The sequence below is a fragment of the Sebastes umbrosus genome, chromosome 1, assembly GCF_015220745.1.
Source record: "Sebastes umbrosus isolate fSebUmb1 chromosome 1, fSebUmb1.pri, whole genome shotgun sequence".
Taxonomy (NCBI): Eukaryota; Metazoa; Chordata; class Actinopteri; order Perciformes; family Sebastidae; genus Sebastes; species Sebastes umbrosus.
In genome coordinates, this window is record NC_051269.1 from 17,221,778 (window position 1) to 17,365,956 (window position 144,179).

Genomic DNA, 144,179 nt, shown 5'->3' on the forward strand with positions numbered 1-144,179 from the left:
TCACAATCTTAGTTTAGGGTTAGCATGCTACTACTTTCTAATTAGTATTAAACACAAAGTACAGCTGAGGCTGATGGGAAGTTTTGCAGATATTTGGTCATAAACCAAAATATTGGACAATTTGAAATTTTACCTGATGATGGCGCTACATGCAAAGTTGTTAGATCAAAGTTTCAAACATTCATGGTGCCTTAACCATTTCATCCTTAAGGGACCATGAATGTTTGTACCAAATTCCATAGCAATCTATCCAATAGTTGTTGAGATATTGCAATAACAAACAAAAAAATGTCAACCTTATGGTGGCGCTAGAGGAAAAGTCAGGGGATCACCGAGGTCTTCATCCTCTGGGGACCATGCATGTCTGTACAAAGCAGACGGCGGGTCTGAAAAGTGAAGCCAATGCGGAAGTGCCTTAAACTTGCATTCTCTCTAATAGCCAGCAGGGGGCGACTCCTCTGGTTGCAAAAAAGAAGTCTGTTTGTATTGAAGTCTATGAGAAAATGAGCCTACTTCTCACTTGATTTATTACCTCGGTAAACATTGTAAACATGAGTGTATGGTCTCAATCACTAGTTTCAAGTCTTCTTCAATACAGCATGATGTTCATTTAGTAACTTATGATCCCATTTAGAGTCAAATAGAACATAAAGCCAAGTATGCTTTTGGGCGTGGCTACCTTGTGATTGACAGGTCGCTACCACGCCGTTGTCCGGTCTGGGAGTTGCCCGTGCTTTCGTCTTACAACTTTAACTCTTTCACAGTATATTTTCAGTTCATGAAAGTTAATTGTAACACAGTGTTCGGTTGTACTTAGCTCCACCCTCTCGTGTCACTTCTGGTTCCAAAAAAACAAGATGGCGACGGCCAGAATGCCAAATTGAGGCTTCAAAACCACAGTCCACAAACCAATGGGTGACGTCACGGTGACGACGTCCACTTCTTATATACAGTCTATGGTACAAAGTTTCAGGACAATCTACCTAATAGTTGTTGAAATATTTCACTTTGGACCAACTGACCAGCCAACCAACAGAGCAACATTGGCATCTGTAGAGCATTGTCGCTAGCATGGCTTAAAAATTAGAAGTTAGAGATTTAAGAAAAGGTGCCTGCATTTTTAAGCATGTAATAAAAGTTTCTTGGAAATTGCAGATAGCATGAATACATGCCTGTGTGTAAGTGTGTGTGTGTGTGTGTGTGTGTGTGTTTTTGAGTGAGTGTGTCCCAAATGCCTTTCCATTCTTCACACTCTTGCACTTGTGAATAAATGCTGGCCCAGGAGAAAACACTGAATTGTAGGTGGTGCTCGACTGCATCCTCTGTTTGAAAAGCAATAAAAGTCCTTATTGGAGTGGGAAAAAAAATGAGGGGAACAACGTAGAACAACGCAACAAAGAGAAATAATGTTTCAAGGGTGTCAAGAATTTGACGTCACTTTGCAAGTACACGCTGTACTCCTTTCCTTTCCCAAGCCCTGATACAGACGCATTGATGGCACCTCGGGGAGTTTTAGGAGAAAGGCTCAACCAGACCTGACCCCTGAAGTGTTCAGAAATCTTTCTTTCAGGTGGATGAGGTTAACAATGTCCGGATTTCTTATAGGCGCAATATTCAATTGAATAGCACTGATAAATCAGCCAATGCAGGAAATCCGCGTCTCAGAAAGCATCTTATCTCTTAGAGTGCAGACATTATTCGATATCCTCTCGGCTCACACATATTATAGGGGCCGTGCAGTGAATTACTCTAACCTTTTTGAGTGTGAGCTCAGCACATGACAGAGGGGTGGAGAAAGTATTGTAGGGGCATGTCACTAAGCCTCCCACAGCCAATAAGAGCTTGACTGACCTCAGCGTTTAGCACCATAGTGTCCAGATCGTCCAGCTGTTTGATGTGGGCACAGAATGAACTCAACTTTTCACTGAAGTCACTTTAGATTAAGTCAGAGGCCGAGGTGCCACTGGCAACTTTTGGACTGTCACAGCGGATATAGACCAACAGATAACACCTGGAGTATCTGTGGAACATATGCAGCGATTTTTTTTAAATATTTCATACATATTCAGAGACGCTCAGTCCCCTTCAATGATGTCTGCAGCAACTTAACGTGCCTCCGAGACTGCTGTTTATCTGCAGAGCTCATCTGGCCCTGTTCAAGAGCTCCTGTCAAGGTAAGACATTTGACACTGTGCACATTTAACATTTATCACCCTATAAGTAATTACTCACATTAGTAGGCTATTTTCAGTTGGATACTCATGAAAGATGCATTGCTTTGTCAGTTGTTCTAACAATACTTATTATGTGAGAGTGTGATTTCCCTGAGCAAATATTTAACAAGCTACTCGCATCTATAATTAATCTGACAAATTTACCAGATCTAATAAGTGGTATAAGAAAAACCTGGGGTCGTAAAAGGCCCACAGCGTGGCTGCAGGGAGAATGAATGAAAACTCTTTTGCTAGAAGCACAAAGACGTACATTTTCATGTTCATTCAACAGCTACTTTTGTTGTGATTCTTTCCAACACAATTTTATTTGACTATCCAATTCAGTGTAGTTCATGATTAAAGCTGCAGTGGGTAGAAATGGAGCAAATATGATTTAAAAAAAAGTTGTTTTTATAAAATGGTCACTATATCCTGACAGCAGTGCATGAGACAGGTAATCTGGAAAAAAAAAAACATGTTCTCTGGTGTCCTCTGTTGCTCCTAATGGCATCTCAAGATTTCATTGATACCCAGCATACCCGTCCACCATGTTGAGATAAGTTGAGGAAATACCAAGCACTGCCCACCAGCCGGAGCAAACTTTCTCATTTACATCTAAACAGTACACTACAAGATGTTTCTGAAAACATTTGAGGTGATAAATAAACATTACAGTAACAGAATATTGCTAAATATTTGATCAGTGCTGCCTAGTTTGACCGTTTGATCGGAGTTTGTGAGTGATTGACAGCTGCCTCCGTTGAATGAACAGCCAATAGGAACGCTCTCATTCTCTGAAATGACCTGTGATTGGCCAAAGTCTCCCATCACGGGCTAGATTTAGTAAAGCCTGAAAACAGAGCCATGATGCCAAGAACATTCTACTTACTGCCACTTTAATTCAAACAAAATTGAATTCAACATACTAAGGAGAAGAAATGTTTAAGACTTCTTAGAGATGATCTGTAGAAGTGGGGCTCTTGAATGCACATGGATGATCTTTCTATATGGAGGGTCCAACAACAGGGTTTCATCGCTTCACATACAAAGCTCAGGGTCTCGACAGTGCTGTGACTAAGTGACCCATGTTAGTCAAATCTATCCCAAAGAAGATGTTTCTTTAATGCAGGTGATACACAAAATCTTCTTGTATGTAATCTCCTCTGCTGAGCCCACAATACTTTGTGCTGGTATGTCTGTGTCGTGAAGTGGCACTTGAATGCTTTATTTAGACCTTTACAATGTGACGGGGGGTTAGCATTGGTGCCTCTGCCCATTTCGTCTACTTATTTCCTTCTCCAATACCTGGCTTAATTCAATCGACTCTGCAGTTTTCACACAGTTGGTTTGATGCTTTTCTCTCCATTTCAGAGCCAAGCGATCAATCCTTAGTATGAAATTATCCGGTTTATTCATTATTTCTGAGGTTTTGCCGTGTTATCTGGAGTCCTGTCTGTCTTAACTCATTCCTCCATTCATCATCTAAAGTCAACCCCCTGAATTTTTCATTCTTTTAAAAACACAGCGCTGTCTCTGCTGCCAGTTAAGAACATTTCCCCAGCATATTGTCCTGTTTGAGAGGCCACCTGCTGGATGTGTGGTCACTATATTCTTAGACAGTGAAAATCTTTAAACTGACCTTTCTTGTGATTGTGCAGAACCTCCATTTCCAGAGTGGGAAACGTGTCAGGTGTGAAGGAACATCCTGCTCTTCTATTTATCAAAGGTGATAACAATTTCATAACTGTTACAATAAACCACCACAAGACAAAAATCACGGTCATACATTAATGCAGCCTATGTTAACCAACAAAGATACAAAGTTCCACTGATATTCAAGAAGTATAAACAGTGACAGAGGAATATTTTGGCTTAACTTTAAAACTATGAATGTATTAAGAGAACTAGATACAGCATCGGCGGCGAGGCCCCGTTCATTTAAATTGCTCAGTGGTGCATGAAGCAAAAAACGTTTGACTACCAAGTATAAAACTACCCAGATCTTCATCCATTGGGCCCATAGAGCTGGTCTCGGTCTGGGTCTCATTCACATGAACAGAGGAAGGGAAATAACTCTGGATTTGGCTATTAGTGCATTTAACAACTTTTAGGACTTAATGATTTAAATAAGGGCTATTTAAGTGTTCGTACTGGAAAGTTGATTTACCGCAACAAAAAAAAATTACCCGCTGTTTTACAGACGTCTCTTTCCCAATGTAAGTCTATGTGAAAAAGTCTTTTTGGGCCCAATGGCATCACGTGATGGACACGGAAGTTGTAGTACCGCAGTTTGGCCACTACAAAAATGTACTTCAAAGTCTGGAGCTCTTCCTGGGGGCTTGGTTAAAACCAGGAAGGAGGTACAGGAACGGCAGCTCCAAGGTGTATCAGCTGATTGCTAAATAACATCAGTTAATAGACTGATAGAGAGTGGTAATTTCTAAATAATCTAATCATTTGAAATGAAACCATTTAACACCATGGAAGTTGGATGTTACAGATTTGTACAGATTAAACAAATAAAATACATGTAGATTACATATTGTTGTATTTCCTACTGTTATCTTAGGACGGAGACATGCTAGTTGTTTTCCCCCAGCTTAAGTCTTTATGCTAAGCTAAATTAGCTACACCAGGTCAGAACTCAACACACAGATTGATGTCAACCATAGAAATGGAAAAGGAGTAGAACGGACATTGAACTGTTTGCTGTGGTAATTTGACTAGTACAAAAGACATTTTTGAAACAATTTTTGTTATGGTAAAAGTGTGTTGCTTCGCCGCTAAGTGGGCAGCAGACGCTGTTGTTTTAAACGTCACGCCGGCATGAGTGAGTCCGTGACTTGCCTAAAGTCGGTTTATACGGAAGTTAGGTTAGCCCGCTGCAACGGTTGCGATGATGGCAACGGTACGCATAAAAATGGCCGCCACTTTGACCATCCTGCTACATTGATTTGAAGGGTAATTGACTATTTCTTAGTAGTCTTTGTCATTGGTAGGTACAAACCTTTCCTGAACACTGGTCTGAAAGCGTCTACAGTTGTTAATTGTTTATGTTGCTCTATCTTACAAATCACCAGGCTGTGACACTATTACGTTATTGAACAAAGAGCATGTGTCAGCTGTTGTTCCTAACAACCACCTCGTATTGATGATGGTGTAAAAGTAAAAGCCTGAAACAGCAAATATGCCTCCGTTACGTAATCTTGTATAAACACACAGTACTTTGTATTCAAATATTCTTTATATGTTATCTATATGCAAATGTAATTTGTTACATCCCAGTGGTTACTATCTAATTACTGTGAGTGACCCTTATTGTCTGTATGAATAAATAAAAGACATACGTTCTTATTTCACCTCCATTACCTATTGCATCTGTAGAATAATGCAGGAGGCACATTTACAGCTGCATAGCAGCAGCTAAAATCCCAGCTCAATAAAAAAAGTTCTTTAGCACATTAAATATTCACTACTCACTGCACACAACTGGCTTAGCCAATAAGTTTTCAGAGCACTAAACCAATTCATCAACCAAATCAAGTCCTCCTCGGCTGAAAAACACTATATCATCCCCCACTACTGAACATAGCCCTGAGCTATTCAACCAGTGTTCGTGCTGTGATCGATGCTTTCTCTGGATAGTCTCCCCTGTGCAAACAATACAGTAAGTTGTTTGACTCTGCAGATGGACTCTTATTCATCACCTCTAAAGTGAGACTGTGGGAGCTCAGCGAGTGGGAGCTCAGTGGATACACGCAGAGAACAAGGCCAAAAACGGCATTCCTTAATCTTAAACTCTTTTATCGAGTTGGGGAAATATTTTTAGACAAATCTGATCTCTTTCCAAATGCAGTATCTGCAAAGCAGAAGTACTCAGAGGTACTTATAGGTCAGTATACAGAGCATGTACTGCAGTTTGCACATGTTGAGAGTGAATTTATATAGCAAAAGTTTGGTCAGTTAGTACTGAAGATGAGACACACAGGTCAGACGGCATGAGACAGATGGAAAAAGACAAAGATTAATACTGACAACAATCAGCATAGATATCTTCAACATAGTAGGTAAAACATTTTTGAAAGAGTTTAAACGATGTGACAAGCACTCACCGGGGGTTAAAAAGATAATAAATGGTGAACATAGTTACTTATACGGAAGCAATTTTGTTATTCTTTGTACTGCTTCTCTTTCATTGTCTGTTTGACAGTCTTTTCTCCTCGGCTTTGAAACATTCAGCAGCTCTGAACAGCTTTGTATCAAATTTGCAAATGAAAACCTTCAGCCACAGTTTAACTGGTGTGCGTCATCTGCCCATATTCATGCTCATTGAAACACGACATGTATACCCTTTTAGGAGGAACCTAGGAGCTGTAAGGCAACTCACTGGAAAAAGGTTCCACAATTTGTAGAAAATTATCTAGAACCTAAATAAATACATTGAGTCATTCACCTTGAGGTTTCAAATGGGAAGCTAAAGTTAGGATTCAATGAACCTTGAAAATAGAAAAAATTAAAAACATCTGAGCCACAGATCACAGCTGTGATACATTTTCTACCATCATGGAAAGTTCAAGGTTGAGTCTGTAGGCATTTAGGTGATAGCCAATAAGAGCTCCTGTTTGTATACCACCAATCAGACTGTAGCATCAATATTAACACACCTTTGCTAGAAAACACCCAAAGTGCACTGTTAATGAGACAAGATAAATGGAAAACCCACTGGTTAAAATAAATCTTTTTTTTTTTTTTTAAACCTGTATAAATTGTCTTGAATTCAGCTATAACATTCATTGCATGTTAAAATTGTCATAAAATTGATTTATTATGTATTTAGTTTCTTTAATTCCTCTTTTTATTGTCCAATTAGATATCAGTTGATGAAAGGCTATATAACCATTTGCAAGGCTCGTTTTGTGTGACAAGATCATCTTAACTACCAGGTTAAAGGTGCTCAATACAGAATTTAGAGCATTTCTATTGCCTCCACACGGCTCTCAACATGGAGACAGCTGAACCGGCAGCTAGCAGCTAACGGTGCTAACAGCACGAACAGTGCAAACAATGGCAACAGTGCTGGTAATCAAAACTGTTAGCTCGCCAGTGGGGCAAAACAGAGAGACTCAGATGCACTAAAATGCACGCACGGCCCTCTATATTTTTACTTATTATACGGCTTTGTTGAATACTTGATTCTGATTGGTCAATCACAGCGTTCTACGGTCTGTTATTTCTTTATAGCAGAGCGCTGCTATGTATAACAGATCGTTGCTATGGATGCAATTCTGATCTCGGACTCTGGGAGATCATTTTTGTGTCAAATTATAATTTTTTTAAGTAAAGAGCCGTGTAATAAATGCAGTTAATGGGTCATTGTTGTGAAATAAAGCCTCACAGGGCGATGCAAGACCCCTCCGCTTCATGTGGAGGTCCGACGCATCGCTCTGTCGGGGTTTATTTCACAACAATGACCGGCTTGCTGCACATTATCCCTTACATAGCAAATAGTTGTTCGCAGCTATATTAATGCTCTGAATATCGTATAGAGCCCCTTTAATTTGTTGCTGATGTTTTCAATTCACAGAGTTGATACAAAAATGTTCAGAACTGTTGATGTCAAATGTTTCAAAGCTGAGGACAAAACACCAAGTCTAAGTAACTAAAGTTATGTTCTTTACTGTTTTGTTCTCTCCTGAACAGGTCCTCGTATCTGTATTACGTGTTGAAACTGAAGAGGAGTTTTGTGAGTGAAAATGGCGCCCGCCGTCGGTGGTCCTGTAGGCTACACACCTCCCGAGGGTGGTTGGGGATGGATGGTGGTAGCCGGAGCCTTCATCTCTATCGGCTTCTCCTATGCATTCCCCAAGTCCATCACTGTCTTCTTCAAAGAGATTGAGGCGATCTTCGATGTGACCAGCAGCCAGGTGTCCTGGATCTCTTCCATCATGTTAGCGGTGATGTACGGCGGAGGTGAGCTACGACCCAAAATTCAACCTGCCAAACACGGGTTTGTTAACACTTGACATTTAGGACATCAAGACGATTTATAGATGTTATCCATTTCTGGCTCTTAGCACAACTGTAAAAGATTTATTCCCGGAGTGTTAAAAGTCAATCTATTGCTCAAGTACAGAGTTGTATTGTAGCCTTTCAGCCTCAGTCTGTCCACAAAGACTGAGGCCACACATTCTCTGAATTATAGCGCGGTTTCAATCAAACATTTGAGATAAATCAATACTCTAACTCCTCTATTGAAGTGTTGTTTATGAAAGTGCAGCATTATCTGTCTCTGGAACACATGAATACCCGCTTATTGTTTTCTCATTGTGCTTGGAGAGAATGGGAGACCACCAGGGGTTTGGTTGTGTCCCAGCACTGATGAGATGGCGCTGTGTGATGTCACACAGGTCTGGCCGGTCAGGTGATGATAAGGCGCTATTCATGTACGTGATATTCAACACGATGAGAACAGAGTTCAAAGGAGCTGTCCTCGTCCCTCCAGACCGTCTGCTCTGAAATCAAAACGCTGCAGTTCTCTTTACTCTAACGTGTGATAAACTGGAAAAATGATGACTTAGGCATCTTTGTCTAATCTCAGGGAAGTTTTAGGAAAGTTGCTTCAGTGTGCCAAACTAAACTATTACACAATATAAAACTACTTTATATCAAATGTTCTACTCTGGCCTGAGCGTGAAATATATTTACAAGATCTGCAAGCAATAAAATACAAGTGGATATGGTATTTTATTGCTAGTGTTGCAACTGTGCATAATGTTGAACATATTACATCTAAACTATCTTTTTTTGCTACATGACCTCTATAAAAGTAATTTGCCAAATGTCTGCTATTAAAGAGGACCTATCATGCTCATTTTCAGGTGCATACTTGTATTTTGGGTTTCTACTAGAACATGTTTACATGCTTTATTGTTCAAAAGACACTTTACTTTTCTGCAGCTCTCTGAAATGCTTGTTTGAGGGCGTGCCAAACTAGCCATAAGACAGCTACTATAGAAATGTGTTACTTGGTGACATCACCACGTTACGGAAAAAAAGGCGCGACACCGCGGAGCAGGCCTCCGTAGCTGCCGCACGCGCGCTCTACAAGCATGCACAGAGGCGTTTATGCTCAACGCATTGTTCGTTGCAATATGCTCCAAAATGCCAGGGGGCGTACAAGCAAAATATTCGGTGGATAACGTGGACGTACATGAACATGAACATGAACATTGCATTTGTGTACTCTAATTATTACTGTCGCTTATCTCCAAGTCAAAATTACTTTCCTTGTCTCGGTGCTTCCCCTCGGGTCACCACTCTTTCCATTTGACCTTTTTTTTTAGCTTTTACAAAACAATCTCATATTCTTTCACAGCCCGCGGCAAAAAAAAAACTTCTTTCCCCAGTGTGTTGCCTATTTCTTTCCAAGAATTTAATGTCATGTGACTGTCCCTGTGGTCTCTCAATGAACAGCTGTCTGTACAGGCAAACCTCGAAGGAATCCATGTTGGGGCAGTGGGCGCGTAGTTACAGAAATTCAGAGGTGCACGACCAAGTGCTGTGACAACTTGCGGAGCCTTCGCCCACTACGCGAAAGCCGTGATGACGTAATTTTCTGGCGCACGCACCTCGCGCCGGCTTCACTACGGCGACCATAAACCAAGCTTCACTCCCTTTGGCGTGGACTTTGGGGTTTGTAACTTTGCAGACCATTTAAATGCACAAAAAACTATAATACACTAAAGGAAAGAGCACAGAAGCATAATAGGTCCTCTTTAACATTAACAGTATTACATGTCAAAGGCGAGCAAAACTAAGCCGTCCTTACTGTACAAGAAGTATGCTAAAGGAATCAATGCTGCTTATTGTTCAGCAACACATTCCCTGCAGTGGTTAAAGGTCACCGAGTTGCACTGAGGGAACATCTGATTATTATTCATTTGTCTTTATTTAATAGCAGTATTTATCAGCTTGTGTGGGTTTTTCATGGCTGTAGAAAATGAGATACGCACCTGTCCTAACAAGTTATGAGTCACAGTGTACTCAACATGCATATTCAGGTGTAACACTGTTAATTAATGCTAATGTTTAGATGTAAATATACACAATTGAAAGCAAGCTACGCATGGTAATTGAAAGTTAAAGCGTGGAAATGTTTGTCAGCGCTGTGAGTAGATGACAGCCGAGTCTGCGTTAAACATTCTGAGCACATCGGCAGGAGAAGTTCATTAACAAGCTACTGTTGCGTACCTCTGTACTCCTTCAATTTTTGATTCATTACATTCATAATATTCTACATTGGTTTGTCTCAAACCTTTTTCATCCCGAGCAACTCTCCCTGCGAGGTGGAAGGAAAGAACTCATTGTTGGTGCGGAGACTGCCTGCATTACAATTTAAAAAACCCTTTGTCTTGCACCGTGCTGGCAAATGAGTCTGGACAACCTCTAAACAAAAACTGTCAGTTTCTATTTGGGTTCATCGGGCGGTGCCGGGATTTGGCAGGAAGGCAGAAGTGTCTTCCATGTGGGTCCTCATACTCATTTAGGCCGGTTGTTATAAGCCGTAGATGGAGATGGTGTTTCGGGGACCTGAACATTTTTAGTCATTTATTTACAAGTCATACCGATTTTCATGAATTGATGTTGAATCCAAGCCGCATGCATATTAATAAGTTGATTTACTGTTACCTCATTCTGTCACTCTGTCTGTGAAAGTAATGCACCAGGTGCCAAAAACTGCACTTAAGAAGATACCAGTTGTTATTTTAACCCCATACACACACCAGTCCCTTCGAAACACACACTTATACACCCACCCACTTATCTGAACTGACCAATAATGATTTCAAATGCATTTAAAGCCCATTTAAGAAGAATCCACCAACAAATTATTCCTCTGTCAATTTTTATGAATCTCTGAACCAAATAAATGCTCATTTCATTCCAGCTTTGGTGGTTTTTCCTGACACATCGCATTATTAATGGCATGAGAACACATCTACTGCAGTGCAGCACTGACAAAAATGATTGCAGAAGTTGTTTGAATTTGTCGAGCCACAGCTGTGGCACTAGAGCCCTCTGGTGGTTAAATATAGTGACCTGTGCATTGATGATTGGATAGAAATCACCATTGTCTAATATCTGTGTTTGTGCATTGTTTTTTCTTGCTCTTCAGGTCCCATCAGTAGCATCCTGGTTAATAAATATGGGAGTCGTCCTGTCATGATGGCGGGAGGGTGCCTGTCTGGATTGGGCCTCATTGCTGCCTCTTTCTGCAATACTGTCCAACAACTGTATTTTTGTATTGGTGTGGTGGGAGGTACCTAAATTTAACTTTCTATATTTTTGAGTCTGGTCATGAGTCACCTATTTCTTTTTTTACTGCGCACTGTTGCCATCTAGTGTTCTTCAAAAATAAAAACACCAAGAAATGCTTTGAATCTCCAATTTAATCTTCCCTTTTTACTAATTATAGATGTCAAGTACACTCACACATTTTTTTTTATTTATTCTTTTAGGTTTGGGATTGGCTTTCAACCTCAACCCTGCCCTCACTATGATTGGAAAGTACTTCTTCCATAAGCGGCCCATTGCTAATGGGATCGCCATGGCCGGCAGCCCCGTCGTTCTCTCCACCATGGCTCCTATCAACACCTGGCTTTTTGACAAGTTTGGCTGGAGAGGAAGTTTCTTGATCTTGGGCGGCCTGCTCTTCAATTGCTGTGTTGCCGGCTCCCTCATGCGGCCCATAGGACCAAAACCCAAACCTGCAGAGAAGAGCACGGAGAGGAGGACTGTATCGTCTACCATCAACAGCTTCATCGACCTCTCTTTGTTCAAGCACCGAGGCTTTTTGCTTTACATCATTGGCAACATTATTATGTTTTTCGGCCTCTTTGCGCCGCTGGTGTTCCTCAGTAATTATGCGAAGAGTAAAGACATCCCCAAAGACAAGGCTGCTTTCTTACTGTCTGTGCTGGCTATTGTGGACATGATCGCCCGCCCCTCAATGGGCATTGTGGCAAACACCAAGTGGGTCCGGCCCAGAATACAGTACTTCTTCGCTGCCTCCGTGCTGTACAACGGCGTTTGCCACGTTCTAGCACCGATATCCACAGACTACAAGGGCTTTGTGATTTATGCCATCTTCTTTGGGTTCGCCTTTGGCTGGCTGAGCTCGGTGCTGTTTGAGACCTTGATGGACCTGGTGGGAGCCCAGCGCTTCTCCAGTGCTGTCGGGCTGGTCACTATTGTGGAGTGTGGTCCTGTCTTGTTAGGACCCCCTTTGCTTGGTGAGTACATCACCTTCTATATGAAGTTCACGGTCACCCATTTAAATTTATTTCCGTGTCGTGTCTAAAAATGATGCAACTCTCTTTCTCTTCACAGGGAAGTTCAAAGACGTCTATCATGATTACAAATACACGTACCAGGGCTGCGGGATCCTCCTCATCGTTTCCAGTTTCATCTTGTTTGCAGGGATGGGACTCAACTATCACCTGTTGGCCAAAGAGAAGAAAGAGGAGGAGAGGAAGGCAAGGGTGGGAGGTAGAGAACAAAAGTCCAACAGGGACATTGCTTCCAAGGAGATGGCAGAAGCTAGGAACACAGAAGACACTGTCTAATATTCTGTACTAGGTTAGGTTACATGTTTGTTCAATTTAATCTTGTCTGTGAGGCATATATACACAAGTGTGTGTGTGTGTGTGTGCGTGTGTGTGTGTGTGTGTGTGTGGGTGTGAAGAACCGATGGTTGAGTGAAACAGGACATCGTTCTTCTTCTGTTTCATGATTAGTTGTTTTTGAAGACCACCACAGAAAAGCCTCATCTGGAATTTAATGTTATCAGTATAACCTTTCTGAAGTACACAATTTCTGGTATTTTAACCTTCTAAAATGTGCCGTCAAATAGTTACTTTTCAATAGGGAACATGCAAAGTGCAGAGCTAAAAAAAAATTAAATACGATTGCGAACGTTCTCTGTGAAAGTGCATAATTATAGTATTCACCTCACTATACTTGCAAAACACATTTATAAAGAAGTTTTCCTGTTTACAAGGACCTGCTGACTCAGTGCCGTTTTGGAAGGTTTAAAAACATCCTTGGTGCCACTATCACTTTATATATTCCACAAATATATTCATACTAATTCTCTATTTCTCTTTTAAACGTGTTTTGCTTATTGGTCCATTTTGGATGATGGATGACGGGAATTATCTATAATTCTGAGGGCATTATACCTTGTCGCATAGCTTTGTGTATTCACACGATATGAAAATGTGCCACTGACTGCAAGTTACTGTATATTGAACACGTGTCAGAAAATGGAATAAACTGTCATTTGACAAGAACACAAAAGTTGTCTGTATTCTGTGTTTCTCATAAATCTGAGATCCGAAAAATGTTTGTTCTTTAGAGATGCACTGACTAAACTATACCAGTATCATGTCATTAACCTTTATTAAACAGACTGGATGGAGGAAGTGCATTATTAGATTTACTGCATAGTCATTTGTGTTGTCTTATAAGACAAATGCCTCCACAGCATTAAGTTATTTTATCAAATTATGCTCTTGCCGTTTTATAACAGCCACAGTAAAAAAAAAAAAAAAATCTCTATATATAAAGTAGGCTTAATATAACATTTGCTAGACAATAATAACCTCTGACATAATTTTTCGCTGGTTGAACATTGTAATCTTAACGTTCAAAGCTAATTATGTATTGTTGATCATTTCAAAGATACAAATCAGTACAATACTGCACCTCTCATTAAACAGAATGACATTCAACCAGCAGAACTAAGACGTCACTTGGTGCCAAAGGTCTACTTATGAATAAGGAATCAACTTTTCAGCAGTAATCAAGTCTTTCTCTTGCAGCATAACTTAATTTAAGAAAATGTAGGATATGACAGAATAGTCCTATGAGTGTCTAATAAGAACTAACTTCTAGTAATTATATAACAAAGACAGAAAGGAAAACACACCTTCCTATAGTTACTATAATGAGTAATGTTTTTAGAGAAGGGCAGTAGTTGTATCTTGCTTTCGATGAGACTGAAGTGCTGTGAAGGACCTCATTATTGTTCCTCTGCATACAAATATTACACCTGCATACCATCATACATTCAGAAAGGATTAGAGTCAGGCCATGCTACCAGATCTGATGCATTGTTCTGTGCTAAGCAGTTCAGTCACGCTTTTTCCATCTGAGAAATATATATATATATAAAAAAAAAAAAAAAAAAGATCTGTACCATGCTTGAAATGGAAAGTACCAGTAATAAGTGCCAGTAGGCCTACTCCCCTTATTCACATGTTGGCGTGTGTATCGGCCACTATCTGCAATCTTTTGCGACTTTTTCCTATTTATTCATCACTTCTTCAAGCATGTTATAATGTGTCAATCATAATCAGTTGTGCTTTTATTGCTATATTGTTATACTATGCATAGTAGGTCTGTAATAATATTACAGGGTTAAGGTGGTGTGTTTAGTGTTAATAGTTAAAGTGCTTTCCTGTGTTGTTTGTGGCCTATAGCAGGGTATCATTCAGGTTTTAGGAGCAGTGTCCCAGTCAGGATGCTCCTACATATTATGCAGCAGGATAAAGAGATATTATTCTGAGTTTCTACAGTGAATAAAAGATACTAGGAGATATTGGGGTTGGGGGTCCTCCCCCAAGGAAATGTGAAGGTTTTTGACTTAAAACTATGCAATTTTACATAATTTTTAACCATTATTATAACTAGTTAAATTATTGTTTTATTATTAACACATATCACAGCCTTCGTCTGAACATTTAATTCTTCTGGAAATGTTTGCCCTGAAAGAGCAGATTCAGAAAACCTTTAAATAATGATTCAGTCATTATATTTGTTGACAAATAAAAAACGTACTTACTAAACTAACTTATTACAGCAAACTTGTTTTCACCCTCCCCTTACCAGTTCCATGCGTCGGCTCGTGCAGATGCTCCCCATTCTGTGCTGAATTTGCATAATGTCCTGCTCATATGCCCTAACCCAAGGGTCTGCAACCTGCAGCTCCGGAGCCTCATGCGGCTCTTTAGCTCCTCTCCAGTGGCTCCCTGTGGATTTATAAAAATGGAAATGTATAACTGTTCTTTGTTTATATTTTCATTTTTATTTATCATTGTTGTAGGTCTATGGGTCTATGGTACGACGGTACCATACGTCGGTAGGAGTATTTGGGCCACATTGAGGGAAAAAAAATAATCTTGAGATTTCAGGAATAAAGTCATAATATTATAAAATAATAATTTTACATGTTATTTTCTTTTTTTCTTGTAAAGTTATGACTTTATTCTCGTAATATTACGACTTTATTATATAAATCTCAGATTTTTTCCCCTCAATGTGGCCCTAATACTCCGTTGTACATTTTTCACTTTGGCTCACTTTGGCACTGCATTAGACTTATACTGATATGACACTTCTTTTTAATAACATGACACTTACTGTATGTAATCTTCCCGGTAGTTGGCCGTTAATGTCACACTGAATTTGAAATAAATCGTTAACGTCACACTGAATTTGAAATAAACCGTTAACGTCTCACTACATTTGAAATAAACCGTTAACGTCTCACTACATTTGAAATAAACCGTTAACGTCTCACTACATTTGAAATAAATCGTTAACGTCACACTGAATTTGAAATAAACCGTTAACGTCACACTGAATTTGAAATAAACCGTTAACGTCTCACTACATTTGAAATAAACCGTTAACGTCTCACTACATTTGAAATAAACCGTTAACGTCTCACTACATTTGAAATAAATCGTTAACGTCACACTGAATTTGAAATAAACCGTTAACGTCTCACTACATTTGAAATAAATCGTTAACGTCTCACTACATTTGAAATAAACCGTTAACGTCTCACTACATTTGAAATAAACCGTTAACGTCACACTACATTTGAAATAAACCGTTAACGTCACACTACATTTGAAATAAACCGTTAACGTCACACTGAATTTGAAATAAACCGTTAACGTCACACTAAATTTGAAATAAACCGTTAACGTCACACTACATTTGAAATAAACCGTTAACGTCACACTACATTTGAAATAAACCGTTAACGTCACACTACATTTGAAATAAACCGTTAACGTCACACTGAATTTGAAATAAACCGTTAACGTCACACTAAATTTGAAATAAACCGTTAACGTCACACTGAATTTGAAATAAACCGTTAACGTCACACTAAATTTGAAATAAACCGTTAACGTCTCACTACATTTGAAATAAACCGTTAACGTCACACTACATTTGAAATAAACCGTTAACGTCACACTACATTTGAAATAAACCGTTAACGTCACACTGAATTTAAAATAAACCGTTAACGTCACACTGAATTTGAAATAAACCGTTAACGTCACACTACATTTGAAATAAACCGTTAACGTCTCACTACATTTGAAATAAACCGTTAACGTCACATAAACCGTTAACGTCACACTACATTTGAAATAAACCGTTAACGTCACACTGAATTTGAAATAAACCGTTAACGTCACACTAAATTTGAAATAAACCGTTAACGTCTCACTACATTTGAAATAAACCGTTAACGTCTCACTACATTTGAAATAAACCGTTAACGTCACACTAAATTTGAAATAAACCGTTAACGTCACACTGAATTTGAAATAAACCGTTAACGTCTCACTACATTTGAAATAAACCGTTAAGGTCTCACTACATTTGAAATAAACCGTTAACGTCTCACTACATTTGAAATAAACCGTTAACGTCACACTACATTTGAAATAAATCGTTAACATCACACTACATTTGAAATAAACCGTTAACGTCACACTGAATTTGAAATAAACCGTTAACGTCTCACTACATTTGAAATAAATCGTTAACGTCACACTGAATTTGAAATAAACCGTTAACGTCTCACTCCTTGAACTCAACAGTAAAGTCCCTGCACGCGCCCGCATACAGTGGTCAGTTTATAACCGTTAACTAACCGTTAACTAACGGCTCAGGTCGTAGTAACGTTAAATGCGTTAAGCTCTGAACATGTCCGTCGATAGGTAGGTGACTAGTGACTAGCCGGCCGCTGTTTGCCTAAATAACGTTACATGTTTTGCCTGGCAGCTGTTTTGTGATAGTAGTAGAGGGAATTAACGTTAACTGAATGTAAATTAGCGGTTATATGTTAACGTTAAATAAGCTATCGTCGAGTGACGCAGGTTAACTTGACAGCTAACTGGATATTATATCTCATACTTGATAACGTCTTAACCTGTTGAGGTAAAGCTCAGTGATGTTACTGTACGTTGTTAGCTAGCTAGATAAGGCTGACATAACAGTGTAAACATTGTCTGTGTGGTTTCAGGATGGAGAGAGACAGAGGGTTTAACTTCAAGCTGCTGGTTCCTCCCAGAGTGAGTAACGGACAGGTGTCTGCTGTCCGACCTCAGGAGATCTGTGAGGAGAGCTGTGGTGACTTCATGAGTACAGTACAGCAGGTAACAGGTTCATTTACCAATAACCTCCAGTACATATTAATGAATACAATCAAGACAAAACGCTGATGCTAGCTCAGTTTCTAACAGAGTACAATAATAAGACAACTTTTCTTTTTCTTTTTCTTACCAGCAATGAGAGTCTTAAACATACAGTATAAGATAAGAGATCAGATATTCCTTTATTAGTCCTGCAGTGGGGAAATCTGCAGTGTACAGCAGCAAAGGGGATGGTGCAAAAAACAAGATGCATCAGCTAACACAGTAAAAAAAGAGATAAACAAAGTGTAACAAAATATGAACCATTTAAATAAAAGGAAGTATAAAAATAGGAGCAGTATATACAGTATTGACAATAAACAGACTATTAACAAAATTGCACAAGTGGAAAATGATATTGCACAGTGAGAATGAATGAATGAAACTCCACCTGAAAATATCAGGTTATTGTCAGTTTTTTGGTATGTAAGTGGTCTACTGGGAGCAGTGCTGGTTGTGGTCTACTGGGAGCAGTGCTGATTGTACAGTCTGACAGCTGCAGAAAGGAAGGATCTGCGATAGCGCTCCTTCACACACTTTGGGTGGAGCAGCCTGTACATGTACACTTGTATCCATTGTTTTCCTTGTTGTAGGCTGTCTAAGAGGTAGTAGTCATTAATACATATGATGACTAAGCATTATTGCTGTTTTCCCCTAGGGTTACAGTAAAGGTTTTGAAAAGGAGCAGAGCATGCCTTTCCCCAATACAAGCGTGGTTGCACCAACTAAACCAACCAGACCAGGTATTTTCTGGCTATATCATTTCAGCACAAAAAGTTGGCAAGAATCTTAAACGTTGTAATAAACTGATTATTGTCCCTCCTTTAAAGACTTCCCCAAGATGAAAGTTGTGCCACTAATGGAAAAAGGCGAGGTAATATTTTCATTGTACAAAAATGTGAAGCATGAATATAGGATTGATTTGGTGATTAGGTGTTTATTCAATGGTATGTCAATTTATTTCCCATCATTGTGAATATTCCCTCAGTATAATTGCAGTCCTGGAGAGCTTTATTCCAAGCTGTTTGATGAAGTTGAGAAAGTCAAGTGTTGGAAGGTCAAAGTTGACTCTGACACTGTGCAAAAGGAAAGGACACTCCAAGAAAACAAAAGAACAATTGAAACTCAGCGCAAAGCCATTCAAGAATTGCAGGTTTGTACCTCAGTGACAAATTTTCTTTATCTGTCTTTCTCTCTCTCTGTCTCTCTAACCACATATTCTTTTTTTTTATCAAAAGATTATTGATAATAGAGGAGCAGCATACTCTAAAACCCTTTGATATCTAGTATATTGGTATCTATTGTGTGTGTTCTGTTTTTACAGTTTGGAAATGAAAGTCTCAGCGTAAAGCTGGTGGAACAGATCAGTGAAAATGAGGATTTGAGGAACAAGTATGGGTTTTGTTTGAAAAATGCTCTGAGACACACTAGACATACTCTGTAGAAGCCAGACAAACATGACGATCTAATTTTTAAATATACATGTTTTGTCTGTACATAATGTCTTGTTAATATCCAATTTTAAATACAGAAACAACGCCACAAGGAACCTGTGTAATATACTCAAGGATACTTTTGAGCGGTCAGCTGATAAAATGCATTTATGTAAGTAAAACATGCTTCACATTTTTCTGCCCCAATATGTGTCTTATCCAGCCATATTATTAAAGTGCTGAAAATAAGGACACATTGCTGCATATTTTATAACAAATCTTTATATTTTCTTCTAGTTGAAATCGAAAGAGAAGAAACACATCACCTCTTTATGGAAAATTCTGGAAGTGTTCAGGTAAAACACCTCTAAATCTACATCATTATGAAGTATTTTCTATTAATAATAATTTGTTGGACAGGAGTCCGAAAGCAGTACTACAAAAGATTTGATAGTCAGTTTACATGTAACTTTTTTTGTAGAAACTGATTGCAGCATTCGAAAGCCTTCGTATTCGAGCAGAAGCTGATCAACAAGAGATGCAGAGAGGTTTTTTTATTTTTTTATTTTTTTACTATTACTGTAGCCTTTTCACTACAATAACTCCAATTCTTAAGATATTTTAATCAGACAGAAATAACAATTAAATGGCATAGGATAAATTACAATTAAGAGAACATGTAAGCAAGAAAAAATGAATCATTTTATCTTTTTTACAGTCAAAGAGGCCTTGCTGCAATTTGAAGATCTAAAAGTGAAATACCATCAGGAATATAACATGAAAGAGGAAGAGGTTCGTAAAATAAAACTCTCTTCAGATCTGTTTATTTGGGAACTTTTGAAACAAACAGCTCAAGTATTGACACTCACATTCACAGGTTGCAGTGCTCCAAACAAAGATTAAAGATAAGGAAAATGAACTCCAAAAACTGCTGCTTGACCTTCATGAAACCCAGAACCACTGCAAACAACTTCAGGAGGCAACAAGTAAGATCATGATTAGATTTCAAGATTAGCTGCTCATAGCTGTATATTTTTAGATTCAGAATTTTGCAAAAAATAAGTTTTGATGAACTTTGTTTTGTAAACATTATTTTGTTTACCAAAACAGTGTTTCCTCTTAAACAACATTCAGTGTTTTGTCAACAATGTTTTTTGTCAACCATGTTTTGAATAACCTTCCCAGCAGTTGTAAGAAAGAGAATGCAAATGTTCAAGGATCAATTAGGTTTAGTTGAAAAATAATAATAGTTATAGTGATAACTGAATTCTCATCTGGTAAACAATGATTGAATGAAGGTCACAGTGTGAACCCATGACTAGGTTCTCTAGGTTTTGTCTTATATGTTACAGCAGCTTTGACTGCGACATCAATAAACAATAAAATATTATTACTAGTGCTGTCCCGAATACCATTTTTGGGACTTCGAAGCTTCTATAAGAAATATTTGAAGGTATTTGAAGCTTTGCAGAGCAGCGCGGCGTGGCAGGCTGACATGGTCTTCTGTAGGCTATGTCTGCCGCACTACTGTACACACGTGCATCTCTAAACACAACAAACAGTGATAGCCTTCTGAGAATAACTAATAATTATTAATGTTGAATAATGAATAATGTTGTGGGATTATTCCTTATTTCATGGGTTATTTGGGGATTTTTTCATTATTATATATATATATATATTTAAAACAAAGCATTCGAATAGTGATTTGTAGGTTGACTACCATGGCAATTGTCAAAGCTTCGAAGCATTTGGGTCAGCCCTAATTATTACTAATGTTATAATGGTTCTTATTTCTTGAGTGTGAAATGTATCAGTATTTTGGGATAACTACTTATGAAAATGACACTAAAAGTGGAAAAAGTAGGCCTTACTATAAAATTCTAACACATTTTTTCATGTATTAGTACACGTTATTTGAAGGAACACTAGAGAAGGATACCAAAGATGATATCATTAAATATTTACTAACTTTACAGATGAGCAATATGAACTTCTTAAAAGCTCAAAAACCGAACAAGAATCCCTTCTTCAAAAGCTGCACACTGCAGAGCAGCGTTGTAAAGAGACTGAGGTGAGTGTGTTGAGATTCTAGTCATTTTAAGTGAAGCTGGGCTCTGTCGTGCATCGACTGCTTTGATTAAAAATGTGTTCTATCCCTCAGAAAAATCGTGAAGCTATTGCGGGAGTGCTGGAACAAAGCAAAAGGGAACACGCAGAGATGATTCAAAACAGAGACTTGAGCTTGCAGCAGCTCAGCAGAGTTAAAAATCAACAAGCGGAGAAGCTGGAGCAGATTCAGACAACCATTCAGGAGCTACAGAATTCACTCGCCTTAGAGATACAGAGGTATAATTAGCTCCTGAAAATTCAGAGCATTTTTCTAACAAAATACAAATGTCCTCATTACGTTATGTTCCTGTTATGAATGATTTTCAAGGGCCAAGGAACTGGAGGATAAACTCATGGCGAACAACAAGGAACTTGAAAGAAGAAACACACTTTTAGGTAAGCCTCACTGAGGAAGTATGTAGATATTTTTATTTGATGCTCTTTTAAGCTGAAAGAAAATGTTTTACTTAACAGGAGAGAGCATGGAGCAGAGTGCAAAGAAAGATGGGCAGATCAAAATCCTTGAAGATGAACTGGTAGGGTGTATTATAATTTTATAGAAGAGTGTATTCTTTGCTTCTCAACCATTCATCGCAGTCCGAACACTACAGAATAGAACTGGAAGACACTCACTGTATGCTATCGTTGTTCTTAGGACAAAACATCTAAATCCGTTCAGTCCATGAAGGGTAGGAATGATGTCACTGAAGTTAGAGTGGAGGATCTCACAGCTGAGCTTTCGAGGAAAAGTGAAGAAGCCCAGGTGTTTAAGGTGATACAAGTAGATGCTTCATCTCAGAAGGAAAAGGGATATTTATTCCATTATTACAGATACTTAGATAACATTGTTTGTTGATACAGAATGAAGCAGAGGTTGAGAAAGCAGAAAAAGATCTACTGAAGAAGGCTTGTGAAGCTGCTGAAAATGCACTAGACAATTTAAAGGAGAAGTCCACAGAGACCGAGGTTTTTACATGATTTTCTTACTGCACTCATCATCTCTTACCCACTGTGGAGATCTTTTTAGGGAAACTTTTTATATTCAATAATATGGTGTATTATACATAGTACATAGCTTCACTGTGTTGTGTTTTTTATATACCGTCAGATCAAAGTGCAGGTGCTGGAGGGACAGTTGTTTACTGAAACAAAGAAGAACAAAGAACTGACCTTTCAGATGGAGCAACTGACGAAAGACTTCATGCAGCACAAGTGAGTTCTTAATAGCCAGCCATTCCATAATATTAGCATATCAAATGTTATATTAAACTATTGTAATCTAAATGTTTTATTTATGTTATTCTTAAGAGTAAAGTACAAAGAGCTATTATCCAACTTTAATGAGCTGCAGTCTGAGAAGACGGCCATTCAACAGCAGTTTGAGAGTGGATCTTCTAATGTGAAAGCTACTGAGGCAAACATAAAGGTTTGAATTATCCAATCAAATGTGATATACAATATTCATTGTGTACATTAGCTGTTTGCATTAGGTGTCAGTTTTTTTTATTTTTTATTACTGACTATCATATGAATGACACATTCTGAAAGCTGTTTTGACTGATTAGGTAAGTGAGAAGAAGGCGGTGAAGCTCACAAGAGAAATTCAAAGACTGGAAGAAGAAAATCAGTGTTTACGGTGAGTGTGGACTTTAGAGACCTAAAGAGGTTTGACATTGTGTCATTTTCGAGATTAAGATTTTTATATTTTTATTAAATAGAGAGGAAGTAAACTCCATTAAAACCAAAAGCCAAGGGACGGAGACTCTGCAGAAGAAAATTGAAGAAAATGTAAGTATGCCAACTAAACCAATTATCAATAGTAACACAAGACTTCATAATGATGCATGTTCTGAAATGATGATTTCTTTGTGATTTTTTTGTGTATAGTGTGAACATCTGCAGGAGGAAATTACAGAAAAAGAGAAACAGATCAAATCTGTGGAAACAAAGGTGATTAAAATGCTGAAAATGTGAAATGCTATTATTATTGATTGAATTGAAATAACAAGAAATTGTTTTTTGTTTTTTAGCTGTGCAATCTCAGGAAGAAATTTGAAATTAAACTTAGAGCCCAGGAGGAATACCAGAAAGAGGTTAGCGATGACTATGAAACTGGAATGGTATTGTTATGTATTCAGCTAACAGTTGAATTGTATATTTTCAGAATAAAATGCTTAAGAAACAAATAACAAAGGAGAATGCAAAATCCAGTCAACTTGAAATTGGGGTATAGTGATGTTTTTTTTTTTATCTTCCAGTTCTTAATATTTATATAAAACATTTAAACTACCAAATATAACCCTGTATGATGTAGATGGTTGTTTTTGTCTTTAGATCAACGATCTTCACGAGGAGTCCCAGAACCTTAAAAGACTGAACGAAGAAGACCAGCAGAAGTTGCTTAAGGATCTTGAGTCCAAATCAACCTTTGCAGCAGAGCTTGAGAATGAGGTTACTTATATATTATGTTATTTACCATATTTTTAGCTCTTCATAATCAAAAAGTAAGGATAAAAACACCTTGTCTTACAGGTACAAAAGCTCAGATTAACAGCAGCAGAGGCCATCAAGTACAAGGAAGACACAGAACTCAAGTGTCAATACAAGATAGCAGATATGGTCACACTGATGGAAAAACACAAGGTAAGGTCATCATAAAGTATATGTTTTACAGTCTGAAAATGGTCTTTTCCAGCATGACTGTCTTTCCAAACACATGTTGCATTGGAAGGAACTTTACTTTTTATTAATAGAGCCAGTATGACCGGATGGTTGAAGAAAAGGATGCAGAGCTTGAGGAGAACAAGAAGAAAGAGGCAGAGGCTGTTGCCCATAGGAAATCTATGGTATGATGCTTTAAAATCCTAAATTACCAATTAGTAACATATGAAACAAGATTATATATTATTAGATAATAAATAATTATATCCAAATATAAATTCTTTAAATCAGGAGTTGGATCTCGCGAAGCACAAGACAGATGATGATCAGCTGAAGCAACAGCTGAAGACAGAAATAACAGAGAAGGTATGTTCTAGGTTTGCTTTTTACTGAAACAGCTTGTACTTAACCTGTTGAGAGACAGTCCATTCTTTGAGAAACACTTTTCATTGCTATTAGAAAAATGTACAGAAGGAGCTGACTGACTTGAAGAAAGAAATGTCATCAATGAAAACCGCTCAGCTGTCAGAAGCAAAGAACAAGCCGGTACAAAATCTGTACATAAGTAAATAGGTTGCCACTGATGACATCACATGTACTTAACCAAGAATTAATCTTTAAAATTCCAGTCTCCCGTCTCAAACTATAAACAAGGGAGATGCTCCGAGACTCCAAAAGAGAGCTCTATAAAGAGACACGTGTTTGACTTCTCCAAGGCCAGGAAAACTCCCTCCTACAGCAAGGATGATGGAAGGACTGCAGTTATGAGGAAAGCTGTGAGTTTAATCTACCAAATGTTTTTAGATTTATGCAGAAAATTATCTTATTTCAGGCACATTCATAATTGTTGAGGCGAGTTGGAAATCAAATAAAGTTGTCTTAACTCGTTTCTGGATTTTTGATGAATTTTGATGTTCAGGTTGAGTAAAAATACTGTAGACATTGTGTATTAACTCACCTGTTAGTCTCATTCAGACCATCTTCCCATCAGGGATGTCGACTTATAACCATTCAGCAGTATTTGCCCTTTTCATACAGACACACTGCCATTATTCACCTAAATTGTGTGTGAAGAAAAATAATGGAAGATGTTTTGGTGTGTGCATGTGCACATAAAGGCCGTATACTTGCAGTGGTGGAAGGAGTACTCTGATCTTTTACTTAAGTAAAAGTACTAATACCACAGTGTAGAAATACTCTCTAACAAGTAAAAGTCCTGCATTGAAAATATTACTTGAGTAAAAGTACAAAGGTATTAGCATCAAAATATACATAAAGTAAAGGTACCTGCTGAGCAGAATTGTCCCTTTCAGAGAGTTTATATTATTACATATCATATTATTGGAATATTATGACTGATGCTTTAACACATAAGCAGCATTTTAATGTGACAGCTGGTGGAGGGGGAGCACATTTTAACAACTTAGATAGTTGGATAGTTTAATCTGCAGAACAGTATCATATTTCATAAATAAACTGATCACATGTTTTGTTTGTAAAATCTTCATCTGTAAAGCAACTAAAGTTGTCAGATGGATGTAGTGGAGTAAAAAGTACAATATTTCCCTCTGAAATGTAGTGAAGAAGTATAGAGTATAGAGTAGAATAAAATTGAAATACTCAAAAGTAAAAGTACCTCAAAAGTGTACTTAAGTACAGTACTTGAATACATGTACTTAGTTGCTTTCTACCACTGTGTATTCTCATGTGCATCCATGTGTAGGAAAAGTGTCATTCTCACTATGCACTGTATGTCAAAGCGCTGTGAATGAGTCACTATACATTATTACTGAATGATATTGGGTTGCCAAGAGATAAATTAAACTATGATAACATTTTATGTCTTCTGTGGTGAAGGAATCTGACACTGAATCCATCAGAACATCACGTGGAACAACACCAAAGACCAAGGTAGATGACAGTTTAATCTATTTACACAGTAAATGTTGATTGGATATGATGATAGAGACCAGTATAACATCAGAGTTTAGTCTACGTGATTCTGTCTACTACTATAGCATTCATAATCATAAAACTCAGACTGGCATTGACTTTGCATCATAGGAAATTCACAATGAAGACCTGAAAACCCCAAGAAGTATTACAAACAGGATTGGCGGAACATCAAAAATCAAAGTAATATACAGTATTATTCTGACATTTTCCAAAATGAATGAAAACATGAATGACTTTTGCTGACATTTACTCTTTGAATTCCTTTACAGTCCTACAGAATAAGGACACCTCCTGCTGCTGAAAAGGCAGCACGCTGGGGGAAGGGCATCATAGAGTTTGACCCCAAGTCCGACAGCTCTGATCAACATGATCTCTTGGTGAGTTGTATTTTTATAGGTTGATGTTTTTTTTGTCAAAAGAATGCAATATCCTCGGTTGTGTGGGTTGTTTTTTTATCATTTGTGCAAGATTGCCAGCAGAGCTGAATTGGCCTTCTCTTTCTCTTCTTGGCAGACCTTTGTAAGTGCACCCGCACCCAATTACTCTCCTCCACACTGCAAACTCAACATCTTCAAAAAGGTAACATGCTATTCGAGAAATGAGATTCATTGCATTGTATTCATGGACAAAAAAAATAATAATGGTGACTGGTAATTTTTATTTAAAAAAATTGAATCAACATTTTGTTCAGATCCAGAGCCCTGTCACTCAGAAATCACCAGGGAACTCCTTGAAATTAGCTGCAATGAAAAGGATGAGAGATGCTGGTTGGACCGCTGTTACTGGCTGTGACAAAAAAAAGAAGACGACCAATGAGAAGATCTTTGCATAAATAGTGCTGTTACAGGTCAGATAAACTGTAATCACAATACTATTAGAAAGGTTCAGATGTTCATATTCCAAATTTGTTGACATGCATATAAGGCACTGTTAGGGATCAAATAGGCAGTAGTAATAATAATAAGAGGCCAATTTATTTCTTAACATGCATTGAACGTATTGTTATGGATCAGTTAAACAGTAGTGTTAACAACAGAATGATATAGGTGTCAGTTTGTTTGGGGTTTGGAGGTAGATTTGAAGTGACTGCAGAGTCACCCTCTACGCTTTTAAGTATTTTGAACAAAAATCTGTTTGTTGTTGCGATGTTGTATTGAATAATTTATCTTTACTGGTGTTCACAAGAAATCTCATTTGTTCTGAACAAATTTATATTGTTGGTTTGGAAAACGGTGTAGTTATTTATTACTATCTTAAGAGATTTAATATATTAATGTATCCTAGTATAGACAGTGATATAAGTAAATGTAAAGTTCAAATCAATCAGCATTGTCCTTGTTTGAATGTTCTGCCCATCGTAATGTTCCCTTCCTCTCTGCCGTCAGCCTCTCATGAAGAATTTAAATCTCACAGTCTTGAAATTGTACTAATTAGTGGATGAGGAAAATTGGGTTCTGTCCATCCTGTCAGACGCCAAAGGTCACACCTCAAACTGTAGGAACTCTCTCCTTAATGAAGGAACTGGAGACGGAATTGAGATTGGTCTGCTGGGGCTGTTGGCACGTTGTCGTATATTGGATGGCCGTCATAAAGTCCTCCAGAAATTACGAGTGTGTCATCGTCTGCCACAAATTCATCTGATGAAAATGAAATAGGTATTTTGAACTGCTAATAGACAGACGAAATAGAAGGTATTGATTGTGTGATGAAGGGGAGGTCCTTACCCGTGTCACCAGTGTTGTTTAGAGGTTGATGCAAGTATTGGATTTTATGTTTACATCTGTGAAACACGAACACAACCAATACCAGAGCAAACACTCCAAGAGCAACGCTGAAGACAACAGTCATATTCATTTCTGAAGCGTTTAGTCCCAAACCTAATAACACAGGTCAAAGGGAACAAATTAAAGTCATTCACAAGTTAAATATTAACTTACATTGAGCAATTAGATAATTAATAAAACCGAAGCTTGATGCTTACCATGTGTGGTTCTGTCCGTTGAATCGGTGGTTGTGTTGACAGTGTGAGATGTATTTGCAGTTGTGACTACTGTAGTATCAGTTGTACTTATGTTACCTGCTGTGGTCTGTGTTGTTGGTGTCGTCAGTGCAGTAAATGTTGGAGTGCCAGGTGTTGTGGTCGTCAGTGATGTACTGTTTGTTAAAGGAGTCGTGATGGTTGTTGACTGAGACGTCTGGAGGTGACTTGTGCTCTCATTTGTAGCTGCTGTAGTTTCGGTGGATGTTTCATTGTCCCCGGTCATGCTGGTAAATGGAGTCGTGTTCTCAGTCATGTTTGAGGTAACAGTTACATGTACAGTAGAGTTGGATGAAGATATCGTTGTCTGAGTCATGTTTAAGCCAGGGGTTGTTATTGTAGGTGCGACGGTCGAATTTCCAATTTGTGTTTGTGCCACAGCAAAAGAAAGGGCCAGAAGGTAACAAGCAAGGGTAGCGAAGGTGGAATCCATGGCCATTTAGTTCTGTACATGGAAACAAGACATGGGCTGAAAAACACTTAAATGCACTGTTCCCTTATCTTAGTAATATTCAGTTTGAACCTAAACACTGTGCAGTGAAAACAATACCTTAAATATGGTGTATGACCTTTTAAAAGTAGGTCATATGTATTACATAACAGCTCTGTTGCAGGAAACAACTTCAGACATGCTAAACATGACTGTGTACGCACTAAGAAAACACATAACTCTTTTCTAGTCTTTTGTAGTTACGTCGATGGAAACATTCCTAATCTTCCTCTCATGCGAAATATGTAGCGAGTCCAAACCTCGATTAAGAAGTAAACGACAGATCAGACTCACCTTGTTTTGTTAGAATCAGTGAAAACAGTAACTCAGTTCACTTCCCTGTCAGCGAGTCTGCCTCCATGTCACGGACGACTCTCCACTTCCTATAAACCTGGAACAGCTCGTGTTGATTTGCTGGCAAAGTGGCAGGTGAAAGTGGGCAGGTCAGGTCTTTGTAAACTTCCTTTATTGTATGTTGCCAAGGAGACAAGGGACACGGTTATTACCTCGACCAAAGCTCAATCTCTCTCTCCCTCTGTCGGCCTCTCCCTTGTTGCTCAGTTCAAATACATTTTACAGCCCTGAGTAGAAGAGTAAGTGCGTTGCCAAAGCATTAACTGCACTGTAAAAATATTTTTCTTGGCTTCACTCTCCTGTATTCTATCTCACAAACATACAAAGGTCATACTACACTCACTGGAGTTCTCTGTGCTGAATTTGTATGCTTGTGTATGTGTTTTCAGTCAACACGGTTGAACTTTGTACAAAATGTTTATTAACAAGTAGAATTTGTGACTAATTCATACAGGTAGTTCATAAATTTGTGTGCAATTTCCATATACAAATAACAAATAAACACACAACTCAAACAGTTACCCAATGTTTGCTTCAATACAGTAATGCCTTCGCACATATTGTAAAATATCAAACAGTGTGCTTGTCTGTGTCAGCGTGACATGAAGGAGGACACGTTTCACATAGACAACATAGCAGCTGCTATGAGGGAGAACAATTGAACAAAGGGGCAATAAAAGTAAAGTTGCCACATGGCTGCTTAACAGGAAATGGGAGCAGCTCAGTCATAGTGGGGCAAATGATGTGGTGACCTTGTGTTATTTTAAAAGCTTTTTTCCCCCCGTTGTTCTAATGAATATTAGGCTATGATAGCTGAAATGCTGTAGTTTAATTAATGGGTTATGTTATCCCACCATATGTTGCAGAAGATTTTCCTGCTGTACATTTCTTGTATTTTTCTGTTGTTTAAGCACCTCAGTAGAGTAGCAACATAAATAGGCAAGCTCTGTAATTTCAATTATATCCTTTTAAATTTCCGTTTTAGTTATGCCGACCTTTATCAGTAGTTGTCAAGCTCTTAATGTGAAATTTTAATTATTTAGTATTTTAATTCAAGCAACATGTTTCAAACATCATAATTCATATCAACATAAATAGGCACATGCTGCTAATGGAGCTACAATTATTTGTTTTTGCAAATCAAATGCACCACAGGGATTTAGCAGCAAAATAATTGTGACTTGTCATTTATATGTTTATAAAAACAATTGCATTAAATTGTATCCACGAAGGAAAAATGTATCGATAATAGCAGCGTTACAGTCTGGAGGCTTTTTCAACATGTTTACTCTTCACGTCAGAGTCTGTGAATGTTGGGTTGTCAGCTTCCATATGAAAATCTGTTGCAGCCTTTTCTGTGACATCTGATGCCTGTAGTGGATTGAGAACAAACTATTAATAACATATGACAAAATCTATATATCTGTATATATGTAATATATCCTTACTTTGTTACCAATTATCCACAAGAGTGTCAGTCTCCTACCTCTGATTTACTACATCTGCTGAAGCAGATCAGGTCACTCGTCTTCACAAACAGATCAGGGTTCATTTTATCTTGCTTGCATCCTCCTAAAAAGAAAGACATATTCCCATAACTGTTTTATGGTAGATTTAGATTATGATATTCCATATTATATATGTCTGCAGTGGAGGTAGATGTTAGGAAATGTCTCACCTGTGATCATGCTCACCAGCAGTCCAGACACGATTGTGGTCAGTGTACCCAAGGCAGAGAAGTAGAGGTAGGACAGAGAGTACCAGGTCTCTGCCAGAGGAGGCCTTACACTGACACACACAGGAAATCATTGTTGTAACACCAACATGATTGCCACTTCTTTCTGATGATATACTGTATGAAGCATGGCTGCAACTAACAATTATCTTTTTAATCAGTTAATCTGCAGATTAAGATCTTGATTAATCGTTTGTTTTGTCCAACTAACAGTCCAAAACCCAAAGATAGTTAGTTAACAATGATATAAAACAGAGAAAAGCAGAAGACTTTGCTATTTAAAGTTATAGAGGAGCAATGTCTACCTGAGCAGAGAACGAAGTCGCTCTCCATCTGTGTGTGTTGTAATCAGAGCTTCTCCTTGCTTTGTTGACATAGCCGGGCTGGCCGCACATGCCCTTTAGTGCATGTTCGTGCATGTGAACTTGCCCCACTTGCTAGCTCACGGCCGCTGCTCTGCACTGCTCTTATACAGCGGTTATAGCTGATAACGCCGTGTAGCACCCACCCTCAGTTTCCCCCTCGCTGTTATCTCTGTCAGCACTTTTGCTGTTTTTTGCACTGTTGGCACCGTTAGCTACAAGCCGCTGGCTCGCCGTCACCATGTTGAAAGCCGTTGAGAGGCAATAGAAAATGCTCCCAATTCCGTATTTAGCACCTTTTAAAAAAATTATCTGAGGAATCGATCGCTTGTTAAATGAGGTGCGGATTACTTTTCTGTTGATCGACTAATCGATTAATCAACCAGTTGTTGCAGCTCAGGTATACATATACTTCTAGATTGAATGTCTTTGGATTTGGATTTTCACTCGATCACTGTGCACATCAATTGTGTTTCAGAATTTATTTTGAAATGCATTTAAAGCCTATACAAAAATACATTTCTGAAATGTAGTCCAGAAAAGCAGTGGGTGCTGCATATTTGATCAAGTTTAATTAAGTTTTTGGATATAGTGATATAGCATTGTAGCATTCCAATGGGAGTATTCCCTGTGTAAGCGGGTTTTACCTTGATGACAGCAAAATCTATTCATTTTTACTTATATGTTTATTAAGTTTTTCTTTTCGTGATGAATTGACAAATGTAAGTCTTTTTAGGCCATTTTTTAAAGCATTAAATAATTTTGTATTCATTTGCTACATTAAATTGCTAACATACTGTGACCATATCATGTGCTTTAGTGACAGCAGATGGACGTATGTTTCATGTGATATGACTCACTCAGGCACTGCACTTGTCCACGGAGCTGTCGTTGTGTAGTTTTGGCCCATTGTGTTGTTGCAGCCGGCCGTGCTGACATGGAGAGGATTTGTCTTTCCAACTGTTGGTGGGTAAATCTGGCCTCCGATCCCCACCCACAGAGTCAACACTAGACCAATGATCATTCCCACAAGCCCTCCCTGCAAAGTCAATACAACTGCAGTCAAATACTTCCTGGATGTGTCACAGTTGTTTTATTAGCTATACTTCTTTGTGCCGTCAGAGGGTGCAGTTGTGCAAGCAGATGTTCCAGTAAAAGAAAATACTCACTATTGAATTCGATGTGCGGAACAGCATGCCTAAAAGGTAAAGACCAAGAAGAGGCCCGCTGATCATGCCAAATATGGACAGAGCTGCCTGGAAACAGAAAACTTTCAGGCTTGTAGTTCTTAGTGTTCAGCTCTAGGTGGTGCTGTAGAGCAATAACAGTACTTACCTGCAAAACGCTTCCCATCACTGAAGCAACTCCAGCCATCCCAATACAGAGGGCACCAAATAATACACCTGGGAGATGATAAATTCAACAATATTGAAATAAAAGAAAGTGCAGCTTTCAAAGTGTAGATCCAAACATTCTTTGGTGCAAATTATATGGCAGGTTAGCTAAACATTTTCTTAAGTTTTCTAGACATTTAAATGTTCTCATGAAAATGTAGTGATGGCTATAACTGAGGTTGATAGTAAATAGTGCTTTTTGGGCTCAGTGCATTTTAAAAAAGACATTTTTTCTTGCTTTTCCAGGCTATCGGCAGGTCTTGAAAAGTCTTAAAATACATTGAATTCAGTTTTTAAAAAGGCCTTACAAAGGTCTCTTACCAGTCATAGACAGTCATGTTAGTTATTAGGGCTGACCCGAATGCTTCAAAGCTTTGAAGCTTTGACCGTTGCCATGGTAATCAACATCCAAATCAGTATTCAAATGCTTTGCTTTTGTTTTTTTTATAAGTATGTAATAATAATGTATAAATCCCAAAATAGCCCATAAAATATGGAATAATCCTACAACATTATTCATTATTCACATTCAGAATGAATTATTATTAGTAATTTTCAGACGGATATCACTGTTTGTTGTGTGTAGAGGTGTGTGTGTGTACAGTAGTGTGGCAGCGGCACTGTCCCGGGCACTGAAACGGGGGAGATGGAGACAGACAGACAGAAGAACATGTCAGCCTGCCACACCTCGAAGCTTTGAATACCTTCGATATTTCTCCTCAAAGCTTCGAAGCCCAAAAAATGGTATTCGGGACAGCCCTATTAGTTATAAAGTATTTCTGTATCCGATTACGGGCTGCCGGGACACATACATAAACTGAAAGTAGGATTGTTGCGACAGTGGTCTGTGTGCGCAGGAGACAGATCTTTTTTGTGACGTTTCAATCAGCACTATCAGACATATAGCAAGTGCTGTTACTACTGTTTGCTGCAGTTGCTAGGATGCTCATCTTCCAATACAGGCAAGTGTCACTTTTAGCAAAAACTTAAATGAAATTATTACAGTTTAAGTGTTTAATCCCTCCATCTGTTTTTTGTCCCTTTCCTAGGCCCAATCGTCCTCACTGTTTTGTTCCATCAAACTTTCACTCTTAGGTGTGATACAGGTATTAAATAGTGTTATGTAATAACACTCTAATCAACAAATGAAGAAGAACATTATGATCTTGTTTAAATACACCATGGAGCCACACCCTCGATCTTACATTCCCAAAAGACATATGGTAGATGTGCCTGCCTGTTCATGTTTCTCTCAGTAAATCTACCTGTTGAAACACTACAGATTAACTACTGCTTTTACATTGAGCCCTGTGAAGTCTGCTTTTAGAAACTCTTCACAAATAATGATTTAATTTTGTCGTTAAAGTAACAAGTTTTTCTTTTTTCACAGCTATCAGGCCGTCTATTGTTTACACGCTTCTAATCATGTCGTAACTCGTACAGTGCAACTGGAAACACTTTAAATAACAAGATAAGATACTGGTTATCTTATTATGTACTGGTATCTTGTGAGCTTCCAGTAGTCGTACTGTACGATATTGTGATATTTATGATCAGAATGTACCGTAACAGTTTTTCCTTAGCATTAGTCACTCATTGCTTTACGCTTTGCTGATGCCTGCTCATTCTTGGGCTACTGTGAGAGCATTTTTTTAAACTTACTCAGACCCATGTTCAGCCAAGACACCTGTTTCTCTGTCAGGTTTTTGCACAGTGGAAGAATAAAGTCTTCCATGGTGACGGCAACAAGGGCGTTAATGCTGGAGGACACCGTGCTGAAAAACATGCAAAAGTAAGCTTTTAGTCACTGGACAGAACAGGAAGACTGATGCATTTGAATGAATAGATTACAGATAAGATAAGTCTCAGGTAGCAGCATGCAGATGGTAGTTTTGTGCATCATGCATGGATAAAATGACTACAACAACAATGACGTGGACTTTTCTCAGGAAACAATATAAGCCAGGTATTGTCAGCTTATTCTTTCCTTACCATAACACCTTATCTACAAGATCATTTCCTTACCACACAGCATTTCTAACTCTGAAGTAAAATGATAGATTTTTCCTTGTTTGCTTGTCTCAGGTCTCACCTAAGAGTCCCACTGTATGCAGCAGCCACAAACAAGCCAGGGATTCCTGGGTAGTCTGCCAGAATATCCATCACAAGGTAGGGCAGCAGCTGGTTTGCAAATATAAGCCATTTTTACTGTTAACACAACGAACAGAATGACGCCCATGTGTTAATGAGTAAAAAGACAATTCCAGCTGCAGTTACCTGGTCTTGGGTGGTTATATCGCCGTTTGTAAATGGGTCACAGTTCTTGTAAATGGAGAACATGGTGAGGCCAGAAAACATAGCCAGACTCACAGTCACCCACAGGCCAACCATGTTCACATACAGAGACCTGAGGGACAAAAGAGGACATGTCGGTGCACGAACCTTTGCTCACAGCTTATAAAATACCAATTGCATAGCATAATGGGAGCGCTCACATCTTGGCATGTCCCAAGGTTTTGCAGGAGATGTAGCGTTGCACCTGGGACTGGTTGATTGAGTAGATGGACACCCACATGATGCTCCCACCGACTACGATAGTCCAGAAAGTGTGCCGCTTCAGAGGATCCGGGTCAAAACTGTGATAAAACGTGTAAAAGTTTGAGATGACACTTTTTGGGCAATAAGCAGAATTGATAGTCAATGTTATTGATGATTGTGTGCAGAACAGTTTACAGTGAACCTCGCTTCTACAGAGCAATTACTGTGGCTGCAATCTCATTGTTCTGATTCAGGAAGCCCCACCCAATGCGGTATCATAATTAATGGTTTGAAACAAACTAACAACAAATGCTATCTTGCACAACTCTGCTTGTGCACTTACTCAAACGCCTCTAGTCGGCCTCCTTGGCCGGCGTCTTCCCAGATCTTCGTCAGGCCTCCCTGCAGTACAGCTCCTCTAGCTATAACAGCCACAAAACCTGCCAGCATGATCACCATCTGCAGCACGTCTGTCCAGATTACTGCTTTCAGACCGCCCTGAAACAAAACCCATGTCGGAGTCAGCTTATCATTTCCATTTGTGAAGTCTTTCCAATTTAGTGCTAGTTGAGGCTTGCTGTGATGTTAAATTGTGTACGATTGCACATTATCATGCAGAGAACAACTTGCTTTAGTTTCACAAGCAAATCAGACAGTAAAATAGGTAGATGTACCAAAGTGGTACCAAAAATTGGTCCTAAAAGCCAATTTCCAGACTGCTTTTAGTGTACTATTTTTCAAATACAAGCACACTTGAACTCGAGGATTTCAGTCAATGTTTGTATACAGGTAGACATACTTTTATACTAGTGCTGCACAATTAATCCAAATGTTATCGAAATTGCAAGATTGCCTACTGCAGTTGTCAAATCTCAGGATAAAATCGCAAAATTTGTTAAAGGTGAAATGTGTGTCAAAATAGCGTTTTTAAATTAAATATTGTGGTGCTGCAGAGATGTCCTGGCCTACGCATCATATTCTACAGACTTTGTTTGCAGATCCCCCCCAAAAATCACACCATAATCATTTTAATATGTTTTTCAATGAAAATAAGAATAATGATGTAAAAATGATCATTCCTTCTAAAATCGCAAATCATATCGCAGTTGCAATATCAGTCAAAATAATCGCAATTAGATATTTTTTCTTATTAAATCGTGCAGCCCTATTGTATACTCCTCGGCATGCAGATTATTAATTCTTCTTAACTTTTTGAAATGCACAATACCAACCACAGTGCAGTAGAGGATGCACACCGCTCCTGTAGCCACCAGCACTCCCCATAGATCAAGTCCTGTGACTGAGAAATCACAAAAAACAAGCTCCATTATGATTTCAAAATAAACCTATTGAGGCATAACATGTGACAGTTTTAGTAAATTCAAGCCAAAGTATCCACATAACCTCTCTGAAATTATGTATTTATCCATATTTTTTTACTTGACAATAGCGATACATTTTCCCTTTATTTAAAACAGAAGCACGCGTGACATGGTCACCGTGACATGGTCACCGTGACATGAACCACCTAGGTTCAATCTGTGTTTAACGAGAAAGAAGCACAGCTATAACAACTTGGTATTATATAAACTTTGTTATCAGGACAAATCAAATTACCACTAACACAGGAACCTCTGGAAGAACAAAGCGTCATATAAAGTACTTTTTATTCATAAGTGTTGCGGGAACAGCCCATGTATAAACTTACTTTGATTTAGCGCAAGAGCTGGAGCATAGATGACCAGACCGGTGTACAGGGCCTGACGAAGGAAGCCACCATTAGTTTAATTGGATGGAAACACAACAAGCTTGTGATTCATATTAATCTTGGAATTGGTATCAATTTTACATAAAGTCACAAAGAAAAAGAACAGGTGCTTTTTACCATGTTACATGTTAATTACGAATGCTTGTTCCATTCTTCATGAACTTTTATTTTTAATTATCTAAACACGAAAGGTCATTGAATATTAGAAAAATGTTTTAGTTACCGTCTGTACGATGTACATTGATGTCCCAATTATCCGAATGGGCCGGCTAAAGCGCAACTCCAGGTACTAGAAATGAAAGAAAACACATTGATTTGGTTCACACACAATAGTTTAATTTAAACATCCTTATTTACAATTTGTTTTTGTTTCTCCATTTTGGAGGAAAGACTTTTGTAGCAGTTGGACTCTGTACAGCCTTTGATAGCCATTAACCCCAGATCACTTTAAATCAACTGTAGTGGATGGATCATTAGCCACATTAACTTGTAAAACTCTGGCCTGCTTTATTGGACTATCATTAAAGCATGCTTGCTTTATTGATCCTTACATTTTAGCCAGCCTTTGTACCATTATAATCATTTACAGTCTGTGACATTTCCTCACCTCATAGGCGCTGGTGATCTGCAGTCTGTAGAAGAGCGGGACAAAGATCTCAGCAGTGACGGCAGACATGATGGCATAGGAGAAGCCGAAGAGCCAGAAGGCAGTTCCGTACCGGTAGGCCTCAGTAGGTGTGCCAATGACAGTGATGCCAGACATGAAGCTGGCAGTGAGCGACATGGCAACTGGCACAGCTGTCATTTGCCGTCCTCCCAGCAGGAATTCGGCGCTGCTGATGTCCTTGCGGCTTCGTATGGCTTGGAAAAGGCCGATGCCAGCTGTCCCGACAATTGTGCCAGCGAACACCACATAGTCCCACACAGAGAACGTGGCCACTTGACCACCTGTACCAACCATGGTTAGTTCAGCAGAAGGAGCTTCTCTCTGAACTGTCGTTAAGAATACTTCTGTATTATGCAAGCTTGCTAACGTTTAATGTTCTTCCCTCTAACTTATCCTGAAATTGTCCTCAACTCCAGTTGTATACCAATACCAACAGCAGAAATACACACTAAAGACAAACAGAAAAATTCTTATCAGTGCATTTCAGACGCTGTCAACTGCGAGATGTTTTTAAATCAGCTGCTCTCATGTTAAAAGTTTCCCTTCAAACCTTCAAACAAAGAATAGATAAATTCAAAGATTTCAGGGTTTTAGTCCTTCCTCTGTTGTTTTCGGCTTTTTCCAATCCAACCATCAACTATCAGAGTCGCTCCGACTGATAGTAGAAGAATGAGACACTTCAACCACCGTACAAGTCCTGTAATTCGCAGGAATCTGGTCCACTCTGATGCTTTCGGCAGACTATAAAGATTAGTTCGCTTTAGTTAATAATCCACCAAGGACACACGGTACTGAAGTCAGCCATAATTCCAGTGATCGTAAAAGGTGATAATCTAGTGGTTTGTTCTGACATTTTCTGCTGTCAAGGGGTCTCCATTCACACCCAGGATGGGTCTTTATACAACTCCAGGTTACTCAGTAGTCATTCATTATGTGAGGAATTTCAGGAGGCAGGACCGGTTAAACCTTTATGGTTGGGTAACTCGGGGTAATGTGATTACATTGCTTTACTAAATATGTGACAACTACGGTAATAAATAGTGGAAAAGTAGGTGCAAGCTGTTGGCTGGTGCCTTTATGTCAGTACAACAGATATTAAGTGTAATTACTTGTAATATTAGAAATCTATTGAATAGAGATTTTATGGTTGATTTCATTTAAGTCACTCTTGATGAGAACATCAGTTCCAGTCAAATCTTAAAACAAGTTAATGTAAAATGGCACATACTGTTAATGTTTGTAAAGATGAGTAAGAGCTGGGCGAAGGAATGAGCTGCTAAACTGGACAATGACTGACTCACTGTATTGTAATATTCTTTGCGAGCATTTACACACGTGACTACACATGTCAGCCTGTAATTGAAATGAAAAAGAAGAAAATCAGTCTGTCCATTGTATTTATAACAGACCCCATGAATGCCAACAAAAATGTGTTTGTAGGATTTCTATTAAATTATAGATAAAGAGATAAAAACAAACACAACAATGGCATTAAAAACAACTGCTTCACAATTATGATTACTGTACTTTGACTACCCTCGACAATCATTAAACAAAAATATAGATAAGGAAATCCCTACGCAGTTGGCTAGAAAATTGTACTCCTCACTTTTTAAGTCCAGGTACTGACTTGTCAGTAGTTTGACGCGTGTATCTGAAGAATGTGGTGTTCAGAGATGAATGCTACTGCAACAGTTTTTAATTCACTCACTATGAGAGCAGATTAGATAAGCCTGCTCTGGATGTTTTCTACCCGTGTTCATTACAAATTTGGACTGGAACAGTTTGTGATCATTTATTGTGCACATTGCTGACTGGTGTAGAATCTACAATGCACCGAAGCATCATTTCAACATGCACCTTCAGGAAGTGCTCTGATGTGTTTTGTTGTAAAATAAGTGCTTCTTCAGTTAATTTTTATCCAAATGAGAGACAGATTAGGTTTGTTTCGGAAAATGAAGTAAAACTCAAGTTAAAATTTGAGAGGCTCTATGTAAAATATGCATTCTTTCAAGCAAGAAATTAAGCTTTTGGGCAGTTTGAGACATCTAGTGGACACTGTTTCAGACCACTTTGGACCGAATCAGATACACGAGTTGCAAAGAGGCTTTCAGCTGGTGCAGAATCCATTGCGTCAATTTCTTTTGGTTATTGCATGGACTTTGTTCTTGAAGGAAATCATTAATTCATGTCATCCACATAATGGACTAAGAGTTCAGTTTTTCCTGTTCGTCACAGATCGAAGATAACTGCTACCTTGGATGCAGGTGAATTATAAAATGTTTGCATAAATACCGTTCAGCAGGGATGTTCAGACTCACAGCATCATCAGGCCTGCAGGTGCCCGCATCTCTCAAGCAGGTGACACACACACATGCAGAGGGGAGCACATATGATATTTAAAACTTGTCATCCTCTCTGTTAACTGGTTGTCAATTTGTCTCTTTATCTTTCCTCCCCATACAGGTCCCAAATTGATTTGGAAAAATTAACATTGCTTAACATGGAGACGGCAGTGTTCACCTGCTGGCTCCTCTTTCTGCTGTTCAGCCCAGCTGTTCCCATGTGTTTACCCACCGACTTCACCCTGTACGTGGAGAGGCCAGAGTGCGACTACTGTGTGGCGATCAACACGACCATCTGCATGGGATTTTGCTACTCAAGGGTACGTATAAGTCCTAGATTGTCACTCATTCCTTCAGGTGGAAAAAAAGAAGACAGAAAAACCATCATACAGAAAAATAAACATTGAAAGTATTTTCAAAAAATGTAGTTATAACTTATAAAAGCATATGTACTATTTTATTACATTTTAGAATATATTAAATATGGAAAATGAAAGAGTGAAACATAGGTATGTGGTTTAGATAAACTGCATTAATGAATACAAAAATGTTCCCATTAAAATCATAACATTTGCAACAAAATTAATAATGGGTCTTTATGTTTAAAATATATTACGACATCTTCTTAACAGAAGGTTTAAAATGTGGTTATAATGTTGAAAATGACTCAAATCTGACCAAGATTTTGCAGTAAGGTTAGAATTGTAAAGAAGTGATTCATTTTATTTTTTATCAAAAATACAGCAAACCTTTTCAAACAGACAACTTTTCAGGTATTATTCCTGACATAAGTACAACATGAAAAGTTCACAGTTGTGTTTTACATAAGGTCAAGTGACATAAAAATTTAAATATTTTGGGCCCATTTCTTTCCGTCTTCAGTTGAAAACAAGCCCATAAATAAAGTTTTGTTATCTCACGGAATTTAAATATATTATAAGAGACAGAATCGAGTAAGTCTTGCTAGATAACTCGTCCTCGAGTGATGCAGACAACCATGGAAAACATACTAAGGCGCTCCATCTTCAGGTGAAAAAATATACAGTATAGTGATTATTATTTTATTTTATTTTCTGAGCATAGGCAATAAAATGGAGACATTTTCCCAAACAGGACAAAACACAATAACTAATAATTAATACAGATAATCAAACCAGATTATGCTATATTGTAAATACAAAATTGGCATAAATAAGAAATAAATCGGCATATCGCAATTTGTCAGGTCAAGGAGTATTGCATAATGCTCAAATAAGTAGTAGTAAGAATGTTGATATGTAAAAACATTGTAAACAATGTTTAAAAGATAGTCACTGGACTTTAAATGTACATGATGTTTAGAAAGTCAGAGGATATTACCGGAATGGCAAAAAGTCTACTTCATCATTCAGTCCTGGAGGCTTAGTAGCCTTTAAATTGACAATCCAAAATGTTTCTCATTGGAAGTGTTTTCTTAGTTTATCGCCACCTTTTATATGGTTAGGTATGATTTTGAGGGCAACAGTTTTCAGTGAAGATTGACTCCCATGTCTTGCTTGATTGTAATAAACAGCCATAGGATAGTTTAGATTTTTTGTACGAATAGCAGTTTTATGCCCAAGTAAAGTAAAGTTAAAATCGTAAACAAAAAGATTATTGATTCATTTTAGTTTTTACCAAAAATACAGCAAACCTTTTCGAAGTCCCCGTGTCAACATACAACTTTTTGGGTATTATCCCTGACATAAGGGCGGCTGTGGCTCAGAGGGTAGAGCAGGGCGTCCACAAATCGGTAGGTCGGTGGTTTGATCCCCGGCTGCTCTGGGTCACATGACGATATGTCCTTGAGCAAGACACTTTACCCCAAATTGCTCCCGAAGGCATAGCCATCGGTGTGTGAATAGTATTTAGATTAGATCCTGATGGGCAAAATTGGCACCTTAGCAGCCTCTGCCATCAGTGTGTGAATGGGTGAATGCTGACATGTAGTGTAAAGTAGACTAGAAAAGCGCTGTATAAAAGCAAGTCCATTTACCATAAGTACAACATGAAAAGTTCACAGTTGTGTTTAACATTAGGTACAAGTCACATAAAAATATAACTATGTTGAGCCCATTTAGTTCCCTTTTTAGTTGAAAACAAGCACCTTAAATACATGTTTGTGTTCTCAAGGAATTGAAATGTATTATAAGTTCACTCTTGTTTGTGTATGTGGTGAGCAGGACAGCAACATGAGGGATATAATCGGCCCACGCTTCCTCATCCAGAGAGGCTGCACCTATGACAAGGTGGAATACCACACAGCCATACTGCCCGGCTGTCCCATTGACACCAACGCCGTCTTCACCTACCCCGTGGCTCTCAGCTGCCACTGCGGTGCCTGCAGGACTGACAGCGACGAGTGCGCCCACCGGGCCAGCGTGGACGGAGCGAGGTGTACCAAACCAGTAAGACGCATCTACCCATACCCTGGCCAGAGCAACTACGTGATCCCTTTCTGATTCTTCTGTTGTTATCATCTTGTTAAAAAGCTGAAACTGCATGATCCGTGAATGTTTTTAGAAGAGACAGACGTCATCCTTTATCTGTGATAGATACAGTGAAATCTACACTGTCTGTACTGGTACCTATTGTACCAGCCTGTTTTATTGTGTCTTTGTTGCCCAACGCGTGTGTGCTGCAGCTCTGCTTCTCAATTTACAATGGGGGGGTTGATGCTGGTGCGTATTTTTGTCGGCGTCATTATTTATCCACCTGTACACTCGTGTGCGTGTGTGTGACTCCCAGACATATTATGTTTACTGTGAAAGGGATACTCTGAATGCAACTCAATTAAAGCTGAAGTCTCTAAATAGCTCTCTGACTAAGCCGTGCTTGACTTAATCGCATAAACCATACTGTAGCTTTCTGTTTACTACATAAACACACGAGGCCGTGACGCTCCTCAATGTCACCCAGGGATACTTGGCTATATTTGCCTCAGCAGTCATTCTGGAAGGCACATGATTGTTGACACTCCTCCTCTTATTAAATGGATTACCAGCGAGCGTGTTGAGCCCCAAAGAGCAGGCACAAAGCTCACAGAAGAGTCACCAAACACCATCATTTCAGTGTGACTTTGTATGTTGAGTCATTTTGTCTCATCCCAAGTAGAGCTTATATGTGTAGTTCCCCATTCACAAGGGGAATTTGGGAAGACAGCTGGAGCTTATTAATAGTGCAGCAGTTCAGAGTGGGAGAATGTATGAGAAGTCCATCATGTGGTGACACTGCTCTGTCATCACCTAATTTTATATTCTGTCTCTTCTGTATATACAGCATTCTTCTGCCAGTGACAGTTTATATATTAAAGTGTCTCTGTGTTGATGAAAAAACTATTTTCTAATGGTTACTATATGTAACTCAGCCTTCTGCAGCTCTGACAGCTTCTCACATTTAGTAAAATATAAAACAGAATAGAAAGCTGGTGAACTAAAGGCCAGAAAACATCAACTTTGAAGGGACAGCACAAAGGGCGAGGATTATTTTCTGTCTCGCTTTCATCAGTCAACAGGAGTGATCACCATCTGCATTACTCCTCACATCAAGTTATGCATTTGAGTCACCGATGCCTGACAGGATTCATAATATTACGAGCCTTGATGCAACTTTGAGGGGGAGGTGTGTTTTGGGGGCAGAAGTGAAACAAACTAGATGTGGTCCAGCTGACTGTATGGGGGGAAAGTGTGGATGGAAAACCAGTTTATAAAATGCTGAGTCACTCTAACCTTGAGAGGAAGCTTGTACAACTTCTGACAACCCGACACTCTGTTTAACCTTGCAAACTGCTGACAAAATGGTCATTCTGGGATTTGAAGTTCATCGTTTATGTCTTTGTCTATCAATTTTAATACTGCTTCTTTTCCTTTGACCCCTATGCGTTAAAATGTGGTTAATTTTATTAGAATTTTTTTTAGTGCTTGTTCATACCTTAATTTTAGTCAATATATAATTCAGTAGTATATAAGTATGCAAAGGAGTCCTATGAGTACAATGAGTCTATATGATCGAGCATGGCTTTACTCATAAACCCACATAACTGGAGGGTTAATTGGGGTGTATACTTTATAACTTTATACGAACGGTTGACCTTATATAACTCTAAAATCATCAGACTGGTATGGCACAATGGTTTGAATTGCCCAGCTGAAATTCCCCGTGTAGTGGTGTTTTGAAAACCCTAATACCCAAATGGAAAAAGCAGTGGATGAAATGGAATTTGCTTCCATCAGCAGTCCAAGAGAACCAGCCATGTGACGCACATACCGATCACTCTTTCATTCAGACAAACCGTACAGTTTTGTTTGTGTTGTGTTTATTCAACTAGAAAAAATGGGCCATTTTTTTTTCCAGCCATGCACTAGGGTTGTCGATCTGTCTGTCTGTCTGTCGGTTGGTTGGTTGGTTGGTCTGTCCACCACTTCAGTCTAGACTGAAATATCTCAACAAGTAATGGATGGATTAAGATTGAATTTAGTATATACATTCATGAACATGATCCTCCGACTTTGCCTTTAGTGTCTTTGGTTTTTAGTGACTTGTCTGGAAACTATTGGATGGATAGTCATGATGTTTGTTACAGATATTCACGGTGCCCCGGCGATTTGTCCTAATGACTGCTCAAAGTTTTCATTTACCCTGTGAAATATCTCGACATTGACACCTACCCGATGGATTCGCACAAAATTTTGTGTAAACATTCATAACTCCCAGACGATGAATCCTAATGACTTTATGATCCACTCACCTTTCCTCTAGCGTCATGAGATTCACATTTATGGTTTGGAGTGAAATGTTTCCACAACTAATTTCATCGATTGCCATAAAATTTGGTACACACATTCATGGTCCCTTCAGGATGGATTGTAATAACTTTGGTGATACCTTAAAAGGCGCTAAATATGGGATTGGGAGCATTTCCATTTCCTCTCAATGACTCTCAACATGGCGATGGTGAGCCAGTGGCTCGCAGCCAACGGTGCTAACAGTGCAAACAATGGTGAAAGTGTTGACAGAGGTAGCAGTGTTTACCAGAGCGGGAACTGGAGGGTAGTCACCGTCTACCGCCGCCGTCTCTCAATTATTAGCTTCTAAGGGCATAACTCAGGGTGAAGGAATGAAGGACTTGGGGCTGTTCAGTTGTTGTTGCACTGTTTTGTTCCTTGAGGAGGTGATTCGGTGACTGTAGATTTCTATATAGTCACATTGTAATAATCTCCGGCATCATTTGGAGAGGCTTTGAACTACTCAAGGGCGAGGACAGTGGGGAGGCACACGGGACTGCATGTTCTGTTCTTTTCACAAAGTCACGGGAGGATGGAGTCAGAAGAAGAAACAAAAAAGAAGATATGCAGCAAAAACATCACGTGCCATAAGCTCATGACTATTGATATTGTGTAAACCATAAAAAAGTTGGATCAGGGATAGCTCGGGGTTCAGACTTCGCGAACTGACACATGCATTGTATGTTGTCAGGGACACGTTGATTGGATCCAGAATTCTGTAAACTCTGTTATCTTACTTATGCAACATTAATTGTTCGGAATAAATTGTATTATTATGCTTTAACCCGTCTGTTTGGAAAATCTCTTTGTCACACAAGATTAACCAGCACGTAACTGGGCCTTGACCTCTCGGAGGTAGAAGGCCAGTTCCTTCTAGAGCTACTAGCATGAGTGAGCGGAGGGGTACTCAGTTGGTTGCAGTCTGCAACCACACCACTAGATGCCACCAAATCTTACACACTGCACCTTTAAATGCTAGATTTCACATTCACAAGAGCAGATAGAGAGATATTGTTGAAGACAAAAGTATAATGTTTGCAACATTCATTGTAACATACACAGTAGTTCCAGCATTGTTTGAATAATAAAAAAAGACCAAACAAACTGGTACAAGCGCATACACAACTGTACTGTAAATGTTCTTCAGTATCAGCATTGTAAGTTTTTCTAGTGAACTGAATAGTTTTATATTATGCAGCTTATAATAAGATCCTGAACACAGACTGTCCAAGCCCTGGAGAAATTATCTGAGTTACTGCTCGTCTTTTGGCGTCAACAGGGTTTATAATGAATGTTAATATGATCCCTGATTATCTGATTCCTGATTCAGCTACATTTAACTACAAAAGATACTGATCAAAATAACCCAAGTATGAATTAATAGAATTTAATCAAACAGAATAGAATAGTTTTGCAAGTACGAGATGTATGGTGCCCCTGGGAAAGGATGTAGCACCCACTGTTACACAACTCCACAGCTTAAGTCGTGCCAGTAAAGGACAGGTTCTGTGCACTGGAATGTGTCGAAAACCCAACATCACAGTTAAACCAGTTTCAAGCCTAACAAGTGCTCTCTTGCCTTTGGCATACACCTGGTAATTTTTCTTAGTCAGCACCCAAGACTTAGTGAGCACCTGCAATTGAAACCTATTGAATTTACCAGATGGTCTGATAAAACCCTGGACAAATCCCTTTGAGTAATTCAATAGGTAACCTTCTGTTAGAACATGTTTGTATTACCACATCAATACAAGGTGAGGTCACGGCCGTGCTTCTCTTTCTTTCTCTTTATCTGACATCGCCAGACCAATTCGCAAATGCAAATTAAATGGCATCTCCCAGAGCAAGTAAAACAGGAGCTTGCAGATTTGTCTGGTTACCAGGCAACTTTTTAACCCACAGAGTTCCACAGAAACGCACAAGCGAGTCCAGCGTCTTGCTCGAGGAAATCTTTCGGGGAATGAGAGAGGGGAGGAGATTTGTTCAGCTTCGTTGTCCTTGTTTTACCTTTACGTCTATTTCTGTGTATGTGCATTGAGACCAACAAAAGATACTCTATTACAAGTTAATTCCTGCTTTTAAAACCTGACAATGTTAAGTAGTCATGCGCATCCTAAACCGTTGTGCTGAACGAAGAAAAGACAGCAATGAAAATATAAATAAAGGTCGCGAACTGTAGCTCCCTTAAGTGCAATTTATTTGCACATCCGCAAGTGAATTTAAAACCTACCTTAGTAAAAGTTTGTATTTGTATTATCAGCAAAATGCATTTAAAAGTATCGAAACTAAAAGTACTCATAATGCAGGAAAAGAGGGAGCTAATTGTAACTATGTGGCGTACTGTTGCGTAATTCATCTTTAACAGTGACCTGTATTTTTCCCACAATAGCCTACATTATGTCACTCTGTGTACTTTAATTGTACTTGATTACAGTAGGTGTGGTCAGTAATTGTCCACCCCAAAGTAGCACAGATTAGGATGATGTCATCTCACTGGTGTTTCAAACAAGTTTACCAGAATGATCTGGAAAGATCTCACTGGTGTTTCAAACAAGTTTACCAGAATGATCTGGAAAGATCTTAATGCCATGATGATCTTACCTCATAGATTTACAATAAGATAAGATAAGATCTTAGATCTAAGAGAAGATTTGTTCAGCTTCGTTGTCCTTGTTTTACCTTTACGTTTATTTCTGTGTATGTGCATTGAGACCAACAAAAGATACTCCATTACAAGTAATAAAGGTCGCACACAGTGCATTGACCCCTTCACCCGTTTACGATACGATACAACTTTATTGTCAGTTTGCACTGAAATTCATTTTGCATCCATAGGCAGCTCAGTTTGAGAAAAAGTACACATACAATAGACATACTGTTACCATAGACAGACAGACAAGTAAGACCCATCAGACAAAAACCAAAACACATCACAATTATTCATACATAACCCATTACAAAATGACCATCTGTCCTCTGGATTCACAAGTCTTTTGCAGCACATTAATTATTATTTAGATAGTCTGATGGACAAAAGCGTTCTTTAGCCTGATGCGGTTAAATGTAGGGACTCTGAATCGCCTCTTGGAGGGCAGAAGAGTTTTATTTGCCATTTGCACCTATAAGTACATTGGAATTCTGAGCAGTTTACACCGAGTCAGCTTTAAGAAAAGTCACAAGGTAATTACAGTACAAAATATATTCCCCTATTAAAACATGTAAGGGATCAGAAGAGATGCTGTTGGCAAGTCTGAGCATGCTCTTGTTGTGAGCTGCTAAAGGATAATCTTTCCAAAAAAAAAAAGTATAAATGTAAGTATTCATTTTACTTTTAACCATGATAATTGAAAGAAGTGTTCACAGAACAATCGTGTCTTTCATCTCCCACCCTTCATCATCTTTGCAGCTGATAATATTTGTATGAGAGCTACAAGTTCTTTTAACATGGTCATGGAGCATATATACTGTATATTTGTATTCTGGGGGTATCGTTCCTATGCAGAGGGTAGTTTAGTTTATTTATTGACTACACTGAGGGCGCTTTATGTTTTAATAATTTATTTATTTATTGTTTTGAGTTGAATGTGCTACTTATTTTGTACTGTAATTACCCTGTGCCTTTTCTACCTTTTTTCTTTTCTTAAAGCTGACTGGGTGTAAACTGCTCAGAATTCCAATGTAATTATAGGTGACAATGGCAAATACAGCTCTTGAATCTTGAAAGTGTTCACAGAACAATGGTGTCTTTCATCTCCCACCCTTCATCATCTTTGCAGCTGTGTGATTGGTGGATTGGGCGGATTGACTGATGGGTCTTCCAATGAAACAAGAGAAGAGGTCCAAAATAGCCAATCAGCTCCGGATATGCAAATGAGCTGTGCGGTGAAGCGTTGTATGTTGATGGTAGGACAGAACTGGGTGGTCCCGCCCCCTGCTTAAAAGTCAATGGAAATTTCCACTCTGTCTTCTCTCTAGTATATATCAGCAGACCGGCGAGGCGCACAGAGGCAGACATTAACCACTCTAAACAACCTTACAGAACTACCACAAGATAATCTTTTGGTGAGTAAAATATTTTCATTTATGTTTGACTTATTTATTACGTGTTTTAAACCCACTAAGTTGTTCTCGGTAGCCAGTTTGTTCGCTTTTAGGGACGCTATTGTTCTGAATGTGAGCTTTTGGTTACCATTGCCGACCGTAAGCTAGTTATCGAATGTGAAAGCAACGTCTCTTTAACCGTTATGAGACGAAACTATGCAAATTGTTTTGCGTTCCAAATTCCAAATTCCAAATTCATGCCACTACATTCATGTTCTTTGTAAATTCAGCCTGCACGAAAGATCAGTATCAAGAATGAATGGCATGCCCATGTATGGTGTTCCGGTATGCGAGTTTAGAGCCCGCCCACTAGCAGGGCTGCTGCTTCACGGTCCTGTGACCCTGAGAGGCGCCTGCATAAGCCAAAAGCCTGCTGTGTGGGTGGGATAAGATCTGTGCATATAAGAGTCTGTGTGTTCTCAGGAACCTCATCATTTATCTGAAGTTAACTCCCCCTGTTTTCTCTGTCTAGGACTATTCACATACATCACTACATTTTTGAACCTCTATCTTTACGGATTTCAAAGTCATCATGTCTCAGCAGCAGATCAGGTGAGTTTGTTTATTTATTAGTTTATTTGACAGGGACAATACATAGGTTTGTTACACTTAATTATATAGCCAATAGCCATAGCTAATTTGCAGACCTTGTCCCTGGTTAGGCTTTTAAGAAAAAGAAAATACATTTAAAAAAAAAAAAAAATACAGAATAGCACATCTTACATAAAATCACATAATGCAACATCGTACATTACAATCAATTTACATATGTACTGTATGTTCCTAATCAGTGATCTTTAATTCATAATAATAAATAATAATAAGATAGATAATTTAATTTTCATAATTAAAAGTAAAAATGTTTTTTGTCTGTTGGTTCAACTAAACAATACATTTAAAGACCATGGGCCTTAGGAAAACATGGATATTATTGTTCAAGTGATTAATCTAGAAAATGGCTTGCATCTTAATCAGTGATTAGAAATATTCCAGCCATAATTATAGGCCTACCTTCATTTCATTTTTCCCGATGACATAATGAATTTCCACATTAAAGGGTTACCAATGTTTTTTGTTGTCTCCTTTCAGCCTCCCAGCCAAGCTCATTAATGGAGGTATTGCTGGTATTGTTGGGGTTACTTGTGTCTTCCCCATTGACCTGGTAAAGACCAGGTTGCAGAATCAGAGACAAGGACAGCAGGTCTACAAGAGCATGTAAGTGTTTCTAGTTATTCAGAGTTTGTTTGTTTTTCTTAACTTGCCCGGTCAGGCAAGTGGGTCAGAAATCTACTTGCCCGAAGTCAATTTTCAATTAAAAGTTCTAAAGTTAATGGTCTTGTTTTATCCACCTCTCTCTCAAACTTGCAGCAAACTGCACAATACATAGTTGGAGTTTCATCCACATCCTCTCTCATGCCACCCAGCTAAAACCCTGTTTCCAGGATAATTGAAATGCTCGTGCCAGATCCATACACTGCATGTGCAACTCTCAACAGAGATGAGAGGGAAGTGGGAAGTAGTTTATTTATAGAGCACATTTTAAAACAACAAAAGTTGACCAAAGTGCTGTGCGGTGGTAAAACAACAATATATAAGAAGGCTCACTCCTTATACTTTCATCATCATTGACCACTTGCCTGATAGGTCAACTATCCCGACGTGGAAATTTACTCGTCACGGGGAAGCCGTATTGTTAAGCTGCATTGTTAAGCGCTGGTTACTGTTGTCTTGCACGACAACACCCTGTTTGCCAAATCTATTTGCACTCTAACTAATACACCCATGTGTTATCTAGTACTATTCTTGCTAAACCCACAGTGACACAAGCAGGACGTCCATGATTAATGTATAGATTAGTGACATTCCTGACGTCATTCCTTTACAGTGAGATGGTCCAAATGCTTTTGAAGGGTGGAAATGTACTGCTCCGTTTACTCTCGCGGCGAGCATCTATGTTTACTCAGAGCAGTCACTGATCCCTGACTTTTGTTAGGCTGTCATCGTGATGAATAACGCTGCTTTAAATAGTCCTGACCACTAATATTTCCCTCGCCTTCTTTTTTCCGTAGGATGGACTGCCTTGTCAAGACAGTTCGATCAGAGGGGTTTTTTGGCATGTACAGAGGTAAGAGTTATGCACATCTGAATATTAAGAACCAGTAGGCTCAAACGTGTAGGACAGGATTAAATGTTGGAGAGAGTAAGATCTTTCTATGCTGAGGTTGAACATTGTTGGTTGGTTCAGATACAGTGTATTTTGAATGCATGATGGGTTGCTTATTTAAAATATAGTAATGAGAATAACAGAATAAGTTATGAAATTGAAGTGGCCAAAGCTGCTCTCATTCAAAATGGTTTTACAGCTTTAAGCTGGTGTTTTAATAGCATTCATGCAGTAAGTAAGAAAACACATTGTTTATTTATCAGTTTTGTTCATTGAATGTCTAAAAGAAAAAGTGATATCTTGTGGACATAGTTGCATACTAGGAAAATGGAGACCTTTTAGTCTGGGTCTCTGCTTGTGTGAGGAATGCTGTTGTTTGCATCTGTGTTTTTCATATTACAGACTTGGGTCCCCCTGGGATATTGAAGGCTAGCCGATAAGGCGCAGCCACGCTGGAGGCAAATCATTTAATGGTTCTTACTATATTGCTCTATTTAAACTATAGGCACAAGTTTTTGTTTTGCCATCTGTTTTGTTCTGTAATTTGACTTCTCATTAATAACTACTTGGCTGTCTCTTCACTGTCCTGTCCACTTGTCGTGGATCCTCATTCTCTAGACTATGAAGATGTGTCCTTGCAGACTTTGGTTGATCTTGAAAATGAATCTTTGGTGAACTAAAGTTTATTTTACATGGTCAACAGTCTCACAGATGAGTTTTTAAGTTTGCCTGAAGTCTGCACACACAGTACATAGTCCAGGATTCAGTCTGTCCTTTCACTAACATATCTTTATTTCTCTTGTTGTCATTAACCTACTGACTCGTGGCCTTTCAATAGAAACACATATTTCCTTTCTTTAAAATTCTCTACACAAAGTGGGCCTCACTGTACTCACTGTACTTCATAGACTTGATGTTTGCATCTTCCTCTGAACATTCATCACCCTCCTCATTTCTCCTCTTGTCTTGTGTATTTTTTGATTGATTGTCATTTTCCTTTTTGAAACATGTTTTTATTGTAATTTCTGTTGACATAATCTCCCTCCAACATTATGACTGAAGCTACTTTTAAATTGAGCATTTGTCTTGTCTGTGTGTAGATTGGCTATACGATGGACTAATTACATTGTAATGATAGTGGCAGGGAATGTTTTTCTACATGTGCTGAATGAAAACGAGATTGTGACTTCAATGCTAACTCTGCTTCTTTTCTTCATCAGGCGCTGCTGTAAATTTGACCCTGGTCACCCCAGAGAAGGCGATCAAGCTGGCTGCTAATGACTTCTTCAGACATCACCTGTCCAAGGACGGGTAAGCAAAATCATCTCATGAAATCATCAAAAACAGAATCTTATCATCTCATCAATTGTGTTCCTTAATATTACTCCTATCTGTTAACAGAAAGGGGCTGACGGTGGTTAAAGAGATGCTGGCAGGTTGTGGTGCCGGCATGTGCCAGGTCGTTGTCACCACCCCCATGGAAATGCTCAAGATACAGCTACAGGATGCGGGCAGACTCGGTGAGAAGAATACAATGTTGATATTTAATATATGTGTGCAATATATATATATGTACATTTAACTCAAAAATACTGCCATCGTGTGTGTGTGTATATTAACATGTTCTGTTTTTTGTCCAAAGCGGCCCAGCAGCAAAAACCTGTCATGATGTCTCCCACCAAGCTGGTGGCCACTAACACCATGCTCAGCCGCTCCTACAACTCCGGCACGGTGGTGTCGGCACCGCGAGCTGTATCTGCCACACAGATCGCAAAGGAACTCCTCCGCACGCAGGGCATCCAGGGGCTCTACAAAGGGCTAGGGGCAACGCTGATTAGGTAAAACATTTCCCTCCTGAAGAGGAACCACATTAACATGTTAGACCGGTTTCTAGGTATCAGGTTTTCAGTCTGAAACAACTCTTTTGTTTTACTTCTTTCAGGGATGTTCCCTTCTCTATTGTCTACTTCCCGCTGTTTGCCAACCTGAACCGCCTTGGCAAACCCAGCCCCGAGGAGTCGTCGCCCATCTATTGGGCTTTCCTCTCAGGCTGCGCTGCAGGATCTGCCGCCGCTGTGGCTGTTAACCCTTGTGACGGTGAGTTTTGAGAGGCGCGATGTGTCCTGTTTATTAGTACACACGTCCTGGAAAACCTAGAAAACAATTGACCAATTTTTATAGTTATTGAAAACATGTGGAAAATGAGAGAAAAAAAGTAAACTGTCCAGGAAAATCTTGTGTAGTCCAGGAAAATGATTTCAACGTTCTCCTATTTTCCTTCAGCCAAAAAATTAACTACTATCTATCAGAGCCATGCGAAAGGGTTAAGTTATGTTCAGGATTATGTTAACGTTCAAATGGTAGTTTATGGACGAGAGTATGGAGAGAATATACGCTGTGAACACTTTTTTAAATCAGACTTCCACAGAGAGGAACATATGAGTTTACGGCGCGATCCCTGTTAGTCATACCAGCTAGATCGTCACTGAAAATGATCCCTAGTAAAGAGTGGGAACGTAATCTTAATATTTGTCATTCTTTTTTCCAGTTGTGAAGACTAGACTGCAGTCACTGAACAAAGGAGCCAGTGAGGAGACTTACAGTGGAGTTGTGGATTGCGTGAGGTAAGACACTTGAATGATTCATTGTTACATGACTACCTTTCCTTTTTTGGTGTGTGTGTTCGTATACATAAACTCCTCCCTCTGGTTCTCCACAGTAAAATAATGCGGAAGGAGGGGCCCTCTGCCTTCCTGAAAGGAGCAGGCTGTCGAGCTCTGGTCATCGCTCCTCTGTTCGGCATCGCACAGGTTATGTACTTCGCTGGAGTTGGCGAATACATCCTGGACAACTCACCTCTGAAAATCCTGTCGGCATGAGAGCACATCAACTCGCTGGCTATGCGTAGGACCTTCTGAGCGTAGATGGCGGAACAACTGGCAGCTACATACCATCAGTTCTCACAAAAACAACAAAAATATCACACAAGCCTTTCTCTGACAGTCAGAGAACGGCTTATGAAGACCTATGATTTTATCCTCTGACAGCTGTGTTGCACTTAAACACTTTTGTGACTTATTCAGTAGGCTGTAGCCAACGTTTCAGTAGGCTGTAGCCAACGTTTCAGTAGGCTGTAGCCAATGTTTCAGTAGGCTGTAGCCAATGTTTGCACTTGGAGCTGTTTAGCCTAACAGGGCTGGGGGGGACTCAGAGTTGCAGTGTTATTCTTTCTTTGTCCCCGAGACAGTCCTGTTCTGTTTCCCTCTATGAGGGAGGGGAGCTCACTCCATCAAAGAGACAGACCTATTTTTGTGTTTTCTTCCATACTATCATTTTTCATATTAATTTGTATGCTAGTTTTATTTTTGAATTGCTGAATGCAGCAGCTTGCAGTACTGTGTATGTTTCCTTTTCCATCGCTGTCTCATGTTACAAAGCCTTCAAGTTGGAACAAAGGCTTCAAACGGGAGACACATGGGACCCAAAGGGATCTTTTTTTAATTTGTTTTTTTTAACATACATTTTCAGCGAGATTTGTCGAGTGTTTAATTTCACTGATCATGAACCTTCCTACTGACATGGGACCATATGGTTTGCCAAACGGTAAACTGTGTCCTGTTATATACTTGATATTAGCCCTACAGTTGTCTAGTAGTCTACTGCAGTGTTTGTATCTTAATACCTGCAAAAACTTGATGCATTCATGCACATTATATATGTATGTGTTTGTCACCGTGACCTCAGTATAGATATTAACATGCATAACTGAACCGCAAAATAATTTTTTTTTTCTTGGTTTATGCCTTAACACGCTTGGCCAGAAAAAAAAAAGGCATTATTACTGTGACTGAGCATGTGAAAAATGACTGTTACCATGTTTTGTGATTGTGATCCTTTTTGTACATACCGTATATATAAACATTAAAATTTGCAATGTACTCATTCTGTGTTCGTGGATTGATTTGACTGTATAACAAGGGCTATGCAAATATAGGGAAACCAGTATCTGTTTACACGAGGGGAATATGCAAAATAGCCATTTCGTTTGTTTGTTCCAGCGACGACGCCCTGTAAACAGTGCATCACAAACAAACTCAACTCAACTTTTTCATCCCACTGGAGTTTGCAGGCCTATTCTACATAAATTATATGAAGATTCATGCTACTTTGTTGCAGATTCTTAGTTTAAACCGGTCTTAAACTCCTGCTAAGCTAATGACCGTGCAGCCCCTATAATAAAAGCAGCAAAGGTTTAGTGTGTGCTGCTGTATTGTATCTGGCTGTATCCTGTTAAAACCTCTTATTTTTTTACCTCACTGTTCTAGTTTCATAAAAACCCTTCTAGGGGACGGGTGTTGCAAATTGGTATTCGCTATAAACTCTGTGATACATTGCATTGGATAGCTGTTTTCAGTTTGTCTTTGTATTTTGTATCTGTCCCCAGCAAATAAACCATAAATAAATAAAATCAATGTATAGTGAAAAGAACTGTCAACGGACTTCAATAGTCAAAGGTCTTTGACGTCGACATTGTGCTTAAAACGTTTGGTAAGAAATATAAAGAAATCCCAGTTAAATGCATATGAGTAAGTGAGAGGGCCTCCTGCAGAGATGATTTTGTCTCCTGGACCCGCCCTGTCTGTCTGTCAGTGTGGTCTGTTAGGTAACTGTGCATCTGCCAGCATTACTTAAAGGGACTATTTGTAACTATTTGTACGCGCATAAATGTAGCGGGTCGTCACACATGCGCGCTCGCATATGCGCGTTCGCGTGTAGCCGCTGTACCCTCCTCCTCTGCCTGCTCGCCTTCACTCAGACAGCTCGGCTCACTCCACCTCTAGACGTGAACGCGCGTTCACTACACACTGCAGAAGAGTTAGTTTAGCTCTGAGAATATCTAGTGAATGCACAGGGGACGTTTGTGCAGAAATAACTGCTGCAGCTCCTCCAGACCAACAGGTTTTCCGTGTCTTGTGAAGTGACAGAGCTCTACAGAGATTTAGGTTGTCTTCTCATTACCGACCGGGTGCCGGTGTCTCCTCTGCTCTCTCCGGCTGCGGGCGGAGAGAGCAGGGAGACACGCTGCAGAGCCTCGCTGCCTCAGCCTGCACTTAGGCAGGAAAAGCCAACACTAGGATCAGATCTAAATCATGTTCATGGAGAGACCTTCGTCTGGTCAGCTAACATTACTGCCAAGCAGCTGAAATATAGAGTGATATTGTGGTTTAAGCTGACGTGTGTCGCCTCACTGTTTTGAGTGATGCTCGTTCAGGTATATTGAGAGCGAGCAAGCGCAAGCCCGACGCTGACTTTCGTTGATTTCACGGCCACAGGTGTCGCTGTTAAGAAGCATTTCTGAAAGTTACAAATAGTTCCTTTAACTCATGTTTATCATGTGCTGCTAATCTGAATGGCTGCCATTTCTTGTCACAGAGCTCTGACTGAATTTAGACACCACTGCTCTGCTTCTACCATACCATCTGTCTGTCTGTCTGTCTATTACCAATCACTGACACCACACAAGATGCAAAAACCCTGTGATTCCGACCCTTCAATGTTGGGAAACAACCAAACATCAATAAAAGCACCCATTTTATTTTTATTACGGTTAACAGTATGGCATAAAACTATATTATCCTATAATTCACATCTTATTGGCACACCAACAAAATTTACATCCAAAATAATTCACACAAAATGCAAACTAGCTCACTGTTACAGTTCACACGTGCTCCAGAGGAGCTCTCGAGACTTACAGTATTGTTATTCATGACCTTTTTAGGTGAATTTGGAGAATCACAGAGTGGCAGTTTATCATCAGACCTTCCCTAACCCTTTGGGTTGATATCATATCTACACTTCCTCTATTTGTGCTTTAAAGTAGAAATACTTGAGAGTGGTGACAGGGAGCTTATGTACATATTGAAAACACAAGGAATAGGTAAATAGTGCGGTATAGCTGGAGGCTTGTTGTGTGACTAAATAGGCACGTGATGGAAATCTACTCAGCAAAGGTAGGCTAGTCCTCAAAACATTTAAGCACACAGTAGTAGTATTGATTACATAAAAACTGGCTAGAAAGGGGCATGATAAATAGTGTTAACAGCAGGTGCATAAAATAGCTGTTCCATATTTACAGCAGTCACAACATTCCTGTGTCAAAGAAGGCTTGGTGTACTGAGCTGTGTAACAAAAAGATGTTAAAACTGAGGAATGTCACAGAGTTGTGCCAAAAAGCAGAGCGTGTGTTACGTCATAAAAAGCAGAGAAATAAATGTTCAGTGCTGGTGGAGTAGAGGAGAAGGTGTGAAGATGACGATCCAGCGTATCGTGTTGAATTTGGCCCGTGGACGACTGGGATGTATTGTACTCTGAACCTCCCCCACCAGATCAATCTGGACTATGAGGAATGACATTGAAATGTAACTTTGGTGTTTCCCTTCTTTATGCAGACGTCTTGATTATGAAGGGATCAGTGGGCTGGCTGGCTGGTGGGGGATGGGAGGGTGGGGGGGTCAACTCACCGTCTATATAACCTCCCTGTTGTTCCTGATGGCACAACACAACACCATACTGAAGACCATCCCTATGATCTGAAATCAGACACATGTTTGGGGACATGTTAAAACATTTACGGAGCTTCATGTTAAATAGCACAACCCAGTATAGACCGTTTCGACGGAATTGCATTGCTAGGCAACAGTTTGGGTCCATGTTTACTTCCTGTCAGCTGATGCCATTCACATACACTGCAACAGGAAATAAACTGGGCCACATTTGGAATGTTTACAACTGTGAAATGGTCGATAGGGAATGGGAATCGCAGAGCATCGTGGGGGTGTGCCGCTATTTTTGGAGGGTAGCGTACGGAGCTACGGTAGTCGCTCATCATTAGAAATGTATAAAGTACTGTATGTGTAAAAGACAGAAACCCATATAAGGAAAAGCTGACGGAGGCAAAGGGGCGATATATTACAAAATTGAAGTTTGTTAATGATAATAATGAAATAATCAATCCTTACCAATTAGGAGGACCTTGCCACCCATTACAGTCACACACTTAAATAGGCGACTCTATCAAAAAGTAAGCACAACTACAAGCCAAGTATACCTTTCTGTAGGCCTATACGACAAGAATACTTAATAATACTTTTCTTAAGTATATCTGGATCAAAAGATTAGGTACAAGTAGGCCTATAAACCAAGTATACTTAGATTTTTCTGTATACTTGTCAGTATGAGCCAAGTATACTTGTGCATACTTTTGTTAAGTATATCTCTGATAAGTACATAAAAAGTAAACTGAAACTATACTCTGTTATTTTAAGTTTAAAAGAAGTATACTAATAGCATACTTGAATAAACGTCTTTTTGGGAAGGGCACTGATGTGTTTTGCCGTTACCTGTCAGAAGTTCAAAATATGTTCATCTTTGGAGGCTCATGTCCAATTTACCAACGGGAAGGTATATGACATTAAGATCTACAAGCCAAATGCCAACTACACAATCATCCGGACAAAGATAAGCTAGCTAATGTTATGCTAATGGAATACTCAATACTCACAATTCGGCTTTTGCATCTTATTCACTGTGCGGTGTTTTGTTATCTTTTGACACTTGCAGTAAACGGCCAGTGGGTGGCACTCTTATACTATACCCTAAAAAAAAAAGTCTGACTTCCTGTTGATGACGTCACATTCCCATTACCTACAAACCTTTTCATACATTCAACATAAACCTTCTAAATGGGCCTTTTGTATTTCCTGTTGCAATGTTAGTTAATGCAGTAGCTGACAGGAAGTAAACTTGGACCCAAGCTGTTGCCTAGCAACAGAATGACAATAAAAAGGTCTATAGCCAGCAAATTATCAGTGAGGTTAAATGGTTAGAAAGTATTGCGAACTGGAATCCCTATTTCGGGTTTATGAATTTTAAATTCAAGGTTTTAGTAAATTCTCACCATCACTCCTGCGATGCCAATCCCAATGTATCCAATAATATGCAACTTTTCATTGAAGAAGTCTGTTATTGCAGTGAGACAGTCCTAAAAACAACAATAAAGCATTCATATTGTTATTATAATCCTGCTGATCCAATAGCATACTAACACTAAATTGCAGCAAATGGTGTAATGTTAAATCAGTGCTATACTGCCACCATGTGGGTATAAAGGTTTATAGCAGGCCCGAGGGTTTACCTGGGTGTTGTCCTCAGCCTCTGCACAAAGTGTGTTAGACAAGTCTGATGTGGAACCTCCACAACAGTTCAGCTGTAGATGTGAAAAGTAAAAAACAAAAAAAAATTGTGATTCCAGTGGCGTTAATTGTGATAAACATATGAAGGAGGACAAGCTTTACTCACGGTTTTGTGGTAAATGAATGCGATGGCGGTGTCATTTGGATTAGAGACGTCAGCGATGGAGCTGCTGTAAAACTTCTGGACTTCCTCAACAATCTGTTATTGAGAAAAGATGATGATGAAATCAGATACTTATGGATTTTGCTTCTGGCAATTTAGAAGACACATTACAATCTGATTTATATAAATTAATTACTTACCTGTTCCTTGTTTATGAATCCGAACACACCAGCTGCAATCTCTGCTCCAAAGATTATCACAAGGCAAGCAAAGAACTGCAGAACAGAAGAGAGGCTTATTATTATTATTATTATTATCATTGCCTTCTATTGAGGGCCAATCATTTCCTAGGAAGTTTCCTGGAAAGAAGTATGTAATTTGGTACTACTTTACTTATAGGGAAAATAGGAATGTCCTTTTGAAGAAAAACTATCCATGTAAACCAAAAGAAATATTCATCCATTATTTATTTATCATTAGAAACTTTATTTTCCATATTTGTTAAATTGTTTGCAGACAAACTTCATATTGTTTTCAACTGCTGTGAACTGACTAAAAGACTCTCGGTTACCCTCACAGTTCATTGGAATCAATGAACTGGAAGTATATCAACAAAAAAATAATAATTTAATTTTCCTTTTTCATCAACAACATCAATAAATAAAAAATTATAATGATAAAAAAAAAAAAAATGAAAAGCAAAATTATCACATAAGCCAGAGTATGGACAAGGAAGTACACCAATTTAAACTCTATTTTCCCCATAATCAGCACCAAATTGCACATGCTGTAGATGTTTCCAGTGAACATCATGGAAATTATTAGGACTAAATTATTTCGAAATGAGAGATCAGTAAAAATAAAGCGTCACCATCAAAATTCAGAGAGATTATGTCACATATAGTATATCTTTGAAACACCAGTAAAGGAACATCAAAAACACGCCACTGTATTACGTGAATAAAACCACAAGAGCGGGCACTCTAGAGAACTTGAACTCACCGATGCAAGAAGACACTGAGACTCACGTACGGCCCCGAAACAACCGAAGAACCCGACGATCATCATCAACCCTCCTGCACCGAGAAGGATGTACACAGCTGAGGAGAGAAAAGGCAGATAGATTAGTGTTGTGTTACTCTGTAGAAATAAATCAGGAAATGAACAATACACCAATCCTCTCATATTGACGACAGAGGAATTAATAGCCTAAATCACTGGTTCCCAACCAGGGTGTCCTGACCCCCACTAGGGGTCGCCAAAGCTTCATGGGGCATCGCGAGGCCTTCTTGATTGAACTTTTTTCAAAAATATTTACAGTTGGCCTATATCTCAGGATTTCATTCATTTATGTGAAGAAAACTTAATGAAATTGTTATTTTTAAAGTTTGGATTATTTAAGATATAAACATGATACATTTCCCCATTTACACATTTTACAAAGGATTATCTTCTCTTATCTTCTCTTATCTTCTCTTATCTTATCTTATCTTATCTTATAAGGGCATGGTGAAGTGAAGTTTCAAAAAAAAAAAAAAAATACACAATACAGACAGAGAATTGAATTAAAAGTTCCTAAAATAACAGGAAAACTAATCTCTGATGCAATATTCACAGGAAATAATCTGCTCAAAATTCATCCAAATAGCTCATTTTACACAAACTTCCTGCAGTTATTGCATTCACTATTTAGGTTAATTGTATAGTTTATCAGTTGTTCTGCACTGTTATTGTTATGCATTGAATATAATATGAAATATTCATAATTATGTCACTTAGTCAGGGGTAGTCAGTTTACTCAATGACAGAAAAGGGGACCCTAAAGAAAAAGGTTAGGAACCACTGGCCTAAATAGACTGGAGAATGTAATCACAGTGTGCTCTGTCACATGACTGCAGTTCACAGCTTCAACTGAGGATGGCAGCATGATCCAACTGCTCCCATGTCTTTGTTGAAGCAGAATGTCTAAAAGGACTGTTGTTGTGTTTGACTGGCAGCAGAAAAGTGTAGGTGGGAACTCTTATAGTTGCCTAAAAGCTCAGAATCGCTGCCCACAATTCAGCCCGATTATCAGCCCACTCCTTCAGTCCGACCACTTGTGAATTTGAAAGCTTTTGAGATGAAAGAAGTCGGAAGCACAAAAAAAGAATCTCTCACAAAAACGGCACCTTTTCTTCGTTCGGCTCGCTGCTTAAAATAGTTTGTCTTTGTCATTTTGCCTCTTCTTGGTGTATCATGAGTGATGGATGAGTGCATTTAATCTGTCAGATTAGAGTTGGTGCATATGCTGTGTCCTTGCTTCGTGGTCATTGTGTCTAAATGATGTACATATTGGTTGGATGGATGAGCGTTTGTTGAGACAGTCCAATAACTGAAACCCCTGAAAATAAATACCATCTGTCCGTCCCTCTTAGTGTGCTGAGCAAAACAAGACGCTGGACTCTTTCCTGCTGCAGTCGAGCTGCAAATAGCTGGAAATCCTACTCATCTGTGTCTCAGAGGTGCTGTCAGACTCTGTGCAGTATCACCATTTGAATTTGAATTAGAGCTGATGGAGCTATAGAGAAACCAGGCCTCAAGCTCACTCTTTTGATACGTCGGTGTTATTTTCCAATTACTTGTGCATTCATGGTCCTGCAGGGTGAAGCAGCACAACAGATGCCATCTGTGTGGTAGAAAGGCAAAATCTAATTTTCAGGGTGTTTGATTGCTGCAGAATTAGACTACATCCCCCACAACCACCCCCACGAGTCTCGATGTCGTCACCTCCCCGGTCTGCTCCCCTGCTCCCAGCCCTCACTACCGAGCCCTTCACGCTGTAACCATACACCGGACCCGTCCCCGAGGTCCCCGCTAAGGGTCTAGTCGGTGACAGAGACGGCAACCACTGCAGCAATTTAATTAATCCACATGGGGGGATTGCAAGCTGTTGTTTTCCTGAACAAAAGGGGAGGTAAAGACGAGGCGAATAGCTGAAAGGAGGGCTGGTACGCTTCAAAGCAGAGGGTTAGCAATGGAAAATATAATGGGCCAAGACAGCTTCTACTGTATACAGTGTCTACACACAACTGGTCTTGGCTGGTGATATTTTTAGCACTTCCTCGTTGTGAAACTGGTGATATCTCGCAGAACACTTCCTGCACTTCCTTCCTAGACATCTCGCTGTCTCTCATGTTTCTCTCATAAATGCACATAATGGCTGTTTACATGGTGGAGCACAGAGCAACAAAGGTGGCAGAGTGGAAAGTGATTCACCCACAGGGAATGCCTCCACTTTGACTTGTTATGGTATCACTGTGTTCAGGCTCTTTTCTGGAGGTGAACGGAGGCAGCAGCGCTCCACCGTTCTGCTCATGATGATGTTTATTTTGTTGCTAAGGCTCCTCTGTGAGACCATCGACCCTCTGCAGGATCTTTCAGATATATTACAGATACACTGATGTGAACTTCTGTTCTGTTGTTGCCTAACAGCAAGAGCTGATCAACACCTGGGCAGGAATTATTCAGACATTTTCCCCTTTCAGTGTTTCATTATACGCTACTGGATTATTATTGCTGATGCATGAAAGACGATACAATTTGGCGGCACCTAATGGTGTTGTTGCAGATTGCAACCAACTGAGTACCCCTCCGCTCACCCCTCCCTTTCCAGACTGAGGTAACGTGAGCCGCTGAGTGCAAAACCGTGGTAATGCTGTAAACTTCGCTCAGAAGTCATCCATAACATAATAACACTACGTTAGGAGCAACGGAAGTCTCACGGCAGCTGGCAGTACCACGGTTTTGCACTCTGCGGCTCATTACCGCAGTTTCAAAAAAGGTGTCGGAGAACTACGGTGGCCTTCAGGTAATGTAAAAACGCAAAAGGCTCTCTCTAGAGCCAGTATTTGGTTTGTCCGTTCTGGGCTACTGTAGAAACATGGCGGACTCCGTGAAGAGGACCCGCTCCCTATGTAGATATGAAGGGCTCATTCTAAGCTAACAAAAACAAAACGATTCTTAGTCTCAGGTGATTAAACATTAATAAAACAACGTATCCTCATACAACGGTTCTTATGATATCTTACGAAAAGTTATTCCTCATTTTTCGTTCGTTTTCCTTCGAATGTCCACCATCAATTTACGCTCCAGTCTTTTTCAAAATAAACTTCTGTCTTCACAGGACACAACTTGGTTAGGAATAGACAACAAAACTACTTAGTTAGGTTTAGGCAACAAAACTACTTAGGGTAAGGAAAAGATCGTGGTCAAGTTACGCTACACTAGAAGTGGCGTAACTTAAGGACGGAAGTTACGTGACAAATAAGTAAACATTGACCTCTGGTTTCAGGGTACAAACAGCGGTCTCCTGGGCAAAAGTGCAGTGTTTTTAAACCCACTCATCCACCCGACCTTCTCCATACACAACGTTTGCCGCTCTTTATACTTCCCGGTTTACAATTACGTCCACACGAATTGATTTTGTGGGATATGTATACCAATTACAGTACATTCACTTTTTGTAGGTATAGTAACAACCTGTATGAGAACAACCTGAATAAAAACATAGTTATGAATATTATATTTAATTTCTACTAATAGATCCCCCAAATGTTACACACTGTTCCTTTAATGTTAAAGCTGGGCAACATGGACATTAGTCTGATAGATTTATATCCTGCTGGACAGTTCAGTCTATAAAAAGATGCGACATACTGTATGTTATAAGATGATCATATCTTTTGTATGTAAAATCTTAATCTGCACAGTAACTGTATCTGGAGTGAAAAGTACACTATTTGTCTCTGAAATGTGTAGTGAAGTACAATGAGGTACTTGAGTGAATGTACTGTCCACATTAAAGACGTGTGACAAGTTGAGGGTGATCATTTTGCATGTCAAATGAAGCGAAACTGAACGGAACTCATCTCACCCACAGTAGTTTGCATAAACGGATGAAAAACCGCGAGAACAGAAGTATGTTTCAGCTCAGTGATCTCTTGAATAATATCCTGTATGACAGCATTAATGTCCAGTTTATATTGTGTGTTTTGTATTTACAGTAATGTTTGTAGGCTGTTTTTTGACCCTATGTGCCTTTCCCCCTCACATTTGTACAAGCTACTGTATGGAGCATTGCTTTATTTCTTATAAAGACGCACTGCATGGTACAGTATCATGATTATCAGGATAGACTCCTGTCACCTGCCCCACCCGACCTGCTCCTCATGTCCTGAGGGAGTCAGCCAGTCCCATGAAAGCACAGCAGAGAGCTGATGAAGTGAAGTCACCATTTTAGGTCATGGTCTAAACGGGAGTAACAAGAATAGGCTTCATTCTGATCATCTGCTCCTACGCAGAGAGAGATCGAGAGAGAGAGAGAGAGAGGGCCTATTGTATGCAGTATACTGCACCGCTACTACACACTGAAGGCTGTTTGTGTGTTGACTCTACTGTATGTTTTAATCACCTTTACTGTGTGTGTTTTATTCTGAGCTCTGCAAAGCAACATTCAATATCGTATATACGAACTTACGAGATGTTTCAGCAAAGAGACAGAGCTGCTCCATTTGTCTGTCTGCTCGAGCATCTGTGATTGATCAATTTCTATTATTCCAGCGAAAGGAAAATCTAATCAATATTTGTAAACATGAGCAATTTTCTCCATAACCCCATAAAACATAGCACTACCACTAATGGTGCATGTCAATAACGGTTTGACATGTCCTCTTTCACTTCCCCTCAGCACCACACCGTCACGTGAGCGGCGGCCCTTCAGAGCGAAGTGGCACATTTAAAAACGGGCCTAATAAGTGAGGATGTAAATGATGATTAAAAGCACTCAGAAAAGTGAGCTTCCATCGAGCGGAGCGAGGAGGAAGTGATGAAACCTCACAATGCATTGAGGGTAAAATGTGCCTGTTAAGCGTTCATTACCGCTCAGTAACACCCGCGGCCCCTGAGAGGGCCTTCAGTTAAAATGGCGGTGGGGAATCCCCCTGGGGAAGTTTGTTAAATGATTATTACAATGCTCCATTAAATCTGAGGTCATCAGGCATGAAATCTGGTGCTGCTCTGGTTTCTCTGAAGAGGACATGAAGGTTGTTTTGTTTTTACGCCTACATTTGATTCATTTTATTAGGGATGATACAACTTTTCTGTACAGATAGCGATACCTTTGCTTTGGGTATCGGCCGATACCAGTGTTTAATTAATAAGCTGTATGCCTCACTGTGTGGAAGTGACTGGGATCATTCTTTTATGTGTAAGGCAACATCAGGCTTCATTTAAACCTTGTTTTTTCTAATTTTGTAATACAAAATGTAACAAATAAATACATAGATATACATTTACTGAATTGTTATTTATTATTGAAATAATAAATCGTACACCAGCAACTTGGTAAAAAATCTTCAAAACCTTTTTAATGCAGCAACAAATTGGTCAAAACTTAAACAGGAATTAAAATTCCAGTATACTGTTTAGGGTATATAGTATATAAACATAGAATTTAATTCCAGCTATTTGAGTCAGTATCAGCCTGATATCGGAATCGGTGCATCCCTATATTTTATAGCTGAAAACGTGTCTTAATTTCCAGAAAAGTCATGTTTTTGAGCATCTTTCATTACTTGGATGAAAAATAGCTGCAGCCCATATCTGCATCGTTGCATTGTTGAGTTGTCGATCTACATAGAACTGGCACCACTGAGTTATTACAATGCCCTCACTGACTCAAGATAATCCAACAGTTTATCACAATATAGTAAATAAACAACAAAAAACATTTGATTTTCAGCATATTTTCGGATCTGTAGATGTGAGATGATTGGAGGACGTACCTATGAAGAATGTGTCCGGGGCGCCGTCACCGGTCAGTAGCTCCACTGTTTCTGGGTCAAACCGGAGCCAAAGTCCCACAGCCAGCACCAACAGGCCCGACAGCTGAGGAACCATCACATAATCAATATTCATGTCATAATAACACACTTTTGCAGAATATTAATGGACAATGTTTGAACCTTCTTCAATTGTGCTCCCTATTTATTTTTAGGATTTAAGTGATGTCTCTGGTGAGAAACTCTCAGTGTTGTTGCCCAGAAATCATTGAGACCCATCCAGTTTTTTTTCTTTGGGTCTTCTGTTGATTAATATTCTGCAGGTGGCACTCTTGTCTTTGTCTCGTCAGCAGGGTGGCTACTGATGCTCGCTGTCCGTTTTTACTTCTGTTTAGTCCAAACAAACTGCTGCCAGGGATGTAAATGCATCAACACTTTAGCTACTAAAAGTTTTAGACTTGTTTAAACTTCTTGTTTTTCAATGGAACTTTTTCAATAATCTTCTTTTTAGTGGTGATATGCTGAAGTACAGCCTACGTTGAAAGATTTAGCATCCGATGTGATGTGCCTGATGAGTTTGTCACAATATTGAGACGACATCATCGCTCCCTGGGAGAGTTTGACCCGAAATAAACCGATCGATTGAAACCAGGTGTCACCCTGAGAAAGTTAATCCCTCTGACCTTCTACATGCTCCGAAATAGCATCATTTGGTTTAAACTGACAATGTTGTATTTGATTAAGATACGTGTGAAAGGTTTTAATACTAAATGTGTACTGGTGGATATCAGACATTCAGTTTTACAACATTTTACACAATAAATCCAAATGTGAACAAATAATTAACTAGTTGAAAAGTAAATTACAACCCATATTTCTCTATCTATATCTTATATATTATTATATTTAAACCTTTAACAGTGTACTCTATGAAAAACATCAAATTGTGTGTGGAAAACATATCAAACGAGGAGACTTATGCCAGAGTAAAAATGATAGGAGTAGGAAGACCGCAGCTCTTGTTTCCATATGAACCATCAGAATATCAGATCTTAATGGCACCATCACCATCACCATCACAGCATCAGTGCTCCATCTCCCATGGTGCATTTCAGCCACAGGCTGTGCCAGCCTCACAGTGCCTGGGTGATGTAACTCACGCTGGCATTGGTTGCCTGTTTGGCTCCACACCCCAAAATGACAGCGTACCTACTGTACGCCCTTTTTGGCTGCGACCACAACGGATCTGCTTTCAGTCCCCAAACTCCCAAAAAACAAAGAGGCCGCTGTCCATGAGGGTGACACAAGTGATCGTCTTACAGAGCACAGATGAGTCAATGCAGCCGTTCAGATCCATATACTATATACTGTATCATTCAGCAGTTAAAACATGAGCACCCATCCACAACAACTGTTAGTCTATAATAGCATCCAGTTTGAATCTGTAACTACTGATGCAGTATTTAAGTTATTTTTAAAGCAAAAATGACAAACATGACCTACTTCCAGCTTGTCAGACGTGATGATGTGTTTTCCCATGTGTTTCAGACAATTTGAAGATGTCACTTTTGGCTTTTGGAAACTGTGATGCAAATTTGTCACTAGTTTCAGACATTTTATTGACCAAAAGATTATTGAGAAAAATCGCTAGTTGCAGCCCTTTCATTTATTGCTTATATCTAATTGAATTTATTTATTTCAACCTGTTGCAAATTAAACTAATGCTGAATTAACACAAAGGAATAATTTAAACAGAATGCATGTAGATCCTGCAATGGCTTGCAACCTCAGGACCCCAATGGGTTGCAGGACAATTCTGCAGCGTTGTGAGTCTACTTTTTCAAAATAAAACAGCCTGAAAAGGAATAATCTTCCTACTTTTTCAAAATAAAACAACTTGAAAAGGAATAATCTTCCTACTTTTTTTTAATTAAAACAGTCTGAAAATGAATAATCTTTCTAGTTTTTCAAAATAAAACAGTCTGAAATAGAATTATATTTCTACTTTTCAAAATAAAACAGTCTGAAAATGAATAATATTTCTACTTGTTCAAAATAAAACAGTCTGAAAAGGAATAATTGTTCAACTTTTCAAAATAAAACGGTATGAAAATTAATAATCGTTCTACTTTTTTCAAAATAAAACAGTCTGTAAATTAGTAATCTTTTTAGTTTTTCCAAATAAAACAGTCTGAAATAGAATTATCTTTCTACTTTTCAAAATAAAACAGTCTGAAAATAAATAATCTTTCTACTTTTTCAAAATAAAACAGCCTGAAAAGGAATAATCTTCCTACTTTTTCAAAATAAAACAACTTGAAAAGGAATAATCTTCCTACTTTTTTTTAATTAAAACAGTCTGAAAAGGAATATTCGTTCTACTTTTGCAAAATAAAACAGTCTGAAAAGGAATAATTGTTAAATTTTTTCAAAAAAAAACAGTCTGAAAATGAATAATCTTTCTAGTTTTTCAAAATAAAACAGTCTGAAATAGAATTATATTTCTACTTTTCAAAATAAAACAGTGTGAAAATGAATAATCTTTCTACTTGGTCAAAATAAAACAGTCTGAAAAGGAATAATTGTTCAACTTTTCAAAATAAAACGGTATGAAAATTAATAATCGTTCTACTTTTTTCAAAATAAAACAGTCTGTAAATTAATAATCTTTTTAGTTTTTCCAAATAAAACAGTCTGAAATAGAATTATCTTTCTACTTTTCAAAATAAAACAGTCTGAAAATAAATAATCTTTCTACTTTTTCAAAATAAAACAGTCTGAAAAGGAATGATTGTTCAACTTTTCAAAATAAAACGGTCTGAAAATTAATAATCGTTCAACTTTTTTCAAAATAAAACAGTCTGAAAATTAATATTCTTTCTAGTTTTTCAAAATAAAACTGTCTGATAATTAATAATCTTTCTACTTCTTTCGAAATAAAACAGCCTGAAAAGGAATAATCTTCCTTTCACTCTTTAGCTGAACAGGTTGCATGTATCCATAACCCATGGACAGTATAGCTTTGTTTTAGGGGTTACAAGCCAAAGCCAAAACCATGTATTCCCATCATATAGACAACCTGACATCATGTCAGATGATAAGTCACTGCACAGGAAATCCAAAGTGACCCCACAGTTAGCCGAAGCCACAGGTAACCTTATCTGAGCAGATCTAATGTAGTATAACAGACCAAAAACAAAACCTGATGTTCACAAAACAGATTAAACCCCTGTCTGTTAAAAAAACATCCTGCTGCTCACTCCCAGATCCCAGACCTGCTGCAGGAAAGTCTCAGCACAATGCCAGATCATGAGAGAGGATCTGAACAGTGTTTGTGTTGGAAAAGTGGCAACACACTGCAGCTCTGATGCTGCAGGATGGAAGACCACAGTACATTATACACAACATAAATCACACCAGTGTTAAAAGGATGAGTGGCTCACACACTCTCATTTGATTTATTCACTAATTATTAGAAACATTTAACAGATGGAGGGTGTTTTAAGAGCTGTAATGTGGTATTTATACTGGATTTAAATGGAAAGAAGGTGATTTATAACATAATGAAGGATTGGTTTTGAGAGGAGTCAGAGAGGAGTTTTCTCCTCCAAGCAGGTGGATATAGAAGCAATCTGCACCATCAAGTCCACATGCAGGTTATTAAAAACCACATCTGACAACATCAACATCAGCCTGCAGTGTGTTGAACATGTAAACACTACAATAACAGGTTTTACACATGCAAACAAAGATTTAAATGAATAAATCAAACACATATCCTTCTCTAAGCTCCTCTAACTGAGAAATACAAATAATAAAAGATGTCCACATTATGGTGATTTAGAAATAGCAATAACGTTTCCATACAGTAAGAACCGTTTAGTGACTTACCCAGAAGATGAAGTTGAAGACGAAGAGCAGATATTTCACGCATTTCATCCCTCCCGTCACTTTGCCCATGATGCCACCTGATGTGTCGATATTTCCGATGATCTTTGAACGCTGCTATTCTTCTGCAAATCCTCCTCGCGTCCTCCAGTTGGACATCAACCATGCAATGATGCTGACCTGCACACAGCTACACAGCTACACCATCCGAGACATGAGAACATGCGCACAAAGCTGCTGCACGGGCTGGCTGGCTGCACGCTCACTCACACCGCCCATCCGCAGGTCTGTGTGTGTGTGTGTCGTGGTACCCAAGGTGGGGTTCAGGGACAATGGGAAGTCCCCCAACAACATAAGGGACAGGTTCAGTTCAGTGTGTAATATCACTGCTTGAGGTAGTGATAATAATACAATGCAAAATCTGCTGGAAACCTCAGATAAATTATGTAAGAACAAAGCTGGCAAAGAGTTTAGCAGTTTTAGGACCATAAATCACTGCACATTATGTATTCTTCACTTGTATCACCATATCTGAATTACTGTGTGGAAGTTTGGGGTAACACTTATAAAAGCAACTTACAACCATTATGCATACTACAAAAGAGAGCAATCAGGATAGTAAATAATGTGGGATATAGGGAACACACGAACACACTGTTTTTAAAGTCACATGCATTGAAATTCATGGATTTGGTCAAATTTAAAACCGCAATAATTATGTTCAAAGCAAGACATAATTCACTTCTGGGCAATATTCAAAAAATGTTTTGTGACAGGGAGGGGGGTTATAATTTAAGAGGAAAATTGAATTTTAAAAAGCATTGTGTTCGTACAACAAAGAAGAGCATGTGTATTTCAGTCTGTGGTGTGGGTTTGTGGAATGGGTTAGGTGATGGGTTGATGCAGAGCACAAATATAAATCACTTTCAAAAGCTATACAAAAAAGATATTTTTTGGAGGTATATGGTTGAGGAAGAGTTGTGATAAGGGTTATGTTAAGGGTTGGTTTATATCTACTTTTTTAACTCCGGATGTATATGTGGGTTGTTAATAAACTTGGGATGCTGTTCATATATTTAATTTGGGATGTAAATAAATCTGGGATAGTTTATACATTATATTATATTATCATTTTATGATATATGAGTTAATAGAGGAGAAGTGAGAAAGGGGTAGGGAAATATAAGTTTTACTTCTACCTACTCCTTTTCAGACACTAGTACTCTTGTTTTGTTCGTTATTATTTTGTATCTTTTTTTATTTATTTTTATGTTCAAAATAAAAAGTCTTTCATTCATTCATTCATTCATAAGGGCATAGTTTAAAGTAAATGTTATGTCTAAGATAAAAATCCACCGAGCAGAAACCTTTTAAATTTACATTTTGTCCAATAAACCTAATTTGTGAAGGAAATGTGTGTGTGTAGATGAGTAAATACCAAATTATGTAATCCATGTGGGAGGGAGATGTGAAACTGGTGTAGAAAACGGCCATCTGTTGGCAGTCTCTCTATTTTTTCCTGCTACTTTTGAGTAAATATAATGAATTTAAACTGTGCTGAGGACACCCAGAGCCTCCACGTTGATCCCGTAAGGGTCTTTAGGAACCACCGCAGGACTGAGCAATACATTTAAAGCAGCAGTATAGGCAAGATTAAATATGATTTGAAACGTTATCTTTATAAAACAATCACTATTTTCTGACAGTGGGCATAGAAAATCATGTGCCTTCGTGTCCTCCGGTGCTCCTAATGGCATCTGCAAGATTTCACAGATCGGAGGAAAACAACCAATCAGAGCCGAGCTGGAGCCTCGCCGTCTCTGAGCAGCTGTCAATCACTCGCCAACTCCGATCAAACTAGTCAAACTAGGCAGCGCTGATCAAATATGAATCAATATCCAGTTGAGGATATAACAAGCACTGATCAGCGCTGCCTAGTTTGACCGTTTGATCAAAGTTAGGGAGTGATTGACAGCTGCCTCCGTTGAATGAACAGCCAATAGGAACGCTCTCTCTCTGAAATGACCTGTGATTGGTCAAAGTCTCCCGTCACGGGCTAGATTTTTTAAAACCTGAAATCAGAGCCATGAGGAGGTGCACAAGTCTAGTTATCTCTCAGAACACTTGAATTACAATATGCTGGAAAGTTATTATGGAATTTTTGATGCCAGAAATATTCTGACAACCCTCGCTTTAAGGCCAATGACATCTTCACTTTCACTTCTCGTACCTCTGTGACCTTTACATTAGAAGTTAGACAAGAGCTAATCAACACTTTTAAACCTGCATGTCACCCTACATCGAGCCATTGGTATCCGTGTTTGTTATGGAAATATGGGAACTTGAGTAAAGTATGTATGCACCTAAAACACATCGTGCCCGAGATAAGTCTGGCACAAATTCAAATGAATTGCACCAGGGCCTCGGATTACATTTTAAAAATACTGAAGGCAAGTCCCTCCTAGACACAAAAAAACAAGTATATATTTAAATTATTACAGTTTTTCTTTTTTGTTTGTTTAATCAGTAACTGTTTATATATATTGTTTGTGTTTAGTTTCAAGACTTCTTAACACTAGTGGAGAAAATGCTGAATCTTACGGAGCACTAAAGTCCTGAAAAATGATATTCTTTAGCTGGTGTCTCTATGGATGGCAATGTCGGTTTGTCCGTTGGTCCACCACTTTGGTCTAAACTGAAATATCTCAACAACAATTGGATGGATTGCCATGAAATTTGGTGCCCACATTCATGATCCCCTCAGGATGAATTGTAAACTTTTAAAACTTTGATAATCCCTTAACATTTCATCGAGCATCATCATCAGTTCAAAATTAAAATGTGTCTGAAACTTTGGTTTATGACTAAATACATGCAAAGCATTCCTATCAGCCTCATGTCACAGTAATCTAAGATAGTGAACATGGTAACGTTCAAAATGCCAACATGCATGTTAGCATTGTCATTGTGAGCACGTTAGCATGCTGATGTTTGCATTTAGCTCAAAGCACCACTGTGCAGAGTACAGCCTTATGGAGCTGCTAGCATGGCTGTAGACTGAGTCTTGTTATCTTGTAAGAAAAACATCATAATAATTTGTGTTCACAGGATATGCAAACACATTATTTGTTGTGAAGAGCAGGACTGGAGGCGGAGCTGTCTGAGGAGAAGCCTGGCTTGATCAATTCAATTCAATTCAATTTATTTTTTATGTAGCGTCAAATCATAACAGAAGTTATCTCGAGTCTATGTATGTGGGATTGTGTTCAGGTGTGAGTCCTTTGCACTACCTGCAGCAGAACCCTGGGCTCTCTACTGGCAACAATTGTTGGTGAAAACGTGAGTTTCCTTGCTCTGTATTACCTTGAAGGGTGCTCTATATGAAATCCAGTGCATTAAAATAGCATCAAACAACTATTTGCTATGTAAAGATATAGCGGAGTTAGGCTGCATCCACACCAGATCAGGCGTTGGGCCAAAAACAGAAGTCTTCCCATTCATTTTGAATGGGGTAGTGTGTTTGGGCTGTGGTTGCTGCGGCCAGAATCAACTTTTGGAGAAACACAACCCGACGTCACGCTGCGGTGGCCAATCATGTATCCCGAGATCCAGAGCTGTGCAACCCAGCCATGAGGGAACAAAATACGTTAATCGTCTCATTCAACGGGCCATTAAAGTGACTCGCCCACGCTGCTGCACAACCCTGCCAACCCAACGCCCGATCTGGTGTGAATGCATGCTAATGTCTACTTGAGCAGAGGATGAAGTCACTCGGTGTGTTGTAATCTGACCTTCTCCGTGCTTTGTTGACAACGCCGGGCCAGCCGCACGTGCCTTTTAGTGCATGTGAGCGTGCCCCACTGGCTAACTCACGGCCGCTGCTCCACACTGCTAACGCCGTCCTGACCGACGGCATTTTCAAAGAAGCCTAGCACCCATCCTTTGGTTCCCCCCCAGATAAACACTGTTAGCTCTGTAGGCAGCGTTGCCTTGTTTCCACTGTTAGCACCGTTAGCATCATTGGCTGCGAGCCACCAGCTCAGCCATCTCCATATTGAGAGCTGTGTGGAGGCATTAGAAATGCTCCCAATCTCATATTTAGCACCTTTAAGTTTGAATGATGTACATTGTGTTAATTTTTGTCAGTTATAGGGTAGCCAGATATTTTCTTTGTATGTATTTAATTTAGTGTATGGTGATAATACGTGGTGCATATTTTCTGTTTAGATAAAACCAGCATCGATTGTGCCAGCCTCACCTGCCCTACCACCTGTCCATGTCTATAATTGGTAAGTAAATGGACTCTTCCGGTGTCTCACTGTGCCAGAATGCACATCCATAGTGTTAATCACAGTACCTGGTAATCAGCATACCCCTCATAGAGTCCTCCTGATTGGGGATTATTCTACAGTATTATTAAATTAAAATTAGTATTTTGTTTTGGATCGGTGTGCACAAGATTAAAAAAAAATCTTTCAGGACTTCAGGGGGTCCGTCGAATCTTTGATTTGTTTACAGTTGGCCTAAAAGTAAATACAGTGTATTGAAATCTATTAGAATATTACAATTAAATATGAGCCTTAAAAAGATAAGTGTTAGTTTTAACTGTAGAATGTAAGCTCCCCCTAGGTTGCTTAAAACCAAAACCAAGAACATGACCTCAGTGTCCTTACAGCCCTGAGTTGTAGTGTATTCTTTTATGTTGCATGTCACAGTGACCTGTCGGCTTTTATACCTGTTTAATATGCAAATTGTACTCGGTATCCTATATGTAAGCCAGTTCCCATGAACGAAGGCCGCATATGAAGCCCTTGTGTGTCTTCTCTGCGGGTCGGACGGGGGGTCAGCTCGGGTTCAGCCGTTCTCACAGTCAAGCTTCTCATGTTTGTGCTGCCTTTGTTTGCTGCACTGATGTGGGAGGGAAACAGCGACCCCCTGTTTGTCTGCCAGAGTATCAGTGAGGATCAGATCATGAGACACATCACATCACTGTCTGCCTACCTCTTTATTCATCAGATCACAACTCCACCAATAGTCAACAGATAGATAAATGGATGGATAGATAGATGGATACATGGATAGATGGATAGAGCATTGTACCCTGTTGAAATGCAAATGATTAATAGTTTCCGTGTAACCTTGAATAAGATCACTGAACTGCATCGATGTTAACCTAATATCAGTTTGGTCATCCTATCCTGTCATGAATTCAGAGCTGTAATTATCACAGTGGAAGTACACCCAAACTGAAACCATATCCTCTGCATATAATGGAGTCTAAATCCCATTATCCCTCCACAGCAGCACTCTCCCTCTCCTCACACTCCTCTGCTGTGCTTGATATGTAAATCTGGTGCAATAACGTAACCTGATCTCTGGTGCAACTGTTATCCTCATGATCCAAGACACATCAGAGGTGACGTGACAGACAATCAAAATAATTATTGAATTTTGTACTGTTATGGGGACAGGCCGTGCTAATTAGATGAATATAAATAATGAAACAAGTTTAAAATCATTGTGGTTGACTATTATGAAATACAGGCCGGTAAGTAATTTATAAATTACAACTCCCGTCAGTGTCTTGACAATGTGCATCAACATCAGAAAATTAGGATTGTTTATTTGCATCACCAGGAGAATATAGCCGAAAGGAAAACTTAGAAGTTACCAGGACTAGACAGACACACTGAAGCATTATGGGACTAAATATTTGGTCACATCACTGTCTCCATCTAGTGGACAGACGGATAACTACAAACACAGTCAATTAGATTCAAGATGTTTATTGTCACACCGGTTATCCAAGTACAATCGTGAGAAATACTTTTTGCTGGGAAGCTCCATTAAAAAGAATACATCATATTACAATAATAAAAGGAAATACTTTGTACAAAGGCATATTAAGAACATATATACAGTATGTACTGCATATAAGAGGCAGTGAGATAAATATAGAAGCAGAGTTGGATACTATAAAAAATATTGCACGGGTATTTATTATATATATCGCACATATTGTATTGATTGAAGAATTGCACTTTTTGTGTGAGAGAGAGAGTCGTATGAGTTATCTGTTCAAGAGTCTTATGGCCTGGGGGAAAAAACTGTTCTTCAGTCTCCTGGTGAGAGTCCTGGGGGTCCTGTATCTTCTACCAGAGGGCAGGAGGGAGAACAGGCTGTTGTGTGTGTGTGTGTTGTCCTTAATGACTCTCAGAGACTTCCTGAGGCACCGCTGGGTATACATCTCCTGCAGGCCGGGCAGCTTGCACCCGGTGATGAGTTGGGCTGATCACACCACCCTTCCCAGCGCCTTACGGTCCACGTTGGTGCAGTTGCCGTACCATGTGGTGAAGCAGCCTGTCAGGAGGCTCTCTATGGTGCCTCGGTAGAAGTCCCTGAGGATTTGTGGTTTCAGTCTGAAAGTCTTGAGTCGCCTCAGAGCGTATAGTCTCTGTTGGGCCTTCCTGACTACAGCGGTGGTGTGGGTAGCCCATGTCAAAGTCCTTATGGATGTTGACACCCAGGTATTTAAAGGTGTCCACCCTCTCCACCGCTGTGCCGTTGATGGTGACTGGGGGGTGAGTGCAACCCCCCCCTCCTGTAATCCACGATGACCTCCTTGGTCTTTGAGACGTTCAGGGAGAGCTGGTTGTTAGCTGTATGATGTTGTATTATATTGTGGACTTTCTGGATTTATGGGTGTTATTGTTACTTTTCCCAAATGTGACCAGTTACATTCGTGTGCCATTCAATTTTAATGTTTATTTTATTACTTTAATTCATTTCATACAAAGTAAACATAGAAATTAATATGATTATTAAATCATAAATATTTAAATTATCATAATTTGTTTGCTGTCTGCACTTATTTGTTAGTAATTACTAGGGCTGTCAAGTTGACGCAAATTTGTTTTAACGCATTCACGCTCAGGAGAGAGTGCTAGAGTGACGATACTGGCATCATATGAAACTAGGAAACCTAAGGAATCCATTGGTACCAACCATGTCACACTAGCTTGTCGCAATGAGGTTAAATAATGCTCCACACTTGCGCTAAATGTTGGCGAGGAAAAACTAGCATGGTGATTTTCAAAGGGGTCCCTTGACCTCTGACCTCAAGATATGTGAATGAAAAGGGGTTCTATGGGTACCCACGAGTCTCCCCTTTACAGACATGCCCACTTTATGATAATCACATGCAGTTTGGGGCAAGTTATAGTCAAGTCAGCACACTGACACACTGACAGCTCTTGTTGACTGTTGGGCTGCAGTTTGCCATGTTATGATTTGAGCATATTTTTTATGCTAAATGCAGTACCTGTGAGGGTTTCTGGACAATATTTGTCATAAGAGTATTAAATACTTGACAAACCTCCCTTTAAGGTACATTTTGAACAGATAACAAATGTGTGATTAATTTGCGGTTATTCACGATTAATCATGTGAATAATCTCGATTAAGTATTTTAATCGTTTGACAGCCCTAATAATTACACTTTCATTATTTTTCAAAAAGCAATCTTAGTACAAGGTCCAGGTCTAGCTTTTTCTGGAGCTTTCAACCATATTTAGTGGTCTTCAAGACATGAAATTTTGTCAAACTATATCCAAGGTCAAGAATCACGCTCAATTAATCATCGTTTACTTTCTACGTTTACTTTATCTGCCCTAAAAATGTGTTGTGGTTTTTACTCCCATTACATTGTTTTTAAAGCTTTAGTACTTTGCAGATTATTGATCTATAATACAAAATATAATCAAGTGATGTATTAATATAGATTAACTGCCCTGCACCATATAAAGTAGTTAAAATTAGCTCCAGCATTGCCAGCTGCAACATTAAAGTGATGAACACATTAATGCACCAATAATTGTAATCCAGCTTTAATATACATGATTCTGAAATCTGTCATTCTGCTGAATGAATAGCCTACTTTTAATTTTGATAATTTAAGTAGGCCTATATTTGTATGAAAATACATGTACACTTTTACTTAAGTAACATTTACTTTACAACATTACTTGTAAAAGATCAGAGTAGACTACTTCTACCTCTGGAAAAAAATATGTTTTGTACGCGTACATCACCTGGACCTTGAACTCAGCAGGATACACATAGTCACAAACTGAGTTTAGATAGGCTTCATGATATTTTTCTAGTAAAACAAGGTTAGTAATGATGAAAAACTTAAGCAATATCATTGTGTTTTTATTTAAATAACACCAAGTTTATGGGTGTTTACATTGTTTAATTATCAGAAAATCATAATTGTATTAGTAGGTTAATTAGCCCATTCCTTATTTATGTCTTGTTCAGCAGAAATACTTATTTTGTTAAAAAGTTTTAATGCAGGCTGTTTAAGCAGAGGGAATTTAGGAGAGTCAAACTGAATATAAGATATATGTTAAAGGCAAAATTGTGTTTATTAGAACAATAATCTACTAAGATTAAAAAGGTATATTGTTTTCACATTTAAATTGCTTTGCAGATCAGTAAATGTAAATATCTGGCGTCTTGGCACTGTTTTTTTTCAAATCTGGCCCTTCTAAAAAAAGTAATTGAATAGTTCTGCCTATCTGACTGGAAGTATTAAATATATCATGTTAACAATATCTGATCCAATGTTATGAAGTTTTATTTGAAGACATATTTGACATGTTCCACCCTCTGACCTCTAGAGGGCAGTGTTGTATTTTATTTTGGAGCAGTGCTTTGGAGACGCCTGAGACTGAAGTAAACAAGTCAGAAGTAAACTAAACACATGTTGGCTTTGAAAAATGCCATTTACAGTTGTCAGGTAGACAGCTCAAAAGGAGATACTTCTCTTAAAAGTCTAGTTTTCCAGAAACTTAACCTCAGTCAGCAGCGACTTTGTTTCTGTTTTACCTCCCAAGCTATCTGACATCTTAAATGTCAGCCGTGATACAAAGATTGGGGTTTGAGCCTTAAAAAATCCCTAGACACTGACGGGATTCCTCAAGTACAATTTGTTGTACGCTGACAACACTGAAATGTCACTGCCAAAACAAATACATTGGCAAAGCTGTGATGTTATCAGCTGAATTAGCTGACGAATCACAGGCAATCTCATGTTTATGTGTCGTTGTGCTTTTCTTTCATATCTCCTGTAGAATAAAGAGCAGGAGAAAAACACAAAGCAAAGCCAAAACACCAAATTACTGCCAGTAAAATGAAGCCATATGGGTTTTCTCTTCATTTCTTTCCATCTAGGCAAAAAAAGTAAATTTCTTTTCAGTGTTAAGGGGTTACTCAGTCTTCAGTCTCTGAAGAACAACAGGCTATATACAATAAACTTCATAAAACACACAGTGTATGTATGTAAGTGTTTAATAAATAACAATCAACAACAACATTTTAACAAAAGGTTTGCTTATATCAGACCTGGGTCAAATTGTATTTCCACAATGTATGCGTTGTGTTGTCAGTCTATGTGAGTGGGGTGTGCTATAGGAATATATAATGGGTGATAGTTGTGGTGCTGAAAACTCTGTCACTAGCTCAGCTTGCGGTTTAAGACAGGTTTAAACCTGTGATGTCTTTAACAAAATCACGTAGTTTCCTGAACACCAGCTGCTGCGTCTTCACCAGCTGCACTTTAAAATGCACCTGTGGTTTAGTTTAAGTCCAGTTTCTGTTCCTGTGTCTTGCAGTGGTCACCTGAATGCCACTAGAGGTCATCGTATCTGAGGTCTGAATTAAATCTGCTGCAGAGGTCAAAGGTCATGTGGAACTGGACTGATAATTGATAAAATACAAACTGTTTCCAGTGGTGTTTTAAATGTATTTCCTTAGCAGTTCGTCATAACGGAAAATCAGACAGCTGAAACTAATTTCCTCTTAATTACAACCTGTGGCTGTTGGGCTGATCTCTCACAGTTTAGCTGTGAACCGGGGCCTGCACTTATCAAACCGTTAAAGTGTCTGATGGTCTCTGTCTCGTAAAAGTTTGTAGCTGTGACTGTGCTTTGGTTGTTATCTTTATGTGAAAAGAGAAAAAGATTTTACTACTTTAAAATGATCTGAAATTTAAGAGCGCTCAGGATGTCTCTTAAGAGTAGATGGACGACTGCAGCACAGAAACAGAGGTTAGGGCACAGACATGTTTCATGATTGTACTGAACACGTCAGTATAAAGCTGCCTTTGATTTAGTCAGATTCACTTTTCATGCATCTTCAATGTGGTACTAGATTCTCCTAAATTGTTATACCAGCATCAGATTTCCTTTCCTGTTCTAGTTTGATTTTCTTTTTTGTTTTAATTGTAGCCCATTTTTTTATCATTCAATCCCCATGTATCGATCCATATTTATCTAGCTATTATAAATATATTTGATTGTTGTTATTTCACATAGTAATTTCAGACAATCACTTCAGAGTTGCTCTTGTAGTTTACTCGTATATTTTACTGTAAACTGGAGTAAGTCGCTTGATAAATTTGTCTTATTCTTCACACTCCCTTTTATGGCATTCGTAAAAAGAGTACTCCACTCTTAGCACTGCTCTCCAGATTCACAATGGACAGTTTAAAATAAAAAGGACCAAAATCGATGCAGCAGAACCAGAGACATCCTCTTTTTTATTACATGCATTCTTCTTTCTTATCAAAACCTGGTTCCTACATTACCCACGATGCAACACTAATGTAGTCTTGAGTTGCTAACCTCAGTGGAAGTCACCCATTGGTTTGTGGACTGCTGTTTTGAGGCCTCGAGTTCGGCAATTTGCTCGTCGCCATCTTGGCTTTTTGCAACTAGTAGTGACACGAGAGGGTGGAGCTAAGTTCAACCAAACGCTGAATAAGACATTTTTAGGCGACCAACAATTAACTATCATTAACTGAAAAAACACTGTGAAAGAGTTAAAGTTGTAAGACGAAAACACAGACAACTCTCAGACCGGACAACGCCGTAGTGGTGACCTGTCAATCACAAGGTAGCCAATCCATAAAGCATACCCTGCTTTATGGTCTATTTGTCTCTAAATGGGACCATAATTTACTAAATGAACATCATGCTGTATTGAAGAAGACTTGAAACTAGCGATTGAGACCATAAACTCATGTTTCAATGTTTACTGAGGTAATAAATCAAGTGAGAAGTAGGCTCATTTTCTCATAGACTTCTATACAATTAGTCTTTTTTTGCAACCAGAGGAGTCGCCCCCTGCTGGCTATTAGAAAGAATGAAAGTTTAAGGCACTTCAGCATTGGCTTCACTTTTCAGACCCGGAGGTTGCCCAGTCGTAGGCTACTGAAAACAGACTTTGATGTGTAAAATCGGATCCCCTTTAAGTGTAATTCTTAGAAGTTTGATAAATACGGGCCTTGTGCCTTTTAAACCTCTGCAAACGGAGCCGGTTATAAACCGCAGCTAAGATGGTGCGATGCTCAGTGACACAGCAGCAACAGCTTAATGTCTGGTACTCTTAAACAGGTAAAAACAACAGCTATAAACAGATACTCTTTGACCCAGGGCTGGTGTGTATATATACATGCAGTCCTGATACTTTGACATATACCAATAATTTACTTTGTGCAGAGGGTGAGAAGTCTTTGGTGATGAGTGTGTCTGTGTTTGTACTGTATTGACTGAGTGTGTGATCGTGTGTGAGTGTGTTCGGTGCATGGAAAGTCTTCACTGCCGCCATGACTTGCGGCTCAGCACACACACACAGGCCACGTTGATGCGTATCAGCCTCCACGCCACCAGGTTCTTAAACGAGGTCAACGCTCGTACAAAAGTGTGTGAGTTGGTGCAGTAGGAGTTCCAGTGTCTGGCGTCGATTCCCAAACAGCCGGAGTTGCCAGAGCGGGCGCTGTGACACGTCGTCTCAAAGAAGTACTGCTTCTTGTTGACATTGTTGATGTTCACGTCTGGCAGCACTGTCACCTCGTTGCCTGAGATGTCTGTGGCTTTGGTCTTGTTGCCCACCCAGACGCTGATGCTGTCACACACTGAGTAAACTCCACGGTGCTGAGGCTGCCCCGCTGCCCTACGGGGCCTCCTGCCGGCACCCTGGGACTCCGCTGGCTCTGCATCAGGCGGCTGAGCGCTGAAGAGCACTCGGGGTGAGAGGTAGCGGCGCTTGGTGAAGAGTTTCGGGTCCACTGAGGGAATGGAGTTGGAGTTATTGCCTGGACCCTGCTGCTGTGCTGCTCCTCCGATGGCGGCCACAGCCTGGGCACTGAAGAGGAGGAACAGGACCAGCATGGACGACCTCATGGGCACACCACCTGAGGGCGTCAAGAAGTACAGAAAACACTCCCGTTACTGCAGATATACAGTAGGCTACACTTGTACTGGTATGTTGTATTTCTCACACAGTGCTTTAATTTAATACTCCGTTGCTGCACCCAATTTGACATGTGCGTTATTGCTCGCTATAAGCCTCATAGATGTGGGTCAGTAGGGGCCTAGTACGCCTACTACATTGAAAAAGTGAAAGCAACACATTCTAACACGTACATCTGAATGAAACGTTACGTTTTAAACACCAACAAAACAGCTTTTGAGGTTTAGGCAACAAAACCACAGAAAAACATTGTGTTTCGGCTTAAAATAATTACATTTTAAAAGTGAAACTAAACGCTTGTGAACACAAAGATAACTTCATGTTGTTTTCACACAGAATGTGAACCCTGGTCCATCTGAAGGATGTGAGTCCCCATCCATCGCCCCTGACCTCCACCACATATGGAGTTTCACACCATCTATACTCAACATGTTCTCATCCCAACTTGTCACATACTGACGCTTTGTCAGACCCCTCGGCGGCACCTTTCGGTCGCAGTAAACACGTGCTTAATTTTGTGAATTAAACAAAAACACTTGCTTACGATTAGGCAACAAAAACACTTAGTTAGGTTTAAGGAAAAAAAACATGGTTGGGCTTAAAATTACCAGTTTTTTACAGTGCAAATGTGACTTGATGTGAAAACGGGACACGAACAAACAGCTGATTGTAAAGTGAAAGTAAAACGTAACACACAGGTGGGGTGGGGTGGAGGGGAAAGGGTGGTCTTTTTCTGTTTTTATTTCATGTCACGGACACTGAGTTATGTTCTACATTTGATAAGATGTCTCTAAAAAAACAATAAAAAAGATTTGGAAACTCCCGTCCACGTGTGTGTGTCTTTTCACTCTTTAAACTACGTCACCAGCACTTTCACTGAGTGTTTACTGTTGCTGCGGATGGGTTTACATTGTAGTTGATGGGAAGCCCGTTGCGTCGCATACCGCCACTAGAGGGTGCCTTGTGCGGCGGTATCGAACACTGACGGCCGCGATAAAGCGTCTGTATTTGACGCACTGGGAATGAGAACGGGCTGCACTACTACAGCGCCTGACTTCCACTTTTGCTCCTGTAATAATTTCTATGGCCGCTAGAGGTCGCTGTAATGTGAACCGATGATAAAACCTCTACTGGGTGTAGCAGGGCGCTGATGACCCAAATTGATGAGGATTATAACCACTGATAACGCCCCATTTAATGATTTAATAACAGTCTAATTAACTGTTTTTTATGTTCTGGTGCACACAGGTAGTCCTGTATTTACGCAAAGTAACAGATTCAATGAAGAGTGTTTAAACGCTGGATTAACACTTCAAACACTTGTGGTGCAGCACTGTCTTTAATCCAATGAGTGGATAGCGGATACTCCCCATTTTCCCTTCAGTTTCAAGGTGCAACATGTTGAACAGTGAGACTGACCTAACAGGAGCAGCTCCTCTTTAAAGTGGTAAACACACCTGAGGGTTTGATACTTACTGCTCATTGGCTTAGCAGTAACTGTTTTTACAAATACACTACAGACAGAATTATGTGTCTGACAGTTTTACTGGAGATTTACATGAATTTCTTGGAATTTCAGCTTCCACTTCCCAGACAGACAGATATGTACTGTCTTGTTGGCTATGTATTATTTATAAGCTAATTGCAGCTGTGTGCAGCGCTATTGCTCAAGCAAAATTTCCCTTTGGGGACAATAAAGTACATCTTATCTTATCTTAAATGATTGTGTTATTGAACATAGCGGCAGACTCAGACCTTGCGTCACACACACTAAATGGTATTATCTCTTTTTTTTAACAGGGGATATGAAACATGTAAATTTTGTTTTTATGCTATTGTTTTTACTCTGTTTTTATTTTATGGATATGTATTATGTTCTGTATTCAGCATCATTTCCATGATTTTAAGGATGAATAAATTGAAGCTTGATCAGTTTTTGTGGAAGTGTCTTGATACCAAATCCACGATCTGATCTGTTTTAATATAATCTTCAATCTGTGTTCACAGACATGAAAAGGGAATCAAATGATTTGTCTCTGGGTAAGCAGGAAGAATAAACGATAATTCTCCAGAAACAGAGCTGAACACTAAGGAATATTATATACAATATATATAATAGATCTTGTACATGTAAGTTATCCATGGAAACAGGTGTCACATTACCCACAGGATAATCTAAGAGACACTGTTGTGACATCCCATCATTTTCTCTTGACTCCACACATCACAACATCTGTCCCCCTCACCGGCCTGCATAAATGTGTGTGCTGCATTTAACACAGTGCAACAGGCGTGTTAACACCTGCGATGGCTCTGCTGGCAGGCTCTGTCAGGTCGGTACATTATACGTCGTGTTTGCCTCAGGTGTCAGGGCGAGTGCTTGTGGATTAAAATTGTTGGCACAACAAAAATCAAAGAAGAATCATAGCCTGTACAGAAGTACATGATGTGAGCTATGATTACATCAATAAATGCTTGTGAGGTCGGTCCAACTCAGCTTAGTGTCAATCCTCACAGCTCACCTCTCGGCTCCCTCTTCCTGTGTGCGGGGAAACATTACTGCATCAATTTCAGCATGATTAGTATAATTGACATAAACAGACGAGCCGACTGCAGGGGAGGCTGGTGTCTGTTCTTTTTTCTGGATTGCTTTAGGACACACAGGATGGTTGCTTTACAGTGGGAAGCAGGAAACATTCATCCAGTGGAAAAAGAGCTAATTCTTTTGGATTCGAGAACAAAGCTGATGAAAAGGAAAAAAAGACAACTTTAAATGAGCGCAGTGGCTCCCCAGTGGCAACATCTCTTATGAAAAAGGAAGTAACGAGCAACAAGACGGAGACAAAAATGAGTGATGAGACAGAGCATACAAAGGATCCATGGTCTCTTTTTTTAAATAGGTAATTATATCAATTTACCAAGATTAGTTTGACAATTATAAATAGATTAATGCTTAAATTGCTTCCTGAATCATTTCACTAATACTATATAGGACATGCATCATATATATATGAAAGGCAAATATGTCAGTTATTATCGTAGAGGCCCACTGGAGATTTGTGTGAGCAAAAATGACTTCAATACCACCTTTCATGTTTTTGCTCTGTGTTTACCTGCCATATCACTAACTCATGTCATTTCAGATCCGGACATTCCCAGCTGCCCTGCAATCACCTCATTCCCCCCCGTCAAGGCCTGTATTTATCAAACTGCCTAAAGTGAATTTCTTTTATAATACAGACTAGGGTCTTTTTAGCCAATTACTTGCATTCGATTTGTAGTTCATCCACTTATCCTTGTTTTTTTATTGCATTTATCAGGGGAGCAAATAAGTAACACAGCGGAGCTGGACTCCGCTCCAGCTCCGCTGTGTTACTTGGTGACATCACCACATTACAGAAGAAAAGGCGGGACTTCAAGCAAGGCGTTTCAGGCAGTTCTGGGGCAGCGTTCCTGTGGGGGAGAGTAACTCCCTTTGGCCTGGTCTTTGAGCTTTGTAACTTAACAGACCTTTTACATGCACAAAAAAACCCCGATATAACACACTAAAGGAAAAGGAAAAAGCATAAAAGCATAATAGGTCCTGTTTAAATTCTCCTTATTATATGATTTCTCTGATAAACCCATCTACCAGCAGTAGAATTATTTGCTCCCTGCTTGGTTGTTTTTAATTGCCACCCTGGAGTTATTAAGGATTTCACACAAAACTTTTAAGAATGAACAATGAGGTTGATTTGAATTTCTGCAGCATTCATTTCCTTATTTTAGATCTGAGTCTGATTTTGTGAAACTCTGTTTATAATATATCATTTCGATCAAGGCGAGTCTCCCCTAAATTAAAATTACTCTGTGAGCGAGCACAGTCTAGTTATATTTTAATCGTGGCAAAATTAGGTCAAATGAGGAGAATTCACAACTTGTTTGATGTTGTGTTTGTGACCCAACACAAGGTTTGGTCTATCTGCTGCTACATCCATTGATAGGACTCTACTTTTTACATTTTGCAGACTTCATTCGTTTGGAGGCTACCGTCCATCTGTCTCTGTACCTTTTCAGTGTCTCCACGTGAACTGTAGCACCTCAGCGGTTTCTAGAGGACGTGATTAGAGCTCACTGTGTTCTGGGCTCCTGCCATCAGGCCCGGCTGTGGCCCCCATCCAGCACGCCTCTGCCCTCCTCTTCCTCCGCTCTGTATCCCTGTTGAGAGACAAGCAGAAAAAGTGTCTCACCCGGCTCATAAACCCACTGTAAACACATTCTCTGTGAGGCCGATACTGGGAAGAGAACGTTAAAACAGAGTGTTGTTCCCGCTCACCAGATCCTCACATACCGAACATACTGAAATAAAGAAGACCTGCATAATGTAGATTATCTACATGGCGGCTAGTTTAATATGTTTTGACAGGTTTGTTGAGACTTAAACACTCCTGTACCTTAACAGATATATAGCAAGACATTTAAAGTTTTTAGGAACTAGAAGAAACCAGATCATTTAGGAGTTTTGTGTAAGAAGCCACACACACACACACACACACACACACACACATACACAAACACAGGTGTTGTCAACATTACATTTTCTTAAATATTGATATCGCTGTTCATTGTTGTGGCGGCACGGTGGTGCAGTGGTTAGTCGGGCTGGGCGATAATTCAATATGATAATTTATCGTCTTTCAATGGAATCGTATCGTGATGAAATCATATTTTGAGATATCGTGATACACATTTACATCGACTAAATTGATAATAACAGGCACTAACTCAAATTACTCAGAAAATCTGAATTGATTAGAGTTGTGCTTATGGGAATACCATAGTTAAATCAAACTATTGTATTAATCTGATTACTCTTTATTTATGTCCATGCATGTAAACATAGTCAGTTTAGCTGGAAATATAATTTTTTGTTCTCTATAATTTCACTTGTAACTGTTTTGCACTTTTGCACTCAAGTAAATGAGAAAGTACTCAGCACTTTGTCATTTGTCAAGTATTTAAAGGAACAGTGTGTAACATATCGGGGATCTATTAGCAGATATTAAATATAATATTATATAGTTATTATAAGAATCGTGTTTTCGTTAGCTTAGAATGAGCCCTTCATGTCTACATAGAGAGCGGATCCTCCTCACGGAGTCCACCATGTTTCTACAGTAGCCCATAACGGACAAACCAAACACTGACTCTATAGAGAGCCTTTCACGTTTTGACATTACCTGAAAGCCACTATAGTTCTCTGACACTCTTGTGAACCTGTGGTAACGTGAGCCGCAGACTGCAAAATCGTGGTACTGCTAGTCGCCGTCTGACCCCCGTTGCTCCTAAAATAGTGTTATTATGGTTAAGGGTGGCTTCTGAGGGAGGCGAATGGCGTTACCAGGGTTTTGCACTTGGCGGCTCACGTTATCGCAGTCTTGGAAAGGGAGGAGTGAGCGGAGGGGATCTCAGTTGGTTGCAATCTGCAACCGTACCACTAGCAAGGCCTATTGAAAGAGGCTGGGTCACACGTCATCAACGCGTCATATCTTTGGGGTAAAACACATGCGCAGTAAAATCTGGTCTGCACTCGCCGAAATTGAGCCAATCGCAACGCACGACCGCAGCTTCAGTTACACTGCACATGTGTTATACCCCATACCCCAGGACCCGTGTCCCAGCCTCCTTCCATAGGCCTTGACCACTAGATGCCGTCAAATCCTACACAGGGTACCTGTGATTCACACAGAAGTATGCAAAAATAGGCTTTACCATGTGGTTATTTCATATAGACTATTTATTTATTAGATTACTTAGAATACTTAGTAATGCCATATCGAAAACGTGCTATATCGTGAATATATATTGTTATCGAGATATGAAATGACCTACAGTATGTTGAGACAGGAGATTTTGGCCTTTTCGCCCTATAGTTGTTAGGACTGTTGCCTCGCAGCAAAAGGGTTCTGGGTTTAACCCTACTGGCCAGCTTTGGTCTTTCTGTGTGGAGTCTGCCTCAGTCACAGTCCAAAGACATGCAGGTTAGGTTAATTGCTGACTCTAAACTGTCCGTAGGTGTGAATGTGAGAGTGAACTGTTTTGTGTCTTCTGCTTTATGTGTCAGCTCTGTACCCCTGTACCCCGCCTTCGGCCGGTGTCAGCTGCTTTTGTCTCCATCTGTTAAATGATTCCATCAGGCTTCATTTCCTTCATCCAGAGTGCCATCATTCATTTTTGCGCGGTGATGAAACGCAGCCACCACTCGAGGAAGACAATCCATCACAGTTAACCAGAAGCTTTCATTTTGTTTTGTCATTTTGTTTTAGCACCATGTCACTGCGCTCAAATGTGCTTGAGTTAAGTGTCATCAGACTCGGTGTTATGTTACACCTTACTAAGTTTCAATCACCTGACACCCACGGGAACAAAAGCTGCGAAATAACCCCTGGAAACATCTTGCCTTACAAAACTCCATCATACTCATATACAGTATATTCTTTAAATTCAGGATATCTTTGCAAGTATAGTTACTTTCGAGCGTGGCTGAGGAGGTCAGAAACAGTGAGTATGTTATATGGCTTGCTTGCAAAATGACAGGAATGTAAGCTATACATAAACAGAGGTAAATGGGCTGTAAATCTAAATGACAACGGTGTACTCCTGTAAAGAATCTACGCCGGCACAGGAAGTGTTCTCGCTTTACGGGCACCTCAACAACGGTGGTCTCTCTCGCTGTCATGGGCTTTAAACCTGTGACCTTTCAATCGCAGGACGGGCTGTTTAACCAACGAGCTGCCCTGCTTTTATGGCTGTGTGTGTCTGTGCTCTATAATCTAGTAAAGGAATCTAACTGTAACCCATTTTCATCTTCTCTGCAGAATGCAAAACCATTAACTGCTGGATACCACAAAGACTGAAGACTCACCAAACTGCTGCTGGTGTAAAACCTGATACTAACAAGACGCCAACTCCAGCTGTGTATTCCATGTTTATTTTTCACCACTGACACTACTGGAGTATGTTTAAGGAACATAACTGAAAAACAGTCTTTAAAAAAAGCCTCCATGCATACAGTAGTAAGCTACATATACACACAATATATATTTTAAGCATTAAAGTTCATTTTATTACCTTGGAAATAGTTTGACAACACAATCAGGGTTGACTTATTGGCTCTTTCTGGAGCTTTCAGCTGTATCACACAGTCTTCATCAGTGGATGATGTTTTCTCAGTAGCCATGGAGACGGATTTGTTGTCAACAGATCCATCTTTATGACAACTGAGGAAACTCCATGCGCCCTGTGATGTGGTTGAAAGCTGGTATAAAGCATGTACATAGACCTTGATCAAAACAAAGGAGAAACAGGCTCTACTCATTGCCTTTTATATATAATTCCATACAAATCCATTGAATTCACATACAGACAAAGAACTCATAAATTTTCCTCTCACATTTTTTCTTTTTATTAGATTAGCCTATTCGCCTCAGTCCACAATACCCAAGGATGTTTTGGAAATTGCCTTCCTCAGCACACACGTATGTCTGCCTCTAAAACGTCTGTAAGTGTTATAAGAATTTAATGAAAGGATAAACTGGAAGAAGAATGTAGTATTCAAACTATAATTCGTTTAAGGCTAGTAGTGTACAAGAAAGAAAAAACAATGTTGTTAAAGTCACCTAATCTTGTGCACACTTTGGCACAAACACAAAAAGTTTTTTTAGTTTTACTAAATGTTGTGTGATGTTAAAAGTGATATCCGTGATTTAATCGACACTCTCACTACGCCTGGACAATTCAAGATGATGATCTTAAACCACTTCACCTCAGTGTGCAATTGCTTTCACTGAGCATTGTCCTTCTTCAGTTTGTTTTGATTTGTTTACCCTCATCATTGCAAATGAGGGAAACCTCAATGATTTACGAGACTTAAAGCTGCAGTAGGCAGAACGTTTTTGACATCATCGGGCAAAAATGCCATAATAACCTTTCAGCATATTGTAATTCAAGTCTTCTAAGAGAAAACTAGACTTCTGCTCCTCCTCATGGCTCTGTTTTCAGACTTTAGAAAATGTAGCCCGTGACGGGAGACGTTGGCCAATCACAGGTAATTTCAGAGAGAGAGCGTTCCTATTGGCTGTTCATTCAACAGAGGCAGCTGTCAATCACTCACAAACTCCAATCAAACAGTCAAACCAGGCAGAGCTGATCAAATATGAATCAATATGAGAAAGTTTGCTCCGGCTGAAGGGCAGTGCTTGATATTTCCTCAACTGATCTCAATATGGCTGCCAGGACACAAACTTCCTCACTTTACAACTAAACAGTAGCTCGGCTCTGATTGGTTGTTTTCCTCCGGTCTGTGAAATCTTGCAGATACCATTAGGAGCACTGGAGGACACAGAGGCACATGATTTTTTTCAGATTACCTGTCTCATGCACTACTGTCAGGATATAGTGACCGTTTTATAAAAATATATTTTTGAAATCATATTTGCTCCATTTACTGCAGCTTTAAATAATGGTTTTTAATTGAATTGAATATTCATGAAAGAAAGTACCTGAGATCTTTTGTACATGTAATTCACAGGCCAAGTATGATGCAGTGGATGTCTGCAATCTCATACAGAGACCTAAATAATATCTATATTGATTTGATCTTAACTGTGACTCTCTAGTTGATCAGAGTTCAGTAACTTTAGGCTACTTGGGCTTTAATACAAGCAGCATGAGCCACCAAACACTATGAAAAAGCAATGAATGTGTCATAGATCAACTGCATTACAGCTGCAGAGAAATACACAAGTACAAACTCAGAGCATAAAGAGTACAATCTGAGTTTTGTGAAGATGACAAGATGTGAATATTTTGCTTCATTCTGTTATTTAAAATCTGCAACATTGTTTACATGCAAAAGAGCGATCATGTTAATAGAAAACAAATGTCTCAGTTATTTTGAGGATCTGATTTTTGGCACTCGACACACAGCTGTAACAGCCACTCAGTGGTTAAGAAACATGCAGTCAGCAGTCTCGTCCTGCGGCGAGAGGAGAATGGCAACATTCATTCAAGCTACTAGGTGGGCTACAAATATGCACATAACGTCGCTGTGCCGTACAACATTAGTGTGCACTGGGGCATCTCACATCGCACTACTCATTGAGCCTTGAAGCAGATGGGCTACAGCAGCTCACGACCACCTGATGACTGGAAAAATGTTGCTTGGTCAGATAACGGTGATGCTGAACAAGGAGGGAGGTGGGATATCTTACTGTAAAGCCCCCTCTGTGTATAGTATATAGAATAGTTCCTGAAAACGCCTGTCACTTCCCAGACCTAATCCAATAAAACACAATAGGGATGATGTTGAACAGGATGTTTGATGCACAATGTGCCAATGATAACACTGCAGGAAATGCTCTTGAATCAGAAGGAACAAGATCCTTCTGGAGCATTTCCAAAGCGTTGTTAAAACTCTGCTGGCCGTTCTGGGGTCGTGCTCTCCTCTTTTATTTGGGACAAAAGTATACAGCAAAGAGAGTTGTTTTGTGTTTGAGTGCATGAACTGTATTTCATGCTTCACTGCTACAAGACACCGAATACCCACCGCCTATAATTCCAGTCCTTTACTAACAACTTCTTTAACCTATATCCTCACTTTATTTATGATTATGTCTCAATACACTGTGTAGTTAATATGTATGTAGAGTGTATAGGCTATTATGGACATATTATATATTACATATTTCATACTTCCTATATTATGCTCTTAATGTATATAGTAGGCCTTGTCTAGTTATTAATACTGTACGTCTGTTCTCATACTTGTGGGATCATGACAGTTGTATTGATTTTTATATTATTTTATATAATATAATTTATTTTTCAACTCAACTTTTTTTAGCTAAAATTGATGAGAAGTGGTCAGGAAAAAATAAATACATTTGACCATCTATTTACAAGTACTTGGCAACTGAGAAAATGATATCTGCTGATGAGGATCATGTGATATGGTCAAAAGGTCCAATATATATATATATATATATGTATTGATTAATATTACTGTTGCATTAATGTGAAGGCCTATGTTGATGTTTAATGTGCCTTTTTAATTTTAAGTACTTTAACCCTCCTGTTGTCTTCGGGTCAAATTGACCCGAAGACAACAGGAGGGATAAATCCACAGAAATTCAACATTAGGTCATGAAAAATTAACAAAAGTATGCTCATATTATTAATAATAGCCAGACAAGAAAACATTATTGTCAAATAATAGCCTTGTTCATTATCATCAGTTGGCCTGTTTAACCCTCCTGTTGTCTTCGGGTCAATTTGACCCGAAGACAACAGGAGGGCTATATAGTCTGCTGTTGGGTAGTTTAATCTACTGCATTATATTATATAAGATCATATGTTTGTAGTGCCGCTGTCCTGTGAGGACTAAAGGCCTATCTCTAATAAAAAATCAACTGTAACCTTCTTTCCAGCTAATCCAAGGGCTTTAAAAAACAATTTATTCTGTTTAATAAGTAGAATAATTTCTCAGCCTATAAAAGAACACTTAATCCTTCAGTTTATTTGAAAAATTTACCATCAAAATTAAACAAATCTGGAGATACAGGGAGGTTACGAAAAACATGAATCTCCACAGCCATCTCTGCAGATGAGGCTCATGGGTAGTAAACTATTTGAAAGAAGGAAATCCGGATTTGTCATGGACGAAAGCTGATGGCCATATAGATATAAACCTAAAGCATTGTGAAATAATCATCGGAAGTGTTGATGATATCCTAAAAGGATGAAATTAGCAGAGACACACTTCACAACTGGACATTGAACGCACCCTTTTCCAGCTGGGCTGGTTATTTAAACTGTCACAGCCCTGCTCACTGTTTACTGATTTACTAACTGCTGCAGAGACTAGTCTACTAATATAACATTTAATAACATAAATTAGTCCCCCTACCAACAGCCATCATGAAGCTTTATGAGATTATTGTGCTGCATTCAAGGACTCCATCCTCAGCCTTAACTGTAGTCCTTAAATGTCACTTCAGGCCTGGAAACAAACTGTTTGGACCTCCTGGCTGCTCAATAACTCCATCAATGCTTCTCTTCATCAGCTAAGTAACGGCTTCTTATTCTAACCTATGATGCTAACATGTTTATTGATGTTTTGACTTTGTTTGGTTGGTGTTTGTGTGCTTGGAAATGAACAAGCCATGAGGCCTCCAGGCTGCTGATATCTGCTATGTTGTGTTTTAATTGTGCATTCATTTCTTGTTGTTTCTGAGCTCAGTTTTAGTTGGTTGTTGTTGGTCTCAAGTATTTTAATGCTGCTGAGGGATGAGAATATTCATGAGTGTTCCTGGGGCTGAACTCATTTTTACAGCATTTCCCTTTGTGGTTGTTGTTGTTGGTCTCAACACACTTGATTAATAATGGACATGTGAAACAACTTCTTTAATATTATTCATATCATTATTGTTTGTTGCATATAGCTTGTGTGTCTCAGCTCTGTTGCATATATGTGTCAGGTGAACACTTTAACCATAACAGTGTTGCATTTAAGTGCCCAGTGAGCCACTCAGCAAGCATGATGCACAATAATACCCTATAGTCCTAGTCCTGCAGCCTTGAACATGGTCTGGGACTGGGTTTAGATCCATCTAGATTAAGTAGATATTATATTTCTGGAATAATTGGAGATGTTTTGATAGGTATATAGCCTAGTGGCTAAAAGGTTCAATCTCCTCAGTCTGAGTTTTCCTGTTGAGTCCACTTAATAGGTGCCACATAATAGCTGCTGTGTCTAATATGTTTTTCGGGATGAAGCTTAGTTAGTATTAGTCCCCGCACATATAATTCACCTCTGCAATGCCTTTTGATTATTTTATTAAGACATTTTTCATGGTACACTTATACATACACACAAATATATATACTGTATATATGGCAATAAAAAGTAGTGGTGTAAGAAAATATCGGAAATATCGAATATCGGGATATTATGTTTTGTGATACTGTATCGATTCTCAAAAACACTGAATACATTTTTAATTAATAGTTTACATGTAAAGATTAACTCAATCAATACTTTATTTCTTTTGCAAAGAGATGCGCCCTCTTAGTGTATGTGCCTTCTCAAAGTAGTGCTACGATGTTGGATGTTACAGGGACTGTGATAAATGCAAATGCAGATTCCACTGTTATGATTGCATAAAAAAGTACACAGTTTTTTACTCAGATTTTATGCATATGGTGGTGTGTTTTTATACTATGACAGCTTTCCTAAAATTAGATTTTAAAAAATCGCTAAATATCGGCTTGCTTACAGTATCGCAGTACATCACAATATATTGGATCGTAACCCCTGTATCATGATACGTATCGTATTGTCAGATTCTTGCCAATACACAGCCCTAATAAAAAGGTGAATTATGCGTTTGTTTGTTTATGGGAAGGTAGATCTTTCAGGTTTGAGGAGTGTTTGCATGTTCCACATTTTATTGTAAGTGTGTCATGCAGTGTGGGACTCGCACTGGTCTGGTCTTGGTCTTGACTCGGTCTCAACTCCTCACAGTCTTGGTCTTGTTTCTGTTTCAATACACTCTGGTCGCATGACTCGGTCTCGGTTTAGGTGGTCTTGACTACAACACTGTGTTACGGCAGTACTTTGCAATGTTGTGGTCTATTTAAACGGTCACTGCCTTGCTCACTCTGCTGCTGCTGTTGCTCATAAAACATTTCAGCTTCAGCCCAGCATCCACCTGTAGAGTCCAAGTCCTCCTGGGGGAGTTTATTATCTCTGTTGTGCTGAGCCTGTTGTTCTGAGCTCGGTGTTTGCTTGCGAGGCTCCCGTAGATACAGGTATACGGCAGTGGAGGCAGACAAAACAGTTCCTCCCTTGCTGGCGTGAATTAACTGAATCAGTTATGCGGTCTGTTAGCCCTGAATGGAGAGGCCACCCACAACCACTGACCTACAACTCATTAGCTCTAATGGAGTCAGTTTAATGAGCGCGTCTGGGATGACTTGACAAGCAGCCTGGTGGCACACAATCCAGTCTGCAGGGCCACGAACAATCTACCTCCCTCTGAAAAAACGTGGCAGTGGCTTCATTCATATGGTAAAAGTCACACAGCCCTTCTAGTAACCCGATCCAGCGGGGCTGGCTCTCATTCAGAGAGGACGGGAGGTGCAGGTGACTTTATCTGAAAGCCACCAGTGGGCTTTGAATGACATGCTGCTCATTACGTTGCTGCGGTCATTCATGCAAAACTGCAGAGCTTTGTGTTGAATTCAAGCCCTCAAACTCAGAGGTTGTTGGAATGACAGCCGCAGTAAAATGTGGGGATCTTTATGAAATATATGAATGCTGTCGTCTCTGATTATGATAGAAACTAGTATGTTTGTTTTTTTAAAGCTTTCTGTCTTTCTTTTCTTTTCCCTCGTTCCTTTCTTCCAAAACTCCCTTCCCATGTAGTCTGGTCCTGAATAACATATGCTCAAATAAAGGGACATTTCTCCTGGTGGTGGTGTTATAGCAATTATTCAAACTTTAGAACTAAAAAAAAAAAAATTATAAACAGTTCGCCATTTGTGCTATCGCGTTGAGGGTTTTACCAAAATGTAGGTCCAAAGGAGAAACTGAAACTGCAACATAGTGCAAATTGTCCATGACTTTGATTCTATAACTTTAATTTACAATGAAACTTTCAATTAATTTATTCCAATTTTCTGTGCACAACTGTGCAAAACATCATTTGATTGCTAATGTATCTTTTTGGTGTGAAAAAATATCAAAACAAAAGTCTGTAACACAAACAAATGACTGTAAATGTCACTGTAAACATTTCCCTTCATATTTAAGGCTGCATTTATCTAATCTATGTGAAATTAATTTGACAGAGAGATGACATGTCAACGCGATATAACACCAAAGCGTGTAAAAAACCCGCCTGTCCACCAGAGGATAGCGTGTCAGTGTCACGTTTTGCCTCGCAGAGGCGTGATTATTACACACATGCATGAAGGTGCTGCACCAGCAGGGGGCAACAAAACCACTCACTTAAGTTTAGAAAAAATGTCATGGTTGGCCTTGAAATAAGTATTTAAACTAATTGTAATATATACATACAGAAACAATGTAACATGAGTACGGAAAACACATCACAGACGTAACTAATGTAACTTACAAAACAAAACACCGGTCTCCTGGTTGAAAGTCCTGTGTCTGTTGGACCCATCCACCTCCGCTCCCGCCCGCCATAAGTAGTCTTTCTCACTTTTTATTCTATGTCACTAACTCTGAGTATAGCATTTTAACACAGAAACATTTACATTGCAGTCAGTACAGACTACGTGGTGTAAAATGACACACCTAAAGCAAGAAGCCTTTTCGTGCTGGACATGTAGTAGATCTCTTTTATCACTAAACTCTAACTTGCACTATTTTAGTCAAACCTGTGACCCTCTTGCTGTGGGGCAACAGTGCTAACCACCATGCCGCCCAGTTATTTTCAACATTGTCAACAAACTTTCTAATCATTTTCTCTCCTTTGTGACCAAATTGCTAGACTGTCACCGTATTGCTGTGTGCCGCTATAATTAGACTTCAGTTTCTGCTTTAGGTTCCAGCCTTTCTGCCGTTGTTACAGGACGTCCCTTTTCTTGAGCCACTCGCATCTTAATTGACGGATAGGAATCCATCAATTAACCGTGCACACAGCTGTGCTGTGGTGATTTCATAGATACACAAGGACAGACAGGAAAACGCAGGAATGATAAACATCTCTTAACTTGAAGAGTGTTTTCAGTCAGAGGTAAATAGAGCATAATTTTGTTGCTATGGGAACCGTACAGCATAATCCTTCCTGAGGGTATTTTTTTATGAGTCACACAAGTAGGTAGGCTCACAAGGGAGGAAACATTGTTTTAAGAGGCATGGTGAAGAAATGGGCAGAGACAATAGAAAGTATACACACAGCTGTGCAGCTATATTCTACTTTGAGTTTAACGACTGAACATCGGTATCGGCTGATTTTCGCCTCGTTGACTACAATCAGTTTATCGGCAAATAAAATTAAATTCACCCATGGCAGTGGCCAATGTTTGTGTTGTGTTGTATTCATTTTGTGCCGGTTAAATGTTGTGTTGTTAGCTGCTGTATTAATTATATTTAATTACACAAAATGTTTTTATTGGGCTTTGTCAGTACTGAAAAATAAGTTCCTCTCATTGAGTAGGTAGTAGTATTCAGGCTAAAGGGGCTTTTGAAGCAAATATTTTTCATCGGCAAGAAGGTTATTTTAAAGCTTGTTTAATAAATGTTTATGATCTAATTTGTGGGCTGAAAGATGACATTGGTTCAGTGGTTAGCACTGACGCCTCACAGCAAGAGGGTCGCTAGTTCAAACCTGGCTTTGGGCCCTTCTCTGTGGAGGTTGCATGTTCTCCCAGTGTTAGCGTGGGTTTTCTCTGGTTTCTCCGGCTTCCTCCCACAGTCCAAAGACATGCAGGTTAATTGTTGACTCTAAACTGCCCGTAGATGTGAATGTGAGCGTGAATGGTTGTCTGTCTCTATGTGTCAGCCCTGCGATAGGCTGGTGCCCAATGTCAGCTGGGATCGGCTCCAGCCCCTCCGCGCGACCCCTAACGGGATAAGCGGTTGCAGATGATGGATGATGGATGGATTTAATTTGCGCTCATTGAAGATATGAATGAAGAGGTGACTTTAAGAGTGAAGACAGTTCAGTTAATTTGTTATAATGATGTTTTTGTTCCCTGGCAACAAAATAAACTTTAAATAGAGGAAGAGTTTAATTAGGGCTGTTCCGAATACCATTTTTTGGGCTTCCAAGCTTCACTGAGAAATATTCGAAGGTATTCGAAAATCGAAGCATTCGAATAGTGATTTGGAGGCTGAATACCATGACAACAGGCAAGCTTTGAAGCATTCGGGTAGGGATGCACCGATCTGACTGCAGCAACAAATTGGTCAAAACTTAAACAGGAATTCAAATTACAATATATAATGTAAATAGTATATAAACATACATTAGAATTGAATAGATCGGCCCCATTGTCACGATACCTAATCCACCTATTTGAGTCACTATCAGCTTGATATGCGATCCAGTATCGGTATCGTTGCATCCCTACATTCGGGTCAGCCCTATGTTTAATACAGTCAGTGAGAGCTGTTGATGATAACTGAAGGATTTCTTGACTGTAGTCCAAAGCAAAGAGGTGAATGATAGTTCAGTTCTCCCCTCGGCCCTGTAGAGAAATGATGTTCTCTCAGAGTACGGATCTTGCATCAGGCAGCCCTCAGGGTATTCAAATTGGAGTCTGTTCGACAAAAAACGGCGCACACCCACATACCAACACCCTGCGCAGCAGTAGGTGATAGCTGGCAATGGGCTAAAGACAGTAAGACATTGAATTTCTGTTGAAGACAAACTGCGGAGAGGTGAAACATAGCAGATTGTGTTAAGTTGAATCTGCAAAAAGTGCCATTTTATCCAGAAAATACTGGGAAACATGAGCGGAAGAAGATCGAATGCTTCACTTTGGGAATAAAATCTAAATAAAACAGACTGCAGCTTTCAGGATGAGGTCAATAAATGTCAGTTAAGATCAATTTTGGAAATTTACAGTGAAAAGAATGTCCTCCTTAACATTAAGATAAATCATTTGCCGTTTTTGATACCACACCAGATCTTCAGACTAACTTGGCGTTATGTGAGTTAGATTTTGTTTATTTTCTTAAGTCAAAATGAGTAAAGAGCTGACAGGAGGATGGAAACAGGCTTATTTTTAAAGCCCCAAAACCACTATAACATATTCAAACACGTTTATTAAGTTACATCATAAAATGTTTTTTACTGCCGTTACCTCATGTTACCAGACATGCTCACACCGGGTATCGGATCGGTTTGCTCCGACACAAATGTCAAAATTGCAACACATGATTTAAGGTTACATTTAAGGTTCTGAGCCGTTGCATACCTGCCTCAGCTTGTCCTCGAGTTGTAGTGAAATCTCGTATTTTGTCGTTTTGGCAACAAGTCAAAGGAAACATGTTAAGAGGGATAATAGCATGCAATTGAAGCACATAATTTCCCTTTTCTTATCCCCCCCGACTGCTGTCCTGTTGCATCTAGTTGAGGCAATTTTCTGTTTTACTGTTATCAGACAACTATGTGGGAAACTGTTTCCAACAAAATATGACCTTTGGTTGGGAAATGGGGCCTCTGCTGGCAGTCGGTTGTGATTTAAGGCAGATGTGTGAAAGTCTGCCTGGCGCTGAGACCTGAAGACCACATCAGGTCCAAACTGAGACCGAACTGAGTGATGCCAAAGAGCCGGATCAGGGAGGGCCAGTCAGTCAACATCTAGGCTCAAAGACTGGAATCCAAAGCTTTTAGTGATGCAACAGATAGAAACTTCAGCGTTATCACTGAGTGGATACTTTGATTCTAACATTTGGATTACAATAGCAGCTTAACTCTGTTTATCTTTCCTGCGATAGATCGGATACGCAACCTGCAGAAATTATAATGGAGCTTTTATGATTTAGTATTCATAAACAGTTCCCGCAAGAGGACTTAACTTCCTGTTAACCACTCAGATTATACCACACGCCACAAAGTCTATTGAACTTCACAACGTCAAGTGAAATTAGTTAAAGAAAGAATGTCATCTTTCTTTATATTGCCCGAACCCAACTACGCAAAATATGACAGAAACCACCGCATGAGAATGGTAAATACCAGATTTAACAAGGACAGTTTCATTACTCACTGATGTCTGTGTTTGGTCTCACTGCGCTGAGGAAACACAGCTGAGCCCATCTCTATACACAACGTAAGTAAACACAACAGGCTCAGTGGAGAAACAGGCTCCGCTTTAGCACTCAAATTAGTTAAATAAATTCTTACAACGAGGACTCAAAGGGGGTTGACGTGTGTTGTCGTGCAGTTTATGATCAAACCTCGGCAGACCTCACCTCGGTCTCCTGAGATGAACTTTACATTATATTTTACTTGTGAATTAACTTTGGCCCAGTTTAAGAGTTGAACAGCCTCGGAGACCCGGTGCTGTCTCAAGATGAGTGCAATCCAAGTGATTTTTCAGTTTTTTTAAGGATTACGGCCAATTACGTTATTGGAGGACGGGACAACGGCAGATGCCAGATCAGATACAGCTTTCAATGCTGGGACAGAATAGCAGCTTTGATTTCTCCCATCACTTAAGGACATGATTTGGCCAGACTTTTACATCCTCCTGTGTCCACACTTGGCTGATCTTGATTGTATTACTGTCATATCAAAAATCATGCAGATCCTTTCAAAACGGAGCTCCAGACACATTATTTACATTTCAGGGATTCTGCTGAAAAACCTTCAAGATATTTTTCCTCATAGTTCAACTATTCTGCTGTAGAGGATTCATCAATTTACACTAGTGATGTTGCACTGTCAGAAATTTAGTAGCTGATACCAATACCAGTGAAAGTCCACAATTCTCGATACCCAATTTGACACCACGGTAAAAAACTAAACAATAAATCCCATGTACTTCAACATACACTCCTTTATTACTGTTTGCATACTGTTTTTTGCAAATGTATTATTAATCTTAGATGATCAGCCTCAAGTTTCTTGCCAAAAACAAAATTTTACAAGATTCCATTTGCACACCACAAGGATAACGTTACAATTTACCTTTAACACATCTTATTGTACGCCGTTAGTCCTGAGCCCTGATCCCTGGTACCTGTGGTACCTGCGATACTGTAGAAAAACGAGTACCATCACATTTTCAAAATGTTGGCATTAACTTGGTACTGTATTGGTTCAGTATCAGTTCTCGTAAACTAGGGATGTGGCGATCCGATACTTATTATCGATATTGGTTTGATACTGGCCAAAATCACTGGATCAAATATCAGAAAAAAAGTATAATCCGATACGATCCATTATCCTAAACGATCTGTCAACAACTGCCATTGAGGTAAAGGCTCATTGAGTGTTTAGTTATATCCAGTATTTCACACTGGAATCATAATTGTAATGTTGGGGGTTATGTATTTCTTTGTTTCACAGTTTGAGCATGATGTTTTTTAGATGCTAGGTCAGTGGTGTAGTGGTCTTTGATGAGGTGGGTGTACTAGATGGTAGCCTACAGGTTACTCAGGAGGAAGTGGGTATACTCTCCTATATATTCCAATGATGTTGGGTATACCAAGGAGGGTATACTGTACTGTATACTCCGTATACCTGCGTATACCCTCCACTAGACCACTGGGTGAGGTTAAGCAAAGTGCATGATACAAATGTATTATTAAAAGCTTAGTTGTTTAAGAGAGGGAATAAGATGGTATCGGATTGGTATCGATATCAGCAGATAGTCAAGTTTGCGGTATCGGGAATGAAAAAGTGGTATCGAGCCTTCCCAAGTTTACAGTTCTGTTTGTGACTGTCAGCAGTATTATAGAAGAGCACCAGTTCAAACTGTTTTGAATATGTTGTTTATATGTTTTCATGCTGATTTGAAAACCTTATCCCCAGTTATTTCCTGTTATTAGAACAATCCAGCAGTCCCTGTGTTGTTTTGTAAGATATTGAGTTGTGGTCTGTTCCGTTGTGGTGACTCTGTGACCAAATGTCCTAAATACTGTTGTTTTCATTTTCACCAAAGAGGCTCATAATGAGTTTTTTATAGAAGAAAGCTTGCATTTGCAGTAAAAGTACCACATATTGGCTTTGGACTTTGTTAAGTGCTGAACCTCTTTAGCTGAACTATTTCAGTTCTTCAAATACGTCACAGTCTAAACTATCTCCTTGTGGAATCAGGACTCCATTTCCTTTTCTACTTTTTGTTTCCATCTCTGCTTTGACATTTTGTGGGAAACTCTTTCCAAATTGATTGTTTAAAGTCTCGCTTCACTGAGCGTGTGATACATCTGCACCTTTTACGACCAATCAAACAGCTTCTCACATACCCTCTGACACCTTTGTGGCTCTATTTTACTGCAGCCTTTGTTTTCCTCACTGCAATTTCCGTATTATGGTTACACCTTCTCCAAATAAATTCACCCCTGCTGTTATGATAGGGTAAATAAAATGACGCCACGGAAGTGGCGGTGTGTATGTAGAAAATGCATACGTGTGCTGTTTTTGAGATTTTCTGTTTCAAGCAAATTTGACTGTTTGTATCCGGTTGCAGTTAGTGGTTGTCTGGGCTTTTGTTTTATTTGATTTTAGTGGCTCAAATCAAAAAGAAGATTCCTTTACTCAATTTGTGTACACTCTATCCCTATGATGAAATTACATGCTTGAGAAAGTGGAGTAAGAATACAAATTTGGATACCGGGCAAGCCCATTGATTTGCGTAGCAGTCTACAGATTGTGGAAACAGTTTTGGTTTGAAAACAGTGGGCAACCTCCAGGTCCGAAAAGTGAAGCCAATAATGAAGTACATTACACTTGCATTCTTTCTAATAGCCAGCAGGGGGCGACTCCTCTGGTTGCTAAAAGAAGTCTGATTGTATAGAAGTCTATGAGAAAACGAGCCTACTTCTCACTTGATTTATTACCTCAGTAAACTTTGTAAACATGAGTTTATGGTCTCAATCACTAGTTTCAAGTCTTCTTCAATACAGCATGATGTTCATTTAGTAAATTATGGTCCCATTTAGAGTCAAATCGACCATAAAGCAGGGGATGCTTTAGGGCGTGGCTACCTTGTGATTGACAGGTCACTACCACGGCGTTGTCGAGTCTGGGAGTTGTCCGTGTTTTCGTCTTACAACTTTAACTCTTTCAAAGTGTGTTTTCACCTCATAAAAGTTTATTTTTAATATTCTGGTTGCCTAAAAATGTCTTATTCAGCCTTCGGTCGTACTTAGCTCCACCCTCTCGTATCACTTCTGGTTGAAAAAACAAGATGGCGATGGCCAAAAAAAGAGATGGCAGCGGCCAAAATACCAAACTTGAGTCTTAAAAAAAACGCAGTCCACAAAACAGTGGGTGACGTCACAGTGACAACGTCCACTTCTTATATACAGTCTATGTTTGAAACACTTATTTAAATGTAAAAGTAATTGTATGTTTTGCAGCAAATGCTATGAGAATTTCCCTTCTCATAACAACGTGGCGTCGCGACGTATCTGAAAGGGCTGAAGTTACAGATGGATAGTTGGGTTACAGGGTTGAGTTGTGGTTGGCGTGCTGGATGAGGAGAGTGATTCACAGTTCACACTGTGTGTGTGGCCTTATTGTAACTCACACTCTCAGATGATGAGGTACTCCTGCTAGCAGGGCTCTTCAGTAGAGAGGGGTAATACAGCTCAAGCACAGGCTTGTTGTATTTCTGCTGCTTATCATCACAGATATTCACTTTTACAACGTTTTATATGACATTTTAATCATCTCTGTTCAGTTATAAATTTAGTACATGGACAGATTTTCAAAATAATGTCAACTGTGATATTAGAGAAGTGCTCCTCCTGAGTTATTAAGAGAGATAACACTGTCGTTATGCAGCAGTTGGTTTAAACAGTGGCTTGTTTGTCTTTCCATGTTTTGTAAGTGGGTACCATGTTCACCTGTGCCTGAGGCTGCAAGAGATGATGGGACATGTCTGCATGGAAGCACAGATGCTGATGCAATTATACATGAAGGGTGGCTAATCGGGTTTGATGCCAGTGCAGGGAGGGATAACACAAGCTTCTGTAATTGTAGGCAATTACAGTCCTGTTCTTTTGGGGGACATGGAGAGGAGGACAATTATCAAAATATTCATCTTATCTATTATGACGCCTAAACATGAGAAACTGTCGGTTTTTAATAGATCGATTTGAATTGATTTCAAGGTGTTATTGTCATTATATAATATAAAATTGCACAATAAAATGTAGTTGACATTAACCTTAAGTTTTCCTACTCTCGCTGTTTATTCTATTCCCTGAGATAAAAAACTTTTTTTAACCCGTGTGACAAAAGTATGACAAACAACCAATCCCAGCTGGCAGATATCTTTTCTGTCTTCTGTAAATATCAGTCTACGGTAAATATATGGAGGAGAAGTCAACGATTTTAGTGCAGGGCTACCCAGAGCTTTATGATCTGTCCCATGGACTATTGTACTTGCTCCACCCTTTCCAACATCGGGTTGAAAGGTGACAGAAATTGACAGACAAATCGAGCAGTAAAGCCACTATGTGTGATTTACGATGCTGGAAATCCATTTGTTAGTTTTGACTTTGTTTAGCTTACTGCTAAATTACTGTAATTTCATCTTCATTGCAATAATGCAATGCATTATTGGCTGCTCAGTAACGGCAGACGCGACAGGAGCGCAACCTCCAAAGCACCTTGGATAAAAGAATGAAAGCGTCACGGCTGGCGTTTTCCACGTGTTTTTAGACGCAACATGCGAACAGCACGTTATTGTTTTCTGATTTGCTCCCTTTTGCCATCCTTTACAATGGAGAGAGCCATAGTGACCAGCACTAACTGAATTTCTGCCAGGTTTTGCTGCCAAAATTCAACTAAATTGAAATTTGAACTTTGAACTCAGTTGAACTTTGACCCTCAAATATGCTGTTGTCCACTTAACTTAATGTTAATTTTGGGCATCTCTGAATTCCTTGGGTTGTGTAACTTACTTTACATGGCAGAAAAATATCAGAGGAAAATAAAGGTTGTGATAACTTTGCACAAACTATCCATCTTGTACGTATTGTATGTGTTATAAAAGCTTTTATTGGGGTGCTGCTGAGCAAGTGTTGATTATGACCAGAGGGCCACCAGGTTAGCAATGTGAGAACAGAATAAAAAAATCCACGTATAAGTGGTGCAAGATGTCGATGAAAAAAACATTACAAAAAAACATTACAATAAAGAAGATATAGCAATGAAAATATGTGAAGACCCCTTTTATTGAGGTTTGGAATTGATAGCTGTCTGTCTTGTTTTGTTAAACAACGACATAGGTTATCTTTTAACCATATAAATCTATTGCTTGATAAAAGTACTGTAGTTCAAACTCTGGAAAAAAGTCTTGCCAGGAAGGGCTGGACCTCATTACATCTCCTACATAACACAGCCTAACAGAACCAAAGACAAACTGTCAGGTGTCTGTCAGATGAATGGAAAAAAGAGAAGTATAACAAAATAAAAGGAAAAAGGTGTCAAAGACTGTACAATGCAGACCTATGTGTCTTTGCATGAACAGGTTTGTTTTTAGGCATGTGGAAGGCTTTACACCCTGCTTCTACTCAGATGGACCATACAGCATCTGTAACCTGTCTTTAAGAGTCCGAGTCTGGTCTGCCAGACCCGGATCATCCACCTGTGGAACAGATTGTCCAGCAATGAGGAATGTAGAAAAGCTCCACCGATGTACATCGTTGCTCTGCATACCAGAAGAGATGGTCAAAGACCAGTTCTTTTTCCATCTTTTAGCTCAAGTCTAACATTGAATACATCACATTTTGTTCATGAAACGAAACAAAAAAAAGAAAAAAAGAAATGTGAACAGATCAGAGTTACGATGTGTGGTCTTAAATTCAATTAGAACCAGAACTGGCAGTCTTTACTGTTTCCACTAGACACTTTTCATGTGTCGCTATTTAAACATTTCTCTCAGATCCAAAACAGAAGAATTTTGGCAGCATGGATCAAACGACACTAAGAAGTTACACATATGTAAATACAGTATAATGCACATTTTCCAGACTGATAATGCTGCGGTATTTGGCCAAGCTGATAATAATTTTTTAGTCACATATAGTTGAGCAAAGATATTAATTCACTCTTTTTGCAGGGCAGCACTTCTGTTAAGGAGAGGAAGGTTTGTAGTGCTGAAAGATTTAGTCTTTAGTCTCAACATTTTCTGGTTTCAGCTTGTGACGATGTGCTACTTTTTTGTTTTACATCATTGCAAATGAAATATCTTTGAGTTTTTAACTGTTGGTGGACAAACAAGCATTTTGAAGACTTCACCTTTGGTTCTGTGAACTTATAATGGACATTTTTTTACATTATATGGACTAAACAATTGGTCATTTAATTGAAAAGGTAATCCAGAGATTATCTGATATAATAAAAACTAATTGTGCAGGCCTAATTTGCAGACTCCATGAAACTAATCGACAGAGTTTATGCCTCAATATCCTCTCAATTGAAGAGTCAGGAAGACATGTCAGCTGAGGATAAGCCACTGGAAAGCACCTTCCAAAGCCCCACCACCTTAGTTTGGGAGGGTTAGGCATATTTCACTACTCGATGTTCAAGTAATGTGCAACACAGTATTATAAGTCACGACACACAGAAAGATGCATGTAGACCTGTGTGGCTTTTGGGTAGTCATGGTGCATAAATCAAACATGTAGTGAAATATACAGCATAGGGCTGGCCCCTCTTAAGTTCTTTGCACATCAAGTCCTTCAACATGTAAATATAAATATGACCTCACGTTTTCTGAAATCACGTTTACACGCCGACTCTGAAACTTTCGTCCGTCGTTAAAGTTTTCAGAACAGGTTTGATTTTCTGCGTTTTTTGCATCCGTTAAAAGACAAAAGAGGGTTGTTTGAGCACTCCGAGCCAAACGTCATCATCCACAATGGCATCTGATAAACATCCACCAAACAACCCGGTGTCACGGGAAGGCGGCGTGTAAATAGCACGTTACACAGACATTCCGCATGTCTTGAGGACGCATATTAAGATTTTCGCATGTCATTGGTATGACACTTTTTGTGTGTCATTTGTACGCCATGCAATAAAACTACGGTAACGTTCTTAGTTAGTTTGAGGCAACAAAACCACTCACTTAGGTTTTGGCAATAAAAACATTTAGGTTTAGGAAAAATGTCATGGTTGGGCTTAAAATAAATACGTAAACTAATTCAAATACGTACGGAAGCATCATAACATAAATACGGAAAACACGTCACAAACGTCACTGAAAAATGTGACAAACGTCACTAACGTAATTTACAAAACAAAACACTGGTTTAGAACATCGGTCTGATTGAGAGTCCTGTGTTTGTTGGACCCATCCACCTCCCCACCCGGCCATCATACGCGGTCTTTCTTACTTTTTATTCTACTTGACTAGCTCTGAGCATATTTACGTGGAAATAAAAGAATACAGAGATGCAGAATTTAAAGATCGATTGTGGCAGGTGATTGCAGAACAGCTTGGAACCGGGAATGGTCGCAAAACAAAGGAGGTAGGAAAGATTGGACCGTAGTGATTGTCCTCTAGGCAGCTAAATGATAGCCTCTTGCTAATGTAATTCATTCATTAGCCCCGTCTTGGTCCAAAGCAATCCATTGCACCCACATAATTAATTCAGTTTTGTTTTGCACTGCGATTTTCACAATGAATAGAACAATAAAACACATTGGATTCAGTGTGCAAGGTTTCCGTGCGTAAGGTTTTTTATCGAATGACAGATTTAAAAAAACGCATATGACAAATACGGACTTGGGGTGCAAAGACCATTAGTCAATTAGTCGACTAATCGGTCATCTTTGTCTCAGATTATCGATATTGATTTCTTTAGATGATTAGTCATTTTTTGTGCTTTTTTCTTATTGAATGTCTTATTTCCTAGAAATTAATGAGCACATCTCTGGTAAACACAAGATTTAAAGTGGTGCTTTTGTGTGATTCTTTGTGGAGAAACTCAGTTTCACAGATCTGTCGATGAAATCAACTAATTGATTAGTCGACAAAATCATACGAGTGTTAATTGACTAAGAATTCCTTTGGTCGTGGACAACCCTAATGTTTTTGATTAAAAAAAAATGTATTTCCAAAATTCACATACTTAGCATAGTTTTGTGGATATCATATTTCTCACCTGGCATCTCACAAAATTTGGCTTCCTAAAGATTTGCTTTCATTTAGTCAAATGTTGTTGTGTGTTGTGCAATTCAAAACATCGGAAGCAGTTAGTTTCCACAACGCAGCCTTTAAGTTGTCATATACATTTTTCTTTTTCCTTTGTTTAAATGCAGAAAACCCCAAATCATTTACCATTTAAAAAAATGAAAACAAGAATGAGTCATGTAGAGTCCACTTTACTTTTTTTCAGTCGAAAGTTTAACCACAACTGCCAAGCAAACTGTGTGTTCAACTTCCCATGTCAAAAAACACGACCGCAGGTTCCCTTTGAAGGCAGCATCAACCGCACAGAACAAGTGACCGCGAGTTCAAAGATACCTCAAAAGACTGGATGACAAACTCCGCCCCTCATCAGAGAGAGTAGAATTGGCCTTGAAATGAAGCTGCCATTGATAAAGATGAACATTTGATAGATGTAAAAAACTTTAGCCCAACCACAGATACCATCAGAGGTGTATAAGAGAAAAATCTACTTTTGTTATTTCCTTTTTTTTTTAATTAAGCACCAAGACCAACATCCTACCTTCAGCTCACCCCCCTTCAGATTTCATCACTCTCTTTGTCGTTGTAAACTGACTACTGCCTCTTTTGTTTGAGTGCAGAGAAGCCTCCCTATTGATCTGGCAGTTTGTTTTTCCTGCCAGTTGATAACAGCCATATGGTTTAGCTTATAAATGAGTTGCTCTGTTCCCATATTTACTACGAAGCTCAAACACAGACTCTCTCTCTGTCTGTAAACTCACTATATACTTGGAAACTATTCAACACTTGTTGAAAATGTCATATAAAAGGTGTGTTTAAATTCCGACCCCATAACAACAAATCTACAGTTTGGAAAAAGTACCTATGAAAATAGCATAGCAAGTCTTCTCCAGTATAATCACCTGCTATTATGTCAAGAATGCAATAATTTGTTGTAACTCTGTGTGGTACACATAATTTGAGTAAAAACTGCCCTGCAGCTATACAGCTCCTTGTTTCCAAACCAACACATACCATACAAATAACAAAAAGTGTGCAGGAATGCTTTGAGAATATCACCTAGCCCAAGGAGACGGCTGCAGGTCTGATCGGTGCTATTGTAACCTGATGAGCCCGAGGCTAAGCTCCAGCAGTTTCTGAGGGGATGGAGGAGATGATCAGCTCTCTGTTGGGTCTGATCTTCAACCCTAAACCCTCATTAGCTCACTAAAGCAGAACCATTTTAATAAAGTTCTCAGCAGCTAACTATCATAAAATATAGATACAGAAAGTATGAAAATATTTAAGTGTTTTTTCTCACCTATAGTTAACAGAGGTTTTAGTGTAACTTGAAATCCATAACTATTCAATATTAAAAAAAAAATGCTTTCCTTTCTTTGTAAATTACTTTAATGTAATGCAAAATATGTTAATCTTCTTTAATGCTTTGCTTTTTATATAGAGTAGTATAAGTTACAGTAGATTCATGCAGTATAGGTGAAGGTAAAATAGTCTACCTCTGCAAAAGCTCTCTCTTCTCTCCACTGATGTACAAGACTCCCGAGGATCACTGAAATATATTCCAGTTTGTGTCCAATTCCACAAGATGCCAGGGAGGGGAAGAACAATATCTCTGTCAATTATCCCAAACAGTCCTTTCTGAGTCTTGCACTTGTTTGAAAATTGTTCTGAAAGTCAGTGAGAAGCGTCCCAGAGGCTGCTGGCTCTGTCTGCCTGCAGAGGGCTGCAGGTCCTAGTGTCTGCCTGTCTGTCTGTGAGCCACCAGCAAGGGTTCATAACTCACATGGTTATATGTTTAAGTATCCTAAAGTATGGTAGTTCACGTTCAGAGAAGCTTCCATGACACAATTCACTACTACTGTTATAATTACTACTGTGGATCTACTAGAATAAATGAAGTTTCTGTGAATACATGATTCCATTTTACTATTTACTAAAGTAGTTTATTTTTCCTTCATTTCTTTCTCAAACTCAAACTCAATCCACTGCTGTTGACTCCTGTTAGTACTATTTTAAGCCATGATGGCTGTGTGACTGTCAGTTGGTCCGCCACTTTGGTCCAGACTGAAATATCCCAGCAACTATTAGATAAATTGCAATGAAATCTGGATATCAGTCGTGCAGGTTGGTGACCAGCATGAAGAGGAGGTGCCAGGCTGTTGTGGCTGCGTATGGATCTTCCACCGCTACTGAGGCTCCTGACGGTGTATTAAATGAATAAAGTGTAAAATAGCCAATATGTCTTGTTTGTTCCTTGTTACTGATAGAGAGTTCAATCATCCAATCCACCAAACAACTCACAACAAGAGTCAACACCAGCAGGAGAATACACTGTTTACCATTGGCACAGCATTTTGGCAAATTTGGGGGTGCTACCCACATAATCAGCTGTGCTGCTCATCCCACAAATGCATGATCCTTACAAGTTGAACATCACTGTGAAGGTAAATAAACAGGCTTTCCAATGATGCAAAATACAATGCCAATTAGCATTGTAACAACAGAGAAATAATCCACCAAACACAAGTTTCAGAACTTCTTTTTCCCAGTTTAGTTTATGATCCCCTGACTTTTCATCTAGCAACACATGCAAGTCAAAGTTTTAACTTAGCCAGTGAAATATCTCTATTGGCACACATTTTGGTACACACCTTCATTTGTTCCCAGAGGATGAAACCTACTGACTTTGGCGATTCTCTGACTTTTTCTTTAGCGCCAACATGAGGTTCACATTTGTTGTTTTGAGTGAGATATCTCAATAACTATCGGGTGAATGGCAGTGAATTTGATGCAGATATTCACGTCCCTCTTCAGGTGAATTGTAATCAATTTGGTGATCCTTTAACTTTTCATCTAACATCATCATGAAGTTTGTCCAATGGTTCATGACTAAATTGAGCGAGACACTGAACCCCAAGTCACTCACTGCTCTTATAGGATGGGTTAAATGCAGAGGTCAAATTTCATGTATGTACTTGAAACAAAACTAATGACATTCCCATTAGCCTCAGCAGCACTTTGTGTTTAGTGTTAATTAAATGTTAGCATGCTGACTCAAAGCACAGCTGTACCTACAGTAAGTACAGCCTGACCGCTGCTAGCATGGCTGCAGACTCTTGTTATTATATAACCCGATATCACACCAAAGCGTGAAATAGACCCGCCTGTGCACCAGAGGATAGTGTGTTAGTGTCACATTACATGCGTCTATGAAGGGCAACAAAGCCACTCACTTAGGTTTAGGCAACAAAACCACTTAGTTATGTTTAGGAAAAACGTCATGGTTGGCCTTAAATAAGTACCTAAACTAAGTACAAAACGTACGGAAACAACATAGCTTCTCTGAGCGTAGCATATTCACGCGGATGCTTTTACATTGTTAGTACAGACTACAATGCGTACAAATGACACGACGCCTAATGCAAGAACGACGTTCTTATTACACGCTTTGGACTTGAGCATTATCGTGTTATTCACACGCCTTTACGTGTGACCGGGCTGTATATTATCTGCTAGTTGCACTGTGCTGCACCCTTTACTAAAGTCTTAACAGTTTGTTCATAGTAATATAATCAAATTGTATTGCTTATATTGTGACATAGTAAACTGAGCATCTTTGACATAATGAATAAAGTTCTCTCTAATCTTTGTGGAATTATTCTACATTATCAATCCTTTTTTCAGATTTTATAAAGTTATTGCATCTCAATGCTTTCTTTTCTGTCTAAGTCAAACAAACTTCTGAACTGAACATAATTTAACATTTCTAGTGTTTACTTTATTATCCATTTCTGGAAGCTCCACAACCACAAGTGGCCTTTATCAGCGTATTAACTTACAGAAGAGCCATATTCAGATTATGTAACACATTAAGAAATATGCCCCAAAAGCAGAATGTTTTGTCTCCTTACGTTTTCCCCAAATTATTGTTATCTCTAGCCTTTTTCAGCCAATTTTTTTAATTTGGCTTTCTTCTTTCTGTCAAAAGCAACAGCAGATGTTTCCCAGACAGATGTTTATGAGATCACCTTCTTTGAGCAATTAATTACACAGATCAGAACCTTTCCAAAGGGGCTTTTTATTACAAATGTACTCATTTGGCTGATATTGTTGTCGGTACTGGTGAACTTCTGAACTCTGATGCTGGAATCGAGAACGTGGTTTTTCCCCTATCATCCTAAAAAGATGCAAAACTGAGAATTCATTCATTCACATTTACATTTCTCCTCAGAGTTATTGCAGGTGTTTGTATCCCCCAGATGTTAAATTGGTGAAATTCTTTTTTTAAATTGACGTAATTGTCGACACCAACTCTTACACAGGATAGAGTTACAGAGTGAATGAAACGTATGTGTGAGTGAATGGTGCTAATGTTTCAAGAGGAGATTTGATCTTGGAGGTGAGACGGCATAAACTAATCCAGGTGTGGAAAAAGTACACATGTGGCTGTGAGGGTGTTTGTATGGATCCTTTCTCTCTCATCTCCCCCCCCCACAACAAGTATTGTGAGTCACCCTCTCCTCGTAAATTAGATAATAGTTGAGTTTTTTTTCTTTCAATAAGGGCTTCAGTGTGTTCATATATATGTCACGACTGGCCTTGCACATCTGGATCCTAATAAGAACATATGGAAGCAAAATCTGCTTACCATATTACACAAGGGATTACACTCTGGTTTTGATTATTGCTCTGAACTCTTCATGGCACGGCTGGTATTTTAAAGAGTGGTCATGGCCATGTTTTGAAAAGCTGCCCCCTGGTTCTCTGATCGTTTTTCAGCTAATAGGAGCAGCTCTATTCTGATTCATCATCTCTGAACATTACAGTTCGACTCGTCTTTAGAGAATCTGAATGACCAGACACCCATGAGAGAGGAGTTATATCAGTGGCTTCTTCCTGCTTTGGCAGCACAGGGCTTTGGGGATTTGAAACCTGGTCCTCCCTCACTGATCTCCTGTAAAACTCATTTGCAGGAGCCCATTTAGTCACTCAGGCCAGACCAGACCTCCTCTGCTGTTTATCACAGATTTTGGACGTCATTAGACATAGCCGGGTATAAAAGGAACTGAGGAGGAAACAAAAATAACACGTGGTTGATTCGGGAACAGATAGCATTTGATCAATGTTTCCAGAGTTCAACGTGAACTTACACACACGTTTTATATGCTGTATTTAACCAGACAGGTCACTTGAGGGAAAGGAAATACAAAGAAGGCTATTTCATTGTTTGTTTTTGGTGATTTACACACAAAATTGTTTTGAAATTAGAATTTGGCAGCAGCCAGTACTTGACCATGGGAAACTATGTGTTTGCATTTTATTGGGTTTTATGAGCCTTTTCTTATTCCGGTGCTGTTGGCCGAAGGTCAGGGTGGGATATACTGTACATTATTGCTTTATCTTCTAATCAATGTAATTTGAGCATCCAGATCTGTTCTTATATAATGGGATGCAGGCCTGAAATGTTGCCTTATTGGGGGGGGGATAAGCTATTCAATGTGTGCACAGTAGATGACAGGAAGAGCGTTATGGTTCATGTTTATGGTAGCTCCTGTGGGGAGATGATGGGGAATGTCTGGCAAAAAGGAAGTGATCTGAGAAAATTGATATTGAGGGGAATATAACGTGCATACCAGGAGAAAATGAGGATTTAACTTGAGCACCATTTGATCCCTGTCTTGCATTAATTTTTCCAGTACAAAACTATCTTATTTAATGTGATTTGCATGGAACAGCTTTAAAAAGTTTGAATCTAGGTTGCTGCCAAAAGGGGAGCCAAATAGCCCCAAAAATAGATGTAACTACAATCGTCATGCCTTTATAACGACCCGTTGTGATCAACCTGTTCTTGGTAAAGAAATAAGAAACAGAAATGGGTAAAAAAATAATACTTTAATACCATAACACATCCTTTCCAAAACTCAACCAAGGTGTTGCTTAATACAGTGTGAACTACCGGTGACGTGAATGGTATTTCATGGCGGGCCACGGATCAGTTGGTCTTGTTTGTAAAGCAACACTGTAACTCCCAATTACTCTTGAGAAAGAGAATGTGCACGCTGTGGCGATCCACATCTGGCCCTCATCAGCCACATCAGCTCAGACCCAGCGTTTGAAAAGACAGCTGACTTCGTGGAACTGAGCAGGAAGTCAGGGCTTAATCTTCTTTCTATGAAGTATTCAGATTTGATTACCAAAATGACATAGCAGAGCAAGATGCAATGCAGGTCGTCTCCCGCAGCCAGCTTCAGCTTTCCTGATCAACAGTGGTTGTGTTACACATTATTTAGGATGCTCGCTTGCAATGAGATCATATTCAGATAAGCATGTTATATAGATCTTCATTCTCTTGCTTATGAATCAGTGTTGAACAATCTTTTTCAACTTGCTCTGGTGTCCTGGGTGTGACATTTTTAACTTTTAATAAGAATGCATCAGTTAGGGCTGGGCGATATGGCCAAAATCTTATATCACAACAACACAGGTCATTTCATATCTTGATAACTATATATATATATATATATATATATAGCATTTTTTCTGGTAATTCTATAAATAAATAGTCTATATAAACTTACCACAGGCCATGGTAAAGCCTATTTTTGTATACTCCTGTGTGAATTAAATACTTGACAAATGAAAAGTACTGAATATTTTCTTATTTTAAGGACTTGACGTGCAAAATGAACCAATTGACAAAAACAGTTTTCAGTGAAATTATAGAGAAAAAATAAATAGAGGCCAAGCCTATATCACATATTTTTTTTTGATGATATATATATATATATATATATATATATATATATATATATATATATATATATATATATACAGTATATTGCCATATACAGTATATCGCCATATTGCTATCATCATTAATAATATTACAATATGGGCTAGCAACAACAGTTCAAACAGGGATTTAATTAAATATTGTGTCCCTAAAATATACTCTTGTCTGTTCTCTTACTTTGTAAAAGGCAGCTGTCTTTAACATTTAGTTGATGCCTTATGAATGAACAGAGCATGGTAGGGAAGGGCTACTTTGGGGTTTTGTGATTATGATATTTATGGCAATATGTTTTAATCCTGAAAAATACTTTTTAATTGTTTATAAAAGTCTACAGTATTTGGCTGTTTGGAGTTGAAATAAGCTGTTGTTCTGTCATCCTGTGATTTTTGGCTTTGTTTGTACTGAACATGGTGAAATATGTATTGCACTCTATTGCTATTATCTTCTTCTTACAATGCTTTCATGTTACCGTTCTTTGTTCTAGATATAACTTTTTATATCCGAACCACTTCCACTATTGCAAAAGCAATGTTACTCTCGCGTTCAGCAATGCTTGTTGCAGCTGTATCTACGCATGAAATAAATTCATAATGCTGTAATATTATTGATATCATAACAAGGCAAATTTTTTATCACATTAAAAAATTATACTGATATTATCATGAGCAATATATGACACTCCCCGAGAAGACAGACAGACTGAACTTCAACTGGTGAAATTTATTCACATGCTGAAGCAAAAAGCAGGACGGGAAAACAATTTTGGATGTTAGCATTAACTGCAGGAACTAGTGGGGTTAGCAGAATCACAACAGTATTTATACAGCATTGTATCAAACATTTTGTCATTTCCCACTATTAATGTAGCAGCCAGTCTTGAACTCTGAGTGAAGAAAACATGGCCCGGTCAATTCAGCGACTACGTCTCGCCGCGTTCCTCATAAAACTAAATGTGAAATGTGACTGTAGATAGTGTGCATTTTGGGTTGCGTTCAAAATAATTCAAACAAATTATGTTGAACATTATGTTTTTTAAAGTGACATCCCTATTATATCAGTGTGCATGTGAGCAGACTCTGTTTGACTCTTGACCTCAGGCTGTTTAATCTGGTTTCAGTTCAAACTCAGCCTCAGAGCCAGCGCTGCTTCTTCTGAGACAAAACCACTGAAAACCTACGAAAGGTATGTAAGCTCTTTTGTGAGCTTATCTCAAGCAAATTGAGCACCTGACCTAAGTAGTGATCTGTAGGATCTGTGCTCAGCCCACCGGCCAAAACCAGGCTAAGCATGTGCCCTGTGACCGCCGCTCCACACAGCCCAGATTAGCCTGGGGCCACCAGGCAGATAGCCTTTCAGGAAAAAGCTCCCCAACTCTGGAGGACAATGGCTGTGTTGTCTTTGACAGAAAGGACCATTTCTGCATTGGATTCAATTTCTTATAGAACGTAAAGAATTCAAAAAATTTCACCGCCATGCTGTAATTTAACGTCAGTCTGAGTCTTTACTATCCTGAAAGCATATTGTTCTCAACCAACATCTGAATCCATATCTGCACCTAATGCGTCAGTTCTCCACGGTTCTTTAGTTTATATTGTTTTATAGGCTACAACAGCTCTTGGATGTGTTCAGACTTACTGTACTTCCTGTTCAGCCTCGTCTGTATCTGTTAACATGACAGGATTCTCAGCACATCTGTGTTTACAGCTGTGTGATGATGATCGAGGGATCTATTCTCACTAGTTAGTGTTTGTTTACAAAGGCTTCAGTGTGTGTGTGTGTGTGTTGGTGGGAGGTTGTGTCGCTCTGTGAGGACTGATGTGCTGACGGTTCAAATGATCACACCAGGACAGTATTTCACTTCCTTCCCTTCGGTTTCTTCACTAAAGGTGGAACGACCAACCTGCTAGTCACTTCACTTAGTTGTGAAGGATGAATGCAAACAATTTAAATGATGATTACACAATGGTTTAAATACATTTGGCTATTATGTGAAAATCTACTTGCAAAGCCTTACAACTTTGTCTCTTCTAATTTCTTTGTGAAAGTAGTTGTGAGCAGAGACTATTTAAAATAATACATTCTGACTTTATGAGTTTTCAGATCTGCTGTAAAACCGCAAATATTTTCATGCAAGAAACGACCAAATTCATTCTCAAAATTAATGTTTGGTATTTCTTGTCGTCTTTGTTTGTCATATAAATGCAGTGCTTTTCAGCAGCCGAGTCAAGTTTCGGATGGGATCAAGTAGGGTTTTCAAAGTGGTCAACCATAATGTTACTTGTATAACAATGTAAATAGTAAAAGGCCAAAAAATATTCCTAGTGATGGATTAGCCTTCTCAAGTTCACAAACAGTACAAAGAAATGGTGTGGGCAAGAAAAGCGGTCTAAAAGATTGCTTTGGAAAATAGTTAACAATCATATACAGTATTGTGCAAGTGTAGCTAATAGGCTAAAACAAAAAATAACACAGTCACGGTCCTTTTAAACTTCCGCCTGCTGTATTTACTGAACATACCGTCACAGTCATAGTCATTGGGCAAGCATCGTCTACAATACCGTCTCATGATAGTCATTGATGATGATTGTGATCTCAATGCCGGATGATGTACGTCAGTTAAAGTGGCATTCTGGCCACAATAAGTGGCTGTGATAGTTTGCCATTCTCTACAAGGCACTATATCTCCGGTTTGGCTCACTGCCTACCACCGATGCCCTGCGGCACTGATTCAGTGCCAATACCCAGCGGTTTTGTGCTGGGGGGTGATATACTGAATCAGTGGAAAACCCAGTTTGACAGAGGACTCTGCTGTCACATCTATGAATGTTGTCTGTCATCCAGTTGGAAAGTTTCCCATATCAAACATACTTTGCTGTAAATCGCATGTATTATTCACTGCCATTTCCTCTTATGGGTACAGACCATAGACTGTATGTAAAGATGGATGGCAGCTCCCCAAAAGTGAAGCCAAAACATCTGGATCGCCCCCTGGTGGCTAACTGCAGTATAGGTCATAAATCCCGCCTCCTCAATGTTAGCGGATGGGACATGAGCCAGACTAAAAAGTCAAATACATTTTTCCCAAAGATGGTTTTTGGTCGTTCTTATCATGCTGATGTATGTTCAAGTGTTAATTGTTCTAATGGTTGTGGCTCTGTGGTTTTAATGAGTTATTTGATGCTACAGAAAAGGGGGTGAGACATCATGATAGGCATTGACTCCTTTTCAACCACCTACCCAGATTAGAAACACATTTCTATTCTATTTCTAAACTTCATAACGCTTTATACAGTAAGCACTGACAAATCCTTTTCAAGTGGTGAACAAATGCATGAGCCAGAGAGAAACTCTGCAAGGACGTCTCATGTGGCTCACAAGGCCATAACACTGATTATAAACCTAATGTAAAACACCAGAAAAACATCAATATGAGTTTTTGATCTTTTACAAATCTTCTTGACATGTCTCTGAGCTGAGCATTAACACATTAACTTTATATTAGCCCGACGGTGAAAAGTGTTCAGAAGAAAAAATCAAAAGAGGACAATCCTTGGTCTCTTTCGTTACCTGTTCAGAACCCATCAAATCAAAGATTGGCCCTTGAAATCAAATATGGCTGAGGCGGGACGCTTTGTCCAAGGGCTGGAGAGGTTTGGCCCCGGGGGTGGGTTGGTGCCTATTATACCATTGCCCAAAGGCATTGAGGACCCTACCACTAACACACACACACACACACACACACACACAGAGGATCAGGTGACCCTCCAACCTTTGAAACCGTGTATGTGATCAAACCTTCCGCCTCAGCTAAGGACACATTGAGTGAAACACAGGCCTGTGTCTCTTTACAGGGATTTTTCTCTCTCCAGTCGTGATGCGGTTGCAGATACTTGGATGTAAATGTTGTTAGTTCAGTGCCAACAAAGTGTCCTCGACTTTTCTTTTCCATCTTTGTTTAAAGACCCTGTGACACGGAGGAAAAAAGACAATTTAGTCAGCAGCAGAAACAAAAATGAAGCCAACGTGGAACTGATTTCCTTAAAATATGAAACATGTTTAGTTTACGCTGCTCCTGTCCATCTTTCCCCTCCACTGCCTTTCTCTTGTATGTTCATTCTGTTTTGGCTATTGGGCGACTTTGTGTGATTATCTCTTTCTCTCAGTTATAAGGATGTATCTTGGATGAGTTGAAAAAGGTTCATCTGGTCTATTTGAGAACAATTTCTTATGCCATACTTGTTTGTTTAATCAGATTCTATTGCTCCACTTCCTCCCTCAGAAAGCCTGATATCCTGGGAATCACATTAATATTAGATGAATCTGCACCTCACGACTCATGAGTCCAATGCCAACAAACAGTGCCAACTCAAGAAGCAGTGTGCCCTATATGCAGTGAGGTCGTTGTGGAGTTCTTCCCTGAGATTTTTCCTTTACCTACGTGTTTAAGTTGCCTTACCCTAACATACCTTAACCTAATTTATTTGCCATAACACAATCTTCCCTTGACCTTAACCATACCGTAGCTGCCATGTGCAGATATTGTAGAACATAAAAATATAAAGTTATTGTACCGGCGGTCCCTGGGCAACAGCGGGGCACAAAGCTTCAGAGAGCCGGGGATGAGAGCGAGCGAGCTTTTGGGCTCTGTGCCGGAACAAAAACACTGACACATCACCGACAGTATGATAATAATGCACTTTGTGTGCCTACTAGTCTGATAGTCCACTTATAATCGGATCGCCCAAGACGCATGTTAATGCCAGGTCTGAACAGGGCCTAAGATCAAAGATTAAAAATTAGTTGGTGGCCCGTCATGACTGTAACTGATAGACGAAACACTGGATTTTATAATGACAGAGAATAATGTGGATCGGCCATGCCATGGTCAATAACACCATCTGCTTAATAAGCTCAGCATCGCCACTGATGCCAATCTGGCAAAACGGTTCAATGCATCCCTAATGTTCATGTTGTTGTCCGGCGATAGGGTTCTCTCAAAAGCATCACAGGTATGATGTGTGCCTCCAGGTGGTCACAAATCCATTACACCAGAAGTGGCAACACAGTGACTTTCCAGTGATATCTGACACGTTGGATACTGGGTATGTTCCGTTAATCGCGGTTCACTGATTTCCGTTGTGTCTTTAATCCTGCATTTATTTATTTTGTTCTGGCCCTTTTCCTGTCATGATGCGGTTCTCCCTCTTGCACTGACCTGAGATGTCTTGCACTATGCCTCACTAAGCAGACATTTCCTGTCCTTACTAATATTGCTGCACTCTGACAGGTCCATACTTAAAACAAAAAAAAATAAAAAAAGACATACACTGTCTCTGTAAATTACCCGTGGACGCACTGAAATGTGTGTTAATGTACAGAAAACACTCAACTCATACAGCTATGTCAAAATAAATAGTCCTTAGTCATGCTCTAGCACTTTCTGTGATGTAAAACCTCATTACAATATTTTGAACCAGCTCTAAAATCAATAACACCATCGCATAACAGTATTTTTAAAAGATGTGATACTTAGTGAATATTTATAAGCAGGAAGTGTCTCCACCACTGATAAGTCATTCGGAAATAAGATACAGTATCTACGATGTGAAGAAAGTAAGCTGTTATGAATATTCATATTTATGAGGTACAAAAATGAAACTGGTGGTATTCTCATTTAGCCCGTATTTAGCATCATAATAATACATTATTTGATATTTTTATTACTTCAATAATGACTTTTTCTTTTTTTTTCGGAACAATTCTTCCACAATCACCTGACCTGATCTCACACGACTAAACATAATTAGGCCCACTTGTAACATGAACACTAACACGCAAGATGGCTTCTAAATATTTGGCAATCTGGACGCCAGATGTGTCCAATCTATTTCAACATAATTCCCAACACGGCCGCACTCAAACACAGCCTGAATTATTGTATGTTCTCCAAAAGTCGATGTGCTGCAGATGATTTATGGCTAATCATTTACTGTGTGGAATTTATGGCGTCCCAGTGGTCATAAATGTATGTATGTTGTTCTACAGTATAATCTGCTAGAATATAAATAAGGCTCAAACAGGTGCTACCACTCACTGGATATTGATCACATTTACCATACGACAGTATGTTCACTGTCCAGCGTGAGACCTTCGGGGATGATTTAACCTAAACACAGAGCTTTTGTGCACCATGCTTAACTGCACGTTTTGTGTCCTTGGCCCAGAGGTTGCAGCGAGTGAGCATGTGATTTTAAGTTCAAACATCCTTAATCCATACTCACTCAGGTTGGGTCAATCTGCCACATGAGAGGGTTAAGAAAGGAAAAAAAGTATAACTAAGACTAAGAAAAAAAGCATAACTAAGACTTTGCTGTCATTTTCAATTAATCTGTCTGCTGTCAGTTTCAGTCCAGCGGTGCTGCTGCTGCTTAATGTTCACAGAATTGAAACAAGATGGATAAAAGAAAACCACCTCACAGTCTGCCAGCAGTGGGATCAGTGTTGTATTAGCAGTCTGCTGCCCTCCTGTGGAGGCATGGGGACACTGTTTATGTTAGAATATTACAGCAGACTAAAAAAAACATAAGCAAAGTAGCTGTCATGATGATGGATCGATTCATTCCAAGATGGCTTAATTTAATCATCCTACTCTCACATAATTCATGTATTCATCAGTCTTTCACTTTTGTATTACTGACCAAACATCTTAATACTTCAGTGGTATATTGTTTGTTTTGAACCCTTTTTAAAAGAGGTGTTCCGATACCATTTTTTCCCTTTTCAATACCGATTCCAACAGCTGAACCAATACCGAGTACCGATCCAATACCAGCGTGACAAAAAAAAAGCTATTATTATTAGAATTTGTATTATTATTATTATTATTATTATTATTATAATAATAATAATAATAATAATAATAATAATAATAATAATAATAATAATAATAATTATTATTATTATTATTATTATTATTATTATTATTATTATTATTATTATAATAATAGTAATAATAATAATAATAATTATTATTATTATTATTAATAAACATCTGTTTACTACTGACCATGTATGGATGTGATATGATTACTATCTTTGTTGTATGGCCTGGCTCAGGTTAAACCCTTTGTAAAACATGAACTAATAGAATGAATGCATTTTTATAATTCAGTTTGTCAATTACAAAGAACATAAATAAATGAAGCTAGAAATAAATAACAATTCCACAGCGTAGAAGGATTGGTTTCTGGTTAAACAAGTTGATTTTTTTCTGGCTCTACCTGATCCTGAATTTTGGGCAGTATCAGACGCATTTCCAATACTGGTATCGGTATCGGAACAACTCTACTTTTGATTAAAAAAAATTATAAACTGATATAAAATGTGAAAACATTATACGCTCAATGCAATTCCATTATTTATTTATATTTTCTCTTCTTTATTTTCTCTCCTCAGTACCGTGCCAGTATGTATAGCACAACACATCCTGTTTTGATGCCTATATCCTCAGAGGAGCAGCGACAGGGCAGGTATGCCCGTCCAACTGCTAATTAGAAGAAAGAGCAAATTAATCCTCTCAGGGATCTTTTCACCGCGCGATGCCAACAACAACAGATGCACAAACTGGCTGCTGGAAAACTCTAAATTATTGGTTAATTAAGCTTTCTTTGTGGAGGAAGGTTTGCCCAGATTGTATCGGGAGGAGGAAGTAGACTAAATGTCAGCAGCAGCAGCAGCAGCAGCAGCAGCAGAGTGGCATACAGAATAAAACCCCCAAGGCACAAGTGGCTTCATCTTTGTGATGGTCCAAGACTGAAATGCATTATGGTCTGACTGGAGGAAGACGTGCCGGTATAGGATTCTTTCAGATGATGCACTGTGACTGATTGTTCAGGAATAGACAAAAGCTTTACAGAAACTACTTTAGAGGGAATGCTTGATGTACGCTCATCCATAAGGAATTCCTGCATGATAATGAGGCCTATATATAGACGGCAACATACATTTCATGCTGTGCAGAGCCTTGGAGGAGGGTAATGTAGTGTAGGATGTTGTTGTGAACGTAAACACTGATGGATCACATGGTATTCAGTCAGTGTGCTGTGTTATTGTAACGCTGTTTAAACATCTTTTAATAAAAATATTGCAACAATGTACTGTACATCACTGTTGTCAGTATGGGGGCTTTATAAAAACATAAATGCTTAAAATTCAGCTGTGGTATTGACTCTTGCTTGTGAGGAACAAAGGTGGAAATAGTGTGATGTTATTGCTTAGCTCTTCAAAACCTCTTATGGACCAGGTCCAGGCAGATGGATGGACCAACATTGATGTTCACATCCTATTTAGTCAGCGTTGATTTCTTTTAAAGAGGACCTATTATGTTTTTGTGCTTTTTCCCTTTCCTTTAGTGTTTAGTTTTTTCTGCATATGAAAGGTCTGCAAAGTTACAAAGCCCAAAGTCCACCCCAAAGGGAGTTACTCTGCCCCACAGAAACACTGCTCCTGAACTGCTTAGAACGCCTTGCTTGAAGTCCCGCCTTTTCTTCCGTAATGTGGTGATGTCACCAAGTAACACAAGCAACACCGACATCCTCAAACCATCACTTACAGCTCAGCTTTAGTTTAAGTTAATTTAGGTTAACCTAAATGCAGACAGAAACCATGCAGTGTTTCCTCTATGCACGGTTCCCGCAGATCCTTCAAGTCTTAAAGGGCATTGAAATCATTCATCTAAAAAAAAAAAAAAAGGCCTTAATTGGTTTTAAAATGTCTTAAATCAATCTTTTCAAAAGTCTTAAAAATGCATTCTTCTTCTTCTTCTTCTTCGTGGACTTCGACTTCGATTTCTTCTGAAACTGACACCAATGATAACTAGGAGCCTGATATCAATATGTTAGACTTAGAAAATCAATATAGTAGCCGATATATATATATATATATTTGTCGTATTAACATACAGTACATCCTTTTAATCAACGTGGCATTTTTCAGTTGCACTTTCTTCCAGACATACAGTATACATACTGTATAAGATGATAATCTAAAATCAGCCCGTTATATCGGCCATCCAGTATACCAGGCTCTGATAACACCACACAGCTGATGCTCTGATTTACAATCCAAGCAGACTTTACTTTCTGTCCAAAATCAATGCCATAGTGAAATGAGCATTTTGCTTTAGGAGGGTTTTTCATCACAGAAAATTGCTTTCGATTCTCCCGGGGAACCTTCAAAAGAAAAACAACATGTACTGATGTTGTTGTCTTGGCAATCTACCGGCTGGATCTGGTGGAGGTAGTAAACAACTGTGGCTATCCTGAGCAGGCATACGATTAAATCACATGGCGAGTATATATCAGTATGGTTGATTCCTGCGGCTGAACAATTATTTATTATGTCATTATGAAATGGCTGAAATTGTATTAAAGACTAGAACAGAAACGAGCCAAGATCGATGAGCCCTGATGGCTTGGAGCAAGAACACAAACACAACTCCACCTCTGTTTTGTGAGATTTTCACCCTTTTATTGGAGGTATTTTGGAGCGTCATTCCAGCACAGCTCTACGCCTGTGTGTGTGTTTGTGTGTGTTGTGTTATAGATCACCTGAAGCTGGGAGCAGAGTGGTCTGGCCTCCTTGTGACAGGTCAGAATATTTATATCTATGTCCCATCTGTGCACAGATTGTTCTCCTTTTCATAAATCATTGAGCTAAGGCAATTGCACAGGCAAGAAGGAGAGAGACCTCCCCTCGGTGTGGCGGGAGCAGCCACTGTGTCCAATATCTCTTACTTGTTTGTTTAGTGAGATGTGCTGAGAGAACAAATGTGAGCGGTATCAAACGTGACACATTTAAAGTCGGAGCGGATGTTTTTTTGAATAAGTGTGTCACTTTCTGCCGTCTTCATTGTGTGCATGAATTACTGTATCTGTGTGAGTGCTTTGCAAGCGCCGCTCGCTCCAGTAAATGAGCCCAGCACGCCTCGTAGTTTATCACATTTGCACAAATATGTTCGCTCAAGATAACAAACAGTGTTGAAGGCTTTTGGAAATATGTGTTTGGTTTGCTGCAGTCGTAGAGAAAGCTTGTAACTAAGCATGAAATATTGTCATGTTTTGATCAGAGATGTCTTGATCAGTGTACTGTCACAGGATCTTGGACTCATCTGTGTTGGCCTGAGAACATTGTTTTGTCCTCATGTTGAATTTGATTATTTTGATTGCCTTTCTCCCCTAAACTCAAGTTTTGAATTTAAATATTTGAGCTGGCTTTGTGTATTCGGCTGACCTGTTAAGCCCCAAAGAAGACCTGTCAGTGGCTCAGTCATTTCAAACTCACACCATGCAGCCAAACATTGTTCAGATCCACACAACTTTATTTTAAATTCTAATAGCGATTCCAGAGTTTCTAAAGATACCAATTATGTCAAGTCAAAGTTTGGAGAAATGTGTATAACATAATGCATAGGGGTGGGGGAAAAAATCGATACAGCATAGTATCGCAATACTATTTGTGTGGCAATATTGTATCGATACACGGACGTCAAGTATCAATCTTTTATTATATAAACTATTAACCTCTCAACAATCCGACAGCCCGTTGGCGGACACAGCCGCTATTCTATCTTTCAGAGTTTCTTCTAGAGTGAAGATATTGGTATCATATGACACTAGAAAACCTTAAGGAATCCATTGGAACCTATCATGTCATGTTGGCTTGTCGGGAAGGACGCTAAATAACGCTCCAAATTTACGCTAAATTTTGGCGAGGAAAAACGGGCCATCTTCAAAAGGGTGCCTTGACCTTTGACCTCAAGTTATGTGAATGAGATGAACAGAGTGAAAACTGTATCTTATTAGATAAAACAGATGTTGACAAACTGCATAATTTGCCGTTGAAAAAAAGTAATAAATCACAATATATCTTATCGCAATACTCAGCATATCACAAAATGTTTAAAATTGCAATAAGCTCATATTGTGACTTAAGTATCGTGACAATATCGTATCTGGTGATTCCCACTCCAAATGATGCACAACATCTAGAATATTTCCATGTCATTGAGCGGTGCGGCCATAAAAAAGGTCCTGATGTGCACAGTTCAGTACAGGTACTGTACATTACCATCAGCCAGAGAAACAAGAAGGTTTTATGTTCTCCCTGACGGGGTTGACATTTATTGTTGATTTAGGTGAGATTGAAGTCTCTTTTATGTTTTATTACTTATTATATGATGATTATTATGTCCTTTCGTCCCTCACTCGTGCTGTCTTTCTCTGGTTGGACAGTTATAAAACATGTGGCTTGGGTTTTAGGAAGAGAGCCTTTTCTTAGGGAAGCACTGATCCGATACGCCGTATCAGTATTACTAATACTGAGCTCATTGAGTGGATATCAGGTATAGGACACAACGTGACCAATCCAGATTAAATACAATTTCTTCTTCAGTGTCGGTATGAAATCCATTGTTTCTGCTATTAGTTACATTCGTTCAGTCACAACGGGCCACCGACTCAGTCTTTAGTTCCACAGCAATCCTTTGGCCTCAAATTACTTTAAATAGAAATAATTTTCAATGAGTTCCATGCAATGAGGTATACAGATTTTAAAATTGGGGAAAAATAGACTATTTATCAGATAGGTATCAGAATTATCATCGATAGAGAAAAATTCAGATTGGTCTTTCAGTGCCTTTTTCGTGGCAGATTGTATTTGTAACTCAGGAGCAGAAGCAGAGCCCTTGTTTCAAATGTAACATCATATACAGTATATAAAGGTCGTGTCAACAAGGTAACCCCCAATTTGCGAAACTCTCGCGAAATGGTTAAGGTTAGGCTTTGACCTCAAATGGTTCAGGTTAGGATACTGTAGGTCGCGAGAGTTTACCATATACCATATACAGTATAAGAGGTTATGTTTTTTTCTGACAAATGCTGTTTCACCACTGTAACAGTATTTTTGGTGTCTTATGAATCTATGCAATACAATAGGCAGACGCTAAAACAAATTAATTGATTAATCAATCAGTCGATCAACAGAAAATTAACTGGCAGTATAATTCTGATGGTTGATTAATAAATTTATGTCATGAGTCAAAATTGCCAAACATTCTCTGTTTCCAGCTCCTCATATATCACGATTTGCTGCTTTTCTCTCATTTATATTATTGTAAATTCTAAATATATATTTAGTTTTGGACTGTTGGTCAGACAAAACAAGCAATTTGAAGACGTTAAAGTGGACTCTGGGAACATGTGATGGCTATTTTCAGTCATATAAACAAAATGATTAACCGATGAACGTATTCTCATACAACGTTTCGTATGATATCTTACAAAAAAGTTAATCCTCATTTTTCGGGCATTTGTCGCTCTTTATACTTCCTGGTTAACCATTACGTGGATTACATGCAAATTGATTTCATGTGATATATAGGAATTACAGTGCATTACTTTTTGTAGGTATAGCTACGAACGGCGTATGACAACAGCCTGAACCATTAAATAAAAAAAAAATGCAGAATTCTGATAATATAGAAAGTGATATGATTCTGTCTGACAGTGTGGAATAAGATGATTTTTCCAACCTTAAAGTTATGTAAGGGGAAATAAAAATGGCACACTTGATGTTAAGGGGTTAATACCTGATACAAAGTTGTGATCTAATGTGTTTTTTGTGAACTATGAACCCCGAGGCCATAGAATATATTCCCAAACCCACAAACAGGCCAATTACAAGCCATTTCTCTAAACGGTTTGTACAGTAATTGGCTCTATTTCTATCACATTTGCGGCCAGAATCCGAACAAACACCAAACCTCTTTATAGAGCCAATAAACAAAGACTTCCACAGGATTTATGGGCACACTTTGGCACCGCACGGCCTGTCAGCAGCAACACACTGCCAGCGGTGGAATTGATCACACCGGTTAGTGATAGCATATACACGTACGCACCACGCACCAACACCACTTTGTATGTCACTGGCGCCAGATATACTACTAATTTAAAGCCAAAAACAATACATCTGGTTAATGTGCTCATAATTATAGGGACCGCAGTGGGAGAAAAACAGAGCTTTTAGAAGCGATCCATCTGCGATGTTGCACTGAGGATTGCTGATGCCTCTTCAAAGCCGTAGTATGTCTAATGAGGACGCGTGCTTTGAAGTCTGTCCTCATGAAGCTTTCTGCTTTGTTTGCTTTTGTTTGGATTTTTCTGAAAAGATGAATTGCTCGGCCATTAACATTAAAAAGAAATGAAGGGGCGCCTTACATCATCGCCGGATGATTGGATTTGATTGTTATGGTTTGGTAATTGTAATAACCCCTTTAAAATTACTTAGTGCGGTGGTTAATGGAGGATGGCGGCCCCCGACACACCATCATGTGTTCGTTATGCAACAAGATGAAGCACCTTGAAAAGCAGATACATGATGTGTCCTCTGTTTTGAACTTCTTCTGGGAAATGCATGAAAATCTTTTTAATATTGCAGCATTATATCATTGTTATTAGGCAGAAATGAGTACTCATTATCATTCTGATTCAATCACACTGTCTCCTCTATTATATATTGAGTCTGTGAGCCAACACAGGATGTGGGTCTTTTCATACAGCTGTGCCTGCCCAGGCTCTCTCATCATCATCTCCACTGACCTGGATCATCACCTCAGTCAGGCCCTCGCTGCGCTATCGGTTTAATATTTTAATGCACACTGATGCCAGAGAGGGTAAATGGTCCTGCAACACAGAGTCATGCAAGGTTGCTGTCGCTCGTATCGCTGATATGTGCTCGTAGTTTCATGTCTGTTGACCCTGAGGGGAATGATGGAAATATGCAGCAGTTATGACCTTTTGGAAATATTCCAGCGGGTAACACACAAGTGTGCACTTCAATGCCTTGTACAGACTGAAAATTGATGTGGTCATAAAATGTATTCCCTGGAGAAATGAGCTTCCATTCATAGTTTCCATTCACATTTCTTTCTGCTGACAGGAAAATAAATCCAGCCGTGCAACTTCATCTCTGATCATACTGATGTCATATTTTCCTGCAGGGTATTTTTTACAATCTGATAGAGAGGTGGTCATTATGGATTACATCTTTTATCTCAGTGTATGTGATTTCATGTATGACGGGGATCTAAATCATAACAAAATCCAATTGAAAATCATCCTTTGATAAAATGACCAGATGGGAACGACAAAGCAGAGTACATTACATTAATGCAACAATCCTGTAATCCAGTAAATGCAACGTTTTTCATAAAAAGTCAGTCCTCCTCATTGTATGGAATTTGGTTAACAACGGCCTGATGCATCTAGAAATATCAAAGGGGGCACTCCACGGATATGTACACACAAGTTTAATCGTCACACGGCGTACTGAAAAATGACCCTAGTGATGTCATCAGGCTCATGCCAGTCTGGGATTGGAGATTGTGTTACAAACCTGGGTGTATACAAAATGTATTTGCGGTTGCATTATGGGAAATGCAGGATCTATTTTTTTTTTAGTCTGCCTTTTGAGCTGTACTCTTTTAAAGGGAAAGCTACCTTGTAGAGCAAAATCTGTCTCATGCTACTTTGTATCGTCACCAGATTCTTACTCTGATATAAGACCTTGTGAGTTAAAGGATAATTCGGATCTGTTACAACTTTGATGCGTTGGCCATCATTTCTATCAGCTAAATTATAATAGCATTGTACATTGAGATTTGGGAACATAAAGACATCGTAATAATGAAATCTATCGGGGCAAGAAACACCAGCAGTCATCACACAGGTTGAAAACAAGCCAACAGACACTTTATATGGAGGTAAAACTGAAAGTGAACGCACCTGAAATGTCAGTAATAATCTTTTAATTGCACAGGAAAACTGTGTGCACACACAACTATGGCTATGTAAACAAAACATATGAAACTCGGATTATAACACACACAGAGGGAGAATGACTTCATTCTCTGCTCAGGTAGAGTCTACAGCAGGTGTCAGGGTGAAATAATTGGAGTATTAATGATGTTCTTGTCATGGTGCTGATGCTGAGACTGTGAATCAGAAATGGCAGGAACATAATAAGAATCTACCTGGAGCTGCAGACGAGCATTTGATTGGAAGACAACATCTCTAACAGACAGACACATCATTATCTGTCGTGCGGTTGAAAAGTGTGTGTCTTTTCTGCATGAAAGAATGTGGGTGAACCATTTGCATTGGTGCTGCACATTAGCATACATGTGTGGCCATGTTCATTATAAATACACGCTGTGTTTCAGATTTTCCCTCCTATGGCAGGAAATGAAAGCCAAAGAAGTAGGATAAATCTAATCCTGTTTTGCATATCTTCCTACCCGTGTGTGTGTTTGTGTGTATGTATATATGTGGGGGTTCAGCTGCTTGGAGAGCAGTGTTTAGTGGGTAGCAGGGTGTGAAATTTAATCTGGAAGTTGTAATTTCACAGTCTGTAATGCAGAGCAGGAAAACTCTCGTTGCATCATTGAGGTGCTGGGATCCCCCCTTTTCTACCATGGTTACCATGGTTACCACCAGCATGCCAAAATACCATGAAAGCGATGCCACCACCTGTCTGCGCACTGACATTAGATTTCTGTACAGTATACAGTATTGTTGGGCAACAGGACCTACAGGACTGGTGACCTACTGCTTTCTTTCTTCCTCCTGTCTCCGTCTCTTCCTCCTCCTCCTGACTACACTTCAATGTAGACAAAAACTACAAAAATTGAGCAGCTGTTTGGTCCAAAATGTCCAACTTATTGAGATATGGGACTAGTTGTCCTAATAACGGCCCGACAGTAAAGCAGCCATCTAAATGTTTTCTGTTTTTACACAAATATGAAAAATCAGCAATAAATGCTTTGCAATGTTCACTGTAAATTAGGTCTATGTAAGTATGTAATGAGCAATACACTGATATATACTATACTCAGAGTCAGACAATATAAATTTTGCTATGTCATTTACACTTTGGTATCTATCTCTTTAACATCTCAGCGTATATTTGTGGGCAATGTTGAAAATTGATTGACAGGGCTGCTTGATGGTAGTATTGAATTTTTAGTTATGCTAGTGTTCCAGTAAAATAGCTCAACATCAACTTGATGGATTGGTACAAAATTCATGGTCACACATTTATCCTAATGACTTTGGTGAGCCACCGACTTTTAGCGTCACCTCGAGGTTGACATTTGAGTGAAATGTCGTCACAACTATTGGATGGATTGCCATGAAATTCGGTCAAATCTGTAATTTGTACAATACACCTGCAAACCTAATGATGGTCCCATCAGTCTCAGCTGTACTTTGTGTTTAGTACTAATTACTAAACCGAGATGGTGAACATTGTAAACATTGTACTTTCTAAACATCAGCAAGTTCATTATGAGCATGTTAGCAAGCTGGTGTTAGCATTCAGCTCAAAGTAAGTAAGTGAAGAGTATATTGTAAGTCACAAAGTGCTTCTCAAGAGTAACACTGAAAGCACTGCTATGCCAAAGTACGGCCTCACAGAGCTGCTAGCATGGCTTTAGATTTTTGCATATGATGATTGTGTCCTCCCTGGTATTAAGTTCACTGGATCAGCCAAGAACATTTCCATCTGGTTATTTTTCCATAAATTGTTTCTCAATTGACGAGCCTACATATCGAAGATAAATGATAAATGGAATCTTACATATGGATATACTGTATATATTTCTTTAGAAGTAGTAGTTTCAACACTGTAATTGTTTGATATATTTTTAAACAAAATACTATAATTAAAGTGGGTGCCATTGGGCCCAATGTTTGGGCCCAATGTTTGGGCCCAATGGCATCACGTGACGGACACGGAAGTTGTAGTACCGCCGTTTGGCCACTATGAAAATTGGGATCATCAACCGGCGCTCTTCATAGGGGGTTGGACCAGATCCACTACTTCTGTCCTTACCTTTCACAATAAAAGCCCTAGACATACACACTGCGTAACTGTTTACCAGAGGGAAATCAAATTCACTCAGAGCATTTTCGCTAACTGGAAACTCAATAAAATAGCTTACAGTAGCTTAGGCTATACAACAGTTTACCTCCGACAGACTGCTAGACGCTTCTCTGGGTCAATAAGACCCCAGTAGTTGACCCTCTGTCTGCGCGAATCAATTTGAATCTTTTATTGAAAAAGTGTCGCAAATTCGTATCACTGTTTTGATGCAAAATATTTCCAAGTGAGTATTTCACATATTCGTGTCGTTGCCCCCAGTGTGTAAATGCCTTAACAGTGGTAGTAGTTGTACAGTAACGGTAGTAGTAGTAGTAGTAGTAGTAGTAGTAGCAGTAGTAGTAGTAGTAGTAGCAATTAGGAGTTAAGTGGATTCATCTCTTCTTAGCATTTGAAAACACCATAATTGTCATTGTAAAATCAATTACTCAAGTACCTTTTTGCACGTCCCTCATGGTAAACACATTGTGTATTCTTCTCATGTGGATTTTCCTGGAAAGGTCAGCGTGCCTCCGGGTGACTTTACTCTGGAATACAGAATTTCTTGCTAAATGGCAGTTTGGCAGATTGTTTGCCAGCACAATAAGTGCATTATGTGTCAACCATCCCGCACTCTTACTAAATATCTTCTTGTAAATGACTGAGCACAAGAATACTGATGCAAAACATGATTCAGATACTTGGAGACTCCTACACCTACAGCAGCCGAGAAAACCCAAATTAAATAAACATATGTCTGGTGTTGTTTATTGTGATAACCATTTTAATTGAGTTCTTGCTCCTCTCCATCCTGGTGAGTCCTGCTGCAGCCTGCTACATTCCCAAATGGGCCATTCTGCTATCTCTCACTGTGCTTTGGCAGAGACACACTCACAGCTCCAGTCAGGAGTTACATTAGTCAGCCCATCTGCTCCTTACAAACTGTGGTTCGCACTTCAAACATGTCTCTCGCGCCGGCTACTGCAGGGAGGTGCAAGCCTGATAATTTGCAGAAAGAATACAGCGGGGTGCTATTTCTAAGACGTATTCGAGAAAAAAAGTTGGAGGAATAACATTCGTTTTACTTTTTCCTCCTCTGTTACATTCATACTGTTTATTTTTTTGATCAAATGCTGATAACTAATGAATTACCTGTTGAATGTGTAGTGTCGGTAGGGCTGGCCGATATGGCGAAAATCAAATATCACAATATTTTTGACCAAAGACCTCGATATCGCAATATTGTAGGTTTGACTATTGGTGCTTTTACAAAATCTTTACACAATGAGATTTTTAATAAATAACCTTCAGTAATGAATATAATGACTAAGTGGGTAAAGGACAATTACAGAACAGCTAGAACAGTCTGGTAAATTCAGTAAATTACAACACTTTACTGTAATGCAGCCTTAAAACCAGGAATAAATCTACGATGATATCTAGTATCATAATGCGATATCGATATAATATGGATATATTGTCCAGCCCTAAGTTTAGGTATGTGGCTCGTGCCCACTTTATCAGTTTTGGCAATCATTTGTCGTTTAATTGATTAGCAGAATAGACATGAATGAATCGGTAACTACTCGACTTCTCTAAGTCCTGTGAGAATTTGTTGTTTTTACTTGTTTTACATAACAATTACAATCTCTTTGGGTTGGTCAAACATTTGATGAAATTACCGTGGGCTCTAGGAAATTGTGATTTTGCACCTGATTCGACTGTTATCAGGCCATTAAATGTGCGTTATCAGTCACTATAAGCACCATAGATGTGGGTCATTAGAGGCCTGCTAGGTTGTAAACGTGAAAGCGAAACTTAAAAGCAACACATTCTTACACGTAAAACTGCATGAAACGTTGTTTTGAACACAAACAAAAAGGCTTCTTTAGGTTTAGGCAACAAAACCACTTAGTTAAGTTTAGGGAAAAACATTGTGTTTTGGCTTAAAATAACTACATTTTCAAAAGTTAAAGCGAAATTTAATGTGGTCTCCTGAGTGAACACACTGTGTTTTGTGTTCCAACTATGGTCCCCGACCTCCACCCCATACAGAGTTTCGTCCTATAGACAGACTGACCTCCGCTTCTGCTCCTGTCATAATTACTACGGTCACTAGAGGTCACTATCATGTTCTTTTGGTGATCTACCATGTGAATAGATGATAAAACCTAATATTGGGCGTAGTAGGCCCCTAATGACCCACATCTATGGTGATTATAGCCGATAACAACTAATTAATGGCCTGACAGTCTAATCGGCTGTTTTTTACCGGCCAAATAAGAGATAAGTGCATATTAATTGATAATAAAATAATGTTTAGTTGCAGCCCAAATCAATTTGCATCGAGAGAGTCGGGTTTAATCCCTGAATATGTTTTGTAGAAAACTCATCGTTATTCAGGTTATGACTTCGGTTCAACACAAGACGAGTATGGAAGTGAATCCCAGAGGGCCTATCTAGATTTCCTCAATCCTGCCTGTCTCAACCTTTGACAAAATATATGTCCAAACTCAGTCCACAATCAATTGAAGAGACTTTATTAGCACCCAGGCCCATGCCTGTGGTCTCTCTGCTACTGAGAACGAACTCCTCTCAGGTCAGACATAAAGCAATGGTCCAATACTCAGGGGGGTCTTTCTGTGTAGCCCCACCAATCTATTACTGTGACAGCATGTCATGCTGGAGCCATGGAGCTCGTTCTCCCCGGGGATCTCTAATCCAGGAGGCTGGATCTTTTCCCTAACATACACCCTCCTCCTTGCCAACGACCTTCACATTTCACTGCAGGGATGCCGTTCGGAATAGTAACGACACATGTAGCGCGTCACATGCCATATCTGGCGCTGTGACTCTTGATTCTTGCTTCACATGATCCCAGAGGAGAGCGCGGCTCTCGCTCGCGGCTGTACCGCAAATGCCAATTTGAACCCACCTCGAGTTGAGAGGACCCTGATCAAAATTCATATTTGATGCTTCCCGTGTTGTTAAAGGTCAGATGATGCTAATCAGAAGTATTTATCATTCAGTTATGGGATATAAGTACAAACATTTCATTTTTTGTTCTCTGCCTACATTTGCAAGAAATTGTTTGTCTTGGAGCGTCTATGCTATCTGGTTTCTGCCTCTGTGTGTTTGTGTGACATGTGCAAACATAATTATGCACTATATATAAGTATGCCCTGGTAAGTGGCATGTCTGTGCTCTATGTTTGTTTTTTGAAGTGCAACCATAACATTAAGGCCCAGAAGTTGATGAAATGCTCAGTTTAATTCCCCCGTCGTCTTCCATGTGTGTCACGCTTGTTTTATGCATCGCCGTGGCAGCAGCTGCTCACATTTCCTTGGTGATGAGAGACTTCCTGAGGCATACAGAATTTCAAGTAAAAAATCTTAGCATAAACACAACAAATATTGTGACCCATAAACATGAAACCATTATTGTAGCTCCTTTTCCATACCCTGTGTCCTATGTATTGCGTTTATATACTACTTATTTTATGTGTAAATACAATCTGAGTGAAACATGATGCCACCTGAACTATGTTTTACTCAACAACTTCACTCATTGGCTAAGTGGTAAAAGGTTTATTCAAAACATTTCATTTTTATCCTACGCGATCTGCTCATGGCAACTAAAGCATGCTTAACATTTTTTTAGCCACACACGGCTCTATGAATGGCAAACCAGTTGGTTGGTCAGTCCACCACTTTGTACAAAATTTCATGGCAATCCATCCAATCGTTGTTGAGATATTTCAGTCTGGACCAGAAAGTCGTGGTTCCCAGATGATGCATCCTACTGACTTTGGCGATCACCTGACTTTCAATCTAGTGCCACCAGCAAGTCCAATAAGTTTTCACTTATTCAGTGAGATAGCTTGATATCTACCGGATGGATTGGCACAAAAACTGTAAAGATGTTCGTGGTTCCCAGATGATGAATCCTACTGACTTCAGTGATCTGCTGACTTTTCCTTCAGCGCCACCATGAGGTCGACATTTTGGGTTTTGAGTGAAATATCTTGACAACTATTAGATGGATTGCTGTAAAAATAAAATGCTGCAGATATTCAAGGTCCCTAGAGGATAAATTCAAATGACTTTGGTGATCTGTTAACTTTTCATCTAGCGCCGACATCAGGTCAAAATCCAACACTTTGGTTTATGATCAAATACCTGCAAAGCTAATGGCATTCCCATCAGCCTCAGCTGTACTACACTATGTATTTAGTGCAATTTGATAATGGCTAGCATGCTAGCAAGCTTAACGAAGATGTTGAACTGGTAAATAATACCTGCTCAACATCAGCATGTTAGCATTGATACTGTTACATACTATCAGGCTGATGTTAGCTTTTAGCTCATAGCATCGCTGTGCCTATCTGCAGAGATGCTTGGCTGCTAGCGTGGCTTTAGACTCTGCTGTGTTCACACCATGAGCGACAAAAGCAACAAAACAGCCAAGCGTGGTCAGCTACATTGTTGCAGAGGCGCCGTTGAAGTCTTGATAAAGTGCTCATTGACGTATTATGTCGTTAGATAGCACTGAGAACTAGCTAATGGCATTTTGTGAGATGAAACGGAACAGGGTGAAACAAAAACATATGATTGTTGACATTTCAGTGCGTCATTGGAGCGCCGAAAAAAGTTGAGCTCAACTTTATTTGTTAGCGCGTCACATTCGTCACACAGCGACAAGTATCGTATGTCACTTTGTAGCTTCATGTCACCGGCTTCCATTGAAAATTACTTGTAGCCTGTTGCTTTGTTGTTTCTAGTGGGAACACAACATCAGTCATGTAATGGTTATGGTCATGGTTGCATATTGAAAAAGTCAACGCTGACTTGAAGCACACGACTGGACGTGTTTACCGTGTTAACGTTTGACCAAAACCACAATCTTTTCCTAATGTTAACCAAAAACACAGGACAAACCCACCATCTTTGATACAAAAGTCCTGTGTTTTTTACACTCACCATCCACCCGACCACCTCCCTACGACTTGTGTTCAGCACAAAAAGGTATAGCACTTATTAAAAAAAAAAGAAACATTGCCAGTGTACATATAACACATGCGTAATGTGGAAAAACTAATTAGTAGCATATAAACGTAAATTCTAGGAGACATGGTCGCCTTATTTTTTATTATCCGATAGATTGATTAGGCCATTTATCACCTTGAGTTGATTGGATTGAATTTGCCAACAAGGTTTCAGCATTTCACAAGATATTGACTAAATAGTCTGAGTTATCACAAACAGTTACAATGCTCATCGTTTAACCCCTCGCCTGGCAGCTTCACACTGTGGCAAGAAACAGTGTTGTTGCATTATTTATGCCCTTGGCCTTCACCTTGACTCATGATAGCTGTGGCAGTGGACAATGTGAGTGTGTAATGATTGTGCACTGGCAGGGATCACAACCAATGCGTGGCTGATCGATAGACGCTGGTCTCTCTCTCTCTGCCTCTATTGATCAGCCAGTGTGGGCCTGAGAGCCAGACTGAACAGCTCCTCATTACTCAAAGAGCAGTCCAAGCATTGTGCATTGTCCCCTTTGATGGAAACCAGCTCTCTTTTTCCCTGACATCGTCTACACTGCTGAAGAATGAAAAATGCAGTTAAGATCTTTTGGAAGGGATTATTATATCAAATGCCCCTCCGTCTCCCTCCAGACCGAGAAGCACAATGTCATTTGTAACGTCACTTAAAATTGCAGTCTCTGCCAGAGTTAATAAGTCATTTTTTAACTTCCCAGACTGATAAAAAGTCTATCTTTAGCTGCCTTTAGCTCCAGAGGTTTGGATACATAATAGGCCTTTTATTTAAAAATCCTGAACAGGCAGCCAGCAGAGCGGGCTAGAAAATGGACTGCATGACCTTGTGGAATAAAAAACTCTATTAAGCATTTATGAATGCATGTGAGATTGGACATATAACAAGGTCGGTATCTCGGGGGAATCTTTGGCTCGTGTTTACAAAGACAATAAATCACCTGTGTTGTGACTGTTAAATATAAAAATAGACTTGATATCAAGTCTGACGCCTTGGCTCTCAAACTGATGGTATCTGCATGGGAATTGCATTATAACAGCGCCGTTGTTAAACCCACAGAGGCACATTCAGTCCCATAACAATGTAATCAGGAAAGCACTTTAACTGCATGCAGAAGAGTCTGACAGCCATCAATTACTGTGATCCCCGACCTCTCGTATCATTCAAAGGTCTATCTGAACTACAGAGCAAATCAAAACAGTATTTTCTCAATCAGTCTGTGTTTACAAGCATAAATACAGCTTACACGGCCCACCGGAGTTTACATTGGATTTATTTTCAGTTGTTATATTTAACTGGAGAGCGAATTGGATGAAAGAAACAAAGAGGGAACCAGGGGGCTGTTTGATAATGAGTGTTTTTTATAAAATGCGAGTGTGTCTTCCGCCCAGGGTCAAAGCTTTCTATCTGTCCCCCTTTTTGTCGAGCTGATTCTTCTGCGTTTGATAAGCGGCCTTGCAGTCGACACAGAAAACAAGCCCAGCTCCTTTTTAATCTTGATATGTAACGTGTTCATTCCTCAGCGGGAATGTGAAAAATAGTCTCTGGTCTACTCGCTCCCGCACGAGTTGGGCCGGAAATTATGTAACTTCTTCAACTTAACTCTTTTACAAAAAAAACACTCGATGTTTTGTTGCCATGGAGACGAGAAAACCCAGACAAAAACTTCCCGTGCTTACTGAGAGGCAACTACTGGGAGGTTGTTAATAGCAGCATGATTTAGTTTTTCGCTGCAGAGGACTGATTTTTCATGTTTCATCAGATTTGTGTGCAGCGATTGGACCGTGTTGATTAGAAAGAAACAGTCGTCACTTAAAAAATACCAGACCACTAGAAAATTAGTTAAGCAACATAAATCCATTTCACCACACAGAGCTGTCAGGTCAGGGGTCTATTGGGTCAGAGAGGCGGAGGTCAGAGGTGTGTGAGGTCAAGGAGTCCTCACACTAAGATGGCATCGGGCAGGATTGGCAGTTCTCTGTTTTAATTGTACATCAGGGCTGTGTGTTTGCAGTCTGTAAGCCATTAATTATTAGGGGTGTCAAAGGCCCAAATTCATTTTAACGCCACAAATTTTGCATTAACGCAATCAATCTTTTGGAGGTTGTATTGAGAGTGAAGCTACTGGCATCATATGAAACTAGGAAATCTAAGGAATCCATTGGTACCAATCATTTCATACTAGCTCGTCGCAAAAGAGGTTAAATAACGCTCCAAACTTAAGCTAAAATTTCGCACGGAAAAACTGTCATGGCCATTTTCAAAGGGGTCCTTTGACCTCTGACCTCAAGATATGTGAATGAAAATGGGTTCTATGGGTACCCACGAGTCTCCCCTTTACAGACATGCCCACTTTATGATAATCACATGCAGTTTTTGGGCAAATCATAGTCAAGTCAGCACACTGACACACTGACAGCTGTTGTTGCCTGTTGGGCTGCAGTTTACCATGTTATGATTTGAGCATATTTTTTATGCTAAATGCAGTACCTGTGAGGGTTTCTGGACAATATTTGTAATTTTTTTTGTGTTGCTAATTGATTTCCAATAATAAATATATACATACATTTGCATAAAGCGAACATATTTGCCCACTCCCATGTTGATAAGAGTATTAAATACTTGACAAATCTCCCTTTAAGGTACATCTTGAACAGATAAAAAAAAGTGCAATTAATTTGTGATTAATCGCGATTCAATATTTTAAGCGATTGACAGCCCTAATATTTATCCAAGATGTCCTCAGTAGAGGTATCAGCCTGTGTGTAAAATAGCAATAGACTCAGATCTGACTGAGGAGGGTAAAGTTACTCCACCTCTGGGCTGCAGAGATGAGACAAAAGAGAGAACTGAAATATAAGTTTGAAGAGGTTGTTGTGCTGTTTGCCACCTGTAGGCTCTCACACAGCAGCGGTAATAAGGCCAACATTGTTACTCTAAAGTTTAGTAAAAGTCAACTTTTTTTTGTATCACAATGTGCTTCAAATAATGAGAACAAAACGTGAGATTATGAAAAAACTGCCATCAACACTGCAGTGATAACGACATGCAACACATCTGAGGTTACATTCTGTTTCAACACATTTTTCTATGTGTGTGTGTAGTCATTTCACACTTTCCTCATCTGGTAATCTAGGGTAATTTTAGTTTTGCAATATTTCATGTAATACTCAGGAACAACTGAGGACACTGAAATCCTCTCCTTGTGCTTGAGAGTTTGAAGATCTGACACAGAGTTAACATTATAATTGCACAAACAAATCAACGTGGTGCTTTGAAAGTCTCCTGATTATCTTTAAAATGACTTTTTTGTTGCTGTGTGGCTGGCAGAGAAGGGTCCCTGTGGTACTTTCAGGTCCTGAGGAGGTTTAACTAAGTGGTTCTTCAACTAGTAATGAAGCAGTTAAATTAAATAAAGTTGCAGGATTTTTTAGCCTTGATATTTTTAAACACAGGCTTATGAAGTCTAATTAATTACCTCAGTTGTATTAAAAGTCTACTTCTCTTTTTATACACAGTCTTCCTGACAGTGAAAGCTTTTCACATGCCCTTACTAATTTTGTCTGGCAGCGCAAAAGAGGTCAATAGATCAGTGTCATCCGCTTTAAGAGGATTTTCGGAGTATGCTCATAGATGTTGCCATGTTTGGATAGAAGAGAGGCTCAGCTCTTCTTTTAGGCTTTGACATGTTGAAATTTAAAATCCCAGAGTTGCACAAAGAAAAAAGATTAAAAAAAAAAGAGCAGATTGTGCATTTAGCCTTGAATCCCATTTGAACTCATTAACCCTGTGGAGCCACAGACAGTGACAGACGCCTTTGATCAAGCTTGTCAGCATGAATTACAAACAGCAACTGATTTTGCATTTTCGTCATGAATCACATTACAAAGACTGACACTTGAGTCGCTTCTTTGAGGCGATTCTATCACCAAACAGCGGACAGGCGAGCGGAAATTAAATGTTTAGAAGGTTTTTCACCATGCTATCCTGGAAATGTTTCTAATATACAAATCTCTGTTTTGTTCTACTTTTTGTTGACACCGATTACTTTCTGTACTGTACGAGAATGTCAATTTTATCAAGCTGAATGTTGTTGTGTATCTCACTGAGCTGTTTAGATTCCCATTTCAACAGTAGGTCAACGTTTACTGGGAAAAGTCAATACTGTACAATACAGTACACAGAAACAGGATGTGTGTTTATACAGTAAATGTATTTGTTTAGCAATGTTTACATGTATTATAAATAGAAAATTCACTTGAGCTATACAGTGAACAAAATGTTTTTTAACAAAATGACAAATAAAAAAAAATAAAAACATGCTGCACATTCCTAAGGTCATGACAGGTGACACAATGTGAGATATACGACTGTGAACATGCACGCAAGGGTATGAATGTCGCGAAACGAAGAGACTCAGGTCTCTCAGCCCTGAACATTTATGTTGATGGTTGTTTGCCCACTTGCAAGTGTTTATTAAACCTTTAAAAGACTCTCTCTTGATTTTCGAGTCCTTCTTCACAGAAATTGCCTCCACAGCCTCCTCACAGTACATGACACCATGTGATAGATATTTGTGGAATATACATGTGTGTCTGACAGATTTTGATAATTGAATGGATCTTTTTGCATGTGATGGCTGTGATGCGATGAAATAATGTTTAGAAGTTGTGAAGAGGAGTACAATTTCACTGAGAGTCAACTCATCCGCTTTGATCAGTAAAACATGTGTTTGTGGTCAATGGACTTGCCAAAACGGGCAATTTTCTTGAATGAATGTGAAATTTAAACCAGTTGTGAACAACAAACTAACTGTTCAGAGATTTGAGATTATTGTTTTGAAAAAAATAATTCTCATTCAAGAATTGAGCCAAAGCGAATGAGAAAAAAACATTAAAAAATCATCTTTAGATGGACACACACGTGGACTGTGCACACATAAACTCAACACATGTGCTGGAGGAGAGAGCGCGCATTGATTTTTACAAGCTGGCGCGCACTTGTTTTCAGCACCACGGAGAGCAACACCCCCTCAACACAATAAGACATAAGACGCAAAGAAAAAGCACATAAACACTTTTTATTCATCTGGTTTGGACAGTGAACATCTGGACAGCCCTCTGCTGTCTGTTCACCCCTACCCCAAAAAACCTGATTACACCAGCTCAGTTTCTGTGGGAAAAGTGAAGCAATGACTGATGACAACATGATTTTCTCTGTGTCAAAAGTGTTGGACACCATCACGGCTTGTTTCAAATGCAGAGTTTCTGAATACGGGCTGTGTGTATTTCCCTGTGGATTGAGTGTTTCGATACTTTCACAGTATTTATATAGGACTTAAAGGGACTGTTTGTAACTTTTTACACGTATAAATCTACCGGGTCGGGATCCCATGCGCGCTCGCGTGAGGCTACGCTGTTCAGAACACTCCTCTGCCTGCTTGTCTTCAGTCAAACAACGCGCGCGTTCTCGCTCCACTTCACTTCATGCGCGCACAGGACACACTGCAGAAGACTTCGTAGCTCTGAGAATATCTAGTGAATGTACAGTGGATGTTTGTGCAGTAATAACTGCTGCAGCTCCTCCAGACCAACAGAGGTTTTCCTTGTCTTGTGAAGTGACGGGGCTCCGCAGCGAGAAACGTTATCGTCTCCAACCGGGTGCCGGTGTGTCCCCTGTTCCCTACGGCTACGGTCGGAGAAGACACTTACTCGCTGCGGAGCAGTAGGAAAAGCCAACACTAGGATCAGCATTGATTCATGGAGAGACCTTTGTCTGGTCAGCTAACATTACTGCCAAGCAGCTGAAATATAGAGTGATATTGTGGTTTTAGCTGACGTGTGTCGCCTCACTGTTTTGAGCGATGCTCGTTCATGTCTATTTAGAGCGAGCAAATGCGAGCCCGAGCCCGACGCTGACTTTCGTTGACTTAACGGCCACAGGTGTCGCTGTTAACAAGCATTTCTGATTCTTACAAACAGTTCCTTTAAGCTTGCTTTATAATAAAAAAAAACATGAAAATCTCACTTTTTTATAATATGGGACCTTTAACACAGATCCGTGTTTGTTTATCAGCTCAACAGAGAAATAATCCAAGTTGGATCAAACAGGTGTGGATGTTATTTCATCAATGAATGGAGGTGTGTGCGCGCGCGCCCTCTACATTAAGTGTCAAGTTAATGTCCGATTGGGCGGGTGTTTGGTGTTTGGTGGACGCATGTCAGACATATGCGCGCTGTGCTGTGGGCGGGTGTGGACGTGTTTGTAAAGGGGGAAGAAAAAAAAAAGGAAAAAAGGCGCACAAAGAGAGAGAGAGAGAGAGAGGAGCGCTTCAGAGCTTCAGTGCGTCTGTCTGGATATACGCGCATAGCCAGATAGGTGATGGTTATTATAGGAGAGATGTGATGTTTATTTTAGGAGAGATGTGAGTGGCGTCGGCCTCAGCTCTCCAAAGCTGTAGGCTTTGAGCTGGAGAGGCGTGGCGCACAAAAAAAAACACCTGTATGTATGGACGACCAGACCTCCAGCGTGATCCAGCCATCATCCACCATCACCATCATCAGGCACCAGGGCAGCAACAAGACCACCGACAGCCCGGCAGGTTATGGAGGCATCATGACGGCGGAGAACCAGCAGCCGGTGTCGGTGGATCGATACTCTGTTGTCCGGTCTCAGGGCTGCTGTGAGCGGCTGGTCGTCAACATCTCCGGTCTGCGCTTCGAGACGCAGCTGAAAACTTTCAACCAGTTTCCCTCCACGCTGCTGGGCGACCCGAGGAAGAGGATGCGCTACTTCGACCCGCTGAGGAACGAGTACTTCTTCGACCGGAACCGACCCAGCTTCGACGCCATCCTCTATTACTACCAGTCCGGGGGACGCATCCGGAGACCTGTTAACGTGCCCATCGACATCTTCTCCGAGGAGATCCGCTTCTACCAGCTCGGAGAGGAGGCCATGGAGAAGTTCAGGGATGATGAAGGTTTTATAAAAGAAGAGGAGCGAATTTTACCCAAAAGGGAGTTTCAGAAACAGGTTTGGCTTTTGTTTGAGTATCCGGAGAGCTCTGGACCAGCTAGAGGGATCGCTATAGTCTCAGTGCTTGTTATCTTGATTTCTATTGTGATCTTCTGCATGGAGACTCTACCTGAGTTCAGGGATGAGAGAGACCACCAAGCTACAGAGTCGCCCTCCCTCTCCAGCAATAACACAGCCCTTTACGCACCAAACCCCTTCACAGACCCTTTCTTTGTCATAGAAACCCTCTGCATCATCTGGTTCTCCTTTGAGCTCCTGGTGCGTTTTTTTGCGTGTCCAAGCAAAACCACCTTCTCCAAGAACATCATGAACATCATCGACATCGTGGCCATCATCCCGTACTTCATCACCC

At 39.3% G+C, this 144,179-nt stretch overlaps 8 protein-coding genes and 1 long non-coding RNA gene across 16 annotated transcripts in view; 5 read left to right on the forward strand and 4 right to left on the reverse strand.

Annotated features, from left to right (window-relative positions):
* Positions 1 to 1,882: 1,882 nt before the first annotated feature.
* On the forward strand, positions 1,883 to 13,052 carry slc16a1a (solute carrier family 16 member 1a). Its single transcript, XM_037789674.1, has 6 exons — positions 1,883 to 2,174; positions 3,872 to 3,939; positions 7,914 to 8,183; positions 11,389 to 11,532; positions 11,732 to 12,505; positions 12,603 to 13,052. The coding sequence occupies exons 3-6, from the start codon at positions 7,967 to 7,969 to the stop codon at positions 12,836 to 12,838; spliced, it is 1,371 nt and encodes a 456-aa protein (XP_037645602.1). The 5' UTR covers positions 1,883 to 2,174; positions 3,872 to 3,939; positions 7,914 to 7,966; the 3' UTR covers positions 12,839 to 13,052.
* LOC119500176 lies at positions 11,645 to 15,836 on the reverse strand. The gene is made up of 4 exons (XR_005209576.1): positions 15,696 to 15,836; positions 15,162 to 15,304; positions 12,644 to 12,712; positions 11,645 to 11,980 (listed from the first exon to the last, which is right to left on the reverse strand). It is a non-coding gene; the product is annotated as an uncharacterized LOC119500176 (long non-coding RNA).
* Positions 15,837 to 17,141: 1,305 nt separating this feature from the next.
* On the forward strand, positions 17,142 to 26,794 carry sycp1 (synaptonemal complex protein 1). 2 transcript variants are annotated; one of them, XM_037766869.1, is made up of 35 exons: positions 17,142 to 17,299; positions 17,605 to 17,737; positions 18,432 to 18,516; positions 18,604 to 18,647; positions 18,762 to 18,926; positions 19,098 to 19,165; positions 19,305 to 19,378; positions 19,504 to 19,562; positions 19,688 to 19,754; positions 19,925 to 19,998; positions 20,084 to 20,192; positions 21,186 to 21,280; positions 21,371 to 21,555; positions 21,647 to 21,714; positions 21,793 to 21,854; positions 21,974 to 22,090; positions 22,180 to 22,284; positions 22,427 to 22,530; positions 22,627 to 22,744; positions 22,884 to 22,954; positions 23,037 to 23,106; positions 23,206 to 23,268; positions 23,349 to 23,411; positions 23,483 to 23,545; positions 23,653 to 23,769; positions 23,851 to 23,961; positions 24,072 to 24,164; positions 24,271 to 24,345; positions 24,439 to 24,525; positions 24,609 to 24,755; positions 25,837 to 25,890; positions 26,044 to 26,115; positions 26,205 to 26,312; positions 26,449 to 26,514; positions 26,627 to 26,794. In XM_037766869.1, exons 1-35 carry the CDS (start codon positions 17,286 to 17,288, stop codon positions 26,765 to 26,767), a joined length of 3,147 nt encoding a protein of 1,048 aa, XP_037622797.1. In that variant the 5' UTR covers positions 17,142 to 17,285; the 3' UTR covers positions 26,768 to 26,794. The 2 variants fall into 2 exon arrangements, with proteins under 2 accessions (XP_037622797.1, XP_037622804.1); XM_037766876.1 differs by lacking the exon at positions 17,142 to 17,299 and adding an exon at positions 17,501 to 17,519.
* On the reverse strand, positions 26,348 to 39,523 carry slc5a8l (solute carrier family 5 member 8, like). 4 transcript variants are annotated; one of them, XR_005206569.1, is made up of 16 exons: positions 37,222 to 39,523; positions 36,838 to 36,903; positions 36,555 to 36,606; positions 36,079 to 36,146; positions 35,190 to 35,344; positions 34,804 to 34,944; positions 34,586 to 34,715; positions 34,401 to 34,489; positions 33,971 to 34,083; positions 32,250 to 32,317; positions 32,084 to 32,170; positions 31,775 to 31,953; positions 30,496 to 30,605; positions 30,304 to 30,389; positions 28,758 to 30,188; positions 26,348 to 28,418 (listed from the first exon to the last, which is right to left on the reverse strand). XR_005206569.1 is itself a non-coding variant. In XM_037766891.1 (15 exons), the coding sequence occupies exons 1-15, from the start codon at positions 37,573 to 37,575 to the stop codon at positions 30,075 to 30,077; spliced, it is 1,812 nt and encodes a 603-aa protein (XP_037622819.1). In that variant the 5' UTR covers positions 37,576 to 39,523; the 3' UTR covers positions 26,348 to 30,074. The 4 variants fall into 4 exon arrangements, 1 of the variants encoding a protein (XP_037622819.1); XR_005206568.1 differs by having other exon boundaries at positions 26,348 to 27,812; positions 27,917 to 30,188; XR_005206567.1 differs by having other exon boundaries at positions 26,348 to 27,572; positions 27,660 to 30,188.
* On the forward strand, positions 37,438 to 45,212 carry tshba (thyroid stimulating hormone subunit beta a). Its single transcript, XM_037766943.1, has 4 exons — positions 37,438 to 37,576; positions 39,520 to 39,642; positions 39,748 to 39,946; positions 41,828 to 45,212. The coding sequence occupies exons 3-4, from the start codon at positions 39,785 to 39,787 to the stop codon at positions 42,104 to 42,106; spliced, it is 441 nt and encodes a 146-aa protein (XP_037622871.1). The 5' UTR covers positions 37,438 to 37,576; positions 39,520 to 39,642; positions 39,748 to 39,784; the 3' UTR covers positions 42,107 to 45,212.
* A 3,132-nt stretch (positions 45,213 to 48,344) lies between these two features.
* On the forward strand, positions 48,345 to 54,635 carry slc25a55a (solute carrier family 25 member 55a). Of its 2 annotated transcripts, XM_037766921.1 has the most exons (10): positions 48,345 to 48,490; positions 49,002 to 49,081; positions 49,619 to 49,744; positions 50,599 to 50,654; positions 51,914 to 52,004; positions 52,095 to 52,213; positions 52,336 to 52,531; positions 52,636 to 52,790; positions 53,242 to 53,317; positions 53,413 to 53,572. In XM_037766921.1, exons 2-10 carry the CDS (start codon positions 49,062 to 49,064, stop codon positions 53,570 to 53,572), a joined length of 999 nt encoding a protein of 332 aa, XP_037622849.1. In that variant the 5' UTR covers positions 48,345 to 48,490; positions 49,002 to 49,061. The 2 variants fall into 2 exon arrangements, with proteins under 2 accessions (XP_037622849.1, XP_037622859.1); XM_037766931.1 differs by lacking the exon at positions 48,345 to 48,490 and having other exon boundaries at positions 49,062 to 49,081; positions 53,413 to 54,635.
* Positions 54,636 to 56,272: 1,637 nt separating this feature from the next.
* Positions 56,273 to 70,014, reverse strand: tspan2a (tetraspanin 2a). Of its 2 annotated transcripts, none has more exons than XM_037785855.1 (9): positions 69,761 to 70,014; positions 65,873 to 65,975; positions 60,054 to 60,151; positions 59,252 to 59,326; positions 59,055 to 59,147; positions 58,891 to 58,962; positions 58,654 to 58,737; positions 57,218 to 57,286; positions 56,273 to 57,088 (listed from the first exon to the last, which is right to left on the reverse strand). In XM_037785855.1, exons 1-8 carry the CDS (start codon positions 69,827 to 69,829, stop codon positions 57,221 to 57,223), a joined length of 660 nt encoding a protein of 219 aa, XP_037641783.1. In that variant the 5' UTR covers positions 69,830 to 70,014; the 3' UTR covers positions 56,273 to 57,088; positions 57,218 to 57,220. The 2 variants fall into 2 exon arrangements, with proteins under 2 accessions (XP_037641783.1, XP_037641774.1); XM_037785846.1 differs by having other exon boundaries at positions 56,273 to 57,093; positions 69,761 to 70,013.
* A 10,933-nt stretch (positions 70,015 to 80,947) lies between these two features.
* On the reverse strand, positions 80,948 to 109,596 carry ngfb (nerve growth factor b (beta polypeptide)). Its single transcript, XM_037757566.1, has 3 exons — positions 109,462 to 109,596; positions 86,121 to 86,269; positions 80,948 to 82,013 (listed from the first exon to the last, which is right to left on the reverse strand). The coding sequence occupies exon 3, from the start codon at positions 82,000 to 82,002 to the stop codon at positions 81,415 to 81,417; it is 588 nt and encodes a 195-aa protein (XP_037613494.1). The 5' UTR covers positions 82,003 to 82,013; positions 86,121 to 86,269; positions 109,462 to 109,596; the 3' UTR covers positions 80,948 to 81,414.
* Positions 109,597 to 142,854: 33,258 nt separating this feature from the next.
* The window catches only part of LOC119484629 (potassium voltage-gated channel subfamily A member 3-like), a 4,080-nt gene continuing 2,755 nt past the window's right edge, over positions 142,855 to 144,179 (forward strand). For both annotated transcript variants that reach the window (XM_037763630.1, XM_037763718.1), the window contains exon 1: positions 142,855 to 144,179. This exon is cut by the window's right edge and continues 1,258 nt beyond it. In XM_037763630.1, the coding sequence (XP_037619558.1) occupies positions 143,300 to 144,179 (880 nt within the window). In that variant the 5' untranslated portion in view covers positions 142,855 to 143,299.

Excerpts from the sequence above, each read along its gene's own strand:
- ngfb (XM_037757566.1), bottom strand. The coding sequence starts at position 82,002 with ATGAGGTCGTCCATGCTGGTCCTGTTCCTCCTCTTCAGTGCCCAGGCT.
- slc16a1a (XM_037789674.1), top strand. The coding sequence starts at position 7,967 with ATGGCGCCCGCCGTCGGTGGTCCTGTAGGCTACACACCTCCCGAGGGT. Across the intron at positions 8,184-11,388 it reads AGCGGTGATGTACGGCGGAG|GTCCCATCAGTAGCATCCTG; the intron begins GTGAGCTACGAC and ends CTTGCTCTTCAG. Across the intron at positions 11,533-11,731 it reads TTGTATTGGTGTGGTGGGAG|GTTTGGGATTGGCTTTCAAC; the intron begins GTACCTAAATTT and ends TTATTCTTTTAG.
- tspan2a (XM_037785855.1), bottom strand. The coding sequence starts at position 69,829 with ATGGGCAAAGTGACGGGAGGGATGAAATGCGTGAAATATCTGCTCTTC. Across the intron at positions 59,148-59,251 it reads GATTCATAAACAAGGAACAG|ATTGTTGAGGAAGTCCAGAA; the intron begins GTAAGTAATTAA and ends TCTCAATAACAG. Across the intron at positions 57,287-58,653 it reads TTGGCATCGCAGGAGTGATG|ATCATAGGGATGGTCTTCAG; the intron begins GTGAGAATTTAC and ends GTCTGATTTCAG.
- sycp1 (XM_037766869.1), top strand. Across the intron at positions 22,955-23,036 it reads GAAGAAAATCAGTGTTTACG|AGAGGAAGTAAACTCCATTA; the intron begins GTGAGTGTGGAC and ends TTTATTAAATAG. Across the intron at positions 24,346-24,438 it reads AGACAGAAATAACAGAGAAG|AAAAATGTACAGAAGGAGCT; the intron begins GTATGTTCTAGG and ends CATTGCTATTAG.
- slc5a8l (XM_037766891.1), bottom strand. The coding sequence starts at position 37,575 with ATGGTTGGTACAGGTGGTCAAGTGGCCACGTTCTCTGTGTGGGACTAT. Across the intron at positions 35,345-36,078 it reads GCATCCTCTACTGCACTGTG|GGCGGTCTGAAAGCAGTAAT; the intron begins GTTGGTATTGTG and ends GTTTTGTTTCAG. Across the intron at positions 31,954-32,083 it reads TCCGCACATCGAATTCAATA|GGAGGGCTTGTGGGAATGAT; the intron begins GTGAGTATTTTC and ends TTGACTTTGCAG.
- slc25a55a (XM_037766921.1), top strand. The coding sequence starts at position 49,062 with ATGTCTCAGCAGCAGATCAG. Across the intron at positions 52,214-52,335 it reads ACAGGATGCGGGCAGACTCG|CGGCCCAGCAGCAAAAACCT; the intron begins GTGAGAAGAATA and ends TTTTGTCCAAAG. Across the intron at positions 53,318-53,412 it reads GGAGTTGTGGATTGCGTGAG|TAAAATAATGCGGAAGGAGG; the intron begins GTAAGACACTTG and ends GGTTCTCCACAG.
- tshba (XM_037766943.1), top strand. The coding sequence starts at position 39,785 with ATGGAGACGGCAGTGTTCACCTGCTGGCTCCTCTTTCTGCTGTTCAGC. Across the intron at positions 39,947-41,827 it reads TGGGATTTTGCTACTCAAGG|GACAGCAACATGAGGGATAT; the intron begins GTACGTATAAGT and ends TGTGGTGAGCAG.